We start from the raw sequence: 144179 nt of genomic DNA on the forward strand, positions 1-144179 counted from the left end.
GCCACTCCTCCTCCACACTGCCATTTTCCCGATCTTTCACTGCGTTCCACTCATCTTTCAATTTCTCCTGATACTCTATCTTTTTCTTTCTTTCATCCAACTCACTCACTTTCAAAACCTCCCTGCCACACCTAACCCTCCTAGCTCTCACCCATCTCTTACCTACTCTTAACTTTCCCTCCACCAGGTAGTGGTCAGACATACCTCCACCCTCCCCTCTCAGAACTCTCACATCCAACAATTTTCCTATTACATTCCTAGACACAACCACATAGTCCATCAAAGCTCTATCAACAACCCTTCCACCCTCCTGTCTCACCCATGTATACTTATAAATATCTTTCTTCTAAAACAGCGTATTCCCAATCACCATCTCTCGCTCAACACACATCGCTATCATTTGCTCCCCATTTTCATTTCTTCCAGGCACACCATGCATACCAACTACCAACTACACCTTCAACTGCTACATTTCCCACTCTAGCATTCAGATCTCCCATCATTACCACATTCACATTCGCTCCAAAACTCTGCAGACACTCATCAACATCATTCCAGAAAGACTCCCTCTCTTCTTCATCCCTTTCACTACCAGGCCCATATGCACTCACAAACACCCACAACTCATGTTCAAATTTCGCTTTCACCCACATCAGTCTCGATGACACCTCCTTCCATTCAATCACACACTGCTGTACTTCCGGACTCACTAACAAGAAACTAGTAAGAAACTAGTAAGAAAAAAGGCGACGAGGAGCCCCGTTAACTGATGAGAATGCAGACCTTGTAGAGCCTGTGCATCTATAGCTAAGTCTCGTCAGGCGTCCTTGGCTCCACGAGGTAAGGGTGGAGAGCTATGTTGGTTGGCGTGGGCAGAGAAGAGAAGAAGTTGCGCACCTGAAACATCACAGATATTTACTCATCATCATCAACATCATCATATAGTTGGAAGATCTAGTATAATGCATACTCCTGTCTTTCATTTTGTAAATCACAGGAAGTAGGAAAACTCATTTACAACCCCCTCTCACTCCCCCTCCTTATTATACTTTAGGTTCGGTAAGGTTGGGTGAGAGTTGGCTAGCTCAGGTTAAATAAATTTTTTGCTGGATTAAACACTGCAAAGCTAGCTTAAATTAGGTTGAGTTTGGTTAGGTTAAATTTGGTCAAGTTAGGTTAGGTTACATTATTATGAGTTAAGTTCGGTTAGGTTAGGATAAATTTGGTTAGTTTAGTTTAGGTTAGATTAGGTTATGTAAGAAAAAGAGTGGCTATGTTAGCTTGGGTTTAGTTTTGTTAGGTTAAGGTAGCATAGATTATTACTGCCTGTAACAGGCCCTACTTCCTCTCCTGCATTACTCTCCATGGACGTAGAAACAAAGTGTAGCCAGTGCGAAACAAGAGCTACCAACAGCAATGGTCCGTGGGTAATTTAATTATGAATGTTGTTGCGGATTCAAGAGGCTCGTTGTCAAAGACCATGAAGACAGAAGCCGGAGAGGCGATTGCTATTATAATTCAGAATAAGATCATGCCGTTTTATGTCTTACTGATACCAAGAGTATTGTTTGATATATACTGTATAAGAAAATCTCTCTCATCGGCATGCTGAAAAATTTCAGATGTGTTTACTTGTTATATTTCATTCTTGCAAACACCAGACGATTTTATTCAACTGCAGCAACATTTGTTTAGTATGATGTCACAAGGCTTTGATCAATTAAAAAAAAAAACTTACATGGGAAAAAGATGGATCTGTCATTTGAACCTCAGACTGTATAACGCTTGGATAGTTTTCAGCATCTGTGCTTATCAAAACTATTTTTTTTTTTTTTTCATATTAGGATGACCAATGTACCAGTATATATATATATATATATATATATATATATATATATATATATATATATATATATATATATATATATATATATATATTTACTGGTACATTGGTCATCCTGATATGAAAAAAAATAGTTTTGATAAGCACAGATGCTGAAACTCAACCCTATGAGGCAATTGATAGCCAACCCATCTCTGTATCCTGCTTTCTCTATACTCACTCCAAATCCAAAGGTGCATGTTATGTATATGTATGCAGCAACATAACTTGCTATCATGTTCCAGATCTTGTCTTCTGAATTCTCTACTCCCTGGCTTTGGCTATCTTGTCAGTCTCTGACGAACTATATCTGTGCTGTTTATTTATCCCTTAATTCTACTGTTTATGAAAATTTCGTTCATACGTCTAAGATGGAACATCTATCAATTTCTCCATTTAGTGAAATGCCCATTCTAGGTAATTTCAGTGTTCATAACCACCTTTGGCTCTCCTCTCCTTTCTCTGATACACCTGGTGAGCATGAACAAGTCTACATCGATTCTGTCCTTTATGACCTAGAGCAACATGTACAGCACCCTTCCCATATCCTTGACTGCCTTGGAGTGAGTTTCAACATACCTGACCTCTTCCTTACAACTTATCCTTGAACTTACGTTACTAATTATTACTCTCTGAAGGGCCCTTCCAATCTAAAATTTTATCATCTTTACCGGTCCCATCACTCCAGTAAGGCCTGTGGACCCTCCCAAGAAGCAGTAGCTGTGGCACTTTGGTGTTGCTGATTGGGAGGCCCTCAGGCAGCATTTCTTTGATTTTCTTTGGAATGATTATTGCTTCCATGGCTGTGAACCATATCAGTGTGCCTAATACATAATGAAGGTTATTCTCTTGGGCATGGAAACATACATTCCTTTCTCTTATCCTGTGACCAATGAAAAAAAAATGGTTTATTCACTCTTGTTCTGATGCTGTGTACATAAAGGAGAAGGCCTATAAAAGATACCGGGGCCAACCAATCCCTCAATCTCATCTCTTTTACATTTCTGTCCAGAATCTTGCTAAATCTGTTTTTTGCTCTGCAAAAAATAATTTCATTCGTACTAAATGCTCTGAGCTCTCGTGCTCAAGTTCCTTCTGCTGCTTCGGGCGCCTTGCTTAAAATCTTTCTAACAACTTTTTTTCTTCAGGTTTCCCTCCTCTCTTCCTCTGTGATGGCTCTACAGCTACCTCTTCAAATGATAAAGCAGAACTCGTCGCTCAGACTTTCTCCTCCAATTCCACCTTAGACAACTCTGGTGCTGTTCCTCTGTCACTTCCCCTCTCTGATTTCCTCTCGGCTGACATTTAAATTTCTTCAACGGAAGTCTTTTTCTGCCATCACTGTCCTCAATGCTGACAAGGCATATGAGCCTGAAGGGGCCCCTCCTTTAGTTCTCAAGAACTGTGATTTTTTGCTTACACTCTACCTAGCTAAGCTCTATTGCCATTGTCTGTCAACTTGTACCTGTCCTTCTTGGTGGAAGTTTGCTCTCATTCAGCCTGTCCTAATCCGTTCCATCCGTGTCTATATATATATATATATATATATATATATATATATATATATATATATATATATATATATATATATATATGGGGAAACCTATAATGACCCAAATTGTAAAATCTGCTTGCAAGAGATTAGGTGTGCTGAGCCGAGACAGTGCCTTCTTCACAGTTGTTGACTTTATACGAGGGTTTTATAAACTCCTCTGTAGAGCACAACTCTCATGTATAGGTAGGTTCCCAACATACAACTCTTCTCAGCAAGGTGGTATCAAAGGCTTTTCCTCTCTGCTCAAACTCTGTCTCTTTGCTGCTCTGTTGCATTTTTTTCTCTTGTCTCGTTTCTTTAATGGTCGCTGCTCCTCTGAAGTATCCACTTGTATGACTCCGCCACTACAGTAGGTGCGTAGCACCCATCTACCAGCAAAATCTTATCCCCTTTCTGTCCATCTCTTTAATGCAAAAGTTAACAGTTACTCTCAGTCCATCATATACGGAACAGGTCAACTCTGGACCTGTCTTCCTTTGTCTGTATTTCGTACCGACTATGACTTCCAGTTTTTCAAACGCAATGTGTCCAGATGTCTCGAAATGACCGGATCTTGAATTTGGCTATCTGTTATCTTTTGTTGGACGGAACAGTCTTGCATCCTTCTAGCCTTTGTTTCCTTCTTCTTTCCATTAAGAAAGAAAATGTGTGAGTAACACAACTTCCCAACGCCACGGTCCAGTTTTTTCAACAGTTCTGCTTTGTCCTGCTTCATTTTTTTTTTTATGGCAGTAGGGTAAATGTGGTACTGCATTAAAACCACCCAAATAGCTACTAATACACCAGTGTGATTAGACAGGCGAGTGAAAGCAAATGCTGAGGATCGGGGGTCGGTAGGTCACTGGGTAGCTACGTATCGGTTACTGTGGTAAAGGCGTGCCTCATGCTGACGCTGCCACACGCATACAACCCCTAAACACAGCAACGCATTATACACTCCACACTCACTTTTAAAGTGCCTCATTAAATAACAGTGATGGAAATAATCTTTTGATCTGACTGTGGTAGTAATTAGGAATATATTGAAGCAGTGATTTATTATTTTAAAGGTTAAACTAAACTAAATGAACAAGAAATTTGATGAGAAGTATCGTATTCACAAGAAGAAAAACTGATATTTACGAATTATGAATTGTAAGATTTTCGTATTCACAGACAAAATTCATTGATGACAATCCTGGCTCACAGAGCTGGGAGAACCAGAAGAAAAAATGGTCATTTGGTTCATGATCGAGATTAGCAAAATTGATGTGAATATTACTGATCCAGTTCCTCCAGTCTATTTAAGGGTTATTATTAGGATATTAGATAAAAACGTGAGTGAAAAAGAGTGGGCCCTGAACCATTTCATATTTATTCCCATTTATTATTTTATTTGTTTATTAATGGGTTTCATAATTGCCGTAGTTTTTGTGGTCCAATTAACTATGGTGAAGGACGACTGATTATATTGGAATAGACTGATGTTTACTCAATGACGTTTGCATTTTTCTTAGGAGTTGTGGTTATGGTTAATGTAAGTAAAAAGAGATAAGAATTAGACAAAATACAGGGATTACCACCAAGACATGCAGTGTAAGCAGTCCAGGTGATTATGGGCTACACTCAACACTAACTTAGGCCGCTTGGTGAACTAGTCTAGCGGACGCGGGAATATTAAAAGTCCTCTTGTATTCTGTCCAGGTTTAAAGAGGTGCCATACCATCCGATGCCGGAAAATTTGTGTTCTACCAGTATATATATATATATATATATATATATATATATATATATATATATATATATATATATATATATATATATATATATATATATATATATATATATATATATATATATATATATATATATATATATATATATATATATATATATATATATATATATATATATCGGTAAACATAGAGACATTATGAAAAGTAGCTTGCCACTTTATATGAAACGAAAAGTATATAACGAATGTATAATTCCAGCTATGACGTAAGGTTGTGAAACCTGGAAACTGACAAAATCAATGGAAAATAAATTAATTCGTTCTCAGAGAGCAATGGAAAGGTCAATGTTGGGAATATTTTTAAGAGACAGGAAAAGATCAACTTGGGTGAGAGAGCAGACTAGAGTCAAAGATATTACAGAAGTTATAAAAGAATAGAAATGGAGGTGGGCAGGCCATATAGCAAGAATAAGGGATAACCGATGGAGCAAGAGGCTGACTGACTGGACACCATGAGACTGTAAGCGTAGCAGAAAAAGGCCAGACAGGAGATGGAGAGATGAGATAGAGAAATTTGCAGGGAAAACGTGGCAAAGATTGGCTCAGTCAAGGAATTCGTGGAAAAGGTTGAGGGAGGCTTTTGTTCAGCCGTGGACTAGTTATGGCTGATGATGATGATGATATATATATATTGTGCTCCTGGCCGGGAATCGAACCCGAGACTTCTAGATGAAAGTCATGCACTGATACCACTACATCATGGCGTACACACGCGTGTAATGTGTGTCTCTCCAACATATAAAGACGCTCGTGTTCAGGCTGGGATAGAGGAAACCTGCTCTGTCATCTGCCGAGTTGCGTGGGGCTAAGCAAATATCCTGTGTTGAGACTTAAATGTATCCTCCAATACGGATTTACCTGGTTCGTCATAGAATTCAGATGGATTAGCTTTTACCACGCCACTGTGTAGTGGTAACAGTGCCTGACTTTCATCTAGAAGTCTCGGGTTCGATTCCCGGCCAGGAGCGTAAAAAACATTTGTATACACGCGTGTCATGTGTTTCTCTCCAATCTCTCTCTCTCTCTCTCTCTCTCTGAATATATATATATATATATATATATATATATATATATATATATATATTCAGCTTAGGGGAGGATTTTCGAACTGGAGAGGTCAGATATAGGCTTCATGTGTGCATTCGCCCAAAGAAGCCTCCTAAAAGCTGAATAAAATGAATGAAAAGCATTCGGGAGCCGAATGCCAATCTCCCGCCAAAATATACTGTTGGCCAAGGACAAGATTTTGGCCATATCTTGGTACCCTGAAGGTTTCATGTTGATAACTCGAGCCGTTCGTGAGATATAATGGTACTAATAGCGGGCGATAATAATCTGGAGGCAGCAAGAATAAATCAGCAGGGCACACATGTTGTGAGGTCGTTACACCTTACTTTCTGTCAAGTGTCCAGGGTATACTTGGGGATGGGTATGATGGCCAGATGTTGGAACGTGTCGGGCCAGGTGTTGGATGGTGTCGTGTTAGATGTTGATGGTGGTAATGATTAACATCTTGCCTTCTGTCTAACGACTGGTGTTAATGATGATGATGATAATGATGATGATGATCGCTTTACCTCCTGCCTGGTGTCAGGGATCATCCTTGGGTTGGTTGTGATGGCCAGGTGTTGGAAGGTGTCAGGGGTTGTGGCCTCCCATATGAAGCCCAGCGTGGCATCTGGCGTCGGATGCCTGAACAAAATTAAATAAGTAATGAATGAAAGAAAAGCATTCGAGAGCCGAATGCTAATCGCCCGCCAGAATATGCTGTCGGCCAAGTCCAAGATATTGGCCATATCTTTATACCCTGAAGGTTGCATGTTGATTGTTCAAGCCGTTCATGAGATATAATGGGAATACACACACACACACACACACACACACACACACACACACACACACACACACACACATTATCTCTCCGCCTTTTAAAGGCGGCCGATAATAATTATACTGTAGATAGATAGATGAGTACATAGATTGAATGATAGAGGTTCGTATTTTTTCATCGTCTTAGGAGGTTCCTTTCACCTTCACTTTGTGTAAAATAGCCATCTCTCAACGCTGAATGTCGAGTTGTAGCAACAGATTAACACTAGACTACGATGATAGTCTAAAAAAAAAAAAAAAGATATGAGAGGATGTACTGTAGAGCCGCAGTATTGCCATAAACTAGTCTGCCACTGAATTATGTGAAATAAGCTGCAGAAAGAAATAACAGTTTTGACCAGTTTAAGGTAAAAGAACAATAACGACTTTTCCTTACGAAGTTACGAACAGGAATTGTGACTCAGTATCTTGTGTATCACTTTATACAGCCCATGCCATTATTACAAAGGCATCTGCATCGTACAGTATAATATATAGGAGAATAATATGCAAAATGAAACTCTGAGGAAGTGTTGTTCTAGTGTGTTTACTCTGTCATGAAAAGATCCTTAATCCCTTTTAGTTCGGCTAAATACTGAGTGTTGTTAGACTGCAAGGTTGATTTGATCAGTAACTAAGGACAGTTATTCCTACCTCTTAAACCTCATTTAAATTTATGCAATCACGACTTAGTATTGAAGTTGTGTGAATGGTCAAGTTCCGTCAGATAAAAAGTACACCAACTATTGAATACTAAGCTTCCTGGCCCTTAGAAAATGGAGACCAATGTGTGAGTACAGCCGTATTATAAGTGGCATAGGAGGCTTCGCTGTTCCTCTTTCAAAGCTATTTAGTTTACATAACGCACCTTCTTACCCCCTCGGTGTAACTGGAACAAACCTCCCAATGTAAAGAGAGCAGCAATATATATATATATATATATATATATATATATATATATATATATATATATATATATATATATATATATATATATATATATATATATAATTTCTCTCACACTATCTCTCAGCTTCTCTAAATCACTTTCTCAGTCTATCACTCACTGACTAACTCACCCAGTAGCTGCAAAGTTGGTCCAGAGTTTAGTGATGATGTCCCTAACTTCTCGGTCATCAGCAGTGATCAGATCTTGAGGGTCAGAGGCTTCGGAAGGTTGTGCAAAGACACCTCCGGGGAATAGGTAGAATAACTCGTCGGTGTGCGATACCCCTGAGGAGAGAGAGAGAGAGAGAGAGAGAGATACTAAGGCGGGATTAAGGTAATAAATTAATAAAGAAGTGACTGACTATAAATCACACAATCAGAGAGTGTGGAAATGTGTGATGGTGAAGGAATTTGCGGCTTTATTATTAACCCGCCCCGTCCCGTCGACGTATGGGTACGTTGCAACGATTTGCATTTGCCAGTCTCGGCGACGTACCGGTACGTCGTGCAATTGCAAGGTCCCTAATTTGCACAATTTTCAATTTTCGCGCGTGATTTTTCGTATGTATACATCGGACACCTTCCTCTATTCCTCTACAAGATGCCAAGCAGGGACAATGCCTTACACCGCATAACCTCCCCCCTCCCCCCATCATGCCATTGTCTCGGCAATTCACCTGTTACCAGTGACCCGGCTAGTAAAGATATTCAGGGCCAGAGTGATTCTCCAATCGATGACAATGTGGAGGACAATGTTTACATAGCATTAGAAGAAGAAACAACCAGAAATAATGATCATGTAATGTGGCATAAAAAGGTCAGGTATGGTGATTAGTTAGTGAGTGAAACAATGCTTATAATGCCTTTATTACTGCTTGAAAACCAATATACTCTCATACTACATATACATTCGTACCAAGTAAATAAATAAATACCGTTTATGAGTGGATAAGATAGTTACCCTCCCATAGAACTCGTTTTCTTTGGTGCCAGCATGTTAGAAAACCCAGTCAGGTAAGGAGGAACTCCTACATGGATTGGGTATTTTAAACCTCAGGTGAGCGATTTCTCTATGAATTTTCGATGTTTCTCACCAAAAGCGAAGGTTTTAGCCAAAAAAAAAAAAATCGAAAATACCTCGGGACTGGGGGATGTCGGAGGTGCGGAAAACCTCAGGACGTGACAGGTTAAAGCTGAGGGAACGTAGCTGTCAGCATGCCACCGGTTTTGACGGTCCTTATCTGAACACCTAAGTGCTGTTGATTCTCATTAGGATGCATCCCATAGTGTTGTCAGCAGTAATGCAGGAGGATTAGATGTATTATGTCATCAGAAACACATCGTACAGTAATGCTGTAAAAACGTTCAGTCTTGTCCACTCCTTCATACTCTTCGATATAATCCTGTGGTTACCAATTGCCTTCTGTGCAATTGTCAGAAATTTATGCACTCTTCTGACGAGTGTTAGAGTAACAACAACTAATATTAAATTTTAAATACTAGAAATCTCTTAGGAAATTAGGGTATAATTAATACTCTAACTCACCAGTAATTACCTCATTATATCTTAGCTGGTCACCCCAATTTGGCTAGATAGAGTCTCAGTAACAGATGACGACGGGATTGAATCTTCGGTCGGTTTGCCTGGGCCTTTCCAAGCGTCTTTGGTGGGATTCGTACAATGTGTGGCTCGAACGAGCTTTAGGAACAGAATGAAAAAATGGCGAGTCTCTCTCCCCTCACAGGATTCAGAGATGCCAAATATTATTTAATTACAATTACCTAAATACAGTGAATTACTTCATGAAATATGCAAGCAAAATCCAACTTAAGAAGTTAACCTTAGTTTTAAATAAAACTAAAGCCAAATATTCACTCCATCTATGGCAGGATATGATAAACCTTCCTCCATTTTCTCGTCAGGATACACGTCATCCTACCATGCAGGTGCAGTCATGACAATGGAAAATTCCTAAGTATTTACACGTATTTACAATATAGTTGTCCACAAAGGTTATACGCAATAGCATTTAATTTATAAATAATAAGGAATACGCAATCTCTGGGTTAAAAAACCTCTCGAATTAGTCATAAATGCTCTTTGGGTTTTCCTCTGCTATCAACAGAGACAATTATTTTAAAAAGTATTATTTAAAAAGCACAACTGCTCTGGGAGATAATATTTCCCACAGTTTTGGGGCCGGTCGAAAAATGATACACTATCACGTAATATTATCCCAAGCCTGGAACTCTCTTCTTAGATTTCGAGGATCCTGTGCTGCAGCCCTTTTAGGTCGTGCGTCTTGACCCAATTGTTCTCCACCATTCACAGTCTCTGGGGTAGCCGTTAACTCAAGAGGCACCAATTTATCGATGATTTTTATACTGATATGTCCCCTACATGTAATTTTTACGAGTCTCAGCACCCCCTCCGAATCTGTATGTGTGGAGATGACATTAGCTAATGGCCTCTGGGATCTTGATTGTTCTGTCTTTACTAAGACCACATCTCCTAGGTTTATGACTGACTTGTTGCTGGCAGCCTGAACCCCATAAAATCTCTCTCTTAGGCTCAAAAGATAATCTTTGCCCCAATATCTATTCCAGGTGTCCAATACTTTTATCTCAAACGTTGATAACCCTCATGCAGATGTTGCCCTGGTTCGTTATTCTCTATGGTAAGATCATTTACTTCCTCCTGGATATCCATGCAAGGCATACAACGTATGGGCTGGTGTCAAAGCATCAATTGATACTCTAGTATCATCGAGATAGGTTAAAGGTCTATCATTAATCCTAGCTTCAATTTCAGTTATTATTATTATTATCAGCTCCTCTCTAGAGATCTTATTTCTGTGCAAGGTTTTTCTAAGGCATTTCTTCACAATACCAGTCATTCGTTCTGTAAATCCATTTTGCCTTGGTGCCCTAGGAGCTATGAACTGCCTGGTACAAATTCGGATTCCCAGTGTCGATTTAACCTTTGGGTCATTCATTTTATTTAAAAGTAGAGGTGATGCTCCAATGAAATTGGTTCCGTTGTCTCATTTTAACCCGCGGCGTCCCGTCGACGTTCTTTAACGTCCTCACATTTTGTCACTGCCAATCCCGTCGACGTACTTTAAGACGCTGCAATTGCAAGGTCCATAATTTGCACAATTTTCGAAATTCGCGCGAGATTTTCGATTCACCCACCTACCCATGCCTCCCCTATCTGCCACCAGGTGGGCAGCCTCCCAAACCCCGCGTGACCCACGCGCGCCCTTGTCTTGGTCACTCACCTGTTAGCAGTGACCCAGGTCAGACATGGCTTGTAAAGGTCTCTCTGAGGACGAGATACAATCCGCTCTGGATGCCTTCACTGGAGATAGTGATTCTCCACTTGATGACGATGTGGAGGATCGTGATTATGTGCAGCCTGAGGAGGAAATAACAAGCAGTGATGAGGAGGTCCCTTCGCCCCGGAAAAAACGGTATGTTACGTATCGTAAGGTGAGGGAAGGCCAGCCTGCACCCAAAACACCTGCACGGACCTCTCTCCATCCCCTAGAGAGAGATTCTGATGAGGACGAGGACGAGGACAAGGACGGCGGCTTAGGATGTGATGTTGCCTCGTGGTTGGGGAAGGAGAAAATTTCACCTCGAGGATCAGAAGGTGGGGCGAGAAGGCAAATCAGGTATGGTCCTTGTGTTTTGTCTGGGTAAGGCGAAAGTGGTGTGGCGGGAGTGTGGGGTGAAAGGGAAAGTGGTGTGGCTGGAGTGCGGAGTGAAAGGGAAAGTGGTGTGGCAGGAGTGGGCGATGAAATGGAAAGTGGTGTGAGGGAGGCAGCACGAGCACGTGGTGTACGTGGGCATAGGGGAGACGAGGTGGAGCCGCTCCCAAGCACGTCTTTCGCCCCACAATATTCCCAAACTTCCTCCCCATAGCCACAGGATGTGGGGAAAGGAAGGAAAGGGAAGGGAAAGGGTAAAGGAAGAGGGAGAGGGAAGAGAAATGCGAGTGATGAAGGGCGCCGCTCTCCACCTCCCCAACCTCCCCCACCACCCTCACCTCCCGACCCTGACAAAGGCGACGATGGGGACGAGGCTGGAGACGGTAGTGTGTCGTGGAACTGGGAAGATGGGAGTAATTTTACTCCCATCATTCACCGTTTCACTGAGGAGTGGCGGTCTGGTTGCACGGCTCCAGGTGTGCATGCAGGCTCCACTAGGGTGGATTTTTTCCACCTGTTCTTTGGGGAGGCGTTTGTGGGGTGCATAGTGGAGCAGACAAACCTCTTTTCAAGAACACAGCGCCGTGAAAGTGAACGTCTTGGTACAACCAGCAGGCACTCCCGGCAATATGACTATCCTGTAACAGTTTCTGAGATGTTCTTATTTTTTGCCCTGGTTCTATTGATCAGTGTTGTCAGGAAAAATCAAATACCGGCATACTGGACCACTGACCCAATGACCATCACACCTTTCTTTGGAAAGGTCATGAGTCGTAATAGATTTCAGCAGATTCTCGGCCGCCTTCACTTTTTTGATGCAGAAGATCCAGCTAATGCAAATAACACTGATAAAATGAGGAGAATTAGGCTTGTATTTGATCACCTACGGGAAATGTTCCGCTCCTCATTTTATCCTTACAGAGACCTCGTCATAGACGAGAGTCTTGTGTTGTGGAGAGGCAATATTTCCTTTCGCCAGTACATACCCAGCAAGAGACACCGTTTCGGGTTCAAGATCTTTGTTATGTGTGACTGTAAGACTGGTTATGTGCAAGACAGTCTTGTACACGGGTGCACAGACAGACATAACAGAAGATCGTAGTATTGGACTCTCAGGGGCCGTGGTGAAGACAATGATAGAAGAGTACCTTCATCGTGGTCATGTGTTGTACCTGGACAACTGGTACACTAGCCCTCTTTTCGCTCGGTTCCTCCACCAGCACGACACCAGAGTCTGTGGTACAGTAAAGAGAAACCGTCGCCATATGGTTAAGATAGGGAGGAAACTTGACAAGAACGAGGTGGTTTTCTTCCAGGCAAATAACATCCTTGCCACCCTGTGGAACCACAACAGGGAAGTTTGCCTCCTGTCGACTGTACACAGCCCCCTGATGCACCGAACAGACTCAGTTGATCACCGTAGCGAGAGGAGGCGCCACGTCTGGAAACCTGAGTCTGTACTTGACTATAATCTCAACATGAGGCAAGTGGATCAGTCAGACTCCATGATTTCCAGTGTGGATTGTGCCAGGACCACGATGAAGTGGTACAAAAAGCTCTTTTTCCATTTGCTCGACATCACGGTCCTCAACGCACACTACCTCCACGCCATGACAACGGGAATCTCTGAGACCTTTGAGGGGTTTGTGAGGGAGCTGTCACGTGAAATTATCGCCAGGTACGCACAGGACAGGCCCACACACTGCACATGCACCCCCATGGCTGCCCAGACTCCCCTACGCCTCGCAGGACGCCACTACCCAAGCACAATCCCTTCCCAACCAAACCATCGTAAACCCCAGCGCCGCTGCCATGTATGCAAGCACTCGACAGTAAGACCAGCCACTCAGAAAAAAGACACAAGGTACGAGTGAGCAGAGTGCAATGTTGCGTTGTGCCTTCAGCCCTGTTTCAAAGAGTATCATAACTTCCTACACTACTGAAACTGTGTGGGATGGTGATATGACGCTCAGTATAATGGTTATGGCCAGTCAGTATGTGATAAGTTTTATATAAAGATGAAATGGGTGTAATGTTAGCAGGAAAGTAATGTATAAGTTGAGAAATAGTGTAAGTTGAAAGAAGTGATATCAAAACTACACCCACTGTGCAAATCTGCGAAAATATGATGCTCAGTATAACAGTCTGGTCTGTAAATATGTGATATCAATGATATAAAGGGGAAACGGGTGTAATGTTAGCAGGAAAGTAATGTATAAGTTGAAAAATAGTGTAAGTTGTAACAACTGATATCACGAGTACACCCACTGTGTAAATCTGCGAAAATATTACGCTCAGTAGAACAGTCTGGTCTGTAAATATGTGATAGCAATGCTATAAAGGGTGTAATGTTAGTGGGAAAGTAATTTATAAGTTGAATAATAGTGTAAGCTGAAACAAATGATATCGCGATAACACTCACTGTGTAAATATGCGATAATATGACGCTCAGTAGAATAGTAAGGTCTCCAATTATGTGATAGCAATGATATAAAGTGGAAACATGTGTAATGTTAGTGGAGAAGTATTATATAAGTAGAAAAATAGGTTGTAAGTTGAAATAATAGTCATAGCGACTTCACCCGCTGTGTTATTATGCGCTATTATTACGCTAAATATTATCGTAAGGCCTGAAACTATCTCAAAACAGTTCTCTAAAGTGGAAAAGTGTATAATGTTATTAGGAAAGTATTATGTAGGTTGAAAAAACACAAAGCGAGTTGAAACAACAGTCACAGCGAGTTCACTCACTACATAAATATGCGCTAACATTACGCTAAATATTATCGAAAGGCCTGTGAATACATAAAAACAGTTCTATAAAATGTAAAATGGTATAATGTTATTGGAGATGTATTATGTAAGTAGAAAAAATGATATGTATGATGAATCAGCTGTTAGCGATTCATCAGTGAACAGTTTGGCCGATTTCGCTCGGTTCGCCCGATGGTACAATGCTTATTTCACCTCTATTTTTGTATAAAATCCAATTTACTCTTGTATCACATGTTTTTTTGTTTGTATTAAATACATATCTACTTACTTTTATTGGTTTCCCAGACTTATAATACCATAGAAAACGTGAGAGCCACAGACCACCTCCACAGAACACGGTACCAGGTGTAACGAAGGTATACCTGTTTAGGCCACTTATGGATCCCGGTGAACACTTTCTTGGTGATTGACCATTGTTTCTGACCAAAAACGAAAGTTTGAGCCAAAAAAATTTTGGTCCAAAAATGGTCGGGATTGGGGGGTACGAGTACCAGTGGTGAAAAAGTGGTCGGGACGGGGCGGGTTAAATTACTAGGAGAAGACTTTCTAGCTGCAAATCTTCAGAATACTTTCTGGAATATCTCTGAACTTAAATCCTCTGCTTTTTCTAGACAGACTGCCCTTGTGTAGGTGCAAGTACACAAACATATTTACACCTTATGGGGAGTTCCTTCACCCGTAACAGTTATGGCCCCTGTGTAGTCAACTAAAGTTAGTTTGAAGGGCCGACTTACATCACCCTGTCCTTTGGTAAAGCAGGTTGTCCTGGATAGTCATATGGTCGTTGTTCATACCTCCTGCATATAATGCAACTCTTGAGATATTCTTTTACAACCTGTCTACCCTTAGAAATCAAGTACCTTTCTCGGACTCGGGCCAAAGGCTACGGCACACCTCCATGAAGAGTTAACCCATGGGCTTCGTTAACAATTAATTGTAAAAAAAAAATCATTCTTGGGTAACAATATAGGATGTCTAGCTTGGAGAGGCAAATCAGCCTTTACTATTCTGCCACGGCATCTGGTCAGATCCTTTCCTTCTAAAAATAATCCTAAATATCTTATCAGCTTATTATTGCTGCTTGTGCCTTGGTGTAAAAGATAAAAAACCTATCCATAATAGTTTCTTTGAAGACTTTTCAGCCAATATTCCATGGGATCAAACTTCTCAAACCCCACTTTCTTTTTCAAAAAATTTACAACTAATTTAGCAGTGTTAAGGAGTGGTCTTAGTGATGAAAATCTACAGATGTCTATCACATCTGGCTCACGTACTACAGGAACCAGGTTTACAACACAAACCTCAGCAATACTGTACTGTTTCCACTCAGACCATTTTTTAGTAAGTAACCATTTAGGACCCTTGAACCACAAGTCATCTTTGATTAGTCTCTTTACTGTCGAGCCTCTCGAGAGCAGATCAGCTGGGTTTTGCTTGGAGAATACATGCATAATTTTAATTTCTGAAGACAGTTCTTTTATAGTCCTCACTCCACTGCGAACGAAATGATTTTTAATGTCTTCCTTTCCTCTCCACTAAAGACAAATCTCACTGTCAGTCCATATGTAAATATCCTCAAACCGAGTATCAGGAGTAGTGGTTAAATACCTGGCCAATTTAGTTCCAATTTCTATGGAAGCCAATTCCATTTGAGGTAGGGTTCTTCCTTTAACTGGAGCAACTCTGGCTTTGGACATAATAATCTTAATATCATCTCCTGTTGTACAATAAGCTACTGCTCTATATGCTTTTTCAGAAGCATCACAAAATATATGCAAATGTGACTGCTCGTTGCCGTTTATCTGCCTGGGAATATAATTATATGCTTGATGTTTTTTCAATTCCTTTCTAATCTGTTCCCATTTTTCAACATATCTTTCACCTATTTCTGTGTCCCAGTCCAACTTTTCTCGCCAAGCCTCTTGCACTAAATATTTGCCCCTAATAGCTATGGGACTGACCAATCCTAATGGGTCAAATAACATGGAGACCTGACTTAACAAGGACCTCTTGGTGAGAGGGCCATCAGAGAACTTTATTGCTTTATAGACTTATTTCGTCAGCCCTTGTTTCCCAGTTAAGACCCAACACATTTTAAGTTTTGGGAATGTCAATATTTGGATAGTCCTCCTGTATTCTACTCCTTAAAAGCGGTGAGTTTGTATTCCAGCTCTGTAACGGTATATTTGCCCTCCCACATTTGGAATGGGCAACTTCGTAAGCCTTCAATGCTTCCGTCTCTGTATCAGCAATACCTTGCAAGTTATCCATATAGAAGGCCTGCCATATTTCTGGGCATTTGGCATTTTCAAAATGATGCTTCAAAGTGTTGCATAGTAGGAAAGAAGTAGCACAAGAGCCAAAGAGCACCGATCTGAAACAGTAGGTTTTCAAAGGAGTATCCTCATTTTGAGGGGCTTGAGGCCTGAGGAGTTTTGTAAATTTCTTACATTCTTCTCTCAATCCTATTTTGAGAATAGCCTTACTAATGTTTGCTGTATAAGCATAAGGTTTCTCTCTAAATCTTAGTAATATATTCCCCAACTTCTCTGTTAGTGTAGGTCCACAGTATAGGCAATCGTTCAAGCTAGCTGATTCTTTGGACGCTTTACTACTACAATTAAAAACTATCCTTGTGGGAGTTGTTACCGAATCCTTGCTTACAGCATGATGTGGTAAATAATGCCCATCTTTATGGTTAACAGGGAATTCATCTCTTCTACTCGTATAACTTTCTTCAATTTTTCTTTTAGCTATATATTATCGTATTTTGTTAGATGTTCTGGTTTTTCTCTCAACTTTCTTAGAAGAGAATTTAATTGAGCCTTAGCTGCCTGGTAATTAGCTGGTACCTCTGAATGGTTTAGTTCCATGGTAATCATATCCAGTACTGTCCATCCTTAAATTCCACAGACTGGTTATACATATCCAAAGTTATTTCATCTTCAGGAGTTGGTTCTTCAGAGTATATTCCTACACTATCTACAGTAGGTTCCACAATTTGTGTGCAGGTTCAATTTTTTGATCGAATAAGTCATTTATCTGAGTAGGTTCCAATGCTGCACATTTTCTAGCAAACCTCAATGACTGTGTGGGAGTAACAAAGACTGAGTCTACCAATTTGGCCCCTCCTCTGTCTTGCTTTGGAAAAGGCAACTGACCCATAATACGGCTATCCCCTTGACTCTTGAACAACTGTACTTTATTCTTCTTGACAATCTTATGAAGGAATCTTCCATAGTAATCTGACCCAATTATCATTTTTATGGGACCCACAGTATATGACTTCTCATTCTGTTTAGTCAGCCTTATCCCTGAGCTCTGTAGATGATCACAGGTTTCCTTCAGTCCTTTTATACATATATACTTGTTTCCATATTATCCACTGCAGCTGCTGTTATGCTGCATTTATATCTGACAAGTTGTAGTAAAGGTCTAACTAAATCAAAGGACTGTGCCTCCTTAGTAGTTAAGAATCTCATAATGGCAAGATTTACTTTGCCAATAATAGGTAACTTTAATTTCACCAAAAGTGTCTACAGAAATGAAGATTTTATGTGCATCCATATCAAAAAGAATACATCCTGATATACCCCTATTTTCCATCATCACTTTCACATCTGCGTTTGGAACTGCAGCTGGCATTGTTACTGAAGTATTTGCTTTCGCAACAATCATACTGACACTTGCGGTTTTAAGAACCTCATACTTGATCATCCTTGGGCACAAAGCACTGTGATTATTATCTGTTTTGCACTTGAAACAAAGTTTTGATTTGCTCTTACAGTACATGGAAATGTCTCCTGAATTAATGCAAATCATACAACGCCCCAATTTCTGTAGCCTCACTATTCTAAAAGCAAAAACTGACAAGATATACTGGAATGTTGTCCACTACAAAACACACAAACCCTCCTGTCCTTTACCATGGAAGCTTTTACTTCCTTATCTTCTCAAGCTTGTCTGTTACTTGTCTTTAATACTTTCTCCTCAGATTTTAAGGAGCTAAGAAAAGTGCCAACCTCTTCTTTCTTTACAGGCTTAACCGTCCCTGACTTAGGTTTCCCAGTCAGTCGGTTAGTGGTTCTTTTCCTTATTTCAGCCTTCTGTTTACTTTCAGCAGGTTTTACTGTTCCCTGCAAATGTTTACAGAGTTGCATTAAGCCCTCCTCAATCTCCACACAGGAGCAATGATCCTTTTGGTACTTACCAGACAAGGTATCCTTGGTTCTAGGTTGCAGCTTTAAGGATACAATTCTAGAAAGCACCCAATCAGCTGCTTTTACATCTTCTTAAGTACCTAAAGCTTTTACATTGCCGCACTGCAATCCGAAAGTTTTACAAGGGATCAAAATCATGTTTAGGTTTGTATAATTCAATTAGAGCTTTCAGTAACTGGGTAATGACCTGCTCCCTATCTTCATAATTCTTTCTAAGTATTGTCAAAGCTGTCTCATAATTATTTTCTTCAACAGGCATGCCCTTGACCTGTTCCAACAGATAGGAGAGTTTACTTACATTGGAGAAAAGTATTTAAACTGATCTGCAAAGGATCTCCAATTTTGCTCCCCTTCAAACTCTGGGAGCGTAATTTGTGGTAATGCGGCTTCTCTCCGCATTTCCACACCTTGAGTTTCTGAGGAGAAATTAGTTAATTTTGACTCAAACAGCTTCACAATTGTTATACATCCCTCTAAATTACTTTCGTACTTGGTAATCTCCAACTCCAACAGATCTTTATCATCTCCTCTCACTAATGCTGCTTCTAAATTAATGTAGCTTTCTTTATCCTGTAGTCCATCTGTCTTTTAATATGTTCAAAAGAATATGTAATTTCTCCTCTGACAGAGGTATTTCCTCTAATATCTTCGTATAATCATTTATAGCTCTCGTTACCCATCCTGCCTTAGCACGGGTTAACTTTTGTAACAAGGAAATAGACATTTTGGCTGATTCCTTACTTACATTTTAAATTCTTATTATTTGCATTTTAAATTTAGATGATTGTAGGGAAGGGTTTTACAGTATTTTAAACCTCTCCCCCTGGGTTGTTAAACCGCAAGGAGTATACCACAATCAGATTTCTAAAATAACTAAATTACTTTGAGCTCAGAACCAGTTGGTATTTTAATATTCCATTGGACTCCCCCCAAAAAAGGATAGTACGGTTTCTGTCCCACGAATGCCACACGGGACACAGCCGCTCAGCATTTGAAAGGGAACCAGCTCTTCCGCCCGGAACTCGGTGTCTGACACTCTACCGTGCGGAGTCGAACCCATGAATCTAACCTTGAACTCCTCTAAAGTCAAAGTACACATCTGTATTCCTCACTCGGGGCACCAAAATGTCAGAAATTTTTGCAATCTCTTTTCTGACGAGTGTTAATCTAACAAAAACGAATATTAAATTTAAATACTAGAAATATCTTAGAAAATTAGGATATGATTAATACTCTAACTCACCAACAATTATCTTCTTATATCCTAGCTAGTCCCTTCGATTTGTCCAAATCATAAAGGTTACATAGCTAGACAGAGTCGGAATTTATACTGAAACATTTACAATGCAATCGATTCAGTTGTGTTTCTGCGCAGGAGAGCAAAATTTGAAAAAATAACATTGAAGGCGCTATTACGGCTCGAGTGCTAGGAAAAAAAAAATCTGTCAAAAGAAGCCTGCAACCAAGATACGTCAGTCCTGAAAATTTCAAGGTTCTGTCTCGAACGACCTTGGAATATCAGCCTTCCAGATCTCCCCTCCCCCTCAATATATATATATATATATATATATATATATATATATATATATATATAGAGAGAGAGAGAGAGAGAGAGAGAGAGAGAGAGAGAGAGAGAGAGAGATAGATACATAGATATAGATATAGATAGATAGATAGATAGATAGATAGATAAATACATACATACATACATACATACATACATATAGATATATTTACAAAATCAATAAGAACTCTATATTCTGTGGAGTTCTTAACAATAATGGAACAAAAGTTCGTTTATAGAACCAGCATGCGAGCATGCGTCTGCCTTGGTCACTCATTTAGCCCAGGAGCATTAAGGATACACCTGGAAAAGAATTAGAAAAAGTTTATTTTTTCAGGAAAGCTACAAAATTGTCTCCAAAGTCAAAATCAACGGATAATCTAAACATTCCACGTAAGCTAACCGTGTGGGACGAAAAATTCAAGATGGCTACCATCTGTATGGGGAGCGTATACTGTATAGCATAGTGACTAAAATTAACACTTGTTCATGTCATACCACCTTTTATGGGTTTCAAGGAGTGATAAATCCATTTCTGCTACAGTATTATTCTAAGAATGTTATATCACTGATATACACAGAGAACGTGCACCAAACAAACAAACAAACAAAATCAGAAATCTGCATTGATAATTTTGCCATGAATTTGTAAACTACAGTAGAGATTACTTCATCAGATGTTTTTACTCTTCAGTTTGGGGACAGAATGAAGTGTAGAGAAAGAAGTACATACATGGGTTGAAGACAGTGTGAATGGAGCGAGATGGCAGCACAAGAACAGTGTGATATTTGTGCTTTTTGTGATAAGCCAATCACCTCTGACCGAAGTACTGCCACAGAAAGAGGCCTGCCGAGCATAGTGAGCATTAGTGCTGATCTGAGGAATAAACTTGATGAAAAACTAAAGTGCTGCCAGTTCCTGCTCATAAATGGTGCAAAAAGAACATTAGATCCTGCCATCATACATAAAAACGCAAAAAAAGGAGTCAGAAGAATCGGAGTGACAAGTGCATAAGAAAATCGCCTGCCGTTCACGGACCACTATCTTTAATATAAAACAAGACTGTCTGTGGTAAATACGTGGACTATAGTAAGATCGCCAAACACCCAAAGGACCAACGCGAGGCGACTCATGAAGCAGCAACAACTGAATTATTGCCATTTGTTGCAGGTAAGGCGATGAAGCGAGCTAATAGTTGGGGAGAGTGTGTATATACACGCATTCAAAATGTTGGTGGTCTTGTGGCAGCTGAAGCCAAGTACAACCATGATTGTCAAATCAGTTTTCATGATGGGTGAGGGCTTCAGATGGAGCCAAGGAGGAGGCCTTCAGTGTCAGTCGACAACAGAAAAAACACAGACCTCTGGGAATCCACAATTGCGTGTGATAGCAGACACATTCTCACATTTCGAAATTACGTATCACACCATTCACCATTTTCCTACACAGGTGAATACCGTGAAAGACTGGTCTGTGTTGATACTGGAGTCGTGGCATCTGTTTGTGCTAATGCATATTAAGCAATCAGATCAGGTGAGGAGGCAGCTGCACGGATCACTTGCCTGAACTGCGTTGATGTTAAGCTCAAAAGGAGCGACAAGGTTATATCTGTTGTTGCTGCAAAGTTTACTGCCACTGTCCGTGGCAAAGACGTTGAGGTCAACCCCACACTACTCTTCATGCGGGTCACATATTTGATAAAGAACCGATCAGATTTGGAGAATCACCTTAAACATGAGTTTAGCAAGCAGCCACCAACACTGTTTGACATAGGTATAATGCACAGAAACAACAAAAGTGGTCTTGCCAAGGTGCTGAAAGCTCCAGTAGTCCCAGTATCTACTGAAGCTCTTAAGAACCCATACTATGTAGTGGATGGAGGACATTTGCTGCAAAATGTGACATGGCCCATGGACTGCACGTATGGTGATGTGTGTGACAGCTATGTGAATCACGTTATCAATAACTATATTGACGAATGCACTTTCTTCTTTGATGGCTACACAAAACTTACCCTGTTAACCAAGGTAGCTGAACAGAACAGCCGGACTGACCCATATGTCTCTGCAGACATAGTGTTTCATTTCAACACATCAGGCATAGGCAGTCAACGCTCCATCTTGGCAAATCGTAACAACACTCACGGTTAATCAGTTGGCTGAAGGACCGGCTTATATCTGATGGATTTGCTTGCTGTCAAAGTCAGATTGATGATAATTACTTAATAAGCAGCACAGCACTGGCATTTGCTGTGACTGTCGCCCTAACTGTTGTACTTGTGGCAAAGGATACAGATCTGATCTTTTTATTTGTTGACAGGGCCACAACACATAATATCTTCATGCAGTATGTAAGAGACTTTGTTTATAGCATACACAGCATCCAGCAGGCAATGCATATACACACACGACAACACAGATTGATAATACACGCTACCACCAGATCTGACACAGTCTCTACCTTACAGTATATGGCACTGGCAAAAAGAAGGCCATGACAGTCTTGAAAAGCAAAGATTCGAGGACGTTGGATGTGTTTAAGAAGCGTGATACGATCCATGAAGACGTAGCCAGAGTGGGGAAAATATTCTTACTGAAGTTATATAATGCCAATCCAACATGTACAGTTGAGCAAGTAGAAAGTGCAAAACAATATTGGGGTATACGGAGACATCTGGCAGTTCCCTGTAGTAAATCCACTTATCTTTATGAATGAATCACTCAGAACCAAGAGCCTGTGTAAGGTGGACCGTGATTGGCTGATCTTTTGAGTGGTGGTGAAGCAAATATTTTCATCATATTATACATAAATCAAGGTTAATAATTAATAAATGGCACGAAGCAAAGTATAGAGAATACTACAGTATTAAATGATCGAATATGGAGTATAATAGAGTAATAAGTGTCAGCAATCTGTAAAACCTAACTGGAAACATAGCACAGAAGAGCAGCATGTCAGCTGGTAGATTCATTTATTCATAACACTCGAAGCAGTGGAAACAAAGTCTAGTGAATCAGATTAATAGATGTTGACCTCTAATGAAGAGAACCGGCAATGCTTTCTTTAACCCTGAAATGCAAAACCTAGGTTTTACAACGGTAATGCAAAACCCAGGTGAAATATACCCAATTTTTGGAAGCAATGAAATGTAACTTCTAATAAAGATTTATTAGTTCTGATACTGAGGTACAAAAGTTCAACTTTTCTATTGTACATTCCCACAAAAACATCAACGCCACCTAGAACTTTTGCCTTGGCCTAGCAACAACCCTGACCTAAATCCCACAGAGTATGTTTGGGCCAATATTGTTAAGGTTTCGGAGCGCAACAAGGAAAGGACGCCACAATGACTGTTGCGTTACATGATGAGGGAGTGGGAGGTCCTCGGGAGAAAGCCTCACATCATTCACAATCATGTGGCGTCACTACCTGACCGCCTACACGATGTTATTACCAGCAATGGTCTCTGGACAAAATATTGAGTGTAATTATAGTGGCAGACTTATTTTGAGTTAATAATTTCATCCAATGATGTTGTCATGATGTAATATTATATTCGTTTGGACAGTTTTCCAAATAAAACAGGAGTATTATTTATTCGTCATATATAGATCACACATTATTTTGGAGAGAACATTATTTTATAATGTTATGAGGAATGAATATTTTGTCAGGAAATAAACTTACTGTAAATAATTACGATTTTATTCTATGCCTATTGCTGATGAGATATAGGCTAGTAGAGTTGAAACATTAACAACATTAGTGACAATTATATGTTATGCAAAAACAAACACTCGTAATTGATTTCCATGCAGGCCCTGAATTCATTTTCATTACATTAGAAAACATGTCCTACTTAATGATTTTGATTAATTTTCTTGGAAAAGATAAAAGGAGATAAAGCCGTTGTGAGATATATGTTGGAATCAGCGCCGTGCTCATCTGGCTGCTATATCGCAAACGGTAATTATCCTGGCAATCGAGAGTGATGCCGGTAAGCGATACACAGACAAAGTCAAATTAATCGTATGATCTTAAAGCCCGTCATCAAACACTTTGTGGCAACTTTGATGGGCAAACCAGCGAACAGCCAGGGCCCGTAGCTAAGGGAAATCATCAGATATTTCCCGGTGGTCAGGCGCCGGGCATGAGCCAAGGACCCTGCCATCCTCAAAAAGTTGCCACTTTAACCATATTGTTTTTCTGCAGTCTTCATTGTTTTCTTCTTTTTTTTTTTTTTTTTTACAATTGCAACAATTTATATGCTATACTGAGTTATTTCTTTTTCTTTTCAGTTGCATTGCACATGGTCATATCGCACTCAATCGCTGCCGACCACCTACTGATTACTGGTCGACTTTACTGCCTGACCAGCAACTTGGCAGTTTGGACAACACCACAGTCATGCCTGACAGACTGTGCCCGATGAGGGCACAGTCCGCCAGTTACTGCCTGATAGGCGAGAGCGTGAAGGGGGCATAACAGCTTAGCCTACATCCGGGGACTGACTAACGTCAAGACACATAATTATGTATTAAAATGAGGGAACAACCCCATGGCTGCCAGTGTTAATTGACGCTAGTTACCCATTTGGTAGCCTCTTCATTCCACTGTCTTCATCGTTGTCTCTTTCCTACCATCTCTCCAAACACTGTGGGGGAGGGATCGATGTTGGTCAGGTGCTGCAAATTAAACTGAATATTTGGTTACCTAGTCCCTGTTTGATGTTACAGAATGATGTCTTATGCACCTCATGGACGTGAAAGTAATTACGTGGAGCTACTAGGAAGAATTTTAAGGTAAACATCTCATAATACATGAATGTTGCTGATTATCTAGTTATATTTTTGCGTTTCTAATGCAATGCATTTATATTGAGAATGAGCCCCTTGAGAGGGTATTGTCTGCAGAGACATGGGCGATACTTAAAGTGTTCTGGTACCCTTTAGCCCCGAATCAATCATTTTCAGCTCTTCAACTGTCCCTCGTTTCTTTCTTTTTTCCTCGTGCTTGCTGTACCTCTCTATTTCCTTCTCCTCTGTGCTACAAGGCCTTACTGCTTAGTACAGTCTACTTTCTAATTTCAATATATTTGGTGAAATATAAAAGGTAATAAGATGACAAATAATTTGGTATTAATTTACTGTCTATGCATTTTAACAGATATCATGTGTCACAAAGCTTAATAACCATTGAAACTGATGAAATGTAATACCAATACTACATTCGTTAAAGAAAACATTGCCGGTTCTCTTGGTTAGAGGTCAACATCTATTAATCTGATTCACTAGACTTCGTTTCCACTGCTTCGAGTGTTATGAATAAAAGAAACTACCAGCTGACATGCTGGTCTACTGTGCTATATTTCCAATTAGGTTTTACAGAGTGCTGACGCTTATTACTCTATTATACTCAATGTTCGATCATTAAATACTGTAGTATTCTCTATACATTGTTTCGTGCCATTTATTAATTATTAACCTTGATTTACGTATAATATGATGAAAATATTTGCTTCACCACCACTCAAAAGATCAGCCAACCACCGTCCACTTTACACAGGCTCTAGGTTCTGAGCGATTCATTCATAAAGATACGTGGACTTACTACAGGGAACTGCCAGATGTCTCCATATACCCCAATATTTTTTCGCACTTTCTACTTGCTCAACTGTGCAACACTTGATAAGCTGAGATTTGTGCAGTACATGCAGAGGATGACCAAAGCATCATGCAGCTTCCAACTTTACAGCCTACCTCCTACATCCTCAGCTGCAAAGTACCACTCATATCGAGCCTACTTCGCGGTTCAGGAGTCATTGGGCAATGTTGAGGATCTAAATCCTACTGACTGTGGTCGGGAGCTTCAAGGTGGAATGCTCAATCCCAGTGTGAATGACAGACCAGTAGCAACAGAACATGTTCTTCTCATTGTGTCATGTGGCTGTAAACAAATGAATGGTAAGAGATGCAAATATAGAAAAGCAGGACTCTCCTGTACACCTTTGTGCTTCACGTGTATTAGCCAATCTTATGCTAATTCATGCCCAATTGATGGAGAGGATACTGAGTCCCCATTCTATAACTGTGACCATAACTAGTTATGAAACTAAAAAAATAATAATAATAATAAATAAACAGACGTAGTTCAATAAATACTGAAGTTCAGTCAATATTCTCTACCGGCCTCTCAATTCCATAGTTGGTATAAATAGAAGGTACAAACGGACCACAGGAGTCGCCCACACAGTCCCAAGCCCATACTATTACAAGTATTACTACTGCTACTACTATCTGTACTCCTCTTAGTAATAATAATCATAATATTAATAACAGTAATAATAATAATAATAATAATAATAATAATAAATACTACTACTACTACTACTACTACTTCTATTACTACTACTACTGCTAATAATAATACTAATAATAATAATAATAAAAACAACAACATAATCTTCTCCCTTGTCTCTCAGAAGTGCCAGTTCTACTAAGGGAATTCACAAGCACTGGAAACATACCTACATCTTAATAGTTACATGAATTCCGAAATAAATCACTGAGGGCAAATGCCGCGGGGCACATAGCGACGTACTCTAAAAACAGGAGTTCAGGTGGTCCAACGACGACGTTCAGTCACCAGACGTTCCTGAGCCTTAACCCGCCGCGTGCCGGCTATTTTTAGCCCTATGGGTCACCCCAGTGCCGGCCATTTTTCGACCTTTTTTTTGGCTAAAATGATAGGTTTTGATGTGGAAACAACACATTTCACCATTAAAATGCTCACCGAGGCTCAGAAATGAGTTTTATTGGGTCCTGCATACTCGTTTACAGGTACAGCTGCTCTCTCACACTCACCACATATGTGAGAGAAAGCCGTTTTCTATGTAAGGTATACTCAGGTATTTATGCTGGAAAGGTACAGCAATGTTCAGTACACTTTTCTGATTACTTATTACTTCAGCATCTATCACATATTTGAGTGTCTTTCTCACTGTGAATGCATTATCTTACACTTACTTGAAGACAGGTACAACCTGACTTCATTACGTACAGTCCTGGCACTTACACGAAGGTATTTACAACTTGACTTCACTTTATAGTCCTTACACTTACAAGAAAATATTTACAACTTACAATCAATCAATCAATCATTTCCTGTGGCACCCTCACTTACGTGAAAATATTTACAAAATGCCTTCACTATGTACAGCACTGGGTGAGGCACACAGGCAGAGTGAGACAGAGCGAGCGTGAAAGGGGAAGCGAGTGAGTGTATGGCCTTGACAGCCAGGGGGATGGTAGAGGAACAGTTACCTTACATGCCTGCCAATTTTTACCCGTGGGTCTTGAAAAATGCGGTCACAGTGAAGTTTTTTATTTTAAACCATTTTAAAATGGCACTGGCACTGGCCGCAGCATTATGTCAGACTATTTTAAAACGGCACTGGCACGCGGCGGATTAATCGTCCTTACTATAAAAAATCTTGACCTTTTGTCTTGGCGACACCCAGTTCAGGCATTTGAATGCCATGACAGTCGCTAGATTGAGCGTAAATGCACTACACGAGAGCTAATGGTGCATGAATTTTGAAGGTTTCTTCTGTTTAATAAACCAGACACTTACCTTACCCATTCTAAATTGTCATTTTATGTAGGTAATATGTATCTGCTAGAACTGGTAAAAAATGACGGTAGAACACATATACGGTAGAGGATTCATTTATCAGCAAGATTCAGTGTACTGTATAGGCTAAGGATGAATTATGATTTATCCTCCTTTTGCAGTTATTTGCACGAAATAATTATTGAGATTATCCAGATCTGAGTTTATAAGAGGAAAGTGAATGTATCATCGCATGCTTCATAGATTTCTATGGTATATTTCCTTCCAGCTCACCAGTCAGGAATTATACTGCACTATATCCAGAATATGTGCACCTTTACTCATGTAGCAGTACATCTTATGTTCCTAAATGTATACTGCAGGATGTAAATACAGAGGTACTACAAAATTATTTTATAGCATGGAGATTGCTTTACTTCTTTACAAAGCTGGTTGAATGGTGACATTCATTGCAACACCAATACAAGAGGGATGCAGTTACACTCCTCCATTCTTTTTCAGCAATTTCTTTCCACGTCATTCAGCCATGACCAGCAGACCAGATTAGAAAATATAGGTTATAAGATGTGTGTATTGTCACAGTTGTTCATTCAGTTTCTATACTGGCTATAGTTTTTTCCTTACACTATTTGTCACCTTCCCTGTCTCAGTTATTACTAGTAATTATCCAGTTTTGCTCAGTAATTTTGCTCCTCTGGTATTGGCATTCTTTATTATTTCTTTCACTTCAAGCAGTACGCAGTTATTTCTAGAGTTGCTTGGTACAGTATTATTTTTCAATCCCAGGCTGCTAGATAAGTCTTAACATCATTTCCCCGAAATTATTCCACCTCTGTAATACTTTCATCCAGTTCTGCTTTACACCTTTTTAGTCTGCTTACTGTTCTGTTTACCTAGCTTTCTCATAAACTGGTCATTTACTTTATGCTTGTCTCCCTCACTAAATATTTATTTCATTTCTTCTTGTTAGTCACAGTCACTTTTTTACTGCTCCTTTCATGCTTTTGTACATGCCTTCCACCTTGACCAGTATCCCTTGCCTTTCCTACACCCATGTACTCCTCCATTACGATGACTGTCATTTCCATCTTATTAACTATATATTATATATGCATGGTACAGGCCATTTCCTTAGGCCTGCAGCTGTTTACAGGTAAGAAAAGCTCTTGGGATAGAAAGATGCCTCAGGATGTTTTTTCTTTTTTTAATCCTATGAAATAATCTGCATTGTTTTAATGACCAATTTTGCTATAAAGTCAACACACCTGTGCTCAAACCTGAGTGCTTGATTGAAACAGGTAAATATCTTACCCAGCATCCTAACCAACCAACTCACTAACATCTGGTAGCTTTTAACTAAGTTTATTAATGTATTCTGGTGCAAAAAAGACTTACATATTTTAATAAAGAACTTATGTGATTGCATATAATTGTTGGTCTATCTATCTATATACCTAGGCTGCTTCCCCCAAGGAAAGGGAGGTAGCCGAGACAGGACGACACACTCTCCATTTACTCATCCATTTAAACACATTCATTCACATCTTAGCCCCAAAGGGGGGAACGGACAGATCCTCACCGCACCACACCGCACAAGGGTCAACTGAGCAATGCAATCAGTGACATCCGCAGCAGGGCCCGACAGCAGAGCTGGTTTACCCCTGCCACATCATAACATACCCATCCCCTTACCCGCACCTGACCTGACTAGCTGATCAGACCAAATGCGGGAGAATATCCCCTCAGGGCTGCGTCATCACTTATTTATTCACAATTTCTCTCCATTTATTTCTGTCACGCACAGCCACTCTTCCTTGCTCGACAGACATCCCTCTCGCATCCAGCGCTCTCTTCACACTATCCATCCATCCTATTCGTGGTCTTCCTCTCAGCCTTACACCTCTCACATCAGATCTAGTTATCTTTTTCACCAATCGCTCATTATCCATTCTCTCCATATGCCCAAACCATCGCAACACCCTCTGCTCAACTCTACCAGCCATCTCCTGAACAACTCCAGTTCTCCTTCGCACTTCATCATTTCGCACCCGATCCATACGCGTCACTCCACACATACTCCTCAGACACCTCATCTCCATTACATTCAAACTTTTCCTCTCTGCTACACCCATATTCCATGTTTCAGCCCCATATAATGCAGTCGGTACCACAACACCCTCATACAGCCTTCTCTTTACATCCATTCTAAGCGAACGACATTTAAACACTTTTTTCATTCCTCCCAGCACCTTTCCTACTTCATTTATTCTAAACTTCACTTCTGCATCTATTCTTCCATCCACAGCAACATGTGACCCTAGATATTTAAAACAATCTACCTCCTCAAGCAACTCACCATTCAAAACTATATTCATCCCCCTACCATCTATCAACCTCGTACACTTCATCACTTTACTCTTATTCTCATTTACTTTCAAATTCCTCCTTTCACACACCCTTCCAAACTCCTCTACCAACTGTCTCAATCTCTCCTCTGAATCAGTCACCAGTGCAGTATCATCTGCAAACAGCAGCTGCTTCAGATTCCAATCTCCACCATCAACATTTACCAGACTCAGACCACCTAAAACTCTTGCATTCACCTCCCTTACAACACCATCCATGTAAATATTAAACAACCAAGGTGACATCACACATCCCTGTCGCAGCCCCACTCTCACGGGAAACCAATCACTCACAGCATTTCCCACTCTTACACATGCTCTACTATTTACATAAAAACTTTTCACCCCTTTTAGTAACCTACCATCATGTCCATACAATCTTAAAACAGTCCACAAAGCCTCCCTATCAATTCTATCATACGCTTTCTCTAAATCCATAAATGCCCAAAACACATCCTTGCCTTTCGCTAAATACTTTTCACACACTTGTCTCACAGCAAACACCTGATCAACGCATCCCCTCCCTCTCCTAAAGCCACACTGCTCATCACTAATCACTCCCTCTGTACCCTCTCTAACTCTCATAATTAACACTCTACCATACACCTTACCTACAACACTCAACAGACTTATACCCCTAAAGCTAGTACATTCATACTTATCACCCTTGCCTTTATACAACGGGACCACACAAGCACTTGCCCAGTCAATTGGCACCATACCTTTCTCAAAGCACACATTCAACAATCTTACTAACCAGTCAACAATAGTCACTCCACCACCCTTCAGGCATTCCACAGCACACCCATCCATACCTGCAGCTTTCCCTGTTTTCATCTCCTTTACTGCCTTCTCCACTTCCTCCTTCGTGATCAAAGAATCATTCAACTCTCCCAACACATTTATTCCTTGCACCCTTCCATCCGCCACAATCTCAGCTACCCTTTCCTCCTCTACATTTAATAATCTTTCAAAATACTCTGCCCATCTCTTCCTTACTGCATCCATCTCAATTAACATCCTTCCATCCTCTGCTTTTACTCGTTCTTCCTTCCCAGACTGATGAAAAAATTATGTACTTCTAGTAGGGGTACCCGGCGTTGCCCGTGCCAAAAAGGCGAACACTCTCATCTTACTTGTTCTAGTTCAATCTTTCTACTCCAGAAAGATCATGTACAGTACCTCTCGTGCTTTTGAAAAGGAATCATAAGAGGTCCAGGAACTTTCTATTTCAGCTTTCGTAGACTAACGCACAGTATCTGTGTGCACTTGTTTACTATTACCGATGACCTCAAATGACCTCCCACCCATCACCTCAAACGAACTCGGAAGTCAACCTCACATAGCCTATGTCTGAACAGGAGGTCATGTGAGTCTCAGTGACAAAAATTAGGCTGCTGGGTCCAGTCGTTCGAGCGTGCATTATCGGTAACCTCAAATGACCTCCAACCGGTGGCCTCAAATGACCTCGGAGGTCAACCTCACAGTCTATGTCCGAACTGGAGGTCACGTGAGTCTCCATGCCAAAAATTGGGCTGCAGGAGTGCCCTGTGTTGCCCTGGTCAAAAAGGCAAATACTCTACCAGTGACCTCAAATGACCCAGATCTAGATTTTGACCCCTCTAAAACCATCCTCGGGTCACCCTGATTCAGAATATATATGGGTCTGGGGGTCTCTGGTCCATGGTTTGGGCGTGATTGAAGGAAAAACAAACAACGCAGCTTTCATATACAGTATCTGTGTTTAGGGTGGTCCAATTTTTCTTTTTCCTCCAAAAATTTCTCTACAAGGTTGTTTTCATGTCTCACAGTCTTTATAGCCTTTCTGCAAAATTTTGTGCTATTCTGTGAAAAATTAGAGGTCACCCAACTTGGCACTATTCCTGCATTCAGCTACTTTGGTTCAGAAAACAGTGACTGATTTTCATAACGCACATAACCTTTATTGCTACTTTCAGTCCAAAATACATATCTAAATGTGACCATGAAGTTCTTTCATCAACTGGGTTACATTCCACTCATCAGTGTTTTCTTGGATGCTATGGGCAACTGCTTTCGGTGGCTGGCCACGAGTTGCAGAGATACTGTTTCTGGTCTTCGTTTTGGGTCAAGGTGGTATTGTAACGCTCGATCAGAATGATAAGACGCTCAGCTACGTCATGAACTTCAAATAAGCTGTCAGGTGCTGAGACCGGCTCTTCATGTGGCGTGAATGGCCATTCCTTCTGGAATTGCCTGAAGAGGCTTGTTTCAGGACTTCCTGCTGGACCAAAACTTGTGGCAAATGCGGCAACAAGGACAACTTCAAGAATATGATGCCAAAAGGTAATCCATACAAAGCTCGTGAACCAGCGCCTCTTCAATTCTAACACCAGCTCCACGATGCAAGCCAGTGTTTGATGCAGTCGTGTCGAAAACCAGACTTCTTATATGTGTGTCTACGTGCCATTGCATCATAACTCGACGACATGCTTGAGCCTGAGCTTCACCTGTTCCTCTTCTAATCACTGGGACTCCAAGCAACCTCTTCTTGGCCATTGAATGTAATCAGGATTGCAACACGCTCTACATTTTTCTTATGTGCTTCAATTGCTGGAAGAAGTTTTCCATCCAAGTCAACGAGAACAGGTTCTTCTACCGAGAATGATTTCATATTTTCTTGAGCTACTTGTTTCTGCCCACTTTCTCTGTACCCACGAATTGAAGTCCGAGAACACGTCACCCTGGATAGATCATGTCGTAATGCCTGTACTACAGCACCTGTTATGGAAGCTTCATTCCTGTCTGAAACATTTGTTCGATCCAATGCTCCGATAACTTCTGACGATTTGAAAATGTTAATGGTGTCATCCTTTTTTAAAACGTTTCGAGTGAGGAGCATCAGTTAGAGAATGAGTGCTACCAACAGGTTTAAATTCACCTTCGTCTTCTGTAGAGGAGGATGAGTTTATCTATCTATCTATCTATAGCCCGACGCCCTAATCCCTCAAAGGATGGCAGCAGACAAAACGCGTCCAAGTCGCTCTGTCACCCACCATTTGCCTACCTTCCCCCTAACCCACTCCCCCCTCCCTCATATACCTCTCAACTCCATCCCTCCACCTCATCCTCGGTCTTCCCCTCCCTCTCCCTCCCTCCACTTCACTTACATACACCCTCTTAGTCAGTCTTTCATTCTCCATTCTCTCCAAATATCCAAACCACCTCAGTGTATTTCTCCTAATCTTCACAACTACATAAACATCCACCCCACAGCGTTCCTTCACTTCTTCATTCGTCAACCTGTCCCTCCATATCACTCCACATGCTCCTCTCAAGTAACTCATTTCCACTGCTCCCATTCTTGACTTGCTCCCCTCCAGCAAGGTCCATGCCTCGCTTCCATACATCAGGGTAGGGATCACAATACTATCATGCAGTGACTTCTTAACTTCCATACTCACCTCCCTATTTCTCATCACAGCTTTCAGTGAACCAACAGCCTTCCTTCCCTGCTGTACCCTTTCAAGCACTTCATCCCCCAAAGTTCCATCCTTACTCATCACACTACCCAAGTACTTGAATGCACTCACATTCTCCATATCCTCACTATCCAACCTCATTGTGCATTCTCTTACTTCATTCCTCTCAAACACCATAACTTTACTCTTGTTTACATAAACATTCAGATTCCTCTTCCAACACACTGTCCCAAATTCATTCACCAAACCTTGCAACTCCCATTCATCTTCACTCAACAATGCTGTATCATCAGCAAACAGCAACACCGGAATCTTCCACATCTCACCCTCATTCGCTAGAGCCACCCCCACATCCATTGCCCTACCTTGCACCTCCTTTACAACCCCATCCATGTATATATTAAATAGCCAAGAAGACATCACACAACTCTGTTTCAGTCTCACACTGAGATCAAAGAACTCGCTCAGCTCACCATCCACTCGCACCGTAGCCCTAGGTCCTTCGTACATACCGGGTACTCTTCACAGCACTCAACAGTTTCCCCTTCACTCCATATGTTCTTAATACCTTCCACATACCTTGCCTATCTATTCTGTCATAAGCTTCCTCCAAGTCCATGAAGGCAGCATACACTTTCTTTCCCTTCTCTAGATACGTCTCCACTAAACATCTTAGAACAAATATTTGATTTACACACCCTTTTCCCTTCTTAAATCTCCCTTGTTAATCTCTAACTAGCTCCTCTGTTATGTGCCTATCAGTAAGTATTCTACCATATATTTTTCTAGTCACACTAAGAAGGCAAATACCCCTATGGTTACCACATACTTCTCTCTCCCCTTTTCCTTTGTATAAAGGAACAATTATACCTGATTTCCAGTCCTCTGGAACCCTTCGCTCTTCCCAAGCCAATCTACACAATTTCCATATCCACTCCACTACAATCTCACCCCCATACTTCAGCATTTCACCACACACTCCATCAATTCCTGGGGCCTTTCCCAACTTGATCTTCTTCATTGCTTCCACTACGGTACTTCCACCCTACTGATCTCTTCCTCCCTTCTCTCATCTCTTCTTCTCCCAGCCATTCCCCAACCACTTATAGTCACACTGCTCTCACTCTCTAGATTCAACAAATCCTCAAAGTGCTCCTTCCATCTCCTCAATTTCTTTCTCTTCTCCAACAACAATCTATTATTCCTATCTTTCACTCCCCTACTACTTCCCCTTTCACACCCAGCAAAAATTGTTGAGGTGTTTCCTCCTTCCAGCAGGCGCTGTTTCAATTGGTATCTATATTTTGCCATCATGTTTTTCTCCAATCTGGATCTTCTTCGTTCTTCTCTTGCAGTGGTTTCCTTATCAGTGCCAGCCATGCCACAAGAATGGACATTTTCCCATTGCATACGTAAGAATTTCTGATCTTCCTCGTTGGCAATGGTGCTCATGGCATCATTAACTGAGATGTCGAAGAGTTCCACAGCTTCTGCTTTGAAGATATATTCGTCCTTTTTTTTTTTTTTTTTTCGCGATCATTTTTCCTGGTCCTATGCTTCTTTAGTGCGAGGTAGCGATCGAAAAACTTTGAAAGTTTCCGGACACAAGCATCGATCAGCTGAGTCGGGATTCGAGCCCGCTCCCAGACCTCCATAAAGCCTGACAAGTCAGATTCAAACTAGTTGGTATTGTTTGCGCTTGATCAACATGGTGATACTGCACTAGGAGTGTGTCCAACCATGTAGGTATTCTGTGTCTTGGCAGGTATCCAGTTGACTTCCCTAAAAGCCACACACCAGGATTTGTTCTAGTTTCAGCCATATGACCTAAAAATGAGACACAAGTTTGGGTATTGCTTCCGGTCCAAAATCACATCAGAGTCTTCAAAATCACTAAATACGTTCAAATTTAATTATTTACTTTCGACCAAAAAAATATTTTTCAGATGATGATCGTATTCGTGATGAAGTAATTAAGATAAAAACACAGCAGATTGCTACATCACCTAAAATGCTCAATTGAGAAGTTAAATGCAAGTAACATGTATACGCAGGGCTCTGTTAGCTCATGATTATCATTACTTGGAGTAGACTGTAGCAGGTGGTGGCGACCATCATCCACTCACTTGATGTAGTGCTGCCTACTTCTTTCTTAGCCTTTATCATTCTTTCTCTGTGCCTGCCCTCCTCTCTTCCTATTTCTCCCATCTTTCCTGTCAGTTCTTATTGCTTTTTTTCCCTTACAGGTGGCTTTACATCGAGTGACAAGCCAAATGGTTTCATGTAAGCCAAGAATCCATTTACAACGCTGGGTGGTAACCATATAACCAAACCATACGTGCTCCCTACGTGTCAACAAGTGGGTTGGTGAAGGGTTAGTGCCCCTCCCCGTAAAACAAATAACTCAAAGTCAAATGACCACCCCTTACGGGATTGTGGCGTCTGGCAATAGATAGATAGATAGATAGACTGTAGCACCAGTCGAGCAGGGCAGTATCCCAAGGTGGATAAGCTGATGACAGGGAGAGCTGCAGCTCCCGTTTCATCAGCCTACGGGACTAGTTCCTGACCATTCCCATTTGCTGAACATTTTCAGTGTTTCAGTAACACAAAGAGTAGGCCAGCATGCTCTCCAATACAACTTTCTCTAACTATTAACATCAAACTATATGCACAGTTCACATTACACTTCCTTTTCAAAATTAGAGAAGAAAATGGCGACAACTAACCACGCCTCAGAGTCCTCGAGGGTGGGAGGGGGATCATAAATGTCCCCATCAACCGACCCTCTCCCGGTGACGACTCAACGAGCTGTCTGGAACCACTGTCTGACTCACTTCTTCATTTCTGCAACATTTGCAGCTTTTCCTCTAACTTTCGCTCTGTTGAGCACCACCTCTCCTCCTCTAAACCTCATCTCCTCTTCCTAACTGAGACTCAGCTGTCTGAGGCAACTGATAGCAAACCCTTTTCTGTATCCTCCTATTTTCTCTATACTCATTTCAAAGCCAAAGGTGGCTGTTGTGTATATATATGCAACGACTTATGTTGCTCGCGTATCCTTGAACTTGATTCTTCTGAATTCTCTACTCTCTGGCTTCGGCTTTCCTGTCATTCTCTGACTAAATATATCTGCACTGTTTACTTATCCCCTAATTCTACTGACTATGAAAAATTCTTTAACTGTCTTACTTCTACGATGGAACACTTTCTATCCATTTCTCTTTTCTCTGAAATCTCCATTCTAGAAGATTTCAATGTTCACCCCCACCTTTTGCTCTCCTTTCCTTTCACTGATCCACCTGGTGAACACGCCTACATCTTTTCTATCCTTAATGGCCTAGAGCAGCCTGTACAGCTCCCTACCCATATCCTTGACCACTTTGGAGAAAGCTCCAACATACCTGACCTCTTCCATACAACTAATCCTTCTGCTTCCACTGTTAACCTTTCCTCTCTGTTAGGCTCCTCCGATCACAAGCTTATTATAGTTACCTGTCCTATCGCTCCAGTACGGCCTGTGGACCCTCTGAAGAAACGTCGATTGTGGGACTTTGGAGCTGCGGACTGGGAGGCCCTCAGGCAGTACTTCTTTGATTTTCCCAGGAATGACTATTGCTTCCATGGACGGGAGCCATCTGAGTGTGCCTCACGCATTACGGAGGTTATTCTCTCGGGCATGGAAGCATACATTCCTTTCTCATAGCCTTTGACTAATGCAAGAAAGCCTTGGTTAAATCACGCTTGTTCTAATGCTGTCCACAACAAGGAGAGGGTCTATAAAAGGTACCAGAGCCAACCCACCCCTGAATCTCATCTTTTTTATGTTTCTGCCTGGACTCGTCCTAAGTCTATTCGCTTTGCTAAAAATAATTTAATCTGTACTAAATGCTTCCAACTCTCCAACTCGAATTCTTCATGCTCCTTCTGGCACCATGCCAAAATCCTTTCTAACAAATTTACCTCATCATCCTTCCCTCCTCTTTTCCATCCTGATGGCTCTGTAGCTATTTCGTCTACGGATAAAGCAGATCTCTTTGCTCAGACTTTCTCCTCCAATTCCATCTTAGACGATTCCGGTGCTGTTCCTCCATCACTTCCCCTCCCCTACTTCCTCATGGCTGACATTAAAATTTCTTCAGCTGATGTATTTTCCACCATCACAGGCCTCAATACTAATAAGGCAGATGGGCCTGATATAGTCCCTCTTGTCCTCATGAACTGTGCTTCTGTGCTTACACCCTGCCTAGGTAAACTCTTTCGCCTATGTCTGTCAACTTGTGCCTTTCCTTCTTGCTGGAAGTTTGCTTTCATTCAGCCAGTCCTAAAGAAGGTTGACAATTCCCAACCCTCTAACTATCGTCCAATTGCTTTAACATTATGTGTCTCAAAAGTTTTCGAGTCTACTCTTAACCGAAATATTTTAAAGCATCTATCCTATCACAAACTTCTTTCTGATCGTCAATACGGGTTCCGTCACAGACGCTCCAATGGCGATCTTCTCACCTACATTTCAGACTCCTGTTCATCTTCCTTTCGGGTCTATGGCGAAAGCTTTGCCATTGCACTTGACATCTCAAAGGCTTTCGATCGAGTCTGATATAAATCTTTAATTCCAAACTGCCCTTTTGCGGTTTCTATCCTTCTATCTGTGCCTTTATCTATAGCTTCCTTTCTGGTCCTTCTATAGCCGCTGTTGTAGACGGCCATCGTTCTGTTATGAGTCCATATTATAATTACAAATCATAATAGACAAATAGATAAATAGATAGATAAATAGACAGATAGACAGCTCTATGCGAGCCATGGAATGGGAAATGATCTTGCAAGTTACACTGAGGAAAAGCTGACGACAGACTAGGAAGTAGCCAGTCAGGAGATGATGCAGTTAGTTGGTCAGCGATCACCAGGTGAACACACATACACACATACTCACACACAGGCTTCTAGAACTTTCCAACCACAGGGAACACACGTGATACGACTCCTGTTTCACCAGAATTTTTAGAAAGAGAGCTCAGAAGGAGAGAGGCCATAGAAGCGGCAGGGAGTGGCAAGAAAGACTTAGCAACTTGGAAGAGAGAGAGAGAGAGAGAGAGAGATAGGGAGATAGCTAGTGGGACTCTACTTTATACTTCGCTCTGTGTGAGAGACTTGTTAATATTTCCAAGACAAATAAAAATAGTCCCATACTATTCTTTACCTTTCCTTGTCATTGAATGACAAAATGGGAAAGAAGATTATCTACTTACAAAGCTACTCAAGTATAACAACCGCTCGTCCACAAGTCTAATATATATAACTTCTCTACAAGTAACTACAAGGTCTTTTTATGACATTTGGTAGCAGCGAACGTATACGAACCTCGTCTACGAATCAACAGTGAATTCCCACAAAATATCAAGATTGAAAACAAAAAAATATCTCTCACAACTAACAACTTACAACCAGCTCCTGACAGTATTCTCTCCAACCAGCCCCCTCTGTCTCCCCGATCATCACGCTGATGTAGAGGTGAAGAGGTCACAGGACGCCTTGCAAGTAATTTAACAAAGTACTGATTGATACAAACAATCTTGAAATTTCTACGACGAACCAACGAACTACAACCATCTACAATCAACTACAAGTAACAACTCTACGAGTCGTCTGTATAATCTTTTACACGCACCTACAAGTAGTGGCAGTCTTCATCCTACAACGAGCAAATCACAAGAAAAAAGGACCAAGAACACATCAAGTAAGAAAACACCAAACAAACAAACGAAGAGTGAGACACGACTCATAACTCATAACCACCAGACCTCACCCTCCTCTCTCTGCTACATCAACCCAACCGCCATCGCTGACGCAGGAGTGAAGAGGTCAAGACGACGAAGCAAATACCAAGTCCATATTCACAACTCATCTTACTCACTCATCTTCACTCAAGTTACTCATCGCTATTCATTTACTCACCACAGCTATCAGTGTGGGAAGCCGACGTCACCATGTGCTGAGATGACATCACAACGCGAGTCGGCCATGCCAAGCAACGTGTGACTGACACCAGGCACTTCTCACCCACTACTCATTACTCATTATTCACATAGCTCCTACTCATACTCATTTATTTTCACAGTTGAGTTGGAAATTCTATGCTGAGGTTTGCCTGGGACAGCTGTTAACCACCACAAGCACCAGGCCATGGAATTTCCTGAGTAATATCGTCCATCAACACAGCACTAGAATTATCAAGAGATCTTCAATCAAACCTGCATTTTTCTTCCGAGATCGACTTTTGTATCGACACACCTCTAGGATCTGTATCAAGTGGGTAAAATTATACTTACTCATTTCTTCTCAGTGCTAAAATTAGCTATATTCAACTTTTTTTTACTTAAATCCATATATACACTTATACAATCACTATCTATCATTTATTTCAACTTATTTACTCACCTATTTTGTTAGGACATAAATAAACAAGAGGCATATTTCATAACACCATATCTTAATGACAGGAATATTTTCGCCACCACCCATGTTAATACCAGATGACACACAATTTGCCACAACAACAGACTCACAATTAAGAAAGCCCCAAGGCAACCCACCCCTTGTACAAACCTCACCACACACTAAAGATCAAGGAACAAATACGGCAGTTTCAGATGATGAGTGGGAAACCTCCTCTGACGTAGCAAGTGCGGACTGTACGCTGACTTGCACACGTATGCCAATATACTTAACAGGGTTCACCGGTCTGGTCGTACATATTCCACCATCCCCTCACACAACGATAAATACGTCCAAGTTGAATTAACAGAGCAAACAGTGAAAATGAATCAAGAAACAAATACCGCTGATCTAACAACCACACCTCAAGTGTTTGTGTATCACGAGGATAAAACTGCCCCAAAATTCTCTGGCACAGACAAAGATCGCATTGATGTCATTTCATTAGTCAGTCAGTGCGAACAAATGTTCATCAAGCGCCACATACTAGATGAACAAGAGAAAATTGCTATTTTTTCATCTTGCATAAGCCAGGAAAGATGTCCAGCAAGCAATTTACTTCGCTCAGACAAGCTCTATAGGGCTAGGACATATGATGAATTTAAAACTGAATTTTTGAAGAAATTTTCTGGAGGTATGAACTTCTTTCCAGGTATAATTCCAGAATTACATAAAATTGTAGATCTTGTAAGGGAGCACACTACAAACCATGTGCTCAGTGAAATAACTGCTGATGTCTCCACAATCAAAAGAACATTGTTAGTTACTTTGGAAAATTCAAATTGGATAACAGATGTTGGAAAGATGACCCCAGACCTCGTCGTGGACATCATTGGTTATGTAGCTGCCTTGTGTAAATTACCTGATAGGACCCTTAAGATCGCCAAGACGATCGCGTACACCCCAGGAATGTGCTTGCTAGACTTAATGAATGAGGTAGAGATGCAGTGCAGTAAAGCAGGTATGGTCGACACACATGCACATTCTGGTAGAATGAGGGTACCTGAGACAGTATCAGCTGTGAAAACATCTACACCGACCCCAAACAGAGAACAAAATCGATCGCGACCCGAAAGCAGGCAAACCAAACAACCAAACATGACAAGGCCTCGATCACAGACGCCGTGCTACAGGCAGTTTCATAAGTTTTCGCGCAGTCCGAGCAGGTCTCGCGCCATAAACAACACTTCTTATGGGAAATCACATCGTAGGTCACAGTCAAGGGATAGGTCCATTCTGTGTCATTATTGTGCAAAACCAGGACACACAAGGTATGAATGCTTTATCAAAGCAAAGGAGGACAAACAAAAGACACAAGGATTTGGTCCTTACTGTAGGCATCATAGATACCAAGGGCACAGGACCAGTGATTGCAAAACAGTAGAAAAAATTGTGTCTATGTTCAAATCGGGGGAAGACCAGGTCATGACAAAAAACGAAGAAACGTAAAGAAAAACAAGTCTAAACTTCACATAGGAGGCATGTTGGGAAATGAGTGTATCTTGATACCAGCTGTATGTGAGGATCAAAACGTTTCCTTATTTTTAGATACAGGCTCTCCAGTGAACTTAATAACACATGAAGAGCTAAATAGAATTCTTAAAAATAAAAAGAAAGTAACTTTTCTGGATGAAGCTGATTTAGATCTATACACAGTAGATGGACAAGAAATTACAGTGAAAGGTATGATAAGATTAAATATCAGTTTCACATAGACTACAAGACCATTCTCTGCATTTTTCTATATCGTTGAAAACTTAGCAATTAAAGCTCATATGTTACTGGGCTTAAGATCCACGAGAGTTGAGAACATAACTATACTCCCACAAATGAATGGAATAGACTTTGACAATGAATTCATAGAGGAAATAACTTCAGAGACCTCACCGATTGGTAGAAGAGAGCCAAAAAGAATTGGTAATATTAAAGGCTTAAACAAACATACACAAACAGATGAGTGTATAGATCCACTCCCACCACCAAACCCATCCTCCAGAATTAGTGACCCAGATAACTACTGGTTTATCAATTATTCCAGCCCATCTCACTAATGATTTAGTTATACCACCTAATTCATACATGAAGGTTACCATAAAGAGCAAATTACGGAATAGTACTGTTCTTGTCTTAGAAGAATTATGTAAAGGGATTGTCAGTAGAAAACGCATTAGGTCATAAGAACGACGAAGGGCAAACTCAGATATTCATAATTAATCACATGAATGGGGAAGTTCAGTTGAAAAAGGGAACTTGCATAGTTAATATTGAAAAATGTCCCGCCCCTGTGAAGGAAATAGTTATAGCTGGAGTGACAAGTGAGATAAAATCTACGGATAGAGAAAGAATAAAAGAGAATTTAATTCACTCAGGTGAATTTGATGAAGAAAATGATTTGTTAACCCTGCTGGAAACACACAGGGACACCGTAGCATTGCCCGGAGAACAATTAGGGTGTCCTAACTTGATTAATCACATGATTAATGTGCACCCAGAAACACCACCAATTTTCGTACCAGCTTACCGCATACCACACTCCCAACGTACACTTGCAAATCAGTATGTCGATGAAATGTTAAAACTTGGAATTATTGAGCCTTCAGTCTCCCCGTGGAATGCCCCATTATTCTTCGTGCCCAAACGAAATGGAGAAATGCGTGCGGTAGTAGATTACCGTAAACTAAATAATCACACAATCCCAGACAGATTTCCCATGCCATTGCTAAGCGACGTTCTACAGAATATTGGTCCTGAGCATAATGTATTCTCGACCATCGATCTCCTAAACGGCTATTATCAGATTCCGGTATCAAAGGAGTCACGTAAATACACTGCCTTTTCAACAAACAGAGGCCATTATCAATATACAAGAATGCCAATGGGACTGAGGACAGCCCCAGGCACATTCCAGCGTCTTATGAATTACGTATTGTCCGGAATTTTAGGACAAGGAATATTTGTTTATCTTGACGATATTATAATCGCAACGAAGAATATTAAGGATCATCTCAGGAAATTAGACTTACTCTTACAAGAGCTTAGTGATGCTGGTTTAAAAATTAAACTTTCTAAATGCAAATTTTGCTTTAAGGAAATAAATTTCTTAGGCCACAAATTAAGTTCTGATGGTATTCACACCACTGATGACAAAATACACACAGAGAGATTTTCCTGAACCCACTACGACTGATGAGGTTAGACAATTTTTAGGTCTGGCTGGGTACTATAGGTCATTCGTACCACAGTTCTCTCATATAGTCTTTCCTCTATTCCAACTACTCAAAAAAGATGCTGTATTCCAATGGGAAGAAGAACAAAAAAGGGCATTTAACAATCTACAAATTAAACTAACAAATGCACCTTGTTTAGCATATCCAGATTACACAATATCATTTCTTATTTGTACAGATGCATCAGTTAAAGGATTAGGGGCTGTACTGATGCAGGAAGATAAAAAGAGGAAAAAATCAACCAATTGCATTTGCCAGCAGACAAACAAGAGGTGCAGAGAAAAATTATTGCACTACAGACTTAGAGGCACTTGCAGTGGTTTTTGCATTACAAAAGTTTCGAGATTTGGTATATGGTTACGAAATCCACTTATTCACCGACCATAAACCACTGGTGGGTATGTTTAAAGAAAAACTCCTTTCTGCGAGGAGAGCAAGATGGAAATGTACAGTTGAAAACTACAATGTACAAATTCATTATATACAAGGTAAAATGAACATAGCAGCTGACGCATTATCTAGGAACCCGAACACAATTCAGGTCGCGGCGTTAGATCTCAAAGGAAATATCCCAAACCACGAGGATATCACAAAGGCACAAATACTTGAGCCAATATGGTCTAAAGTCATATACAAGTTAGAAAGTGGAGATGACATACAATTACCCAAACTGCATGTCCCACTTGAACAATTCATAATGGTCAATAATACATTATACAAAATTAACTCTAAACAACCAAAACGCCAAAGAAATACTAACCAGTTGGTAGTACCTAATGACATGATACCCCAGGTATTACAAATGATACACGACAGCCCACATGCAGGACATCCTGGAAACGATAAGACATTCAACCAAGCCCAGCTGTTATATTACTGGCCTTCATTACGAAAAGATATAAACAATCATATAGACAAATGCGAATCATGTGCGAAACACAAAGGATACCCAATCACACCTGCACCGATGGGTAATTACCCTGTACCACATCAACCATGGGACGTTGTCGCTGTTGATTTACTCAAAAAAAAATCAACCAATTGCATTTGCCAGCATTGTATTATCATACAATAATAACCTATACTTATTCGTAGCAACGGATCATTTTTCCCGTTATGTCATTTTAGCTCCACTTAAAGATAAGACAGAAGAGACAGTAGCAAAGGCAATAACAGATAATGTAATATGTTGCTTTACTACCCCTAAGGTACTAATAAGTGATAATGGAGGAAAATTTAATTCTGAGATCTTACAAGAAATATGTAAACAATACAACATCAAAAAGGTTAACGTTTTAGCCTATCACCCAGCATCGAATGGGTTGGTAGAGAGACAAAATATAAAAGTATTAGATGTGCTACGACACATTCTCAGTGAAAATTATGCAAGCTGGGATGATTGGATTCCCAGAGTAGAAGCCTCAATTAATGGATCTATAAATAAATCCATAGGTGACACACCACATTTCATTATATATGGAACAGATAAAAAATTACCATATGAGCTCCTAGAAGGTGACAACATGCCTATATACAATTGCGATGATTACTCTAAACTGCGTTTACGTGAATTCCAGGACATACACAAAAGAGTCAAAAAACAATTAACGATGTCTAAGGAAGAAATGACGGAAGCATTTAACAAGAAGGCAAGAGATTCACCTATCAGCTTAGGAGACATTGTTTACGGTATCATTCATACGAGAGACAATAAATTATCCCCAAAATTTGAGGGCCCATACAGAGTAATTAACATAAAAGCAAACAAAGTTTTAATTAAGTCACTTTCAAGTGGCGAGGAGAAACAAGTTCATATTGACCATTTAAAACGAGTTTCAAGGGACTTATCCCATAATTACTCAGCCTCGGATACAACCGAACAGGCGAACGTACCTCAAGAAACCAAGCAAGAAAACAACAATGATTACAAAAAGAAATTAAGGTCATATACCAAACAATCGAACATAGGTGCAACTGTTCCAATCAAATCTACAGTACATCATTTACAAGAATTAAATATCGATTTAAACTCCTTCTATAAATGAAATAACAATCAACCGTAACGCACATCATCACTATCATCGACCACAGCATGACCATATTAGGAAATTAAGTTTTTTTTTTTTTTGGTAGGTTACGATGAAGGGACTTATGCTATGGATTCTCCTCTACATAGCAAGAGGATATGCGCACTTAGACCCCCAACACATAGTACGACAAGGATGCCTCATAGCTCCAACGGCCACAACTACAATCGTTAAGGACGTCATGAGTACTGAAATAAGTCTAGATTACCTGTATGAATTACCTACTTATCTAGACAGACTTGCGACGCCAATGCGAACTCTGGACTTCATGATAGGAAATTATGTTTCACAAGCACATAACACCAAGGAAGTGAATGAAATGGTAAAGTTAGCAAAATGGAAACTAGAACAGGCAAAGTCAACTATGCTCATCATGATCCAAGATCTCCCATCTTATGGAACGGAGGTACTGAGCGACAGGAACAACATCACACATACTCGCCAAAAGCGCGGTTTGTTCGACCTGGGTGGCGCAGTTCTTGGGAACATCTTTGGATTGGCTACAGAGGATGACCTTAAAGAAATAAACAACAAATTTAATAAGATAGCTCAGGTACTAACATACCAAGATAAATTCATCACAGGACAGAATTCAGCAATGAAGACAATTGTGAAAAATCTGAAAAAAGCAGAAAACATAGCTCTCGAGAGTGTAGATAAAATAAATGAGATGGAAGGAAACATTACACTTTTCCAACACTTCTCCATCATCACAGAACATATTGACACGATTCTACTACAATTAGAGAACACTAGAGATCGTTTCAGGGCACTTATGCAAGGAATTTCGAATGCTGGTGATGGCAAGATCACAACTGACTTACTCCCAGTTCATGAGCTACGTCAGATAGTTAGTCAAGGCATACATAAACATAAATTGAAGCCGTTGTTCCGCAGTAGGGAATTCATGCAATATTATCCATATTTAGAAGCAACACTAACACCAACATCAGTAGTAGTTCATGTACCATTCATAACTGAAGACCTGTTCACAGCATACCAAATACATCCCTTCCCCTATAAAAATAACAACACTTTGGTCATCATCAACATCAACACAGACACCGAACTCATCATGGTCTCTAAGAGATGGGACACTGTCACTTTCGCAAGTGAATCAACGATTGAACGAAAGTGCCGCACATCCTTACATGCTGTTGATCTTTGTCCTGCGTACATTTTCACGTTTCAGCCAACTGATACAGTCCCTTGTGAAATGGCTATCATCAGAAATGACAATATTCATCATCATTGCAACTTCACTTTTGCTCCAGATAAACTTGTACACCATCAACGCATTGGACACTCACAGTTTTTTTATTTCCCTCATAACACATCAGTTTACATAGTCTGTCCAGATATACCACCATCTCATACATCAGCATCAGGATTATACATAGCACCAGACTACTGTGCGGTATTTACACCAGCCATGTCTACTTTATCCACCATCAATCACTACGCCATTCTCAATCATACACACAAACATTTCCACCCACTGCCTGATATGGACTTAAACATGAGCACAAGTATTAAGTTGACTTCACCTAAGTTTGAAACTATGCAAATGATCAATGAAACAATGAAGCCCTGGGAAGATTTGAGTTTGAGTATGTTCAACCCATATTATGTGTATAGCCCAGCACGTACTGTCTTTATAATCTTCTGCATGGTATTTGCAGTACTGCTGTTCGCAATGCACAGAATGCATGCAAGAATTGCTAATTTGGAGTCATTATTTAGTGGGGGGAGAGTTAACATCCAAGTTAACCCCCCTGAATGAAGGCAGAGGAACTCCTTGAGAGTGAAATGGCTGGGAAGCATGCCGGCACGTGACTGGCTACAGCATAGCTGGGTCTTTCGGGTGTGGGCAATCAGGCAAGTTAGCTGCCTACTGCGACTGCAACACAATGGCGAGGTGTTCAGGAAGTTAGCCAAAGAAACCTTGATGGACTCTGAAAGAACAATAATGGCCCCCAGTCCCGTGCAGCCCTTAAATGGGCAGGGGGTGCTAAGAATCTCACGGTTGCCTCAATTACAATCTAATTCCTTTGTCAATGCAAAAAATACAATTAAAATTGGTAACTGGAATGTGAGAACGCTAAATCATGACGGTAAAATCGATGAGTTAGTGAAGGTTTTTCAAAATTACGGACTTGATATTTGTGCTCTGACAGAAACTAGATTAACTGGAGTCGATAAGTTGGATTTGGAGGATGGTATCCGTTTATTGATATCTGGTCGACAGGACGGAATGCATTATCAGGGAGTAGGATTGTTGCTGGGTTGTAAGGCAAATAAGGCTTTATGTGAGTGGGATCCTATAGATGAGCGATTGTTATACGCACGGTTTAAATCAAATCATGGCAACATCAGTCTGTTTGTATGTTATGCACCTACTAATGATGCACTCGATGAAAGGAAAGACACATTTATGAAAAGTTGCAAGAAGGAGTAGGAAGGGTACCTAGACATGATGTTTTGATCTGCGTTGGAGACTTTAATGCAGTAATGGGCTGTTCAAATGAGGGATTTGAGGCATGTATGGGTAAGATGGGAGTTGGTAGTAGGATGAGTGAAAATGGAGTGAGGTTTGGAAGCTTCTGTCTAGCAAATGACTTAGTCATCGGGGGCACACTCTTTCAGCATTGCAATATACACAAGACAACTTGGGTGTCGCCGTGTGGAAAATATAAAAATCAGATTGATCACATCGCTATCAGTAGGAGGCATAGAAGTTCTCTGCTAGATGTTCATGTTAAACGGGGAGCGGATATTGGTAGTGACCATCAACTCAGCATTGCAAAAATAAGGTTTAAACTTAAAAATCAGAAGAAGGAAAAATCTGGTGTTGGTAGATACGATATTGTTAAGCTTAGAAGGGAAGGAGAAGAAAAGGAGGAATTCAGATTAGAATGCAGAAATAGGTTTTTGGTGTTGGAAACGTTGGAAGAGGGGGAGAGAAGTGTAGATGAGATGTGGGCGGATGTGAACAAAGTTTTGCATGAGACTGCTGAATGTACGATTGGAAGGAGACATAGATTCAGGAGAAAGAAATGGATATCAGAGGAAACGTGGGATATGATAAAAAAGAGAGGTGAGGCTAAATTGAGGAGTGAGATGCAATGCGTTGATGAACAAGAGATTGAATTAGCAAGAGCTGCGTACTGGAGTTTGAATTCAGAAGTAAGAAGGTTAGCTAGGAGAGATAAAAGAAGATGTGTGGATGAAAAGGTTGCAGAGACTGAAATCTTAATAAACAAAAATGATGGACAGAGTCAAAGAATAGCATATGAATCGATTAGAGAACTGAGTGGTAATGCAGGTAAACGCAAGGAAATACCAGTTAGAGACAGGGAAGGAAATTTATTGACCAAAGATGGGGATATTAAAAATAGATGGAAAGAGCATTTTGAGACAGTTCTTAATAGACCAATACCACCAGAAGAGGATATACCGTCTGCTCAGGAAGATTTAAATATAGAAACAGGAGAGTTGAGGCTTGCAGAAGTGGAGAAAGCAGTAAAACAGTTAAAGAATAATAAGGCACCAGGGGAGGATGGTTTATTTCCGGAAATGTTTAAAGTGGAGGGGGATAGATTAATAATGATCTTGACCAAGCTATTCAATAAGATATGGGTGACGGGGTTACTACCATCAGTTTGGAAGAATGGTGTAATTGTTAAAGTTCCGAAGAAGGGAGACCTGAGTGAATGTGGTAATTGGAGGGGAATCTCTTTGTCACCGATAGCTTTGAAAGTTTTCAGTAGAGTGTTGTTAAATAGGTTGGAGCCAGTGGTTAAGGGTATTCTGAGGGATGAACAGGCTGGTTTTAGAAAGGGACGTGGTTGCAATGATCAGATCTTTATAGTTAGGCATTTGATCCAGCAAGTTAATGAAATGAGAGTGCCGTTAACTCTTTGTTTTGTTGATTTTGAAAAGGCTTTTGATAGTGTTTCGAGAGAGACTATGGGGAAGATCATGAGACATTATGGAATACCAGAGGAGTTTGTGAGGGTCATTATGAACATGCATGAGGACACATTTTGTAAAGTGATGGTTGATGGTTGTCTGAGTGATTCGTTTGAAGTCAAGTCCGGAGTAATTCAAGGTGGTGTTCTATTGCCTTTACTATTTATATTGGTCATTGATTACATTATGAAACGCGTTGGAACAGAAACCGGTGCAGGTATACTTTGGGGAGAGAACAGGAAACTTTTGGATTTAGATTATGCAGATGATATAGTTTTGATTTGTGATGGGCCAGAAGAGATGCAGAGAGTGTTGGACTGTTTGGTGAGTGAAGGTCGCAAGGTGGGTTTGGTTATTAATTGTGGAAAAACTGAAATAATCAATATGAATATGGAAAATGCGCAGGAATGTGTAATTGGAGGTATGGTTGTAAAGCAAGTTGATAGGTTTAAATATTTAGGTACTTATTTAGCCAAGGATGGTTCTTTGAACTTTGAATTCGAGGAAAGGTTAAAGAAGGCTAATCAGGCAATGGGAATGCTTAAAAATATTTGGAATAATAACAGTTTCTCTGTGCATACAAAAATCAAACTTTATAAGGTAATGGTTAGGAGTATCTTAATTTATGGACACGAGTCTTGGTACAGCACAGTGACTATGGAAAATAAATTCTTGGTGTTTGAAAATAAAGCACTTAGAAGAATATTAGGAGTTAAGTGGTGGGAAAGGATACCAAATAGTAGAATTATAGAAATAACGGGGGTGCAGCCGATCGATGAATATGTTAGATTCTCACGATGGAAGTGGCTAGGACATGTGTATAGGAGACAGGGAATAGTACGAGGTACACCAGAGTGGGTGGCACTTGGTAGGAGAGGTAGAGGAAGGCCAAAAGAGACGTGGGTGAGGACAATGAGACGGGAAGCTGGAGATGAGTGTTGGGGAGATCTTGAGGAGTTAGCACAAGATAGGATGTGGTGGTGTGAGTTCATCGAGGCCCTATGCATCCCCGAGGGTGCCACAGGAAATGATTGATATATATATATATATATATATATATATATATATATATATATATATATATATATATATATATATATATAAAGAAAAAAATACAAAGAAGAATGACCCATGTATGGCATACCAGTACCATTATCTTTAAATGAAATATTAATAACTCTTACCATAATCTTAATTTTAAACTTTTTTTTTTCTTGCATGTATGCATTTCACTACAATAACCCAAGTACATACTGTATTACAGTTAAATAATTTACTTTTAATGCATTTATTCAAATATGTATACAACTTGTTTAAAATGTAATATTACTGAATAATCACTATTTACTATAAATATTATATGTATAAAATACTATAATCAACATTATGTACTAATAGATTAGTATATGTCAATGATAATTGCTGTCGGAGGACCTTCAGCTGCGTGGCCGAGCATATGTTACGAGTCCATATTATAATTACAAATCATAATAGACAAATAGATAAATAGATAGATAAATAGACAGATAGACAGCTCTATGCGAGCCTGGGAATGGGAAATGATCTTGCAAGTTACACTGAGGAAAAGCTGACGACAGACTAGGAAGTAGCCAGTCAGGAGATGATGCAGTTAGTTAGTCAGCGATCACCAGGTGAACACACTTACACACATACTCACACACAGGCTTCTAGAGCTTTCCAACCACAGGGAACACACGTGATACGACTCCTGTTTCACCAGAATTTAGGAAAGAGAGCTCAGAAGGAGAGAGGCCATAGAAGCAGCAGGGAGTGGCAAGAAAGGCTTAGCAACTTGGAAGAGAGAGAGAGAGAGAGAGAGATAGGGAGATAGCTAGCGGGACTCTACTTTATACTTCGCTCTGTGTGAGAGACTTGTTAATATTTCCAAGACAAATAAAAATAGTCCCATACTATTTTTTACCTCTCCTTGTCATTGAATGACAAAATGGGAAAGAAGATTATCTACTTACAAAGCTACTCAAGTATAACAACTGCTCGTCCACAAGTCTAATATATATAACTTCTCTACAAGTAACTACAAGGTCTTTTTATGACAGTTCTTCTCCTGGACATATCAACAGTGGTGTTCCACAGGGCTCTGTCCTATCACCAACTGTCTTCCTTTTATTCATCAATGACCTTCTAAGCTGTACATCTAACCCTATCCACTCGTACGCTGATGTTTCTGCAAAGCCCATCTCAGCAGTTACTTCAACAAACAAGGGATGAGGCTATGGTACAACTATTGGCGGACTTGGCTCGGATTTCTGACCGGGGTAAAAATAATCTGGTTGTTTTTAATGCATCAAAGACTCAGTTCTTACACCTATCAACCCAACAAAATCTTCCACAGGAGTACCCACTAATGTTTAGTAATATTCAGGTCAATCCTGCATCATCCATGAACATGCTTGGGTTTTCATTCACTCGGGACTTATCTTGGAATGATCACATTACATATCTTGTAAAACCTGCTTCCAATGGATTAGGTGTGCTAAGCCGACTCCGTATCTTCTTTGCCCCTGCACAGTTGCTGACTTTATACACGGGTTTTATTCTCCCCTGTGTACAATACAACTCTCATGTGTGGGGAGGCTCCCCACATACAGCTCTTCTCAATAGGGTGGAGTTGAAGGCTTTTCGTCTCATTAACTCTCCTCCTCTTACTGACTCCCTTTGACCTCTGTTTCTTCACCACACTATTCCATCCTTATCTCTTTTCTGTCGCTACTTCAATGGTCACTGCTACTTTGAACTTTCTGCTTGCATCCCTCCACTTCTAGGACTGGCGCGTAGGAACCGTCTAGCAACAAACTCCCATCCCTTTTCTATCTAACTCTCTATTGCAAGAGCTAATCGTTACTCCCAGTCCTTCATTTATGCAACAGGTCAACTCTGGAACTGTCTACCTCTGTCTGTATTTTCTACATCCTATGATCTCTAGTCTTTCAAAAGCAGTGTGTCCAGGTATCTCGAAATGAATGGATATTGAATTTGGCTTTCTTTTGTATTGTTTGTCTTTTTTATCCTTCGAAGGAACGGTTTGCGGGCTCTTGGCCTTTGGTTCCTTCTTCCTTGTATTAAATATATATATATATATATATATATATATATATATATATATATATATATATTTATTTATTTATTTATTTATATATATATTTGGACGACCTCTAATTTTTATTAAATCATGCTATAATTTCGCTCATAGCTTTGCCAGTCCATATGGACAAAAAGAATGTTTGTGGAGAATGTCCATGACCACTTCGATTTTTTTACTTACTACGTGTTTATAAATGGACAAACAGGCTGTCATATTTATGAATATTTAAGTTTATTACACGAAACGGGGTCTCTGTTGGCGCGTATCTTCCTGTCACATTCCAGTACGATTTTGTGCCGTAAGCAGGTGACGAACGCCTGGCGTGAACAACAAATTTATTTATGGTATGAAAAACAGGAACGTCAGATGTTCACTTTCGGCAATACCGGCGTTTAATTTTTTATAGTATGGTCCATCGCCTCACTCTGTGACTCCATCCACAGGGATCTCTCTTGCCTAGTCTTTAGGCTGTAATTCCTTCCCTATGTATCTGCAGACAGGAACGATTGACTTGCTTCAGCAGTAAGTTTTGTGGCATTCCCCTTGGTCTCCTTCCCAGGTTGACTCCTTCAGATATCATCCCATGAGCAGGGTAAACTTCAGGGAAACACGCCAAGTATTCAAATAACTGAAACTGACATTCTGGTAAAATGAGCAAAATAGATCTTGAGTCCGTTTCATGGAGTAATCGCTTATTGTATATTTGGTCATACCAGAGATATCCCTTGATTCTATGACGGCACTCTGTACCAAAGGAATCAATTCGTTGGTCCAAGGCACCATTAATTATTCATGTCTCAGCGATAAAGTAAGAAAAAGCACCGGCGCCCTGAAGATGTGGATTTTTGAGCTTTTGCACAAATATCGATAATGCCAATTACTCAGAATGAGTGCATTCATAACACCATAGACCAGAGCAATGGGGCAAGGGATATTATCTTCTGACTTACCGCTATTATGGATCACACTACAAAGATAAGCAAATGTTTCTAAGAATTTTCCGTCGTCATCACGTGCCTGCCTAGACAGTAATGCTTCATCCAACAAGCCAACGAATGCCTAGACCCTGATCTTGGACGAGGAGATATTTAGTCCCAGTGGCTTCAGATGCCTCGACAGCACTCAGGAGTGTTCCAGCAACTCCACAAGAATGAATACATCCTTAGGAACGTAAGGGTCAGTAACTGTAAAATTACCAATCGATATTCCACAGTAACTATGACTGACAGCCTGATCTAGCAACCAATCCATGCACGTGCTGAAAAGTGGCAAGGGCTCATCCTTGTCTCACTCAGGATCTTACCAGAGAGAAATCTGGTCTCCCCCCCGCCCTTGACCCCCCCCTCCCCCATACACACATTTGACAGCACTGTCAATATTTAGTTTCAAGTCAGCTATCGGCTGAAATTTTCCCGTGGGGATCCGATGGAACCACGGGAGTTCCCAGTAGCACCAGCCGATTTGCTGATTCAAACACCTTCATGAGACTGACAAAGGAAGCGAGTAATCATTAATGAAACTCATGACCTCATGCCATGAGAACTCGAAATGCTAGGATCCGGTCAACAGTAGACTACTTGGACGTGAATCCGAATTACTCAGGCCTTTGAAACTTCAACAGATGGACTGGGATACACGTCAATAGCACATGAGCAGGAACCCTGCTTGGCACACTGAACAACACGGTAATTACTGCAGTCACGTTTGCCTTATTTCCCATTCCAGAGAGGGATAAAAGAACTCATGTCTACTCTGGCGGAATCCATTCATGAGCATGTCAGTTATACACCTAAAGATACTCCACTGTTCAACAGGATCCTCCACAACAATGAGCACCTCAAACCAAAATGAGACTGCTAATGCATACTCATAAGCACATATCTTTTTCCTAAGTTTCCTATAATGAAACCTCTTTAAGTGGCATCATTCGGGCCTCTCAGTTTTGATTTTCAGCCTTTAAGTAGGAACAAGACTGTGAACAGCAACCTTCCTGAAACTCCTACAATTCTGAATGATTCTCCATCGAGTACCTTTCAGGAATGTGGTCAGTCGCCTTAGCAGCACCTCCGGCATAGGAAAACCAAGTCCAGCAATAAAGATCAGACCAGTGAAACAAAGATCAAGAAATTCATAGTTTACAGGATTATGTGAAATCCACAATAAGACAATGTGAAACTTTTGGTTCCAAAACCCCGAGGACCTACACGTTCCTTGAATCCTACTTTGACAGTGTCACGAGCTGAACTGAAGTCGTCCAAGATCAACAACACATCCTATAAGAAGCAGTGTCCACAACTGAGTCGAGTTTGGCATAAAATAGCTCTTTCTTTTCAAGATCACTCATTTCAACAGGCGCATACACTGCAGTATGAGTGATGTAGCTCAAAGTGTGTTTCAACCTCACCAACATCATACATTCATCAACTGAGTTAGGCATAAAACAGCTCTTTCTTTCAAAATCACTCATTTCAACAGGATCATACACTGCAGTAAGAGTGATGTAGCTCAGGGTGTGTTTCAGCCTCACCAATATCATACATTTATCAAATGGGGTAACCCTGTCAACAGAAGAGGCAAATTTAGTAGAAATCGTCTTAGCACTTCCCTTAATATGGACAGCTTTGTCACAACCAGAGAGTAATATATGTGACTTTAACCATTTATGCGGCCATAGTCAAACCGTTTCACCTCATAGAGTGCAGCAGTGCCTACTCTCAGTCGCCAGATCACTCGTGACAATAAAGGCAGTTGATCATGCTCTGAAAGCCTTAGAACATTCGAAACTCACACCTGAAGTGCCCCTCAAAGACTAAACCCGCGTGTGGAACTTTGGACTCGTGGGTCCTCCGTATCACCATGACGTCCATTAAAAAACAGGACTGGGGCGAGGAGGTTCTTTCTTTACATCCTGCAGCTGGCGTTCCGAAGGCTTTACTCAGCAGCCATTATTATAGGAGTCAGCCTAACAGGGCTCCAAGAGTTCTGCCTTGCCAGCATCTGAGGAGGGATCCACCAGGAAATCTGGATCAGAGTCAGCCGAAAACATTTCACCCTCGTCCCTCGTCCCAATTTTTGTAGCTTTTTTGCGGAGATGGGGTGCAAACCTCTTACCAACCTCCCAAGTCAGAGGAGGGACTAGCTTATGAACAGGGTTTCTGTAGCCCTAAACACTTGGTCTGACTATCCAGGTCTGGAATCAGTTTTCCTTCCCCTTGGTGGACTGCCAATCGCTAATACACAAGACAAATCAAGTGAACCAGTAGTGCTAAAAACTATCACATATAAACTTTTGGGCAAGAATAAAGTACTTTCAGTCTTATTCCATCCGATAACAAATATATGAACTTAAAGGGCGTCTCCTCAGTCTAAGTATTAAGAATTCAACATTTCAACTTTCGGTTCAAATATATCATAAATGGTTTTGTAGACTTTGTAGCATGTTTTATTAGCAAGTTATGGTGCATTTTGCACTTCAGTATCTCTTGCTTGTTACTGATGCAAACTATATTGATGTTAAAATGATGCAAGTAGTGAAAAGAGGTATGGTGATCTGTAACACGCAAAATTAATTGTAAAGGAAATTTGCTACGTAGCCTGCTGTGCCACTTATTATACGGCCTTGATCACTTACATTCCTTGCTTATGTTTGCTGGTATGACGTCAAGAACTGATTGTTGTCCTTTGTGTTGGAGTTCGTAGCTGAACGTTTTTTTGTTTCTGGTAACACAGGCGTGGTGAATGACGGTAAGATCATGGCATACGGTAATGAGGGCGTCGCTTATCATCTGTTAGAGAAGATAGATTGAAATTAGATTACGCCCATCAATTGCTTATACACTGTAGATGAAAGAGAAGGCTTGTATTTATGCTTAATTTTGAGTTCAAGACGTGTTGCTCACAGTCAAAAGTCCTGTCGTTTCTCTTCCTTCACTCTCAGTTGACTCCAGAAGTAAATATGAGTACCTGGGAACCCATGCTGCTGACTTTTTCTTTAGCTATGTTTTCAGTGTGTCTGATGTGAAGCATACACCTAATGTTCCAATCGCTAAAGCCCAATAGTCCTAAATGCCACACACTTCCTCCTGTCACTACTTTGGCATTATTACCTACTGTCCATATTAAAGATAATGTTAGAGCTTTCCCATTTGGGACAAGGGTGGTGGTATAAGTGAGGCGTTTGTATGACGTCGGTGGGTCTTGTGGAAGATAAGTAAAGTCTGTTGTAATGAAATTTAAATCATTCCCCTGATTCCATATCCCAGCCTGGGATCGAACTTGTGTCCTATCCGACAGCAGAATACTTCTGCAATCACTCAAACTCCACCTTTCATACATCAACGCCATCACTGATGGTTGCTTTGGATTCATTTATTTATTTTTTTTTACTTTTACTGAGATTGGAACAAGAGAAGCGAGAGAAAATATAATTTCTAAAATAGAATTCCACTACTCATGCATCTACTTTCACACAAGTGGCACGTCTGTTGCTTTCATCTCTAATGCATAAAAGAGGAAGAGATCAAACCTTCTCCTTGGGATGATTAGCTGACAGAGGAAGATAAGAAACAAGAGAGTTCGAATATCTGACGAATTGTTGTCCCTAATTTTATATTGGCTCTACTTCACTGAATAGAAAAAGGATACAGTGAAAACGTTGAAAACAGAACTGTTGTTGTATTATTACCTGGGTGACCTGTTCAACATTGTCTCTTGTGACGTGTGTGCCTCCAAGGTAGTACTGGTACACCTCCCTGGCTAAGCTCTCTCTATCAGGGATGTCTTCTGTGAGGCCAACTGTGGTGGGTCCAATCACAGAGAAGTTATCCTCAACTGCTTTCGTAACATTCTCTAAGGCGTACAGTTCTGAGGATAGAAACACGATGGAGAAGACTGTGAGTAGATACACAAGTCACTTATGCATAAGGGAAATACTTTATGAAGGTGGCAGGCATCCTCCTGTGTATGATCTCCCAGTATGAAGTATTTCGTCTTAACGAATTTCAACATTCGTCGTCCCATTTCCAACAAGTGATCAGCCACTTGTGTGGATCAGATTTTAATGCCTAGGTCTTTTGTGGTAAAGTTTCTATGGGATGGAAAGAATCTGCGGCCTTCATGGATCTGGAGAAAGAATATGGCACAGTGGGTTGACAAAGAATGTGGAAAATATTAATAACATATGGAGTATATGGGAAGTTGTTGAATCCCATGAGAAGTATGTATGAGGGTGTTAAGGCTGCAGTGCGTGTGGATAGTGAACTGAGAGAATTTTTCCATCTGGATGTTGGACTGAAGCAGCTATGTGTCATCTCTCCATGACTGTTCCATCTGTATATGGATGGGGTTATAGAAGAGGTGCAAGCTAGGGCAGTAGAGGTTGGAGCGGCCCTCATGAGAGAGGGCAGTGTTTGGAAACTTCCTGTGCTGTTGTTTGCAGATGATACTGTATTGTTAAGTGAATACGAAGGGGAACTGCAAGTCTTGGTGAATGAATTTGGGAGAGAGTTTAAGAACAGAATCTAAAGGTGAATATAGGGAAGAGTAAAGTTACAATCTTCGAGAGAAATGAAATCACTGAATGTACAGTGAGACTGTGTGATAAGGGAAAGGAAAATGTGAATGCATTAATTTAAGTACATGGGTAGTGTAATGAGTAAGGACGGAAGTTTGGAGGATGAAGTGCTTGAAAGGGTGCAACAAGGAAGAAAGGTGCATGGTTCTTTTAATGCAATGATAAGAAATAGGAAAGTAAGCAAGGAAGTTTAAAAGTTGCAGCATGATTGTATTGTGATACCAACTCCAACGTATGGGAGTGAAGCCTGGACTTTGTTAGAAGAACACAAGTCCTGAGAGCAGTGGAAATGAGTTATCTTGGAGGAGCATGTGGGGGTACATGGAGAGACAGACTGACGAATGAGGAAGTCTAGGAGGGTTGTGTTGTGGATGTGGATGTAATAGAAAGCGCTAGGAGAAGTACACTGTGGTGGTTTGGCCATGTGGAGAGGATGGAGACCGACAGACTGACGAGGAGAGTGTATGTGAGTGAGTTGGAGGGGGAAAGAGGGAGGAGGAGGCCGCGAATGAGAAGGGGGGATGGAGTGGAGAGGTATATGAGAGAGGGGGGTGTGACCTGGGGGAAGTGCAGTGAAATGGCGGGAGACAGGGCTACATGGCGGCGATTTGTGTGTGGCCACCCTTTACGAGATTTAAGCGTCTGGCAATAGATAGATAGATTGATAGATCGGCCAGTTGTCTGTTTAAGGAACACCATCCTGGAGAAATACTAAGTTTAGCAGGAATATTCCAGACCACAACTAAAACAATTATCACCTCGGGTGAAAGTGTGCCTGAATTATCCTCATTAGGGAGTTTGCATTACAGTTCTAAATGAAAAATCATATCTTTTCAGCTCTGATATAGCAAAAAAAAAAAAAAAAGGTGCAATGTGTGAACAGGTATGTAACAGTACTGATCACCTGACTACTGGACGAAAGGTGGATGGCAAAGAGGCCATAAAAATACCTAACCACTAAACAATACCTGGATCAACTCAGTTCAAAGTTATGCCATATTCCTTCAATGTGATGTTCGCATTCTCGGATTCGAAATCTCGGCCTTTGGTGAGGCTAATTCAACAAAGTTTTTTGTCCATCAGCCAATTCGTCCGCATTGTTTAGTTCGAATTTATGGACCGATCTTCACGACTGAGGTGTCAAATGAATCCTCTCCTGCTGACGGTGTGCACTCGTCTTAGTGGGCGACAGTTCAGGTCAACTCCAAGGTCACAATGTCCGATAAAAAGGTATGAGCCAATCAGCGGGATTCCCCTTGTGACGTCATGTGTATGTCACAGCTAGCCAACCAACCAACCTCTCTGTCTTGCTCGCCCTCCACTCATCCACATTATACTTAAGTATTTATTTATTAATTAATTAACAACAACCATCACCTCTGAGACTTGCTTGTTCTCCACCCACCCATATTTTATTTAAGTAATTACTTTATTGATTAATTCGATTTTAAAGAGAGAGAGAGAGAGAGAGAGAGGGGGAGAGAGAGAGACTCCTTTTCTCCTGTGGAGTTAAAGTAAACTGCAAACAGAACGTAAAAAAAGCCGTAAGTTGTGGTGAAAAAACTATAGAGATGGGAGTGTTTGCAAGTATCCGTTGGCGAAATTTCTGAAGGTCTGTTTTACAGGTTGTATACTAATGATCTGATTCCGCGTTAGGTTATTCCTTTTGTCAGTTCATCCTTCACTAATGCAAGAAACTTTGTGATAGTGTTATGTTGTATTGCTTGTGTTCTTTTTCTTACTGGTTGTTGTTGAGTTCGATTACATAGTTTGATTTATTAAGACTATAAGTGTAGCTAGACGCATTTCCGTGTATTTGTCCATCGTGTCCCCATAGTATTATAAAAGCAAACCTACTTTTTCTTGGTGAAGTCTTTGAATGACTCAGTTACCCATAACTACTATTCAGGATTCTGAGTGGCATTTAGATAACCCATGATTACAACTGTGCAGGCAGTACCTCAGATTTCGATGCTCATATTTAGAAGCCTTGAACGGATAAAATGTACTTAACATGTATCAAAATAAAAAGTAAAAAAAAATCCCTATATCATGTATGCCGTAAATATTTCAAAAACAAAAGTGGGTGGGGGTTAGCATGCACTGTACCATCGTCCCTCAGTTTCAGTCCCTTCAACTCTTTGGTAATTTTATTCGTCTATTCATGGTACCTCAGACAATTTTAAACCCGAAATGATATCCTGTTCTGAAGGGGATAGTGAAGGGATACGTAAGCCCTGTATTTCAAAAGCCATCATTAACCTGGATTCATTTGCTTGGTAGCAGCAAGAATAAACTAGAAAAGGATAACCCAGCATAAAGGGGTTAAGGATACGATCGGTTAACCTGTGACAATGCATACATTCAACACTTTCCATGCAAATTCTTACGGAGCGAGAAGAAAGAGCCTTCGTCCTTGTTAGTGCCTGACATGAGGTCCACCTTGGTGATTTTCCCTTCTCTAATCAGCCTTCCAGGCTCGGCAGGCAGGTACACCCCGTCCACTCTGGGTGCCATAAGCAGCGGCAGCATGGACCAGTCCTGCCAATGATAACATATTCATACTTCTATCAGCAGCAATATATATTAGTGAACTTGTCAGCACCAACACATATTAGTGCTCCTGTCAACAACAAAAACACATACTATCGTTTCCAGCCTCAGTCATAGAATCAACTTCGGCCACCTCTACAATCCTCTCCTGAAACCCCAGTCTTCCCTTTCCCGATTATACAAGCAACATTTAGGATTTGAGAACAAATCTCACGAATATATCAGAAGGTTTGGCTGGTAATTTTTCAGTTATGTAGATTCCATATAATGCCTCCTTTAAAGGTGACCATCCAAGCGACCATGAATCACTACTGCCCTGCCACTGTTCGATGACTGAGACCACCCTGTAAATCTTCTGCTGAAGAGGGGGCTTGGCGACTGTGACAGTCCTAACAAGAGCAACACCACCCTCAACAACAGGAGACACACACACACACACACACACACACACACACACACACACACACACACACACACACACACACACACACACACACACACACACATACACACACACACACACACCTGCTGGATCAGCAGCAACAAGATATACTGACACGATCAAAAGTTCGCAGACACTTCCTTACTGGCTGTAACGACGGAAGGAGCTAGATGAAATAGTTTTGTGTGCCAATACAAAGCACACACAAAATAAACACAGGCAGGAAAGATAATCGCTGCTATTAGGGGAGGAATGAGAACTGTGGAAGCAGGACACAATTCTGATAAGGGACTGTTGACGAGTTTTTGCTCGCAGTGCTACTAGTCCTTACACACCGATATCATCACCACCACCACCCATGAATAATATAACAGTCTATCCCACAAGGTCAATACAGGTAACATGTTCACACGTCAGACATAGTATGTGCTCACCGTCCACCCTCCTCCCTGGTTGGGAGTCACAGCCAGGTTCCGTAGTAAGAAAGAAATTCATGGTGGTGATTTAAAGCTTCTCTATACAGAACGAGTGTTAGTGTCATCGCAGTCTGCTACTCATGCATCTTGCGAACTGAAAACTACCATCATAACAATAAACAATGGTACTTCCTTTGGTGCAAAGCCCTTGCTACAACTTCCCTCCAGCTATGGTCAGGATTGGAGGGGAAGTAGAAATAATGGTTCGAGAATGCAGCAGCCCCCCCCCAAAAAAAAAAATGAAAATAAAACATCACATACTGACACTCACAAGACCAACATTGGCAGTATGTACTGATGACAGTGAAAGTTTTCATGGTTTCCTCTCCGTGGACTTTGAAATCAGTCTCTTGAATCCGAGGCAAATGACATTTTTGTCACTTTTTTTTTTTTAATACAGAAAAATGATTTGATTAATTTATTATGACCAAAGGCGACAAACCTGTTACAGTGCAATGTGGCCATGTGTGAGGTGAGTACAGGGGAACTCGTGCCACGCAGGACACGCTGTCTAGACAAAACAAATTAACACCCACCAAAGTGTGGATGATGCATGAGAACATCTAGGTTATCATCATCCAACAAATGTTTACAAGTGTCCAGTAATATGAGTCTGTGTGGTAATAAATCAGAGACAAGTGGACATTGCAGGCAATAATGGTCAAGGGTGTTGACTCTGGGTGCGTTACACAGCTTACAGGAGGAGAAACAAGGAGCGTTGCCCGCCTCAGCCACCTGCCACACAGGTCGGTAGCCCAGTCTGAGGCGGGTACACACACCACGTTATGTCGACGAACCATAAGACCACTGCAACAATATCTATGGGAACGAGAGAGAAAGTGGTCCTAATGTTGGACAGACGAACTATGAGCCCTCTCAGTATTTCTATAGTGGAGAATAGGGGAACGGGCTGCTCGGCGTATTATCTGCTTGTAACAAATGGGGGAGACATTAGCAGCATCCACAGCTGGTGGATCCAGTCCACAGGCAGTCCTTGCAAGGTCAGAGGTGTTGTTGGCTGTGAGACCAATATGAGAAGGAATCCACAGAAAGTGCACCACCAGCGAATGATTACGGGCAGCAGCCAATTGACGGAGTATCTGCATAATGAGGTATTGATATGCAGGCCTGGGAGAGGAGGGGACATGAAGGGCCGGCTGTGAGTCACAGATGATCAAGCCACTGTTGTTCGTCCATATTAATAAAGTAACTGCATCTAGGAGTCCATGTAGTTCACAATACGTAGAGCTCGACGAGGTTGGCAGTCCCCTTGAGGTGGGTCCAGACTTGGGGAAAATAGAGCACAGCCAGCACTGCCATCCTCCTGCAGGGAGCCATCGGTGTAGATATGGCGGGCTGAAAGAAGGGAAGATGACAGCCTGGCAATGGTCTCCAAAGCTTGCTGTTTCTGAAGTTAAGGCAGGTCAGGAGGCTGGAGTGTATGAGACAGCAGACACAGGGATCTGCCAAGGTGGAATGACATAGTCCACCTTCTCAGCAAGCACCGGTACTTGATGTTTAGCCGTCAGACGTTTGAACAAACAGTATTAACAAGTGTGCAGCCACCACTGCAAAGCAGAGGCCTTGGTGCAGTGGGATCATGGGAAGTTCGAATGATGTGAGAGTAGTGGGGAGAAAGGTGAGGATAATGCTGGCACTTAATGCTGAAGTATGTAACCATGGAGTATATTCTCTCAACAAGTGGTGGAAGGTTGAGTTCAAGTTGCATGTTGACAATTCTGGTTCAGCCAGGGTAGTCCAGGATGTCTCATTACTGCGTTCTGGAACTTCTCAAGAGGTTGTAAGGGTGTTCCGGAAAGTTGACAAAGAGCAGGGGAGAGATAATCAACAACTGATTGAATGAACGCTATGTATATGGTTCATGATACAGGAACAGACACCCCAGGGTCATAATTGGTGAGCCACTTGAGAGGTTTTAGGTGCTGCTGTAGCCGGGTCAGCAGATCCTGAACAATCAGATGCATGCGTTGTCTTGCAGCAATGGAGGAAGAACTCCATACCAGCGCCCCCAGATAAAGGTACTGTGTGCACAGAGGAATAACACAATCCCCGACAAAGAATACAGGCAGTGTTCTTCCTGGACGGGAAGTGAAGATTCTACTCTTTTCTGGAGAGATAACGAGTCCACATTTGGAAGCCGACTCGTGAAACAAGTGAAGGAAATGTTGCAGATCTGCTGGGGAATTTGAGAGAATGCAGATGTCATCAGCATAGCAAGTAATTGTGGTTCCAGGGGTGCCAGGAAGGAGGGTGAGTAGATGATGTATGAGGATGTTAAAGAGAAAAGGACCAAGGACACCACCTTGTGGAGTACCAAGCTCGAAATCCTTAGCAGTGCTGTACGCGCCCTTAAAAAGAACATGAGAGGACCTATTAGACAGGTAACCATGCATCCACCGCAGTAGGTTTCCCTTGACTTCAAAATCCACTAGCTGGTGGAAAATGATGTCTCTGTTGGCGACATCAAATGCACTCTTTAAATAAATGAAGGCCACAACACTGGTGGGGGATAGGTGGGTGTATAGCTTCATGAGGCAGTAATGTGTCCCTCACTGTGGTAAAAAGCCGTACAGTCGGGGTGAGAGCTTGTCCTGCAGCCTAAACAAGAGTCTTGTGAGGAGGATGCATTCTAGTACTTTACTGAAGCAGGAGGTAAGGGAAACTGGTCGTAATCTATCAGTGCCAGGATTAGGAATAGGCACAATTGTACTGCGGGTCCAGGCTTGTGGCACGTATCCCAGACGGACACAAAGATTGAATAGCTGGAGAAAGGGATTATCAGGAACCTTCAGGAGGACACGGAGGACAGAAAAAGTGATGCCATCATCAGCTGGAGCCGTTACCCTACCCCTGGTGAGGGCCCGCGCAATTCATTGTCAGTTATAGCCATCCCATCCTCATCGTCTGTCCTCAGTAAAGCGGCGTTGAGACGGAGAGCACGAAAGTTTTTCTGGGTGGACAGCGTGTCCTGTATGTGTGCGGGAAGGGCGCAAGCCCGTGACTGTGAAGACCAGGCATCTACAAGATCCTATGTGTACTGTGCTGGACTGTGGTGGAGGACACTAGGGACTTCTTCTTAACAACTTTGTTGATAAGGCGCCACATGGAACCAACAGTCGTTTGATGGTTGATGCTATCGGTAAGTTTATGCCACGAATCAGTATAAACACAGTGCTGGAGAGCAACTAGATCATCCCTTAACAATCAGTACCGATGGAGACTCTCGGGGGAAGGTCGTCTTTGAAAGGCATCATGATGGAGCGTAATGTGTGGCCTGCTGACATAATGGGTGTAGAAGTCATGTGTGGACCTGCCAAGTGATGAATACAGCTTTTTGGGACATTGAAGGTCGAACGTGGGAAGAAGGTTGGTCATATAGGAGATGTATGTAGGGCAGTACTTTGGTGGGATTGCAATGCTAGTGCATCTGTGTGCAGAACGTGTAGCAGGGAGGGAATAATGAAGGCTGAGAGGAATGTGAACAGAGAAGAGAGCTGGGATAGACAAACACCTGACCCAGGATGCCATGAGGCCGGATGTAAGGACGTGATCTAGTGTACCTCCTCGAGAGTGTGTGGCCCCACCAGTGTCCCAGTGGATGAGCTGATTACGACGAATATACTCAAGAAGTTTAGTCCCGTTACGGTTATTGGTGGCAGATAGGTCCCCAAAGCAGGGTATCGGGCATTATAATCCCACATGTATATCATGCCATGGATGGTGGGAGCTGAGAGAGCAGCTGTATTCAACCTGCCTGGTGCAGAGCACACGTTGCACAACCGAATTGTGCCGCTTCCAATGGTGACCTTAACCGGCCCCATCCCGACCACTTTTCCACCACTGACTCCCCCCAATCCCGACCATTTTAGGAAAAATTTTTGGGGGGCTCAAACCTTCGCTTTTGGTGAGAAACATCAAAAATTCATAGAGAAATTGCTCACCTGAGGTTTAAAATACTCATCACAGGTAGGAGTACCTTCTTACCTTACTGGGTTTTCTATCAGGCTGGCACCAAAGAAAACGAGTTCTATGGGAGGATAACTATTTCACACCACTCATAAACGGTATTTATTTATTTACTTGGTACGAATTTATATGTAGTACAAGAGTATATTGGTTTTCAAGCAGTAATATAGGCATTATAAGCATTGTTTCACTCACTAATACCTGACCTTTTTTTTGCCACATTACCTGATCATCATTTCTAACTGTTTCTTCCTCTAATGCTATGTAAAGTTTGTCCTCCACATTGTCATTGATTGGGGAATCACTCTGGCCCTGAATTTCGTACCGTGGCATGACATGGCTATACTGGCCAGGTCACTGATAACAGGTGAATTGCTGAGACAATGGCATGTAGGGGGGGAGAGGAGGTCATGCTAGGTAAGGCATTGTCCCTGCCTGGCATCTTGTTGAGGAAGGTGTCACGTGTATACGTACCAAAAATGACTTGCGAAAATTGAAAATTGTGCAAATTAGGGACTTTGCAATTTTTTCACGTTTATGTACGTCGACGGGATTGGCAGTGACAAAACGTGTGGACGTTAAAGAACGTCGACGGGACACCGCGGGTTAAGAAGCTGAAAGGTTGTCTCGTCGTTTACAGAGCTTTGGAGGAAACGGTGCTGGATGGAGGAGTGGACATACCCTAAGGGTGGTGACAGTTGTAATGATGACTTGTTGTGATTCAACCAGTGAATTTAATGTTGTCTCAAATGTGGCTTGCTTGCTAACCAAGCCATCAATGCAGGCTTCTTTTGCATCGAAACGTGCCGTAAATGAACTAATCCGAGTCCTGAGAGTGGCAACAGCATCGCGAAGTTCAGTGACTGCAACTAAATCCAAACCGACAGTGGAGGCAGGGGAAGCGGCAGTGCGGAGTGGTGGTGGTGGTGACGCTAGTGGAGCCCCACCATTGGCAAGGGGGGCAGAGTTAGCCCAGCATCTAGTACAGCCATGCCAAACGTTAACTCCTTGATGACGTCGGGGACATTTCCAGTGCAAGGTATCTGGAGGTGGCGGGTTGGGTTGCATCGTGGCTGTATCAGAAATTGGTGAAGGGGGTCGGTGAAGACACGTCCAAGATTCGTGTTGGCCAGAGCACCATGCACACCATTCTGGTGCAGAGCATTACCGGGAGATGTGACCAATGCCCCAGCATCAAAAGCACCATGGTTGCTCTTCCTTCATCTTGTGAAAGTCACAAGATGGGAGGCAGGGAAGGAAGCTGAAGGTGACAGTTGGTGGTGGCAGGTGAGGAAAGCTCCAGGTGACTACCAGCCGGTTGACAGGAGTGCCATTCTGGTGGAAACGTCGGGCTGAGGAGATACCTGGAGCTCCTTGGCCAAGTTGGAATCAGTACAGACAGGATAACGTGTAAGGAGGTAAATAGGAAACTTGCAGGGCCTCTCAGGTGAGTCTTGAATTTCCAAAGAATGAGATAAGAACTCTCCTTCCGTTACGCTATCTATGATGTCCCTGCAACATCTGGAGATGTAGACAAAACGGGAAGTGATTGCAGACATCCTGACCTCCACTTGGGTGCGGTCAAGGTGAAAAGCATGGTTGACCTCAGACAACCATCAAAGTTTGATGTTCCCAGTTGGGTTGTCTTTGAATATAAGCTTGATGTAGTCAGCCCTGGGTGCGAACGCCGGAGGCGTAGAGGCAGGAAGCAACGGCGAAACTTGGGGGGATTGAACAAGCTGCTTGAGGCAAGGAGTATTTGATCCAAGAGCGGTTTCCACTCTGCAGAGGACCAGAAGTATCTTGCCACTTGGAGGATTTAGCAGCAGGGGATGAAGGCTTACTGTTGCTGTCCGAGGTGTTATGTACGGTGTGCTTGGCAGAGGAAGATGCCTGGCCGACGAGGTGAGATGCAGCAGGTACAGATAGTGCTGGTTCCGTAGCTACTTCCTCAGCTAGTGAGACAGTGCTACTACATTGTGGTAGCTATGGCCAGTCACTCTGAGTCATCTCATCCTCGTCATTCAGTGCCAGGTCAGCTTCAAGGTCCTCGAGGATGGCAGGGCCTGAATACTTAATGTTGCACACCTAGGCAGGTAGCAGGGTGAGCAGGGCATCAGCTTCACCAGAATGACAAAACAGATCAATGGTAGCAAGGGAAGTCCATGACGTCATACAGGTCGTACTGCGCATGTGCAGAAACGAGATAACCCAATCAGGGGGGTCCCGTCTGCCATACTGAATTTTCCCCCCAAACTACAGGCTAAGTCCAAGCACCCAAAAACACAACCAACGGTGAAATAAGCACTAGACCTTTATGTTGCTCCCTGCAACGATAGAAAGGTGTTGGAAGGCAAGGACCTGCAGAAAAACCAGGAATATGAGCCGCACACAGCAATGATTTGTTTATGTCCAGACCTCTGGTGGCGAACCTTATACAGAAGATGAACTGAGGAAGAAAAAGAAACTTCATACACCAGACTACAGGTGTCCTCCTTTCATAAAAAATCTGAAATAGTTAGACATGAACTGCTGTGAGTTGAAGTTTGGTTTGAAACTAACCAAAGGAAGCGAATTTCTAAGGAAGCCATTCGGGGAATGAAGGAATTCTGGTAGGCAGAACTTCTGCAATATGACAGTGTGGCAGTCAACTCATGAGTACTACTACATGTTCTCGTAGAATGGTGGAAGAAGATAGACGGCACAATGGACGCAACTTCATCTGAGCATTTGCCAGAGTATCTAAAATAATGCAAGGGAGGTAACATTCCTTCTTATTTGTAGGGAATGTACTTCATTTGTAATTACTTGGTGATTACTTTTTGTTATTGCTTTGTTCTGAATTTTGTCCAGTTGTTTTCGTGCAACCTCCCACATCCATTCCACAAGGATGAGCAAAATTCGAGCTGAGGGCGCACATGACTTGTAAGTTATGGTTGACTGCAAGTCAGTGAAGAAGCTAAGAACTCTGTACAATAATCCACGATTCTTTGAAGACATTTTAGCAAGTGATCTAACGTGAGAGGTCCAATTGAGAATATATACTGTTGAGCGAAACACCAAGAATTTCAGTACAGTTAGAGACAGGAATATTGGTTGCACTGAAGGTATCATAGGAATCAGGTAATATCTTCTTCATATGTATTATTAAACTGAATATGTTTTCGTAGCATTAAATGAAACAGTGTTATTTTGTCCCCATCTAGTGACCTTAGGCAAGTCTAGATTTATATAGATTGCTGCAGTGAATTGGGAGTTCAAGATATCAAACTTTGTGACAGAGTAAAGGAACTGTGAAGGGTTGACTTATCTACGAATGAATGTACAGGAATTTTGGGTAAAGGAACTGCGAAGCATTGAGTCATGTACAGTACATATGAGTGAATAGGATTAGGCGTGATAGACAAGGAATCATTGATATAAATGAGCAACAGGGTTGGAGCCAGGTCCGAACCTAGTAGCACACTGGCAATAATCGAGTGGAATTTTTAATATACATCACCTACCTCTTCTCTTTCTGTTGCTGTGATATGAAATCAAAGGAACAAATGAATATAGGCAGTAGTAAGGGAGTCTGGACAACAGGGAACAGTGCAGTACTCTGTGGGTTTCTTCCTTTTGGTCATTGGACTAACTGGTTGTATGGGTAATTAGACTGAGTATGGCAGCAGTAAATCTTAGTGACGAAAATCATACTGTCTGTCACAAATTTGGTTGTTTGATTATAAATTTTAAATTGTGTGCTTAATAACGACACTTTCAAATACAACCAAGAGGATATGCAATAACTATGTATCTGTAAGCAGAGGGATCAGAGAACTTGCTTTCTTTGGAAACTGATGGATGTTGGCATCTTTCCAAGAATTAGGGAATGAAAACGTACGGATGCATAGTCTGAATAATTCGGCCAGAACATGAGCAAGTTCTGGGGAACACTTTTTCAGTAATATGGGAGGCTTCCATCTGTACCTGAGGCTTGTTGGTTGGTAAGCTGTTTAAGACTGATTTCGTATTCTTGTCTAAGCTTTTAGTAGAGCGATTTCGGGAGAGTCAAGTTCTAGTACAGGATCATTTTGATTGATTTCGTCTTACGTAGAGGAACAGGCAGATGCACTGGCAAAAATATTTTTCCATGGGGTTCGTTAACAAAATTTCCGTCTGAAGATTTTAATCGGGGAATGGATGATGACTTGTAAAAATTAGCCTACTATTGAAACAGCTGAGTTGACCAAAATACCATTGTGTTTTGGATGATTTAGTAGATTGGGTGCTTGGTTGTGAAGAAAGTTTGATTTGGAGAGACTTATTACTTGTTTGAGTGATTTCTGACAATTTTAAAGAGGCTGAGGGACTCTTTTTTTTTTTTTTTTTTTTTTTTTTTTTTAAGTGAGAGTCACATCCAGAGGTTTTTGGGTGGTTGCTCCAGGGCAGATGCAGTCAGACTATATGTAAGAGTCCGATCTCTCAGTTAACTGTTAGCAGGGTATGGACAGTTCTATAACAAATTGTAATAAGCCATTACTTGGCCATTGATTTGTGAACCGATATATTCAGCAGTGTCTGATGCAGGAGATTCATGATCTTAATTTTCAAAGTCCATGAAAAGAGAGACAGGAGAGGCAACAGGACTTTTGCTGCCGATAGTCCCAATCCTGACAAGAACCTCACACGCTGCCGCCCTGGCTTATATTACTGTTCCAGTCACCATCATCATCATCATCATCAGCAGCAGCAGCAGCAGCAGCAGCAGAAGCAGCACGTTATTTTTGCTAGAAATTAAAGCTCAGCATCCACACCTAAGCACTCACCCACATAAATTTGTTCCTCATCATAATTTTGGCCTTTTATACCCACCTAAGGATGGGGAACACATTGAGGAAGAAGTCACAAAAAAGGAAGAATCATCAACAACATCCCCATTGTCTGGGACAGACTCTTATTCATGCACACCATTCAGGCTCCTAGAATCCTAGCTCCTTCTCTTTTAGCTGAGTAAAATTCTATTTGATTAAGGTGGGCTTCACTTAACCTCTACGCTGAGAGATACCATCCCAGAGTCGAATGAAATCGTCTTGAGTTAGTAATGACAGGCAAAAATAGTGAGTCATGGAATGAAGGGATTATCAAAATTAAGCCAGGTTTCCAGGAGCAAGGAAAACCAGGAGACTACACAGCATAATTGGTCCACAAAGATATGCACAAATGGAAGTTTACCAACAAATGCGGTCATGCAGCTTCTTTCCCGCACCCATGGAAGACTTCATAGTACCTTCAAGTTTCTTGCAGCCCTATCGGACCACTCACTACTAGTCCAAATGAAAGTTGTTTCACAACCATGTGGGCTTGAAAGCACTTGCCCAAATCAGAGCAGTTTCTGAACAGCCACCACCTCCACCATCATCATCACAGCTACCACCGTTAATATCACCACTATCATCACAGCTACCACCACCACCACCCTCATCACAGTTACCACCACCAACACCCTCAACACAGCTACCACCACCACTTCCACCACAACTACCACCCTTTTCTGCCAAATAAAATCCTCATTCATAGTATCAGTGAAGTAATACACATCAGATAGTAGATCTTCAACTCTCTCTCTCTCTCTCTCTCTCTCTCTCTCTCTCTCTCTCTCTCTCTCTCTCGCTCGCTCGCTGTACTTTACAGCGTATGAGACATGTAACACCAGTGGGAACAATTCTTAGGGGACAATACACTCATTCAGAACAATTTAATTGACATAAAAATGAAACTGGCCCATCTGGGACCCAGTTCCAAAAAATCCTGCCAAATTTCATCAAAACCGTTTTTGCAGTTTTGGTTGTACTGCACACACACACACACACACACACACACATACAGGATTATAGTTCGAGTATATTGTATTCCTCAGCAAGTTTGTTTTTTTTTTTTACCCTAATATCCTTTGTATGTTACTTATCCTCTGATACAGTTATGACAAGAACATGAGCAATGTAAGCCGTCACCGGCTATGCCCCCTTGGGGTCAACCTTCTATCTACCTATTTTTCCATGAACTTGTTCGTGCATCGGCTACTTTTCCCCATGAACCTAATATCTGCATAGATGTATCCACCTTTATAGATCTCGTCTGTCCAGTAACCTATTTTCTTAATATGGGGAGGCAGCTACTCCCTCCAGAACCTACTTTCTCTCATATATTTCTTTCCCCCATGGTCCTAACTTTACTCAGTGGTCCTTCTATCCAGTCTCAGCCCATTTCTCACTAGAAGCTATTCTTCTATGGACCTATTTCTCTCATTGCCCTATTCCCACCATGGATCTATGTTGCCCACATTGGGGAACATACCTATTCCTCATGGACCTATTTTCCCCTTTTGAGAGGAATCTTCCCATTCCACCATGGATGCATTGCCTATACCTTTTCCCTCATGGACCCATTGTCCCCTATGGTAGGATTTACCTCTTTCTCTGGCAGACCCATTTCACCTTCATGAGATGAGATTCCTCTTCACTGCATGGACCTACATTCCCAATGCACCTACTTTCACCATGGATCTATTTTCCTCAGCAGGATGACAACTTGTTTCCGCACAGAGAGATACAACCTGAGAGCAGGGCACAACAACTTTTGTAGGAAAGATACTAGAGGATATTACTATGTAACGTGCAACAGAAAGCTTTGTTGAAGAGGTGCTACGAAACTTTCAGACCCAATGATAAAGGTTCTTCTAGTACAAAACACGGTTGGAATTCATGAACAAGCTTAAAAACAACTCGCACTGTAACTCATGTTTGTTTTTGCCCAAATGATAAAGAGTACAGAGCCCTCTGCTTTCTCTTTCTTTCAACAGAATGAAATCACAGTTGACAGCATTAATAAGAGGCAGTTCTTATACCAATGTAAGAAGGATCTTGAAATTTAGAATGCAGAAACTTCGTTCTTAGATCTTTAGTGGAAAAGTTTCTAGAGAAGGGAGAGAAGTTGTATGTGGCCTTCATGGATTTGGAGAAAGCATATGACGGGTTGGATAAACAAGGATTAGGGAAAGTATTAAGAATATATGGAGTAGATGGGAAGTTGCTGAATGCCGTGATGAGTTTGTAAGAGGATGCTAAGGCTGCACTGCGGATGGATGGTGAACTGGATGAATTTTCCTATGTGAAGGTTGGATTGAAACAGAGATGTGTCATGTCTCCATGGTTGTTCAATCTGTATATGGATGGGGTTATAAAAAAGATACAAGGTAGGGTAGTGCATGTTGGAGCGGCCCTTATGAGAGGGGGCAGTGTATAGAAACTCCCTGTACTGTTGTTTGCAGATGATACTATGTTGTTAAGTGAAGACGAAGGGGAGCTGCAAGGCTTGGTGGATGAGTTTGGAAGAGTGTGTAAGAAACGGAATCTGTAGTAAAGGTGAATGTAGGGAAGAGTAAAGTTATGGTCTTCGAGAGAAATGAAGTCACTGAATGTACAGTGAGATTGGATAAGGAGGAAATGGAAAATGTGAGTGCGTTTAAGTACTTGGGTAGTGTGATGAGTAAGGATAGATATTTAGAGGGAGAAGTGCTTGAAAGGGTCCATCAAAGAAAAAAGGCTGCTGGTTCCTTGAAAACAGTGATAAGAAACAGGGAAGTAAGCATGGAAGTGAAAAATTACTGCATGACGGTATTGTGATACCAACACTAACGTATGGAAGTGAAGCTTGGACCTTGTTGGAGAGACAGAAGTCAAGAGTGATAGCAGTGAAAATGAGTTATATTAGAGGAGCATGTGGAGTCACATTGAGAGACAGACTGACAAATGAGGAAGTGAAGAAGCGTTGTGGTGTAAATGTGATAGAAAGCATTAGGAGAAACACATTGAGGTAGTTTGGCCATGTGGAGAGGATGAAGAGTGAGAAACTAACGTAAGAGTGTATGTGAGTGAGGTGGAGGGTGGGAGAGGGAGGGGCAAGCCAAGGATGAGATGCAGGGATGGAGTGGAGAGGTATATGAGAGGGGGGGGGTGAGCTGTGAACGGGGCAGTGAAATAGCGGGGGACATGGCGACATGGAGGCGATTTGTTTGTGGCCACCCTATACGGGATTAAGACGTCTGGCAATAGATAGACAGAAAGAAACTTCTCCCTTTTTCAGGAAATGAAAATATGAGATAAGATACGAAGTTAAACTTAGCATTGTTAATGTGGACCCGGATGTGTTATATCATCAGTACAAACACTCACGAACAAGTCGTATGTTTGGTAGACGATCTGTCGTGCGTCGAGAACCTGGAGACACTCCAGCATTTCCTGGCTGCCTTGGTTCGTGGGGCAAGATAGGGCCTCGGCGACCCTCTTGGCGGTCTGGGCAGCAGTCCGGGTGATAGCCCAAGGACACAGGACGCTTCCAGACTGAGCGATCACTCGGGAGAATAGTCCTGTGGAGGAGTAGTTATTGCATTTAATGAGACCTGACAATGACCCATAGCCTCTTTCGGTTCATCTGAAAGTGCACACTCAGACTGGGGGATCGATTTTGTAGGTAATCAAGGAAACTTCTTTTTTTTTCTTCCCCATAAATAAGGCTCAGGAATTTCGCGTAACCACCACTAAGTACAAAAGTTGCCGTAGTGGGCCAGTTCCATCGGGTAAAATGAAACCGACTAAAGTTGGATCTACTTCTCACTGCTGTATCTAGGAGTTTCTGTAACCGAACGAATTATGTACTAACATGAGCAATAGTTCGCGACTTTCCCTTGCCAGCATTATGCACTTGAATGTTTTTCTTATATTTCTACATATCTGAGAATATCTTTACATAAACCAATTTGTTCTGTGCTTCATAATGTCACGGTAAATATCTCATACACAAATGCCTCGTGTAACACCTTTTATGGTCAGAGTCGAAGAATTGTCGGGAAACTGTTGATCATGACAGTGTATGACAATAATAACATTAATTCAAGTGTTTTCAGTTAAACACATAAAAGTATACATATTTCCAGTAGTATTACAACTGCAGTCAAAGAAAAAATTGAAACCTTAACTTCAAGTATCACCAAACAAATCGTAACCATGTCACTCTGTCTTCCACCAAATGGTGTAAACTGGAAGGGAGACAGCCTAGATGCAGAGTACAGGGTGAAATGGATGTGATTTTTTTGCTGCCATTCCCTCCTGGATTAAGGCGTCTGGAAACAGACAAATAAATAGATAGGTAGGCACAGTAACTCAGTAGAAGGATAGATAAATGAACCTCCCTTACCTTTAGCAGCTGGTGTCAACATTTGGTAGATTACAGATGCTCCTCCTGTGGTCTCACCGAAAATAGTAACTTGATGTTTGTCACCGCCGAAGCGCTTGATGTTCTTCTGGATCCAGCGCAGAGCTTGTGTCTGGGGAAGTATTGACAATGGATTTTGAAGTAGAATCTCTAACGACCCTACGATCAATTCCACTTCGTATCTTTGTTTTTGTAAGAATGACAAGGAGTGTCTCAAAGTCGGATCATAACATCCAGACGCTGAGTCAAAAACGTAACATAATTACTTAGTTCTTCCAGATCAGACAAAAAACGAAAACTTTAGAACTATCCCGGATCTCTTATTCCCCCCCGATATAAAATTTCTCATTTATAAGAGGAATATATCTTTGGTTTGGCTGTGAATCTCTGTCTTTAAGATTTTAAATAGGCAATCTTTACAGCAGTGTATTATCACCAGCAATCAATATCTTTCTTGGTTGTATTTTTACTTTAATCATATCATGATAACGATCAATTATTTATTTCATTTTATCTATGTCTAGATGATTTCATGCAGCTTTGAAGGGACTTCTCAAACGGAGATGTTACATATATCCTTCAGTTACCTCTTTACCACCAAAGTTTTTCCACTTTTGAATAAATCTATTTATGGTAGCCAGCTAAAAATGAGAAATACGTCATGAGACTTTATGTGGTCAGTATTCACGAATGTCTGGCTGTTATGATCTTGTTACCTGGTTAAGGGAACATCTGCCTATTTGTTAACCTACCTACCTACTTGCCAATCTATCTATCTATCCATCTATCTATCTATCTGTCTATCTATATATCTATCTAACTGTCTACCTATCTATATATCTATAACTATCTATCTATCTATCTATCTATCTATCTATCTATATATATATATATATATATATATATATATATATATATATATATATATATATATATATATATATATATATATATATATATATATGTGTGTGTGTGTATGTGTGTGTGTGTGTGTAGAGAGGTGGCCTGCAGTCTTACCGGACCCAGGTTCAAATCCCCGCAGGGGTAGGGAACAATTCAAGGATTTGAATTTAGTAAAAAGCAGGCTTCACTTATCTTCCAGAAGACCCGCCGACATGTCGTAAAAATACCCCCGCTAACACCAATACACCAGTCCTGTATGAGACAGCCCTATCATGTATTAAATATGGACGGTGGGTGTTAGCGCCGAAGTGGTGACATGTGGAGGTGTATTGTATGTAGGAGGACTACTGGACCCTGGTAGCAAGCTGTGAAGCCTTTGCCCAGAGTCGGACACACACACACACACACACACACACACACACACACACACACACACACACACACACACACACACACACACACACACATATATATCTATCTATCTATCTATTGCCAGACGCCTCAATCCCGTTTGGGGTGGCCACAAACAAACCGCCTCCAAGTCGCCCTGTCCCCCGCCATTTCACTGCCCTGCTCCCAGCTCACACCCCCCTCTCTCATATACCTCTCCACCCCATCCCTCCATCTCATCCTCGGCCTCCCCCTCCCTCTACCCCCCTCCACCTCACTCACATACACTCTCTTCGTCAGTCTTTCACCCTCCATCCTCTCCACATGGCCAAACCACCTCAGTGTGTTCCTCATAACGCTTCCTATCATATGCACATCAACACCACAACGCTCCTTTATATCCTCATTCGTCAGCCTGTCTCTCCACGTGACTCCACAGGCTCCTCTTAAATAACTCATTTCCACTGCTCTCAGTCTTGACTTGTGTCCCTCCAACAATATATATATATATATATATATATATATATATATATATATATATATATATATATATATATATATATATATATATATATGTGTGTGTGTGTGTGTGTGTGTGTGTGTGTGTGTGTGCGTGTGTAGGTAGGTGGGGGCGCCCACCCCCCACTCACTCAATGTAGTGCTGCTCTCGGGTGTCTGCCCTCCATCCTTGTTTCCTTCCATCTTCTGTCTTTTTTTCCTTCATTCTTTTCTCTTCCTTCTGCCTACGGGTGACTTTACACTCCCTCTTGTCTTTCATTCCTTCATTCTTTCCTCTCCCTTCTGCCTGTGAGTGACTCTACACTGAGTGACAAGCCAAATGGTTTCCTGTACACCAGGAAACCATATACTACGCTGGGTGGTAACCATATAACCAAATTTTGGCGCCTGGTGGTTTAGTGGGTAATTATTGTGCTCCAGTCGGATTGAACTGGTGAAGGTTTATATCCAAGGGGTGATTGGGGTTTATTGCTCATGTAATGCCACTCAGGGATGAGTGAGGCTGGTCACTCTCATCTTAAATGTCAGGGCCAACTGCCTAGCCCTGCGCTTCTACGCTCCTCATGGGGCAACGTAGGATTGGATGATGGATGGATGGATATATATATATATATATATATGCTCCGAAAATATTGACTGTGGTTTGGTTAGGAACTGTAAGGTAGATGTTGTCAGTGGAGATATAAATAGCTATCGTACACACAAGTGAAGCTCAAGAAAGATAAAACCATAAACAAGCAATATTGTACATAAATGGAGAAGATAAAACAATACAAAAGTAATCTCAAACGCAACTTAATCCAGTAGTGGCAAGGGTTCCTGTGTGGGGGAATTCGCTAGAAAGGCACTTATCGGCTCCTGGCCGCGAAATTTATGGGTCCATATTCTGGGGTTCCCCCTTTTATTAAATTTTGAAAATGCCTTTTTAATGAGCCCTGGGCACCACTGGGTTAAGAAGATATAATTCTAAGCAAGCAGTCTTTTGCAGAAGATAAAAATATACACAAGCAACCTAACTCACAATTTGAACCTAGCAAGATAAATCTATGAACTCACAGTCTTATACACTACTTAACCTCATGCACGACTAGCACATAAACCTGTCTTCATCTGCACCACACAGGTGTTAACCCCCACTCGCATATTTTCTGCCATGGACTTGCACCTACACTGACAGTATTTTCCACCGTCGGCATATTCCCTTATAGACATTTTCTCCACGGATCCACTCGTATTTTCACTCATAGACATATATTGCAGATAGACTCGTTTTCCCATGGACCTAATTTTTTTTCCATATAATTATTTTCCTCATCAAGCTATTTTTCCTCATGGACCTATTTCTCATCGATCTATATTCCACCAGGTACATATTTTCCCTCTTCACCTAGTTTCCCTTGATTATTTCCCCTATGACATTTTCACTGTGGACCTATTTTTCTCCTACAGGACCTGCTGTATTTTCCCCACGAACATGTTTTCCATCACGGACCTTTTTTCCCCCCAGAGCAAACAGAATCCTCAGACGAGTTTTTTTACTCCTTGAAACTCTTCCTCTCACTGCCCAGTTTTAACCTGATGGACCTATGTTCATACTTGGGCACATTTCCCCAGAGATGTATTTCCCACGGACCTTTATTTCTCACATGGACCTATTCCTACCCTGAATCCACTCACATCATGGCCTTAACCGTGGATCTATTTTCTCAATTACTCACTCTCCACCTCAGCCATTCACATACCCATAACCCCACCAAGTGTACTCTGTCTCATAAGTATGGTAGTGACTCAGCAAATTTACACCCACACCCACACCCACCCACCCACCCACCCACACCCACACCCACACCCACCCACCCACCCACCCACACACACACACACACACACACACACACACACACACACACACACACACATAGAGGTAGAGTGAATATAATAAAGCAACTTTTGAAAACAGTACCTGGTCTTTGAGTCCTAAATTGCCAGGCATCACTAGGTCACCAGTTGACATGAAGCCTGTGTGATAAAGTAGTTGTTTCGTAGTAATTAGCAGTAGTAGCCAGTACTGTTATTAATGTATATACACATTCAGTACCAATAGATTATGTGTGTGTGTGTGTGTGTGTGTGTGTGTGTGTGTGTGTGTGTGTGTGTGTGTGTGTGTGTGTGTGTGTGTGTGTGTGCTGATAAGCTATATTGATAATTTATATCATCAGACCTTTCCACTGAGACACATTTTTGACTGTGTGTACTCTCAGAGCAAAGTTTACCAACAATCCTTGACAGCTTTAGGTCCTGCCTTCCACATATATAATTTCTCCCCATACGTTAGAGAACGGTCTTGTTTCACCTCATCATTTATTCTGTGCTTCATGTTGCAATCACAAACGTATTTAATGTTACACTTTCTACTGTCATATCTGGCAAGGAAATTTTGGCAAACGATAGAGAGTACAACTGTGGTCAGTAATAATGCTAATATTTTTGGTTGAACAACTTCAAACCTCTTACACAATTATCTGGTATGTTTATTGAATTTTGAAGACAGCATAACTGGGTTTTAAAGTTACTGTTCACACTAAATATTTGATACTGTAAAGTGTATTCATGGCTATGCCCAAAACTGTACTCTCCACCGACATATCACATGTGCACATCCCATGTAAATATCTGACACCACAGACAATGACTATTGGATTATGCCAGATGATTCTATCTCACGTCAGTAACTTCGGTAAATCTGTTATCATGATGACGCCATATATCACTTGCTCATGACATTTCCTTGTTTGTAATGTTGCTGGACCCTCCCAAAAGCCTGTCCTAGAAATGCTATTGTCACTCAGGTACTAAATTATTTGGTTACTGAAATACTAATGACCCGCTTATCAAACATAAGCCAGACCAACATCCGGCACGCCTACATCGTTATACCATGTGATTTGTTCTCTTTCATAAAGTTAGGTAAGTTTCAAAATTTGGAGAATTCAGTGTTTAACCTTTAAGGATGTGAAGAGAAGATTATAATATGATGGGCTAGTTTTGGAAAGGGGTTGATATCCCTTAGCTTTGCTCTTGCATTCATGGTGTTGAGTATTTAGGTTTTTCTCTAATGTCAACTTCCCATTGGTAAGTTTTCATTAGTTTAAGTTTAGATACTCGTATGGTTTTGCGTTTTGGTGAGATAAGTCTGTCGGTAGTTTGGAGGTAAATCTTAGTAGAAGTTTGTGCAAGTACTGGTGTTAAGGTTAGATGGATAGATAGATAGATAAATAAGTGGATGAATGAAAGACACAGATAATGTTAATGGATGGAGTAGATGAAACTGTGGGTAGTGTCTGAAACAGATTCATGGATGAGCAGATAAATACATAAATAGATTAGATATAAATGCACAGATGAATAGATGAAAGACCAGATACATTAATACATGGGTAGTGGCAGCGTCTGCCAACTCTGGCTCGGATTGCTGTGAAGCCGTGTCAATAAAATATAAGCTTTTTTTTTTTTTTTTTTTTGTACTTTTACCGGACCCTGTATTTTCCCTGAGGGCCCGTCGGAAGCAGTCACTAGACACGCTTGTCATACTCATTCAGACGATAAAGGTTCAGCCTTCCTGGGACATCACGAGTTGTGACAATCATGTAGGGCATTGTCACAAATGCATGATACTTTTTTTTTTTCAGTCTTAAAGACAATTGTGGTATACATGGCGAGAGATGAGAAAGGTGGGTGGTGAACTGAATGACAGAAAGGCAATGATCTATTATGTGTGTGTGTGGATGACAGAATGACAAAGTATGTAATGGAAGCAAGAGCTTACAGAGGTTGGGGGATTGGACTTTCTGACCACCACTTGGTGGTGATGAAAATCAGGGTTCAAGTGCAATGGAGGAATAGAAGGAGGGAAGGACAGGTGGAAGTAGTCCATACAAGGAGGATAGAAAGGTTGCAAAAGGATGGAAAGAATGCAGAATATAAGAGATAAGCGGAGGAGCGATTGGGCAAATATGATTTGGGGCAGATGTGGGAGGTGGAAAGTGTGCGTAAGATATTTACAGAAGAAATCTGTGCAGCATCTGAGGTCGTACGCCGGGTGAAGAGAAGACGAAAGGGGATGCAAGGAACAGCATGGTGGAATGAAGAGGTGAGGCAAGTTGTAGCATAAATGAAGAAAGCATAGCCTATATCGAGTGTTTTGGAAGCTGAGGCATGGAGGAAGCTGAGAAACGGAAGAGAGAGTTATACGTAGGGAGGAAGAGAGGTTAAAAGATTAGAGAGAGTAAGAAGAGAGTGGATGAGGAATTTGTAAGGAATTTGAGTGTACGGTGGGGGGAATGTAAGAAAATGTTCTGGAAGGAGGTAAAGAGAGTTAGACAAGGTGATACAGAAGTTAGTAGGGAGTGAAAGATGAAAATTGTAGATTGATAGTGGTGAAGGGAGAAAAAGTGAGCAGATGGAGAGAACACTTTCAGGAACTGTAGAACATAAAGAATGAAAGTAATGCCAGTATAAGTGGCTGGTGAATGGCTAGGAGAAGGAAGGTGGTGAGAAAGGAGGAAGAGATCAGTAGGAAGGAAGCAGTGGAAGCAATGAAGGTCAAAATGGGGAAATCCCCAGGAATTGATGAAGTGTGTGGAAAAATGATAAAACAATGAGGAGAGATAGTAGTAGAATAGATATGTAAGATGTGCAGATTGGCCTGGGAGAATGGTAGAGTCCTGGAGAATTGGAAGTCAGGTATAATTATTCGCCTGTACAAAGAAAAAGGAGGAGAAGAAGTGTGCAGTAATCACAAAGGCATTTATCTTCTTAGTGAAATAGGCAAAGTATATGGATACTAACTGAAAGAGTTAGGGAAATAACAGAGGAATTAGTGGGAGAAGAACAAGGAGGATTTAGGAAAGGAAGAGGTTGTGCAGAACAGATATGCATCCTTAGGTCTTTAGTGGAAAAGTTTCTAGAGAGGGGAAAGAAGTTGTATGCGGCCATCATGGATTTGAAGAAAGCATATGACAGAGTGGATGGACAAGAACTGTGGAAAATATTAAGAATATATGGAGTAAATGGGAAGTTGTTGAATGCCGTGAAGAGTATGTATGAGAGTAAGAAGGCTCCAGTGTGTGTGGATAATGAACTGAGTGAATTTATTCTATCTGAATATTGGATTGAAACAGGGATGTGTCATGTCTCCATGGTTGCTCAGTCTGTATATGGATGGGGCTATAAAAGAGATACAAGATAGGGCAGTGGATGCTGGAGCGGCCCCAATAAGAGAGGGCAGCATTTGGAAAATTCCTGTATTTTTGTTTCTAGATGATACTGTAGTGATAAGTGAAGACGAAGGGTAACTGCAAGGTGTGGTGAATGAGTTTGGAAGAGCGTGTAAGAAACAGAATCTAAGTGTCAACGTAGGGAAGAGTGAAGTTATGGTCTTCGTGCGAAATGGAGTCACTGAATGCCCAGTGAATTTGCTTGATGAGGATATGGAAAATTTGAGTGCATTTAAGCACCTGGGTAATGTGATGAGTAAGGCTGAAAGTTTGGAGGATGAAATCTTGAAAGGGTACAGCAACGAAGAAATGTGGCCGGTTCTTTGAAAACAGTGATAAGAAAGAGGGAAGTGAGCATGGAAGTAAAAAAGTTGCTGCATGACAGTATTGTGATACCAATTTTAATGTATGGAAGTGAAGCTTGGACCTTGTTAGAATGACACAAGTGAAAAATGAGAGCAGTGAAAATGAGTTATTTGACAGGAGCATGTGAAATTACATGGAGAAACAACTGGCAAATGAAGAAGTGAAGAAGTGTTGTGGTGTGGAAGTAGATGTGATAGAAAGCGTTAGGAGAAATACACTTAGGTGGTTTGGCGATGTAGAGAGGATGGAGAGCGAGAGACTAACGAGGAGACTGTATGCGAGTGAAGTGAAGGGGGAAAGAGGTAAGGGGAGGCCGAGGATGGGATGGATGAGGTTACGGAATGGACTGGAGAGGTATAAGAAAGAGGGGGGTGTGAGCTGGGAACAGGGCAATGAAATGGCTGGGGACAGGGCGCCTTGGAGGTGATTTGTCTGTGGCCATCTCTTACAGGATTAAGGCGTCTAGCAACAGATAGATAGACAGACAATTGCAGTTAGTAGCATGAGTCCACTTTTTTAATCGAACAGATAAAAAATTATACACAGTCTTTTGAATAGTTTCTTGGATTCTGAACATCGCTTCACTGGTTTTCAAAAGACAGTTCACTTTCACTTTATTGTTCACTATTAAATGTAGCAATATTTTCGACCAGAACGGTACTGTCTGGGTCAAATCTTCTCCCAGTATTGTACTACAAATTCTTTATATAAGGCATGTTCCCTCGACAATGGAACATTATCAAAGTCATCTGTGGACAGAAAAATATACCATTTCCTCTCAGTGAAGGAGTAGCAGCCAGGAGAGGAAAGAGAGAACTTTTGTATCTATCAAGAGAAACATACAAAACCTCGCTCACCTTCAGAACAGTAGTCAACAGAGGGAAGTGAGAAGTAAAAGAGTTTAGACAGGCAAATATACATCGGCATCCGTACGTACCAAAGATGCCAAGGCGGTATTGCACCACCACCAGCACCACATCGTGATTCAGAATGAAGTGTGGGTGGTAAGTGTTGGCGCCACCAGAGAAGTATCCGCCTCCGTGGAACCACACCATCACCGGTAGCTTCTGAGGATGGTCCCTTGGTTGTATCTGAGGGTCGCCCCTTGGCTGTATCATGAACACGTCATTAGCACCAAGAATCAGATAACATGGTGTGATGATTCGTTTATTCTTTATATTCAGATGATTTTAATCTGATTAGATTTTTTCTGAACTGAATAAGTTAAGACATAACAAATCACCTCCATACATACTAGGATTAAATAAGGGTGCTTGAACAGAATACCGTATAGCAAGAGAAAATGCGAAGTGCATCAGTTTGGCAAAACAATTAACCCCTCTGTGGCTGCCGGCGTCGAATGACGTTTAGCCATTAAATGGCCGCAGGCTTTGTTTGAGCGCGGCCTATAAAAAACAGCGATAATTTTTGGGAAGTGAACGAAGGTTGTGAATGTCTTCAGACTGACCCACACTACACTCCCGTACACCTCATCAAGCAGTTCGGAGCTTGCTGCTGTGGAGAGTGGATTTTCATTTTTTTAGCTCCAGGCCATGCCTAAACAGGCACAACTACACCCTTATCTCGACCCAGGCAGAAAATATCATCTTTGTCCACTCTTGCAAAACACACACAACCACCTGTCTACGATTATTAATTAACACAGGCACAAACAAAAAGACATGATCATAAGAGAAAAATACATTTTTGTCTTGGTATCTTTACCTATTGCTCAGGTTTGTTGTACTGGTTTGGATAATTCGATCCAGTGTGTAGAAAACTGTGAAAACTTTCGGAAGTGCACAAACTACTGGGACATGAGACTGACCTTCACTTCACGCTCTCACACCTCATTTATCAGTTCAGCACCTGCTGCCGTGACAGGTGGATGTGCGATTTTTTCGCTCGTGGCCATGCCTAAACACACATAGTTACACCCATTATCTTGACCCAGACCAAAAATAAAATCTTTCTCCTCCCTTGCAAAAAACACACAACCACCCTGTTTACTATCTATCTATCTATCTATTGCCAGACGCCTCAATCCCGTTTGGGGTGGCCACAAACAAATCGCCTCCAAGTCGCCCTGTCCCCCGCCATTTCAGTGCCCTGCTCCCAACTCACACCCCCCTCTCTCATATACCTCTCCACCCCATCCCTCCATCTCATCCTCGGCCTCCCCCTCCCTCTTCCCCCCTCCACCTCACTCACATACACTCTCTTCGTCAGTCTTTCACCCTCCATCCTCTCCACATGGCCAAACCACCTCAGTGTGTTCCTCATAACGCTTCCTATCACATACACATCCACACCACAACGCTCTTTTATATCCTCATTCGTCAGCCTGTCTCTCCATGTGACTCCACAGGCTCCTCTTAAATAACTCATTTCCACTGCTCTCACTCTTGACTTGTGTCCTTCCAACAACGTCCAAGCTTCACTTCCGTACGTTAGAGTTGGTATCACAATACTGTCATGTAGTAACTTTTTCACTTCCATGCTCACTTCCCTGTTTCTTATCACTACTTTCAAAGAACCAGCAACCTTTCTTCCCTGCTGTACCGTTTCAAGCACTTCACCCTCCAAACCTCCATCCTTACTCATCACACTACCCAAGTACTTAAACGTACTCACATTTCCAATTCCTCACCATCCAACCTCGCTGTATATTCACTGACTTCACCTCTCTCAAAGACCATCACTTTACTCTTCCCTACATTCACCTTTAGATTCCGTTTCTTACATACTCTCCCAAACTCATCCACCAAGCCTTGCAGCTCCCCTTCGTCTTCACTCAACAACACAGTATCATCTGCAAACAACAGTATAGGGAGTTTCCAAACACTATCCTCTCACACCAGGGCCACTCCAACATCCACTACTCTACCTTGTACCTCTTTTATTACCCCATCCATGTACAGATTGAACAACCATGGAGACATGACACATCCCTGTTTCAACCCAACTTTCAAGGAGAAAAATTCACTTAGCTCACCATCCACACGCACTGCAGCTTTTGCACCATCGTACATACTCTTCACAGCATTCAACAACTTCCCATCTACTCCATATATTCTTAACACTTTCCACAATCCTTGTCTATCCACTCTGTCATATGCTTTCTCCAAATCCATGAAAGCCGCATACAACTTCTTTCCCTTCTCTAGAAACTTTTCCACTAAAGATCTAAGAATGAATATCTGATCTACACAACCTATTCCCTTCCTAAAGCCTCCCTGTTCTTCTCCAACTAATTCCTCTGTTCTTTCTCTAACTCTGTCAATAAGTATCCTACCATACACTTTTCCTATTATACTAAGAAGACAAATGCCCCTATGATTACCACACACTTCTTTTTCCCCTTTTCCTTTGTACAAGGGAATAATTATACCTGACTTCCAATCCTCTGGGACTCTACCTTCCTCCCAGGCCAATCTGCACATCTTCCACATCCATTCTACTACTATCTCTCCCCCATGCTTCAGCATTTCACCACACATTCCATCAATTCCTGGGGCTTTCCCCGATTTAACTTTCTTCATTGCTTCCACAACTTCTATCCTACTGATTTCTTCCTGTCTTCTCACCTCCCTCCCATTCCCCAGCCACTTATACTCGCATTACTTCCATCCTCTATGTTCAACAATTCCTTAAAGTGTTCTCTCCATCTGCTCACTTTTTCTCCCTTCTCCACTAGTAATCTACCATTTTTATCTTTCACTCCCATGCCAACTTCACTTCCACCCTGTCTTACTCTTTTCACCTCTTTCCAAAACATTTTCTTACAGTCCCTCCACTTTACACTCAAATTCCTTCCATATTCCTCATCCACTCTCTTCTTACTCTCTCTTACTAACCTTTTCACCTCTCTCTTTCTTTCTACATATAACTCTCTCTTCCACCTCTCAACTTCTTCCACGCCCCTATTTCTCATCCATTCATTGTATGCTTTCTTTTGAGCCACAGCCTGTCTCACCTCTTCAGTCCACCACGCTGTTCCTTGCACCCCCCTCCGTCTTCTCTTCCTTCCACACACCACATCACATGCTGCAAATATTTCTTCTGTAAATATCCTACACACACCTTCCACGTCTCCCATCTGCTCCAATTCATATTTGCCCAATCGTTCCTCCACTTCTCTCTTATAATCTGCCTTTTTCTCATCCTCTTGTAACCTTTCCACTCTCCTTGCAACTACTCCTTCCTCTCATCTTTCCCTTCTTCTATTCCTCCATTTTACTTGAATTCTAATTCTGGCCACCACCAAGTAGTGGTCAGAAAGTCCACTCCCCCAACCTCTATAAACTCTTGCATCCATTACACATCTTCGCATCCTTTCATCCACACACACATAATCAGTCATTGCCTTCCTTTCATTCAGTTCACCACCCACCCTTCTCATCACTCGCCATGTATACCTGTGGATCAATTTATGCCTGAAGAGCGTATTGGCTATCACCAACCCCCTCCCAGCACAAATGTCCACTAACGTACTCCCATTCTCATCTATCTCAGCAGGCACACCCCACTCACCAACTATTCCATCCACCTTCACATTCCCTACTTTACCATTCATATCACCAATCAAAAACACTCTCTCATTCCTTCCAAACTTTTCCATGCACACGTCTACATTTGTCCAGAACTCTTCTCTCACTCTTCTAGCACGATCTTGCGTTGGCGCATACACACACACACACACACACACACACACACACACAATCGCCAACATTTGTATTCCAACTTTCAACTTTACCCACACAATCCTTGACCCAACTGATCCATACTGTCTTATGCTCCTCTTCCATCTTTTACTCACAACTATACATACTTCTTCCTTTGCCCTCTCATTCTCACCTACTCCTGCACATATACCCCATCCATACTTCCATTCTCTCACACTTTCTCCTCTCCACTTTGTTTACGATTATAAAAAACACAGGCATGAACAAAAAAGACATGAAAATAACAGAAAAATTAATTTTTGTTTGGAATCTTTACCTATTTGCTCGGGATTGATGCACTGTTTTGAATCATTTTACACATTCTTTGCCTTTTACAAGCATAATAGGAAAGTTTTCTGTGTTCACGTGATGTTTTCGTGGGTGGAAAGGACTTCCTTCCTTTCCTGCTAATCAGCTCGTGCGAGGTGCGAATGGCAGGTCGTCTTGGAATTCTGACCGTGTAAAGTATTGGGAAACATCCAGCTGTACCCTTGTTCCTCACCCAGGCAGAAAATATATTTTTCCAGACTCACGACAGACAGACAGCAACATAAATTGCGAAAATACCAAGGTAAAATGATAGAGAAAAGTGAACGTGTTATTACGGAAAAAAATACGTTTTTCCCCAACTGTAAACATACTTCTGCTTTGTCTCAGTTCGTAAAAATTAGACTTATTCATAGTTTTGAAACTGCATTATGATTCTATTTTTTAGTCATGCATGTGGTGTGGGAGTGGCAAGCTGCAACTCAACTCCCCAATTCGTAATCGGATCTGACCCTCCACTTTCATCCCCTGTGGGGGAGCCTAGCCTCGGGGGACGGGCAATTTTCTCATTTAGGACTGAAAATTCAACTCTTTCACTCCCTTTTCCAAGCATGGGCACAACGAAAACGTAAAAAATAACTCGACACTACAGTAAACATATTTTATATCGAAAAGGTGAAAAAATATTCATAATACTTTTTTTTGAGCCAATCCTAACATATTGTGTACTGAAATCATTCGATATCATCAAATCTAGTGTATGCACAACATTTCAGCACCATTCACATTGTTCTGGGGGGTAAAAAGAAGATAACACGTGTGATGTTGCAGCGTGGCAGCACCTCGTTCAGCGATATCGGTTGCCAATATTTCTGCAACTTTTGCGCTCCATTGGAAGCCACAGAATGGGTCTAGGAAGCTGGGATTTGCACTATTAGGTGTATCTGAACTTTCTCTTCAATATGGCAAGAAAAAAAAAATCAATTTTCGAAACTTCAGAGAATGGCCCCAGCATCGGCCTGGGGTACACGTAAAATTCCGGACCCATGGCCATGGAGGGGTTAAAAACCTTCATCCTGAAGGTATTTCCTATGCTAAATAAAGTCTTCTGGATTTAGCCAAAACAAAAACTAAATGTCCATTAGCGCAAATGTTCACATAATGACAGACGTTGCTTCGTCCCTCGGTAAACTGCTGCATTCTACAGTGTACAAGTAAAACGAAATATCAGTGTCTTAGGTATTCCTTCCAAGTGATCGAGTGTAGTTGTTAAAGAAGTTCCGTAATATTCTACAAAATATTTAATCTGAAACTTGAACATCCAGTTTAGCCATTTCTCTACAAAGAATCCACTACATAAAGCCTTTTAAGCTTGGGGTAACCTCAATGTGAGAAGTACTTCGTACAGTAAAATGTATACAAAACCTGTGAGAGGGTCAATAAGTTGGACATGGGATGCTAAATTGCGCCTTTCGTAGAGAATTATGCAAAATACGTCCATGTGTACAGTACTCTTGTATGTTATTTTTATTGCATTAATACCGAAACATTTTCCATTAAACAATGCACAAAAGGTTACTGGAGTGTAATGTACTGAATGAATTATTGATGAAAAAGTACTGTACTGCATAACGAAATCTTCATATTTACATAAAATAAGACCAACCGTTTTACCTTAGGTGTGAAGACATTGAGATAGAGACAGTCTTCACTGCCAAAGTAGTCCCTTTCCTCTGCTTCGCGGATTGTGAGAAATGGTTCGACGCCGAGTTGTAAACAAGGCTCAGGCATCACCGACCCATTTCGCACACCCGACCACTTCTCACCTAGTTCTGGGTCCTGGAACGGGTGGCTCATCATCATCATCATCATGATCATCATCATCAAAGAACAGATACATTGCATGGAATTCGATGAAATTTTGCTATAAGGCCGGAATGAGACTCCCCCTTACAAGTGAAATGAACCTTTAAATTTGACTACATTTGACCATCAACGGATCATCTTCAGGTTACACCAAATATGATATACCATAACTAGCCTAATACTGTGTAATGGTATTGGTATTTAGCAACATTCAAACGCCGAGAAAGCTAAAGTTATATTCTAACATTTTGTCAGAGCATGAATGTCGATAGCCTAATATTATATTAAAAGATAATCAGCTAAGGTGATATTCCAACTCTTTGAAGGGCAATATAACAACATACCAACACTGAAAGTCATATTAGGCAACATTCTAATATCATGGTGCATCATAACTCTTTTTGAAAGGCAATCCTAACAACATTCTAGAACTTTAAGAGGCAAGGTTATCAACATTTTGTCAGCAATCTACGTTCTAGAAACTGCTGTCCGTGGGCTGTAAGTGGTCAAACATGATGACATGGCATACCTTGAAGCGTAGGGGTCCGAGGGGTGGCTTGGCGTAGGGTATGCCGTAGTAGGAGTAGAATATCTTGCCCTTACTCGACTGAGACACCAAGCCAGAGACATACCCTTGTTTGGTCTTCAGAATGGGTGCCTGGGAAGTCACTCCTGTGGCCACCACCATTAACAGGAGCTCCGCCACAAGGATGTCAACCATCATTGTTCCTCCTCTTTGATCAACCTGACAAAAAATAAAAAAATAAAGTCGGTGTGTAGTGCCATAATTCTAAGTATAGTATAAGTTAGTATAAGTTAGTTATTCATAATGTGAGCATGATTCTGATACTGATAGTACTAAGTCAAGTATTGGTGTGAATATGATTAACTTTTATTACATATGAACCAGCTGTTTCCAACAAAGACGTGTAACCATGGAAGTTTTAGTAGGGATTAACAATTGCGTATGTTTTCCTACATACTCTGATCTAGAGATTTACGTGCCAAAGTTAATAGTATTCCCCTTTTGAAACTGTGCAGTGGTGGATTGAGAGTTATCTGAGATATGATTGTTGATGATAGTCCTTAGTACAGCGCAAAATTCATGTTATTGGGGCCATGTCATCAGTCACGTAGGCACATGAACCGGCATGAAAATAAATTGTCCGGATTCCTTATTTATTTGGCATCGTTATGATTAAAGTTCCTGTACGCCTATTACAAAAATTTTAAACATCGTAAGTAGTTTTTCCTACATATGTCGCCAAGAAACCATTTACAACGCTGGGTGGTAACCATATAACCGAATCATACGTGCTCCCTACGTGTCAGCAAGTGGGTTGGTGGAGGGTTAGTGCCCCTAACCGTAAAACAAATAACTCTAAGTCAAATGGCCACCCCTTACGGGATTATGGCGTCTGGCAATAGATAGATAGATAGATGTCGAGTGCAAAAGTATTCTTTGGAGAGCTTAGTAGAAACAATAATATTACAAAGTAATCAGTTAAAGTTTTAGTCGATTCCGGATATTGTGATCGCCTAGTATAAGAGGCGGGAAGACGTGCCAAACAATGAGATCGCTGCTCCTCTCTCCATCGTTCACAGGTTAGTGCCCGAACTCTCCCTCCCTCCCCCCCCCTCTTTCTCTCGTGTAATGAAGTCCTCCTATACGTCCGTGAGTTAAATTGGCGATATTTCCTCTGATCCTACTTGTACAGGATAATGAGATCACTGCTGCTCTCTCCATCGTTCACAGATCGAGCGTTCTAGCCACTGCCTAACCTACCTCACACTAAATCACACCCCTCCCCCTTTCTTAGTTCATGTAATCAAAGTGTATATCGGCTGGTCCATTTGATTACCATCCATGTAATTACTGTATCTAGTCTGTATATGAGTCTTGAGTTATTGTACAAGTTCAGTCTTAAAAGAATATCTTTGGTGGTAATCTTTAGGGTTTCTTCTCGAAGAGTCCGTCAGAGACCTCGGGAATAATGTATCCATGTGTATCAGTATTCTTTCAATATTAATTTAGCTTGTAAAGATTCATTTTTCTGGAGTTATAGATCCTGAGTGATTATATTTTGTTTGCTCTGTCTCATTCATAGTTCGAAGAGTTATCTGTCTTTCGGTTCTTAATGCTCAGTAAATCTTAGGTTAAGTCATTTTGAGTTTAAATTTTGTTATCCTCTAAGGAATGGTACAGACGAGACTGAGTGGCCCACAAAGGGTACTAACATCTATTCTGCTCACGCACTCTCAAAATAAGATCACCCTACCTTATTTCTCATAATCCATAAAACTCTCAAATAAGGTCATGCTACCCTCAATACCCATGATCTCTAAAATTCTGATCGTTACACTGGTGTCTAAAAATTTTCCATCATACACCGGTGGTATTAGAGGTGGTATCTAAAATTTTTTCAGCGTTACACTGGTGGCAAATTCTCCCGTGTTACACGGGTGGCACTAGTGGTGGTAGTCAAAAACTTTCCGGCATTACAGGTGGTGCACTGGACCACGGTAGCTTGGCCCAGGACTGCCATGACTAAAATTGCCCTCTCCTCTTGAATGCTGAGTACTAATTAGAGATTTGCATTCGATTATGATGCTATAAACGAAAAAGTGATTCGCACAAGTGGTAGAGCCAGCTTATTCTATTGTTTGAACAACGAGAAAAAAGCAGCCAAGAGACGAGAATCTCACCCAGGTAGAGACCGACGAACTGTAGTTATCGACTGACTGATTTTCTTGCGCCATAAGCAAGAAAACTTGTATTGTCGCAGTATGTGATAAGAAACAGGGAAGTGAACATGGAAGTGAAAAAGTTATTACATGACAGTATTGTGATAACAACCCTAACATAAGGAAGTGAAGCTTGGACGTTGTTGGAGGGACACAAGTCAAGAGTGAGAGCAGTGGAAATGAGTTATTTGAGAGGAGCCTGTGGAGTCACATGGAGAGACAGACTGACAAATGAGGTTATGAAGGAGCGTTGTGGTGTGGATCTGGATGTGATAGGAAGCGTTAGGAGAAACATATTGAGGCGGTTTGGCCATGTGGAGAGGATGGAGGGTAAGAGACTGACGAGGAGAGTGTATGTGAGTGAGGTGGAGGGGGAGAGAGGCAGGAGAAGGCCAAGAATGAGATGGAGGGATGGAGTGGAGAGGTATATGAGAGAAGGGAGTGTGAATTGCGAGCAGGGCAGTGTAATGGCGGGGGACAAGGTGACGTGGAGGCGATTTGTTTGTGGCCACCCCGTATAAGGGATTAAGGTGTCTGGCAATAGATATATAGATATATTTTTTTTGTTATGCAAGGAACAATGAACCAAATGCCAGGAGCCTGCAAACCGTTCCTACCAAGAAAAAAACAAAAACAATACGAGAGAGCCAAATTCAAGATCAGTTCATTTCGAGATGCCTGGACACACTGCGTTTGAAAGACTGGGGATCATAGGAAGTAGGAAAAACAGACAGTTCCAAGTTGATCTGTTGCATAAATGAAGGACTGAAAGTAACGGTTAACTCTTGCATTAGACAACTGGACAGAAAAGGGATGAGAGTTTATTGCTAGACGGGTGCTACGTGCCCGTCGTAGAGGTGAAGGGATGCAAGCAGACAGTTCAGAGTAGCAGCGACCATTGAAGTAGCGATAGAAGAGAGATAAAGATGCAACAGTGCGGCGAGAAGGCAGAGGTTGAAGGGAGCCATTTAGATGAGGAGAGCTGATGAGATGAAAAGTTTTTGACTCCATCCTATTGAGAAGACCTGCATGTGAGGAGCCTCCCCACATATGAGAGTTGTACTCTACACAGGGACGATTAAAACCCATGTGTAAAGTCAACAACTGTGCAGGGTTAAAGAAGGTACGAAGTCGGCTTAGCACACGTAATCTCTTGGAAGCAGATTTTACGAGCTATATAATCTTTCCAAGTTAAATCCTGAGAAAATGAAACCCCAAGTACGTTTAAGGATGATGCAGGATTAAGCTGGATATTACTAAACATTAGTGGGTACTCCTGTGGAATACTTTGACGGGTTGATAGGTGAAGAAACTGAGTCTTTGATGCATTACAAATAACAAGATTATTTTTACCCCAGTCAGAGATACGAGCCAAGTCAGACATTAGGTGTGCCATAGCCTCATCCCTTGTTTGTTGAAGTAAGTGCTGAGATGGACGTTGCGAGAACCAAATGGAAAGGTGAAAGGTTAATCATCAGTGTACGAGTGGACAGGGTTGGATGTACAGCTTAGAAGGTCATTGATGAATAAAAGGATGAGAGTTGGTGATAGGGCAGAGTCCTGAGGAGCGCCACTATTGATAGATCTGAGAGAAGAAAGCTGGTCATCTATAGCAGCAACTATGGAAAGACCAGAAAGGAAGCTATTGATGAAGGCACAAATAGAAGGATAAAAACAGCAAAAGGGCTATTTGGAAATTAAAAATTTATGCCAGACTCGATCGAAAGCCTTTGAGATGTCAAGTGCAATGGCAAAGCTGTCGCCAAAGTCGCGAAAGGAGGATGACCAGGAGTCTGAAAGGTAGGTGAGAAGATCGCCAGTGGAGCGTCCCTGACGGAACCCATACTGACGATCAGAAAGAAGGGTATGCTAGGAATGATCTATCTACCTATCTATTGCCAGACGTCTCAATCCCGTTTGGGGTGGCCACAAACAAATCGCCTCCACGTCGCCCTGTCCCCCGCCATTTCACTGCCCTGCTCCCAAATCACACCCCCCTCTCTCTCATATACCTCTCCACCCCATCCCTCCATCTCATCCTCGGCCTCCCCCTCCCTCTTCCCCCCTCCACCTCATTCACATACACTCTCTTCGTCAGTCTTTCACTCTCCATCCTCTCCACATGACTAGGAAAGATTCTTTCATATTTTTCTGTTAAGAGTTGTTTTCTCTGTTAAGAGTTGACTCGAAAACTTTTGAGACATATAATGTTAAAGCAATTAGACGATAGTCAGAGGGTTGGGAATGGTCACCTTTCTTTGGGGCTGGCTGAATGAGAGAAAACTTCCATCAAGAAGGGAAGGTACAGGTTGATAGACAAAGGTGAAAATATTTACCTAGGCAGAACGTTAGCACAGAAACACAGTTCTTGAGGACAACAGGAGGGACCCCATCAGGCTCATATGCCTTGTTAGTACTGAGGACAGCGATCGCAGAAAAAACATCAGCTGAAGGAATTTTAATGTCAGCCATGAGAAAGTCAGAGGGGGGAAGAGATGGAGGAACAGCACCAGAATCGTCTTAGTTGGAATTGGAGGAGAAAGTCTGAGCTAACAGTTCTGCTTATCAGCAGAGGAAATAGTCGCAGAGCCATCAGAGTAGAAAAGAGGAGGGAACGATGATGAGGTAAAGTTATTAGAAAGGTTTTTGGCATGGTGCCAGAAGGAGCGGGAAGAATTCGAGTTGCAGAGTTGGGAGCATTTAGTACGGATAAAATTATATTTAGCAGAGCGAAGAATAGACTTAGCATGATTCCGTGCAGAAACATAAAAAAAATGTGATTCATGGGTGGATTGGCTCCTGTACCTTTTATAGGCCCTCTCTTTGTTGTGGACAGCATTAGAACAAGTGTGATTAAATCAAGGCTTTCTTGCATTAGTCAAAGACTATGAGAAAGGAATGTATGCTTCCATGCCCGAGAGAATAACTTCCGTAGTTTGCAAGGGACACTCAGATGGCTCCCGTCCATGGAAGCAATAATCATTCCAATGAAAATCAAAGAAGTACTACATGAGGGCCTCCCAATCAGCAGCTCCAAAGTGCCACAATCAACGTTTCTTTGGAGGGTCCACAGGCCATATTTGAGCGATAGGACAGGTCAAGGTAATAAGGTTGTGATCGGAGAAGTCCAACGGAGAGGAAAGATTAACAGCATAAGCGGAAGGATTGGTTGTAAGGAAGAGGTCAAGTATGTTGAAGCTCTCTCCCAGGTGGTCAGTGATAAGGGTAGGGTGTTGTACAAGCTGCACAAGGTCATTAAGGATAAATAAGATGTAGGCTTGTTCACCAGGTGGATCAGTGAAAGGAGAGGAGAGCCAAAGGTGGCGGTGAACATAGAAATCTCCTAGAACGGAGATTTCAGAGAACGGAGAAATGGACTGGATGCGTTTCATCATAGAAGTAAGATAGTTGAAGAATTTTTCATAGTCAGTAGAATAAAGGAATAAGTAAACAGCACTGATGGATTTAGTCAGAGAATGACATGAAAGCCGAAACCAGAGAGTAATGAATTCAGAAGAATCAAGTTCAGGAACACGAGAGCAAGGTAAGTCGTTGCATAAATGTACACCAACGAGCAAAAGTTCGCCGACAATCTCCGCCATGCATATGTTTCCAAACATAGCTCATAGAGGGCGCAGCTCTCGTCAACCGGAGTAAGGGAGAAGGGAGGAGACTGAGAGGGGGAGGGAGAGGGAGGCAACGAGACTGGGGGAGGGGGAGAGGCAACGAGACGGGGAAGGGGGTGGAGTGGGAGGCAACAAGACAGGGAAGGAAGAGAGCCTGTGGCGATGGTAGATGACACATATATGGTGTTTTATTATTATTATTATTATTACAGCAGGGAAGGAAGGTTGTTGGTACACTGAAAGCAGTGATGAGAAATAGGGAGGTGAGTATGGAAGTTAAGAAGTCACTGCATGATGGTATTGTGATCCCTACCCTGACGTATGGAAGCGAGGCGTGGACCTTGCAAGAAGGGAACAAGTCAAGAGTGAGAGCAGTGGAAATGAGTTACTTGAGAGGAGCATGTGGAGTGACGTGGAGGGACAGGTTGACGAATGAAGAAGTGAAGGAACGTTGTGGGGTAGATGTGGATGTGGTTGAAAAGATTAGGAGAAATACACTGAGGTGGTTTGGACATGTGGAGAGGATGGAGAATGAAAGACTGACTAAGAGGGTGTATGTAGGTGAGGTGGAGGGAGGGAGAGGGAGGGGTAGACCGGGGATGAGGTGGAGGGATGGAGTTGAGAGGTATATGAGGGAGGGGGGGTGAGTTGGGGGGAGGGGAGTCAAATGGTGGGTGACAGAGTGACTTGGAGGCGTTTTGTCTGCGGCCACCCTTTGCGGGATTAGGGCGTCGGGCTATAGATAGATAGATAGATTATTATTATTATTAATATTATTATTATTATTATTATTATTATTAATTATCAATATTATTATTATTATTATTATTAATATTATTATTATTATGTATGAGATAAGAATAAGAGAGAAGGACGTAATCCAGCGTTAGCCCTTAGAAAACGGCTGACATCGTTTGTATTTTTTCCGATAATTCCAGACGATTTTTCTTGTGTGACGGAAGCACTAGTGATGTCCAAAGGCTAAAGGTTTGATTAAGTCTAGCAACCCATAAACATCGGTTTGAATTTGATCCAGACAATCAAAGAGACAGCAGGAATATCCCCATCGCCTAAGGGTTAAGGAAATAAGAAATTAATTTAATGGTGTCAGGTAATGTGAAGGCAGACTGCGAGGTAGAAGGACGTAAACTAAGAGGCAATAGGGGAGAGAGAGAGAGAGAGAGAGAGGGGGGGGAAGAGAGAGAGGGGGGGGAGAGAGAGAGGGGGGGAGGGAGAAGTTAACAAGTGAAACACGTGAAGGGCAATGCCTAGTTTGGTGGTATTTGGGAATCATATAATTACACACTTCAGAAATGGGAGGGTGAAAGATGGCAGAATAATTTTACTGTTGATAGACATTTTGTATAATTGCCACTCCAATTGAAGGGGACTGGTTGATCACTTCGCAGCATGGCTACGCCATTGGTCGCATAGAGATGGTATATATGTGAAATATCAGTAATGTTAAAATACAGCACTGACCCTGGTTTTTCGTCGTCAGAATAATAAAGGTATTACGTTTAATACCTTGCAAAGTTATCATCATAACAGTGTATATATCAGCTTCTTTCATTTCTGGAGTATGTAATTATATGATTCACAAATACTTACCACCAAACTAGGCATTGCCCTTTACATGTTTCACTTGCTAACTTGTTGTTCTGTCTCTGTCTGTGTCTGTGTCTCTGTCTGTCTGTCTGTCTCTGTCTGTCTGTCTGTCTGTCTGTCTCTCTCTCTCTCTCTCTCTCTCTCTCTCTCTCTCTCTCTCTCTCTCTCTCTCTCTCTCTCCCCTCGCCTTTTAGTTTTCGTCGTTCTACCTCGCATTACCGGACACGATTAATGTCTCACTTCCTTAACCCTTACAAGATGGGGATTTTCTTCTGGTCCCCTGTTTGGTCGTCTGGATCAAATTCAAATCGTTGTTTATGGGTTGCTAACCTTTATCAAACCTTTAGCCTTTGGACATCACTAGTGCTTGCGTCAAACAAGAAAAATCATCAACATTAATAATAATAGTAATAATAATAATAATAATAATAATAATAATAGTAATAATAATAATAATAATAATAATAATAATAATAATAATAATAGTAATAATAATAATAATAATAAATTATTATTATTATTATTATTATAATAATATACATCCAATGTGTCATCTACCATCGCCACAGGGTCCCTTCCTCCCCTGTCTTATTGCCTCCCTCTCCGCCTCCCTCCCCCCGTCTTGTTGCCTCCCTCTCCCTCCCCCTGTTCTGGTGGACGAGTGCGGCGCCCTCTATGAGCTATGTTTGGAAACATATGCCTGGCAGGGACTGTCGGCGAACATTTGCTCGTGGGTGTACACAATAGCCACCTTTGGCTTTGAAATGAGTATAGAGAAAGTAGGAGGATACAGAAAGGGGTTTGCTATCAGTCGCCTCAGACAACTGAGTCTCAGTTAAGAAGAGAAGTTGAGGTTTAGAGGAGGAGAGGTGGTGCTCAACAGAGGGAAAGTTAGAGGAAAGGCCGCGAATGTTGCTGAATTGAAGAAGTGAGTCAGATAGTGGTTCCAGGCAGCTCGTTGAGTCGTCACCGGGAGAAGGGCGGATAGTGGGGGCATTAAATGGTCTTCCCCCCCCCTTCCCTGGGGACTCCGAGGTTTGGTTATTAGACGCCATTTTTCTTTTTTTAATTTTAAAAAGAAAGTGTAGTGTGTAATGTACATGTAGTTTGGTGTTGATAGAGAAACTTGCACTGGAGATTATGCTGGCCTATTCTATGTGTTACTGAAGCGGGTATCACACAGGGACCCGCGAACAATTTGTGCAGCACAAAACGGACGTCCAAACTGAGCTTGGACGTCCATACCCTATTACACGGTGGACGTCGACGGCCACCTTCTTCTTCTTTATCGAGTTCACCCCACGCGACTGGGAGGTCACTTCCAACTCCCTAGCAGACGACGTGTTTATCAGCAACAACAATGGACATGAACCAGATTGTGACTTTTGCAATGGGTGCTGCAGTCCTAACCCTGCAGGATGAGGAAGAAGCCTCTGCAAGAAGACAAAGGAGGGGGAGAAGGAGGGCATTGTGGATGAGAGAATGGCTCCCACGGAGTGAAGAAAGCAGCCAGTATAGAAATCTGCACAGTACTGCTTTCTTCCCGAGTATGCCTTTCAAACGTGCGCGGGCCTCTCTTGGAAACAATCAATCCACATTCCATCATAATTACATTTTGGTATACATGAAAAGTTTCTATGACAAACAGAAATAAACGTGCGAGGGCCTCTCTTGTAAACAATCAATCGACATTCCATCATAATTAACACATTTTGGTGTATCTTACAATTTTTTGTGACAAATAGAAATATTACAAGTCGTATGATAAAAGATTATACAAAGTCTACTGACGGTTGAATTAATGATAATATAATATAATATAATACATCAACTGACTACAGAGTTCAAGATAGCAGACGACACACGCTACCTGGCCACAGCTACATGTAATCTCCATAGAGAAGAAGGAGACTACCGAATCGTGGACGTCCACGAATGGGTCAGGCGGCCTTCCATCCGTGGACGTCCATGACCCTCCCGCGGGGGGGAATTTGGACGTCCACGGTCAGTTTGGACGTCCACGAGTCTCCCGTGTGATAGCCCCTTGAAACTCTGAAAAAGTTCAGCAAAGCGGGATGGTCCTGTAGTCAGGCTGCAGGAAGATGACTTTCCTCTCCTGAGGGGAGATTCAGAAGGTCAGAGAGTTGCTGTCTCGAATAACCCCATCAACGCCTGAATTTCCCTCGTATGGATAAAATTAGTCCGGAATCAGCCTGGAGAAATAGCAAGAGTGTGGAGGTTATATGGTTCATAACTGGACGAAAGTTAACACACACACACACACACACACACACACACACACACACACACACACACACACACACACTATAAATCTGCATACATTACAGCCGGACATGAGATCAACTGTGAACTGAACTGAAACTGAATTGGAATTGATGTGCACAGGCACACATTCAAACACCGAGAAAGTTAAAGTGATATTCCAGTATTTTGTCAGAGCATGAATGTTGATAGCCTAACAATTATACTAGCAGACTAAACTGGAACCAATTCGATGATCTGATAGGAATTGATGTTATGCTGGACTTTCTTTTTTATGTGCCCACTTGATTAATCCGATTGAAGCTTTGTTCATCCTGCTTGAAGTTCATAAAGTGGTGTCTTAATATACTCGCTATTTTTCCAACAGGTATACTTTATTTGTATTTATAAATTTTTAATTTTTTAAATTATTTTGAAACATCTTTGCTCTTTTTGCTGGTGTGTTTTTTTTTGTGTCAGAGGTGTGAGATATCATGTACTCATGGATAGCTTTTGTCCTGTTAATATGTATCTAAACCTATTTTCTTTTCAAAAAATTTTTCTCCTTTACTCTTTGGTATGTGAATTGCTTTAATGCAGTAGTGAACCAGTTACTGCAAACCAAAAGGCTCTCTTCCATGAAAATAAAAAAATAAAATAAAAATAAAATTATTGAACTTTAAATAAACAGCTCCTTATCCTCTTATCTTGTAGAGTTCCGGTATGACAGTCAGAAATATAGGACCCTTTCTTCTTTCTTATTTTTAGTCCCACCTTCTTATATAGCATACAGCATGTCGCCTCCCACTTTGTACTGTATAATTATGTGCTGACCCAACTTGTCAAGTGGAAGTCAGTTCCCATGGAAAGTGGATATACTGTATTTGTTTTATCTACAAAATATCGAACACGAATGTTTTTGTGTTTCATTAATCTGCAGAATTAAATATATTCCTGTTACCATTTATATATTATGTACAAATTTTGCTTTGTATGGTTGTTGCTGTTGATCAGCCTTGATCTGTCTGGTCCAGTAGACCTATCAACCGCAGACAAGCAACCGCCGCTGCAGAACCATCGAGCCGTCCCATGCAATGAACCAATGTTCCTTTGTGCTATTGCGAAGCATGGGGAAAATTATGGAAGTTTGGTTACTGGATAGACGCCGGATTTGCGTCTGTCCACCCAGTTAACTAGGTTACTTCAGTAGGCTCCACATTACCCAGTTATGTGGTTATATGGCCAATGCCCAGAGCTGTAGCATCTGAAGTGGAATTAAAAGTGAAAGGTAGGAAAGGGAAAAGTTGGAAGAAAGGAGGACAGTCACAGAAAGAGAATGATAAAGGCGAAGGAAGAAGTAGGCAACACTATAAGACGGGGTGATTGATGGTCACCACCACCTACCACCCAGCTATGTATAATGCTAGTGTTAACTGTTATCATATGAACACTCCTGTTATTGGTGGTGGTACGTTGTGGTGACCATTATACTCTCACTTCATGTAGTACCGACTTCTTCCTTCATCTGTATCTTTTTTTCTTTTTCTTTTTTTTCTTTTTTTTTGTCTTCCTCTCACCCCGTTTCTCCCATTCTTCCTGTTTTTTTTTTTTTTTTTTTTTTTTTTCTCTCTTTTACAGAGTCAAAAGCCTGATGGTCTCCTGTAATCTAAGAAACAGTTTACAACGTTGGATGGGAACCACTTAGCCAAATAAGGGAGTGACGTGGAGTCTGGTATGGTGCCCCGCTTAACTGGATGAAGACGCAAATGTGGCATCCAACTAGGAGGCTAAACTCAACATTCGTCTCCGCTCCTTGCTGTGGCGAGGGGCTGTCTGCCGCAAAGAAAAATTGGTTCATTGCATGGAACGACCCTGATGGGCGGTTGATTGTCTGCAGTTGATGGGTCTGCTCAGCCAGACAAACAGGAATTGCTCAACAACAACAATCTGCTGTTGTACGAATCTGGCATTCAGTGAGATATGGTGCATTGTTGGTCATGAGGATAACTTCTGACTTGAATAATTGGAGCCTCCTAAGTTATGAGGTGACTGATGAAGATTCTGCTTGTAAGCATGATGAAGAAAACCAGAAAGATATGGCAACCAGCTCTCAGCAGAGGCAGAAGTTTGTTGTCCCAAAGAGATAACTGGCAATAATAAATATTACCTTGATATGAGCAGCTGCCAATCTGCTTCACGGACACAATGCAAGAAACAAACCACCTCTGTATTCTACTCCATAATGAGAGACGGAAGAGCTTTCCCGCACTCCCAGGCCCCAAGCTATTAAAGGTATGCTTAATTACATCCACTGAACATTACATTGTTTTTCCATGAGTTTAACATGCTAGTATTTAATGTGCATCTCATACCTGGCCTGCTATTAATGCAGCTAACTAGCGATTTTGTTCAAATCAGGATAAAATCCCTTGCCAAACAAAGTTTCATAATCGTGTTAGTCGGGATCTTTGTAATCTAATACACTATAGCACTAGCCGTGTGTGTGTGTGTGTGTGTGTGTGTGTGTGTGTGTGTGTGTGTGTGTGTGTGTGTGTGTGTGTGTGTGTGTGTGTGTGTGGACGGTTCGTTCGTTCGTTTATAGATTTCCTGCACCTATAGTGCAGGCCGGGCCATACATTAGCCCGGTCAATGGGGGTATGGGCTGATTAAAAAAATAGTAAGGGGGAAGACAGGGCCTGGGGGTTGCCCACCACACACGCCCTGTTTCCTAACTGGCTTTGTGGACGGTTAAATGGCCTGCTAAGTCTAGACAGGAAGATCTTCAAATGATAGATGAATATTTAGAAACGTACCTTATATATAGATCTAGACTGATAAAAGTAAAAAAGACCAAGGGATATAATGACAGGCAGACAGATAGACAGTCACCTGAATGGTTAAACAGATTCAATTATATGTCCTTTGATGTTTTTCTTTCCCATTCCGAATGTATTAAAATATCTATAACAACAAGAACAACAACAATAATAAAAATACTACTGCTTCTACTACTACTGCTACTACTACTACTACTACTACTATTAATAATAATAATAATAATAATAATAATAATATTAATAATAATAAACATCAACAGTAATTGCAACTACATTAGTAGCAGCAGCAGCAAAATCACTACCGATAACAACAGTACCAATAACAAGAAATGCAATAACAATCACCATCATCATCATTCCTTTTCCTCCTCCTTGTCCTCCTCCTCCTTCTCATCATCATCATCATCATCATCATCATCGACCCTCCTCCTCCACCTCCTCCTCATCATCATCATCATCATCATCACCTTCATCATCATATTCGTCATTATTTTCATCATCTCTTCTTCTCCTCCTCCTTCTCCTCCTCCTCCTCATCATCATCATCATCATCATCATTATAAAAATTATCCTTCAACCATAATCATCCACCATTACCACCATCATCATCATCATAAACATTATCCTTCAAACTGAATCGTTCACCACCACTATCATCTTCATCATCATCCATCGTCCTTCATCATCATCCAGCGTCCATTATCACCCTCCATCGTCATTCATCATCCATTAGCTATCATCCATCATTGCAATGCATCATGTATCACCAAACATTCATAATCTATCATCCCACATCTTTTATCTACCATCCCTCATCTGTCATCATTAGCCATCATCCATCGTCCACCATCATCCATCGTCTGTCGTCGATCATCATCCACCGTCCGTCATCAACGTCCATCGTAATCATCATCAGCCACCATCATAATCCTTCATCATCATCATCCATCATAACTGTGTAATCATCATCTATCATCATGCATCATAATCATCATTATCATCCCCCAACATCCATCATCATCATCTGTCATAATCGTGTATCATTATCGCCTATTAATATTCGTCATCTATCATTATTGTGCATCATCCTCATCCATCTCCATCATCATCACCATCATCATCATCATCATCATCATCATCATCATTATCATCCTTCATCAAAATCCATCATCCACCATGATCATCTAACGTCCATCACCATCACCTGTCTTCTATCATGCTTCATCCATCATCCATCATTCTTCGTCTATCGTCACCCATCATAAATCGTCATCACCTATCATCAGTATATATCACTGCTCATCATCTATCATCATCATCATCATCATCATTATCTTTCATCAAAGGCTTTCGATCGAGTCTGGCATAAATCTTTATTTTCAAACTGCCTTTTTACGGTTTCTATCATTCTATCTGTGCCTTCATCTATAGCTTCCTTTCTGGTCCTTCTATAGCTGCTGTTGTAAACAGTCACCGCTCTTCTCCTAGATCTATCAAGAGTGGTGTTCCTCAGGGCTCTATCCTAGCACCAACTCTCTCCCTTTTATTCATCAATGACCTTCTAAGCTGTACATCTAACTCTATCCACTCATATGCTGATGATTCCACTCTTCACCTTTCCATTCAGTTCTCGCAGCGTCCATCTCAGCAGTTACTTCAACAAACAAGGGTTGAGGCTATAGCACACCTAATGTCTGACTTGGCTAGTATGTCTGACTGTGGTAAAAGTAATCTTGTTCTTTTTAATGCACCAAAGACTCAGTTCATACACCTATCAACCCGACAAAATCTTCCACAGGAGTAGCCATTAATGTTTAATAATATCCAGCTTGCATATACAAGTCTAATAACGATTTCACATTAGTAAACCTCATTTTACTACATGCCTTTACGATTTTATTTAGTTTCTTCTTTGAGTCCATGCTGCTGTTTCCATACCAATAACAAATGGCAAAGGACAATAGAGACTGTACAGTGCTTTCATAGAACTGTTCCTGCAGCTATTTTATAATCTACTCTCAGTTTATTAATTTTTTTGACAAAAAACATTCTGGATTTTGTCCTCTTACACAGTGCTTCAACATGTGAAAAGTAAAGTTTCTGTCAATGATGGTACCTAGATGCTTGTATTCGTGTATATTGTCTACGTACTCAGAGTTAATAATCAAGGGTTACTATGTTATTGGTGTCTTGCTGAAATCAACTACCATTTCCTTAATTTTGCTGACATTGAGCTCCAAGAAGTTGTCCTTGCACCATTTGGTAAAACAGTCTATTTCCTGTCTGTGAATAGGGTCATTGTTCTTACAAAGTGAAACGAACACAGTATCATCAGCATACTTTAAAAACCTACAGGAGTCGTGTACACATCTACAATCACTTGTACCGTATAGAGTAATCAGATATGGTGATAGCACACAACCTTGGGGGGGCCCCTGTTTCGATGAGTTTTGACATTTCACCAATAAATTTCACACACTGGGGTCTGTGAAATCATGAATCCACAAGACAAGATCAGAAAGGACATTCATTGAAGTTAGTTTCTTCATCAAAAGATTGGTCAGTATGGTGCTGAATGCACTTGATATGTCAAAAAAATAATATTTGTGCAAAGTAATTAACTGATCTGGTGTTGACGTTTTCTGTAAAGTTTTGAACAAAATCTATGACTGATAGTGTAGCATCTTTAACACCATTTCTCTGCAAGCAAACTGTAAAGTATCCATAGCTATTTTATTTTACCTGCACATACAATCATTTTTTGATAGTATGTTCAATATATTTCATAAAAATACATGTCAAAGCCACTGGTCGATAATCATTATAGCAATTTGGTGTCCTGGTTTTTGGAACAGGGACAATCTCAGAAGTTTTCCACAGTCTCGGTATGTATGCCTTGTTTAGAGAGAATTGGAATATTTCACACAGAATTGGAGCTAGTTATTACAGAGAGAAACACCTTTGCACTTATTTTATCAGGTCCAGCCGCTTAACCACATTTCACCCTCTTCAAGCTGCCCATGATATCTATTTGAGTTAAACCTATTTGCTCTTCATTTTTAGTTTTCAAGAATTCAGAGATGGTGTGTCTGTGTATGGAAAAGTCATGGATGTCAAACTTACAGAAGAATTAGTTCATTACAATCATTTTCAGGATTCTGTACATCTGGCATGCCTGCTTTCTTTGTAAAACTAGTGATTTTCCTAAGACCTCTCCAAGCTGCCTTTGTGACATACCCAAATAAGTTTTCAATTTTCTTTGTTTACCCTTTTTTTCATGAGACAATCATATCAATTTTTTCTGTAAGGTTTTTAACCCCTTAACCGTGGGCTTGTTTTGCTCTGTCTTGCGTGTCCTGCGGGCGTATTCGGGCTCCGACAGACTCTCTAAAAATATTGGACAAAAATCAGTTATTAGTCCTAGAACATTAAAATCAAATATGCTTATGGCACATACCTTCAGCTTTCTCTTGGGATGTTTGTTGAGCCTTTGATGACTACCGTAGGACTTGTGGAGACCTCTGAAGTTGGGTAACGAAGTCTCCACTTTACACTTCCCGACAACCCATAATATGATTACCACAGCTTGATATTATCACTAGAAACAATATTCTATGATTCTCAAATAGTTTGGAATCCATACTCGAAAAACAAAAAAAACACGTGAAAGCAATGAAAATTACGAGGGCGTATGACCTTCCCACTTGACATCGTTCGCTGCTGGTGTTCTGTCATTTATTATTCATAAAAACACTCACAGTTTATATTTCTATTACTATATAACACTTATATATATCTACAGTCTTTATCCATAAGTTTCCTTCAGTAATAGTAGTTTATTGTCACTGTAGGCATTCAATTTCTCTATCAGTAAAATACGTAGCATTCACTTTCTCGTCCTGTATACTAGCGTTGAGAGTGAATGCCACTTTCTCCTTCACTCTCATAACTCATAGTATTCATACATGCTACAGTGAAACTTTCACTTTCATTACTCCTAGTATATATACTCGTATTCTTATAATACTACTCATTTACATTTCTATTTACGTTCTCTATTTTATTTACATTATTTACATTTCTATTTTATTTACACTGTGTTAGGCAGTCACTTGCAGTAACTTATAAAACTATTTTCCACTGTTCACTTATATTTACATTCATTGCTTTCACTTGCTGTTTACACATTATCTACATTTCCACTTGCACTGTTTTACTCACCAGAAAGATCTTAGTCACTCTCTATCAACTGTCAGCCCTTTACCTCTTTCCACACGAGGTTTAGAAGGGGGTAGAGGTCACAGGGCCCTTTGCATGGGGCTAAAAAGCGGCGGTAGTTAGCAGGCGCGAATCCGACGTACTTTCACCTTGAAAGACGACAGTAAACTGATATTGGTGGGCCGGGGTGGCCTACCAAGGGAGAATACATTACTGCCAACGTCAGCCTCATGAGAGCTGCTAATTTATTGCCATGAAATGACTGGTAGGAAATCTAGACAATACGTAATAAATTAGGTAGTTCCTGGTGAATGTAAATATCACTTAGGCTTCTCCCTTCCCTCCTTATATATATTTTTATTACGAGAATAGATTATACGGCATATTTCAAGGGGAAATAAACAGCGAAAATTAGCGAACGAGTTCACTGGAGGTCTTGTCAGGTGATAATTAGCCAGTTCCAGGTGTATGGCACTATCACTTACCTTATTTCTTTTTTGTATATATTATTTGGTATACGAATAGGGCATAGGGCTTATTTCAATGGATGAAATCAGTGGAAAATTCCAGGGAAGATTTACTTAGCGTAGAATACAGTGTGGTGGCCTGCAATAATTAGGCAGTTGCAGGTGAATGTAAGTATCATTTAGGCTTCTCCCTTCCTTTCTTATATATATTTTTATTACGAGAATAGATTATATGGCATATTTCAAGGGGAAATAAACAGCAAAAATTAGCAACAAGTGCATGTGAGGTGTTGTCAGGTGATAATTAGCCAATTCCAGGTGTATGACACTATCACTTACCTTATTTCTTTTTTGTATATATTATTTCGTATAAGAATAGGGCATAGAGCTTATTTCAATGGAAGAAATCAGTGGAAAATTCCAGGGAAGATTTACTTAGCGCAGCACGGCCGGGCAGGTGAGAGGAGAGGGTAATGGAGGGGAGGTAGGGAGGGGAGTCAAGAACGGGGAGAAATGGCTAAATTGTCAACAATGGATGGGAGTACAGATGAGATTAGGAGTGCTGACTAGTGTTGGACATTGGCAGTACTGATAGATGATACAAGCCACCACTTGAAAGCCTGGGCGAATTCAAAATAACACAGAATCACAAAAGTAACGCCCAGCGGTATGATCCCTTGCTCCCAAGCGTCACGAAAGTGACGCCCTGTGATTAAGGGGTTAAAATTGCCCTATCGTTGCCTACAGCACAACGTTTCTTCTCATTCAACAATTGTTTAAGTTCACTTGTGTTCCAGGGTTTGTTGTTTGTTTTGCATTTCACTGTTTTAGTTGGAACCACATTTCACTGTTTTAGTTGGAGCCATAGTATCAGCACAGAAAGAAATGTATGAATTTAGGACATCAACACTGTGATCAATACTAGCACACAACACACTCCAGTCAGTCTGATCCAAACATCCCCTAAGAGTTTTACATGCATCCACACTCCATGTCTGGACAGACTTCACAACAGCTTTGGATTTTTTCTTGGTTTTGTTCATAAATGGGTGTTAACATAGACATATTATGGTCCGATTGTCCTAATGATTTGAATTTTTTAGACACATACCCTAGTTTTATGCTGCAGTAACAGTGATCCAAGATTCTCACCTCTTATAGCAAAATCAATATATTGTTGGTAATGAGAAGTACAGTTCTTAAAATGTAAGCCATTAAAATTTCCTGTTATGTTTTAACTGCATCTTGGGAACTGGACTCAATCTTCCTGTTTTATTAACACTACATCTGGAGAAGTAAATTCAATCTTGCACACTTCATCATACAGGTGTTCCTCACCAATTATCACATATACAACTATAGCATTAAGGTTTTGTTAAATTTCCTTGGAAGATAAAATGATCTCAAAGATGAAGACATGAATTCAATATTGTCATAATGGCCTCAAAGAGAAAGACATGAATTCAGTACGCCTGTCATAATGGCCTCAAAGATAAAGACATGAATTCAATGGTCATAATGACCTCAAAGACAAAGACATGAATTCAGTATTGTCATAATGGCCTCAAAGACATGAATTCAATATTGTCATTAGTTCACAACAGTTATATCCCTGCACCATCGATTGTTCATATAGACACATATACCACCATCACCATTTTTCCGTGATGCTGTTCATCTGTCACTTCTAATTAATTTGAAGCCATTTATTTGATAAGCAGTCTTGGCCATTCTCTGTGTCATCCCAAGTCACTGTTAAGCAGATAGCTGAGGCTTTTCATTACGCATAATTCCAGTTCATCCACTTTATTCCTTAAAAAGCGGACATTGCCTGACACACATTGGTAGAGGAAGTTTAGGGTTCCTCCTGCATCGTACTCTTACCCCGTCACGCCAGCCTTGCTTTCTTCCATGCCCAGTACATCTGACCATCTCAGCAATTCTATTTAGGGCTGTCGTGCCGAGGGAGGCCACAGACAAAAGTTCATCACGGCTGCAAATGAGCCGCCCATCACTGTTTACATTCAGCCCACCATCTTCACCAGCTGACAGGGACGCCTCATTAAAAATTATATCTCCCAGCACAAATCGACAAATTAATGTGACAGAAGTATCACTAGTCACTTATATATTGCCTGGTATATATGGAGACATCTCAAGCCGTGAAAAATTGCATATAAACTCGTAAAAATTGGGTAGCTGGAAGACACTCTGGTCGCCCTCCATGTGGCTCCCCTCCGACTTCAACTAACTGACTCCTCCTGTGACATCATCATCAGCTGAAGCCAGTACACCCAGGCCCTAACATAGAGATGGCCTTGGCAGTGTGCTTAGTCATCTCCTATTTAACCTGCTGGTCAAGGGTCTGCTTAGTCATCCTTGGCCACAGCATTACTTTGTTGTGCTACGCGATGACTTAGCGCTGGTCTTCTCATGAAGGGACTGCTACACCCAGGCACCAACTGCGCTCTTTTGCCTTCATGCCAAATGTTGTGAACTTGGCCTTAAAATCAATTGTGAGAAGACCAAAGGTCTGCCCTTCAGTCTTCACCACCCTGACCTTCCCCTCCTTCTTAAGAGTCATCGGTTTTGCCTTGTTCATCATCACCAATACCTGGGTGTATGGTTCGACAGCCATCTGACGTTTGCTAGCCATGTCTGTTACTTACGAGAACAGGTTGCTACCTGCACCTCTGTGCTCAAAGCCCTGCCTAGCCGCAACCTGGGTGTCTCATACTGCATTCCAAGAACTTTCTACACATGCTATCTGCTCCATACTTGACTACAGCACTATATGCCTTATTGGGGGTCTCTGAGTTGCTCCATCATTCTTTGGAGGTCCTGCAGAATACTGCTCTGTGTGATGCTTGGTGCACCTTGGACTCGCCTAGTCAACCTCCAGGCTGAGAGCAGCTTTCCCTCCCTGCTTCACCGCATATGAGCACAAACTACAGCCATTGTTGCCCAGCTTTGCAGGCACCGGCCCCACCTTCACGTCTGCACTCCTACAGTCTACTCTTGACTGGCCTCCAAATCCACACCCTGGGGGTGATTGGATACTCCTTGCTGCTGACATTGTTTGTCAGCTTGATGCCACTGATGCCATCCAGGGTGGTCCTGATTTACCTGGCCCTGGGTATGCCCCTGCTCCTCCTTGGCTACTGCCCATGATTCAATGTGTTGCATGTGCCGCAGCATGTCTCCGGGTCATTCTTCCTGCTATTCTCCATCAGGATGGACTACGACGATTGGCTGGTCTCCAATCTCCTGGGGTTGCGGTGTACTACACTGACGGGTCGGTCAGTGCTGATGGGACTGCAGGTGCCGCTTTTGTCAGTGATGGGTTCGTCGAGTTGTGACATGTTACATCTGGTTTTCCGGCCTATGAGTTGGAGCTCGTCACCATTCTAGGTGCTCCTAAGCATGCTGACTGCCACCTCCATTGGTGTGTCGTTATCCACACGGACTCGTTCTCATCTTTCCATGGCCTTAGAATACACTGCTTCACTGACAAAGTGCACCAGCTTACATCCGTTATTGCTGCAGCTACCTCTATCACTCGGCGGGGATGGGTGGGTGACATCTATCTCCACTGGCTCACGGGCCACGTTGGCATTGCTGGTAATGAGCATGCAGATGTTTCTGTTCAAACTGCCTCAACTCTCCCTGATGTCACATTTCCCTTGTGACCCAGCCTCTCCCACCTCAAGCGGAGGGTGACAAACACCATTGTACGCCTTTCACATGAGAAGCCGGTATTCCACGTGTGCGAGGGCTCCTGTCCTGCAACCTGGTACACTGCTGCAACTTCCTATATGGCAATTTCCATTCCATCGGGCATGCTTAATCCCTAAACTGAGGGGGTTTTTTTCGCTTGACTTGCGTGTCTCGCAGGCATATTCGCGCTCCGACAGACTCTCTAAAAATATTTGCCAAAAATCAGTTATTAGTCCAAGAACATTAAAATTACATATGCATATGTCACATACCTTCAGCTTTCTCCTGGGATGTTTGCTGAGCCTTCGTCGAGTACCGTAGGACTTGTGGAGACCTCTGAAGTTGGGTAACGAAGTCTCCACTTTACAGTTCCCAACAACCTGTAATATGATTACCACAGCCTGATATTATCACTAGAAACACTATTCTATGATTCTCAAATAGTTTGGGATCCATACTCCAAAAAAAAAACACTGTGAAACAATGGAAATTACGAGCGCCACTGGTGTTCTGTCATTTATTAATCATAAAAACACTCACACTTTATATTTCTATTACTGTATAACACATATATATCTACAGTCTTTATCCATAACTTTCCTTCAGTAATAGTAGTTTATTGTCACTGTAGGCATTCAATTTCTCTTTCAGTAAAATACGTAGCATTCACTTTCTCGTCCTGTATATTAGCGTTGAGAGTGAATCTGTCACTTTCACTTCCACTTTCATAACTCATAGTATTCATACATGCTAGAGTGAAACTTTCACTTTCATTACTCCTAGTATATATACTCGTATTCTTATATTATTACTCATTTACATTTATATTTACATTCTCTATTTTATTTACATTATTTACACTTCTATTTTATTTACACTGTGTTATGCACTGTCACTTGCAGTAACTTATAAAACTATTTTCCACTGTTCACTTATATTTACATTCATTGCTTTCACTTGCTGTTTAGACATTATTTACACATTATTTACATTTCTACTTGCACTGTTTTACTCACCAGAAAGATCGTAGTCACTGTCTATCATTTTCATTGACAAATTAGCCAGTTGACGTTCCACAGCAGTCACTTAGCCCTTTACCTCTTTCCACACGAGGTTTAGTAGGGGGTAGAGGTTACAGGGCCCTTTGCATGGGGCTAAAAAGCGGGAGAATTGGACAGGCGCGAATCCGACATGGTTTCACCTTGAAAGACAACAGTAAACTGAATACAGTGTGGCGGCTTAGCTGCCTAGGGGGAATGCAATGCTGCCAATGTCAGCAGGGTGAAAGCTGCTAATATATACGCTATGAAATGATTGGCAGGAAATCTAGACAATACATAATAAATTAGGTAGTTCCAGGTGAATGTAAATATCACTTAAGTTTCTCCCTTCCTTTCTTATATATATTTTTATTACGAGAATAGATTATACAGCATTTTTCAAGGGGAAATAAACAGCAAAAATTAGCGAACGAGTGCACGTGAGGTGTTGTCAGGTGATAATTAGCCAATTCCAGGAGTATGGCACTATCACTTACCTTATTTCTTTTCTGTATATATTATTTGGTATAAGAATAGGGCATAGGGCTTATTTCAATGGATGAAATCAGTGGAAAATTCCAGGGAAGATTTACTTAGCGCAGCACGGCCGGGCAAGCGAGAGGAGAGGGTAATGGAGGGGAGGTAGGGAGGGGAGTCAAGAACGGGGAGAAATGGCTAAATTGTCAACAATGGATGGGAGTACAGATGAGATTAGGAGTGCTGACTAGTGTTGGACATTGGCAGTACTGATAGATGATACAAGCCACCACTTGAAAGCCCGGGCGAATTCAAAATAACACAGAATCACAAAAGTGACACCCCACGGTATGATCCCTTGCTCCCAAGCATCACGAAAGTGACGCCCCGCGGTTAAGGGGTTAACTATTTTACCGTATGGATTCACCGCTTGCGTTTGGGGTTTTCTTGCTGCAGCCAGCTGGCCAGCATAGACCTGGAGCCATGCTCTCACTGCCTTGATCACAGTGACTGGCCATTGCCGCATTATGTCCTTGATTGTCAGTCTTTGCTCCAGCCTGGGTGGACATCTACTCAGGAGGGTGGATGATTATGGAACTGCTGCAGCTAAAGTTTTACATGCATCCATCACTGTTCTATTGGATGTTGCCTCCTCCTACCTGCCCCCTCGCTAGCATTTAACACTTTTCCTTATTGACTTTTACCCTGATGGGCTTTGTCTGCCCATGTCCTCCCTTATTGATGTCCAGGGGGGGCGAATTTAAATCAACCAACCAACCACACTCTATTCACCAGGACAGACTATCACAAACTTTCACTGGGCAGGCTGTTCCTCGACGCTGTCCTGTCTTTGTCCTGTACTCCTCAAACTGTATATATTTTCAAGAATATGTCTAAACAACCTTACTACATTCTGGTTCTACCCTCAAGATGTACCAAATCCTTAACACTTAATATTTACAAATGATCAACTCGCTTCATATTGGTGGAAAGCTGTTGAGATTCCCAGCAAAGACTCAGGGCATTCTTCTAGAATCACTCATTTTGCACCTGAATCATCTGTTCTTGTCCTCCTACAACAAGAAGGTGTTTAACATGAAAACCGCCATTGTTTTGTTGTGCTGTGGACTACAGTTGTTTCCAGATCTTACCTACATCACCACTGTTCTTGCATGGATCGTCATTCGTGGTATTAACTTTGTCATCAGTCTCCTGATGTGTGACTGCTGACAAGTATTTTTTTTTTTTCCTGGCAGGTTCTGCAGTCTGTAACCAAGTAGGGCCAAAACAAAGCCCTGATGCCATATCTCGACTACATCATAGAATGGCAGGACTGGGAAGGCCTGTGCTCCAGCCAAGAGGGACGTCAAACGATGTCAAGGGTTAGTCATGGACAACATCATGGGCAATCTCCATTCAACTCCTTCCTTTCCGTGTGTTGTGGCCCTGTGGCTGTCAGCCCAGGTAGGATGGTGAATGGTCAAGGATTTCAAGATTCAACCTAGTATATTATGGCAGTTATTGCAACATTAATTATCGTTCTACTACACTGATTCCTAGCAGTCCAAACACATTTAGTGTTTGTTTCAATTCGTAGTCTGAAAGCAAATTTAACTGCGAAATACTTCGATAAATTATTTTCTCATTGACAATAGGCTACCCACAATAATTTGTTCTCTATAAGGGGACTCACCTCAATTTACTTCTACAAACTAGTTTATTCATACATTTAGTCTATTCATAAACATACAAGGAATGTGCATTTTGTGAGCGCGCGACGAGCGTGCGAGCGTTTGTGCATACGCCTGTCATCGTAATTTTTTATCATGGTGTAAACTTTCAGCATTTCTGGTGAGGTAATTGAACAGAAACAGAACAATAATTGAGCTAAAATATTTACTTTCTCATGTTCTCTCTCTTTCTCACTTTTTCTCTCTGGATTTGCATATAGCGAGGTGCCATAGAATTTATCACATGTGCAATGTTCAGTTCTCTGCTGCTGACTTCCTGTGCCAATGAACTGCGTTTGTAAATTCATTTACTAAGAAAACCTAGAAATGGGGCAATTACCCCTGCTGATTTCTCCCCCTAAACATGTAAAAAAAAAAGTTCATGTAAAATTTCAAGCATAATATCCGATATCAAATTTTTAGAATTCATGCAGTAAAACATGGTGTAACAACAGGAAATCTATTTAAGTTTGATTTCATAGTGGAGCATGTCAATTGAAATCCTCGATACCTTCCCTTGGAAAGCTGGGATTGTCACGAATTCGCACGTGTTTATTTATACAAATTCGTGACATTGTACTTTGGTGCGAAAACCACAAACTGTAGTCGAATTCCCACTGGGCATCACTCAGTTCAACCGTCCTCGTATTCACTTTGATCGGGATGGTTTTCAGAACATTTGTCACTGTTTCATAAGTGACCATTCTTATGCACGACATTAGTGCTTTCACTGAGTGATTTTATTGCATTTCTATATTGTTCGTCCTCTTTCCGTTGACTGTTGAAGTTAGGCCACGCCTACCTCTGGCAAACACGGCCAGCTCATACCCCCCTTCCTAGTTTGAACTTAGTCAGCTTTGAGTCACCCCGAGGATAGGATCGTTGTGCCCAGTGTAGAGCAGCGCCTCAGTTGTACAGCGAATTCCTGGATCTCCACCTAGATGGTGATTGGCGAAGTGAGTTTGCAGCAAATAGCAGTGCTGCTGTTTGTCACACAGATGCCCAGTCTTTTGTTCAGCTCAGTCCCTCCACTGACCAGTATTTCTGTTTTTCTAGGCTTAAGTTCGATTAGCTTTTGAATGAGCGAGTGAGTGTATAGTCCTTTGTTATGTGAATTCATGAGTCCCCCAGTAACCGTGAATTCCCCTTTTGAATTGATTTTAAGATTCATGTAACGTAAATTTATTCTATTGTAATCAGTAAATTTACAGTTCTTTTCTTTGAGCTTAATGTAATTAGAATCAAGTTCTATTTCTCCACATTAAGCTTACTTTAGTTGCCGCTCCTAGTTTGCACAAACTCTTTACATTATTCATGACTGGTACTTATGCCAGTTCTTTTGTATCAAACTTAAATCCGTTGTGCTAACCAGGAGTTAAGCACCGGCAAGAACCTGTCTATTATTTTTAGCATTAGTGATTGATTGTCAGGCGTGGAGTCACTTTCTCAAGAGGCTAACTACTAACAATCAGCATTTGTGAGCGATTAGTCTCTGCTGTGTACTGTTGAGAAAGTTTATAAAATTCTCATCCTTAGAGAATCAGCAAAGTAAGCTGGCATAAAGTAAAACTTACTACTTGATTTTCACGAGTCAATTCCTTGCTTCTACTTTCAATCAATATCATAGCACATTCTTAATTCATAAATTCACTTCACCCGGTGACAGATTCCAAGGGGGTTCTTTGGTCTTGTGAGTAAATATATAGCCAAAAACAAAAGTTTTTGAATCTATCTAGTACCAGCTGAATGAATCTCTTCTCTATCTCACATAATAGAAAAGTAATTAGCCTCTGAAAACCACCGTGGTCTGTCCGTGTGGTGTCGGGCCGGACCAGGTCGTGTTGGACCGAGCATTTCTCAGCTGAACATAAAAATCACCTCGCTCACTGCGCTTCCGCGCTCATAATAACGAATGCTGAAGCTTTACTTCCAGTCATTTGTGTATATGATTGTGAACAGTAGTGGTATATATGTAATCTCTCTCTCTCTCTCTCTCTCTCTCTCTCTCTCTCTCTCTCTCTACATATATATATATATATATATATATATATATATATATATATAAATAGATAGATAGATAGATATAGATATAGATAGATATATACTAAATATATATATATATATATATATATATATATATATATATATATCTATATATATATAGAGAGAGAGAGATATAGATATATATAGATATAGATACAGATATATATATATAGAATATATATATATATATATATATATATATATATATATACCCATAATATCTGCATGTCCAATTCCCGGACATTCTAATTTATGGACATGTTTGGCCCGGGACTTCGTAATCCCAAAATTGCCCAAAAAATGAAAAAAAATATAAAGTCCGAACTTTCCCCCCCCGTAATTTGAAGTAGGTGCGCAGCGTGGACCAGCTGTGTTTTCCCGTGTAGTTCCACCAATGTCCGGCATCTGGATGCTGTGTCCTCCCCATTTTCCGCCCGTCCTTCATCGTGAGTGCATGCTTGTCAACATGGCTGCCCACGTGCTCGCTTTTGTGGTGGTTCCCTACCTGCTGCAGGCTCTGCTGTTCCTCTCCTGCCTCTTCTTTGTGTGTGTGATGATGGCCCCATCACCTGAGAAGAGGAAATGAGTGGTTCTGACTCTGGAGAAGAAGAGGTAGATACTGGACAAGGTGGACGTGGGATGGTTGACGTCACGCATCCTCCGTGAATTCAATCTGGGTGTTTGATATCAAGAGATCCTGCGATAAGCTTACCCAGTACATGGCTGACTTTGTCTTGAAGACCAAACGCAGTGTGGAGAGGAAGGCTATGTACCCTCCCAGGTTTGCAGAAATTGACTGCTCCATGCTGATTTGGTCCCGACAACAACGTGCTGCTGGTGTGCTGGTGCGTGGTATGGAGCTGAAGGCTGCTGCTGAGAAATTTTCAAGGCTCCATGGCGCACCAGACTTCAAAGCATCAGAGGGTTGGCTCTTCGTTTTCAAGTTACGGCATGGACGTACCAACTGTAAGGCCCGTGGCAATGCTCTGGACGCCAACGGGGATGGTGTAGAGGAACTTTGGCAGAAAGTGAAGGGTTGATCAACAGGGAAGGCCTCACTCTCGGTCAAGTGTACATTGCTGACAAAACTGGTCTATTCCATCACTCGATGCCAACAAGCATTGTAGCCGAGGGGACAAAGAAGCGTGTACCTGGCTGCAAGCTTTGCAAGCAAAGGATATCTGCTTTAAGTTGTGTCAATGCTAACGCCATGCACTGGCTCAAGCCCGCTATTATTGGCTGTGCAAAGCAGCCTCGGTGTCTTCATGGGATGATGGATGTCCTTCCTGTTGTTTGGTACCATTCTGTGAAGGTTTGTGTGTGCCACTACTCCAGCCATCCCCAAGCTGAGCGCACTCCAGGAGCATGTCGAGTTCGTTCTTGACTACCTGCAACACCCGGAGTGCGACAGGGAGAGGGGACCATTGGGACTTGTGGAGGAAGTGTGCACTTTCAGGTAGCACATCATCAATTGCCATAATCGTCGTTCCTTGCATCAATCAACTGCTGACAGTTTTTTCAGGCCCGTTATCCTGCCGTGCCCAGCCCTGGCACCACACCACTGCCTCTCCAAGACATGCCTTCCACCTCCGAGCCACAGCCCAGCACATCAACCACAGTGGAGTTGCCACTGGATGTGAGTTTGTGCCTATCTTCAAAATCATCTGCAGTGGGTAGTCCATCACCACATCCCAGCGATGCCCCCTAGGCCACCTGCCTCACCTACTCTCGGACTGTGACAGTGAATAAACAGCAAGAACTCGCCACTAGACCACATGGGAGTTTTCAGTGTTGTGCAGTGTAAAGAACAGTGTGCAGTGTTAAGAAATTAGAATTCAGGGTGCAAAGACTTAAGTGCAGAGTGCAACACTGGTTACTGGAAAGTACAATAGAGCTCAAGTGAGAAAAGAATGCGCAGTGTTAAGAAAATTGAATTCAGAGTGCAAATGACTAAGTGCAGTGCAAGACTTGATTATTGCAGGTGCTTCAGGTGCACCTTTTTACTGTCAGAGTCTGAGAGGGGGCGGGTTATTCATCAAGATGGCCACTGACTTGTTGTAAGTACCCAGAATAATGTTTAATAGTGTAGTGTATTTTCCATACTCACCTCTAAAACATCATTATCTGGTTCCTTTGCATTCATTTCACTCTTTTATGTCCCTTATTGGTGTGAGTAGGCCCTTAAATAGGTGCTATGCAAGTCTGGCAGGGAGTTATGTAAGTGTTTTTCTGAGTTAGGCTGGGTTAGGGTCCATTAGTACTAGTCCAGGAGGCAGGGGCCCAACATCCAGATGGGCCCAATTTCCGGACATGCCCTTGGCTGTATTACATCGGATATTGGGATGATTACTGTAAACATATATATATATATATATATATATATATATATATATATATATATATATATATATATATATATATATATATATATATATATATATATATATATATATATATATATATATATATATATATATATTCACTGCGTATTTTCTTAACTGTCACCGTGTCAGTGGTATGGATCTCCTTGTATGAATATGAAACATTTCTTTCGTGTGCTTAAATGCAAAACAGACATAGTTGTCTGAAGAGTCGTATTTATCTGATTCTCATTTAAATTTCAGTTCAGCCTTTGACAACAAGGAACACCCAGTCAAGTCATTACCAGAGTGGCGCAAAGGTAAATTATATCCTGAGTGTCATGATCCCTTTGTAAGTCTTCCCTGCGTTTCAACTTCACCTGTAATTAAAACTGAAGCCAATTCTAAAACTAGCCCTTAGTCTGTCTAGGTGTTAGAAACATTACTGGACAATTCTGTTGTTTGTTCTGAAGTTATAGGTCTATATCTCGTGAACAAAGGTTCAGGAAGAACTTTTCTTACATCTGTTTCAATGTCTTGCCACAAAGCCATGTCGTACACATTTTTTTTTTTTTAAGGATGCTAATTAATTATAGCATTTAAACTTGCCTCCCAGACTGTGCAAAGGTAGCATTACGAATACAGAGGATACGATTTCTTTTATCTATTCACATGACAAAACTGGTAGTCTCGCAGTCGATGTTCTAAAGGCGTCTGCTTTCAAAACTGCAACTCAAGTCAAAGACTATGATAAGTTCCAGTGTCCTTTGATCACTATATTTGGGAAAGGGACATCTGGTTCATTGGGTTGGATTCTTCGTATATATGACAGGACCAAGGATAATAATGGATCTCGTGATCTGCTCAGGCTCTGGCACGAGCTTGGGATACAGGTTCCGATGCTTTAGAATGCTTAGAAAATTCTGGGTGGTATAATGATGGCAACACAGCCATGCCTAAAGAAAATGTGATAAGCTTAATTGAGGACATGTAATTTATTTTTTGTCTTCGTGACCAAGAGAGAGAGAAAGCCACTAGGTGTAAATATAAGCCAACAGACATTTTTATTGAACATTGGAAGGCTGTCATTCATACCCAGGTGCCACTGCACCAGTAACTACTTCCAGTGGAAGTACTCCCATTGTAGCTACCACACATACAAACCTTAAAAAAAAAATAAAAACATTTTGTGTTGTCATACAACAGAAAAATGTTTCTTTAGGATGGATCAAGTTAACTCTGTCTCTGTCTCTGCATCGCGCACTACACACGTCCACTTCGGAATTCATCTTGGTCATTCTCCAAATCGGCTTCTCAGCACAACCAAAACCATTAAGTTCAGGACAACTTTGACTCACACTCCGTTACGTCGTGGCACTACTAAGTGATGAGTTGTCCATCAGCCATCTGGTCATAACACAGATCAGTGCTCCGTTGTTCTTCACCAACAGACCGAGTATGCAAGCTGTGGATCACGTCCACAGGGGGAAGGTCCATGCTGTCAGTCAAATGATCTTCAAAGAAGTTACCACTGATTCATCCATAGTTGCACTACAAAAGGTGGATATTTTGTCTGTCTCTTGGCAGGTCGGCAGATGTAAGTTATCACTCGATATGGACGCCGGTGCATGCAGTAACTTCATCTCCCACCCTTCAATAAATGGACTAATGAATCGCCTGCCTTACACACATTGGTCCATTCACCCACCCGACACTTATTTGTCTAGTGTTACTGAGGATCTCTTAGATATTGTTGGTATTGTTATTCTTACGCTTTGAACGTCACGCTCTGCTTAACCCATTATTGCTGATTTTCACATTACTAAGAAGTTTCCCATACCAGGAAATGGCCTACTTGGTCTAGAAACTATTGACCAATATGACATTGATGTTCACCCTCGTACAAATTTTGTTTCTCATAATCAAGTGAGTCATAATGACTTGCCTTCTTCCAGATCTTTGCTTCATTCGGGTGTCATTGTGGCGGCTATTCCTTCGAAGATTTCGGGGAGTCTGACTGTGGAGTTATCAGGGCTAGATCTGAAGTCCCACATCTCATGTGACATTCCTCCTGGTGACCTCAGTGGCATCTTGATTGCCAGAGACTCAGATTGGACCTTGGTTTCGGCTGTGCTGTCGGGTGGCCAACAACTCCACAGTCAGACCCTTAGAAGGGTCCCAGTCCAGCTACCAAATGTGCCTAAGGATACAGATGTGATGTGCTTGAGTGTGATAGCATTTGTGAAAAGCTTGTTGCATGAGGCCACCTTAAGCATAGTTAGGGCCATTCGTCTGACTGACATTTTTGTTCTTACCCCGAGGCATCCCATCGATGTATAAGTACGTTGCAACATTTTGCATTTGACAGTCCCGTCGACATACTGGTACGTTGCACAACTGCAAGGTGCATAATTTGCACAATTTTCAAAATTCACGCTTGATTTTGGGTATGTAGGGTCGCTCATCCTTCCCCTACCTGCCACCAGGCAGGGACACTCGGTGACCCCGAGCGACCCTCGCCCACCCTTGTCTCAGTCACTCACCTGTTAGCAACAGTCCTGCTCAGACATGGCGCATAGAGGTCTCTCGGAGGAGGAAATCCAAGCTGCCCTGGACGCCTTCACAGGTGACAGTGATTCCCCACTGGACGACGAGGTTGTGGACAAAGATTATGTCCAACCAGAGGAGGTGGTAAGCAGCAGCAGTGATGAGGAGGTCCCATCCCCCAGGAAGTGGCGCTACATGACATCGTGCTGCTGGAGAGGGCCAGCCTGCACAAAACAACGTGCAACATCCTCTAGCCAGCCCCTACTTGATGTGGAGCCCAATTTCGAGGATGAGGACGAGGACGGAGCTGTGGGACGTGCTGCCACGAGGTATGGCCGAGAAATTATCACCCATCGTGGCCCCGAGCACACACCACGTCGTACAAGCAGGTATGGGCCTAGTCTTTTGTTTGGGGAGGGCGGAAGTGGCGTGGAGGGAGTGGGGAGTGAAAGGGAAAGTGCAGGGAGGAGTATTGAAAGGGAAAGTGCAGGGAGGAGTATTGAAAGGGAGAGTGGCGAGAGCGAGTCATCGCTCTCCCATGGAGGTGTGAGGCGGCAGGGAGCATCACGTGGGCGAGTAAGGGTGCGTGATGAATCACCTGGAGTTGTGATGGAGGGGGAAGGTGGGGAGGAATGACTCCCCAGCACGTCTTATGCCCCCAGTATCCCAAACACATGGGCGAGTGAGGGTGCATGATGAATCACGTGGTGTTGTGATGGAGGGGGGAAGGTGGGGAGGAACCACTCCCCAGCACGTCTTATGCTCCCCAATATTCCCAGACATCATCCCCACAGCCCCCTAATGTTCCACAAGGCCGTAAGGGAAAGGGAAAGGGTAAAGGCCAAGGGAAGAGGAGTGCGTGGGGGAAAGCCCTCACCATTCCTCCTCCCCAACCTCCCCCACCAGCATCTCCTCCCCACCCAGACAAAGGCGATGATGGGGACGAAGGATTTGTGTCATGGAATTGGGAGGATGGGAGTGATTTTTCTCCCATCATTCACCCCTTCACTGAGCAGGGGTGCACTGGCTGCACTGCTCCCAGAATTCACCCTAATTCCACCAGGCTGGATTTTTTCCACCTTTTTTTTCAGTGAGGGTTTTCTGGAGGAAATAGTGGACCAAACAAACCGTTTCGCTTGCAGCCAGCGCAGTGAGAGTGAAAGACTGGGCACAAGGAGCAGGCATTCTATCAAATATGATTATCCAGTCTCCCTTTCAGCAATGTTTTTATTTTTTGCCCTGGTACTTTTGATGGGTATTGTACAAAAGAACAGAATTCCGGCATACTGGACAAGGGACCCTGTTATGCTGGCACCAATATTTGGCCAAGTCATGAGCCATAATCGCTTTTAGTAAATTCTAAGTCACCTCCACTTTTACGATGCTGATGATCCTGCAAATGCGAATGACGCAGATGAGGCGAATTAAAGGCGCGTTTTTGTGAGGCCCAGGCTTGAGCCTGGCTCGAGCCAGACTTAAGCCAAACATCCATTCCCATTTTTGCAGTTCCCAGGCTCAAGCCGGACTTGAGCCGCGCTTGAGCCAGACTGAAGCCAAGTCGATCCACCCCTGGAGCTGGCTTGAGGTAGCTCGAGCCTGGGAGTGTGACGTCATATGTAAACAAAGATGGCGTCTTTCATTGTGTTGTATGTGCTGTTCTCACTTATTTTTTCAATATGCCACGAGTATGTGGCTTGCACCGATTGATTTTTTTCCATTCATCCATTCATTGCCAGACGCCATGTATCCCAAACGGGGTGGCCAAGGGCTTAGAGTTAATTGTTTTACAGGGAGGGGCACTAATCCTCCACCAACCCCACTTGACACGTAGGGATGCCAACAGCATCTGGTGTTCCAAGGCGGTCACCCATCCAAGTACTAACCAGGCACCGATTGATTTAGATATACAGATATGCTAGAATTTACAGTTGATGCTCGTGAGATAAGAACATGTGTAGCTAGAGTGAATTGGACAGCTCATTTGTGGTGCAGATCAGATCAGATGGTGTTCACTCAGTATTGCTTTTGAATCAGCATGGGCTGTTCGTTGTCTAGTTTTTTTTTTTTTTTTAATGTTTTAAAATACGTTTTCTAGTGTTCCGTACTTCACAGAGGTATTTCTTGTAGTGGTAGAATTTTTTATCTGCATCTTCTTTTGCATATGTTAATAACAGTATGTTCTCTAAATTGCTTTCTTCTGCCTCATATTTACTTCTTATATCTTTTAATGCATTACAATTTTTAAAGAAATGTTCAAGAGTTTCTTCTTGTTTTGTTACATAATTCGCAATACGTATTTCCACCAATATACCTTGCTCTCCAGTTTAATTTTAAAGTGTTCGAGCAACATTTGTGCAGCAGTATAGAACCCTGTGTGTTTTCATAAAGTTTTTCTTCCTTAATGACTAATTTTTTCTCTTTATAAAATATAATTGAGGATTTGTTTGTCAGTTCTCTCCAACATTTTTTTTTTTTTTCGTATTCATTTACCTTCTTCTTTATTTCATCCTTTTTTAAATTGTCCAGTTGGTTAGTATTTCTTATGCTGATTTCCTCGTATATTCCTGAATATTTTTTATCCATGCATCTCCTTTTTTTTTTTTTTCATACAGTTCTAAGAACACTTTTAATGCTAATGAATTATTTTCTTGCAGAAGAAAGCATATAATGAGTGGATGAGGAACAGGGGCGTCGAAGAAGCTGGGAGGAGGACGAGAGAGTTATCTGTAGAGAGGAGGAGGTGAAAAGATTAGTAAGAGAGAGTAAGAAGAGAGTGGATGAGGAATTTGGAAGGAATTTGAGTGCAAAGTGGAGGGAATGTAAGAAAATGTTCTGGAAAGAGCTAAAGAGAGCTACACAGGGTGCCAACGAAGTTAGTTGGGGTGTGAAAGATAAAAATGGTAGATTACTAGTGGAGAAGGGAGAAAAAGTGAACAGATGGAGAGAACACTTTAATGAACAGGTGGAGTCCCTCCACGGAACACTGGTCTGTACTGCTCATGTACCAAATCAAGGAGAGAAGAGTAAAGGTTTCCTTGGTGACTCTCATATTTCTGAAGAAATCAAGATCTTTCTGATCCAGGTGATCACTGAAGCCTTTCTGCTTTCCATGTGATTCGCTGCACCAACCCAAACGAACATAATTTAATTATAAAGTATGGTTTTGCTAATATTCTTAATATATATATATATATATATATATATATATATATATATATATATATATATATTTTTTTTTTTTTTTTTTTTTTTTTTTTTTTTGAGGGGGTGGGGGACACATTGACCTAACAGCAAAGTAGCTCACTGAAGGGAACTCCTGACTGGAAATGAGGGTCAATTTTTAGTTTTACACAACCACTGATCTTTGCATCAAATCTGAGTGTTTCCAATGGTTTTTGGTGTGATTCATTTGATTTTGTCCTTCAAATCTCTTGCCAATCAATGGTTTCAAAGGAATGAATATTTTTGCAGTCACCTTAGAATCCACTATTTCTTTTTAGAAATAAAGGTCAAAATGAACACAATCACACCCAAAACCATAGGAAACAGTCAGGTTTGATGAAAAAATATGTACTGTGGGCCTACTACTTACCCTAACCCAACCCAACCTAATGTAACCTAACCACCTAACCTAACCTAACCCAATCCAACTCAACCTAATGCAAGTATTATTCATTTGCGAGCAAAGTGCATAGAATGAAAAATGGTCTATATTGGCCCAGAACTTATTTGGTAAACTTATGTTTCTAAGAATCGCTGGTTGTGCGAATCTAAAAATTGTCTGAAATGAGCACTACCAGATACCAAGTAATCACAAGGCAATGTGACCATATGGCAGAAATTCCCCACACATTCAATACGTTGTTATCACAAATGAATATCATCTTGATAATTCCTTTCCCCTGAAAGTATGCACTGATAAAGAGTTCATAATGCAGGTAAAGTTCATGCAACATACAGGGAGTGCTGCCTGTTGCATGCACACCTGAATGAACCAGACATGCACTTATACAGCTTGTTGGCCAACTTAATACTTAAATGGCCAATCATCTGCACCCAAAAGAAAAAAATAGATATAAAAATATATAAATCTGGCAGGCACAACATCTGCATGATGAAGTTAGCTCATCTTCTACCAAACTGAATAAGGCATGCCAAACTCTTGTCTGGATGATCTATCAAATTTTATCCAACCAACATATAGTCAGCTGCCTAGGCTCATCATCGTCCTTGCCAAAATATTTGACAAACTCATTACCTGCTGCCAAGAAAACTATTGGCCTATGAAGCCTCTTCTCAGCTACCTAGTTACAAAGAGACACTTATAAAAAACCACCTTAAACTCATACTCCTGACATGATCTAACCAGTAGTATAACCATAATTTTTTTTTTTTTCAATGTGTAGATGGGAAGTGGGAGGTAAAAATGTAGAGATACTTGTGTTGGGGTATGTTCACCTTATACCATCTGCTTCAGACAATTATGGAAGTTTGATTCTCCTTAATAGTAAAACAATGGCCGTAAATTTACAGGCGCTGCCAAGCCTAATAAGTAGGTAAAATGAAGCAATAACCTATTATCAGACTTTAACTCACCAAACTTTTGATATGTGTTAGATCTTACGAATATCAAAACCTAACCAGTCCATGATTCCAGTTGTTTCCTGCAATCAACAACATAAACTTTTTGACCACATTACAAACATGATGGTCACAAATGTGTTGTCTCCAGCATTATTATTAAGCTTGCTACCACTACACCATAATATCAATAAGAGTTCTGTCTACTTTCCCATACACTGTCACTGAGAGTACCTTGTTCCTAGGGTTCTCAACAAGCACCCCAAGTTTGTAAATTTAAAGCTTTCCTTATACAATGCCCTTCATCTTTCCAGTGGGTAACACAGCTGCTTTATGTACCTAGTGCCTGTTGCCATTAAAGACGACAATGCAGTGACCTGGCTCATGTATTCCTCTACAAGAGTGGACACAACAGTCGCAGACTCTTGTGTCTCTGCAAACAACGGAAAAGTTCCCATCTGGAGGGAAGAACTACTGCTTAGATCGAAAATATCTGATTCTCCAATATCTGTCATGCTGCTTTGCATCGTCAGCTGACCGGGGTGTTTGTTTACATTCGTCAGTGCAGCTCGAGTACTGTTTTTGCAGGGCCACTTTGGCTTAAGCCAAAGAGCGAAGCCAGGCTTGAGCCTCAGGCCTCACAAAAACGCGCCTTTGGTTGGTCTTTGATCACCTGAGGCAAACATTTCATTCCTCATTTTATCCCTGTAGAGACCTCGTCATAGACGAGAGTCTCATGTTGTGGAGAGGCAATATTTCATTTCGGCAGTACGTACCCAGCAAAAGGCACTGTTTTGGGTTCAAGATCTTTGTTATGTGTGACTGTAGGACTGGTTATGTGCAAGACATAGTCTTGTACACTGGTGCACTGACAGACATAATAGATGATCGGAGTATTGGACTGTCTGGAGCAGTGGTAAAGACAGTGATAGAAGACTACCTTCATCGTGGTCATGTCCTTTACCTGGACACCTGGTACGCTAGCCCTCTTCTTGCTCATTATCTACACAGGCATGACACGGGAATCTGCGGTACCATCAAGGTGAACCGGCATCTCATGGTCAAGATGGGGCGGAAACTTGACAGAAATGAGGTTGTCTTCTTCCAGGCAAACAATATACTTGCAACAGTGTGGAACCACAATAGAGAAGTCAGCCTCTTGTCCATGGTTCACCGCCCCTTGATGCACCGTACAGAGGCTGTGGATTACCGGAGTGAGAACAGGTGCCACATATGGAAACCTGAGTGTGTCCTTGATTACAACATCAACATGCACCTGGTGGACCAGTCAGACTCCATGATGTCCATGGTCGAGTGTGCCAGGACCACGATGAAGTGGTACAAGAAGCTTTTCTTTCACTTGCTAGATATAACTGCCCTGAATTGCCACCACCTGCACGCCATGACAGCAGGAGTTCAGGAAACCTTTGAAGGGTTTGTGAGGGAGCTAACACGAGAGATTATTGCCCGGTATGCGGTTGAAAGGCCCCAGCACCGCACACGCACTACCCGTGCCGCCCAAACTCCACTGAGAATATCTGCCCGCCATTTCCTCGCTCCTATACCTCCCCAGCGAAGTAGACCTAGGCCCCAATGCAGGTGTCATGTGCATAGCAATTCCCGTGTGAGACCCACCACTTAGAGAATAGAAACCAATTATGAGTGCGTTGAGTGTGACGTGGGTCTCTGTATTCACCCATGTTTCAGTGAGTATCACACCTTGATGCACTTCTGATATGGTGTGAATGCGATATGATACTGATACTCAGAAGTAAATGTGACAAACAGACGCTCAGTGTAATTATAAGGCCCGTAGATCTGTAAATAGTAGTATGGAAGTGGAAACGGGTGTAATATAAGTGGAAAATTATTATGTAAGTGTATAAATATGATCTAAGTGGAAACATACCTAGCGAGGGTATTTTGATGCGATATTCTGACGCTCAGTTGAATAAATAAGGCCCGTAAATATGTAAATATTAGCATGAAAAATGCAAACGGGTGTATTATAAGTTGAAATTTTTGTAAGTGCTGAAATTTATTCTAAGTCAAAATATTCCTAGATGCGATTTTCTGACGCTCATTGGAATAAATAAGGCCCGTATATATGTAAATAAGAGTATACAAGTGGAAACGGGTGTAATATAAGGGGGAAATTATTATGTAAGTGTATGAGTATTATCTTAGTCGAAACATTCATTGCAAGGGTATTTTGGTGTGATATTCTGATGCTTAGTTGAATAAATAAGGCCTGTAAATATGTATAGTGCAGTATAGGGTGTAAACAGGTGTAATGTAAGTGGGGAAGTATATTTGGGACTGAAGAAATAAAGTAGAAGTTGAAACACGAGTGGTAGAGAATGTGCTTGCTACGTGAATATGCACTAGCATTTCACTAAATGCCCTCGTAATGAATGTAAATACTTGAAAACATTTACAGTGGTGGAGGAAAGGTTCAATGTAAAGAAAACAATACTATGAAAGTGATGAAACAATATGGTATGTTGAGATACGAGTCATAGCGAGTGCGCTGAGTAAGCAGATGTTCGTTATAGTTTTGCTACGTGTCATCGTAATGAATGAAAACAACTGTAAACATTTACATGCAGTACAAAATGGTAAAATGGCATTGAAACAGTAGTATACAAGTAGAAAAAATGATATGTTGACTGAAACAAGAAACTTAGCACATAGTGTGTTACCACTCTGACCCAACTCGCTATGCTCGCATGGAGGTACAATGCTTATTTTTCATATATATGTCATTGAAAACCATTATATTGTTATTGTTATTGTTTATTAGTTCAAATTCAATAAATGTAGAGGTGTTGTTTGTGGTTTTTCCCAAAATTACCTACCATAGAAAACGTTAGTGACTCACACGTCAATGACAGAATACAATACCTGGCGCGGGGGACCTCACCTGTTCCGACCACTTATGGACCACGGTAAGCCCTTTCTTGGTGATTTTCCTTTATTTCTCAACAAAAGTAGAAGTTTTAGCCAAAAAAAAAAATTGTCCAAATTAGCTCGGGATTGGGGAGTGTTGGAGGTGCGAAATAGCTCGGGACGTGACGGGTTAATTGTGGTGGCCCTACTACACTGGAAGATGGCTGTTGTTTAGCTAGTTTCTTGGCTTTCCATGGTAAAATAAAAAAGATGCGGAGTAACTTCCTCATTGCTTCAGTTTAGCCTTCCCCATAACAGCCCCTTGACCAGGAAGGGTTAATAGCTCCCCATATAAAAATTACTGATCACCCTCACGAGACAGAAATATTGTTGGATCTTCTAAATGAGTTCTCTGGCATTCTTGCCCTTCCAGGTGAACTACTGGATAAGACGGATTTAAAGCAACATCATATTTTCCTTAAGCGAGAGATGCCTCCAGTGTAAGTATCTGCTTATCGCTTCCCTCATGGTCAATGACAGGCCATAGAGAAGGAAGTATTATGTTTAATCAAGGAATTATGAAGCACATAACCTACCATGAAATTCTCCTTTTTTCCATGTTCAAAATAAAGAGGGTGTATTTCTCCCTGTTTTTACTTCTGTCACGTTAATGACTAATGGACCCCGACCGCTATCCTCTGCCCATCCTTCATGACATACTGCCATCTTAGGATAAACGAATATCTGTTTTCGGCAGTCTTACATAGTGGATACAGGCTAATTCCATTAAATGAAGAGTCAAGACAGATAACAGCTTGCGGTACTAGTCAAGGTCATTTTGAGTTTTTTGGCTTTGTAATCCACCTCTGACATTCCAGTGCATTATTAGTATATTATTTGTTGGCATGCTTGGTAATATTGTCCTTGCTTAGGGATCTTATCATTGTCAGAAAAAACATTGAAAGGTTTCTCCAAACTTCGTCAAGTCCTTCACAAGCTCTCCATGTGTGATTTCCTGAAGTAGAAAATCAAATTCTTAGGTTATGTTGTGGATGGTGATGGGATCCATACAGTCCCAGATAAGGTTCAGGCAGTTGGAGATTTTCCAGTACCCATACAGTCCCATATAAGGTTCAGGGAGTCCGAGATTTTCCAGTACCCATACACTCCCATATAAGGTTCAGGCAGTCCGAGATTTTCCAGTACTGAGCAGTAGCAACCGAGTTAAACGAGTTTTTTGGTTTAAGTTGCTACTACCCTGTATCATTAACCAGCCAACTCCCGTTGACGTATATATACGTCCACACATTTTGTCACTATGACTGCAGCAATTGGAAGGTCCCTAATTTGCACAATTTTCATATTTTGCACATGATTTTTGGTATTTATACACCGGACACCTTCCTCTACAAGATGCCAGGCAGGGACAATGCCTTACCCAGCATGACCTCCCACCCCCTGCACGCCATTGTCTCAGCAATTCACCTGTTACCAGTGACCTGGCCAATAAAGACATTCAAGGCCAGAGTGATTCCCCAATCGATGTCAATGTGGAGGACATAGTTTATGTAGCATTAGAGGAAGAAATTGTCAGAAATGATGATCAGGTAATGTCGCCAAAAGAGGTCAGGTATGTTGATGTGTTTGGGGAGTGAAACAATGATTATATTGCCTACATTACTGTGTGAAAACCAATATACTCTTGAACTACATATAAATTCTTACCAAATAAATAAATAAATACCATTTATGTGTGGTGTGGAATAGTTACCCTCCCACAGAACTCGTTTTCTTTGGAGCTAGCCTGATAGAAAACACAGTAAGGTAAGGGGTACTACTTCCTGTATTCAGTATTTTAAACTTCAGGTGAGTGATTTCTCTATGAATTTTCTATGTTTCTCGCCAAAAGCTGAGGTTTGAACCACAATTTTTTTTTTTCCAAATTTGGTCGGGATGGGGGGGGGGGGTCAGTGGTGGAAAATCAGTCAGGATGGGGCGGGTTAAGGTATATGCGTCCATGGCTTCACATCTGACAACCCCTCTGAAGAAAGATGTTCCATTTCACTGGGGACCTGCACAGGACAAGTTTCGGTGATACAGAGAGTGCACTCACCAATACACTAACTTTAGCATTTCCTGATTATGCCATACCATTTACACTGTGTCCAAATACTTCTTTACTTGGTTTGGGTGATGTACTAATGCAGGAAGATACTAATGGCCGCTGGGATACCATGGCTTATGATAGGCAAGTTCTTAATGATGCAAAAAATCATTATTCTGCAACTTTTCTTGAAACCCTGGCTGTTATTTGGGCTCTCAAGCATTTCAGTGACATCATTTTTGGCTGTAATGTCATTATCTTCACTGATCATGCTACAGTTATTGAACGTTTCAAGGGTAAGAATCATATGGGCAAACTTGGTTGATGGTCTTTAACAATTGAAGAATTTGAGCCTACATTTAACTATAATCCAAGCCTTACATATGAACTCACTGACTCTCACACCCACAGTCTTCCAATTCCTGGCATACAACAGTTGTGCAACTTCTGTCCACATACGGATAAGGATGAACAACGCAAGGATTCCCTGTGGTCCGTAGTTATATATGCTCTAGAATCAGGAGATGAAACCACTCTCCCCGATTTACCTGTTCCATTCAATCACTTTCAATTTTACCAAGATATACTTTTGAGGTGTGTCAGATTATCCAAGTCACAGTTTTTCCAGCTTGTGGTTCCTCTTTCTCTTAAAGAATCAGTTCTCTCTCTGTTGCATGATGTTCCACATGCTGGGCATCCTGGGAAACACAAATGTTTACCTGAGGCCAGGAAGAAATATTACTGGCCCTCAATGTGAAAGGGTATAGAGAATCATATTCTCCCCTTTGAGTCTTGTGCCCAAGATAAGGATACCAATGGAGAGCCTGCCTCTATTCAAGAATATCCTATACCCGAAAAACCTTGTGATACTACAGCCATTGATTTACTTCAGCTACCATAAGGCTATCTCGAGTCTCAATCTCTACTTGTGGCTCACGGTTTGTTGTTTTGTGCCTCTGGCTTCCAAGTCAGTAAGTGAAATTGCTCATACAATTATTGCACACATAACCTGCCCATTTACTACACCCAAGGTGCTGTTGTTCGATAACAACACAGCTCCGTCGTCAAATCCTCGAAGTATTTTGTTTCCAGTGCAGCATTAAGGAACCTTTGCCACGGCCACCGTCCGGCCTCAAAGGATCTGGTAGAACGTGCTAACAGAAAAATTATGGAAATTCTTTTTCATCTAGTCACTTCCATGCAGGATGCATGACAGGATTGATTGCCCCAGGTAGCTGCATCCATCAGTGCCTCTGGAAACTATATGGGGAAATCTCCCTATTAAATTCTATATGGCCACGATGCCCTCCCATATAATATTCTCTGCCAAAACACCACAGCCAATCCTCAATATAGATGAGTGTGCAAAAACTCAGATCCCACATTTCAGTCCATTCAGAATGATGTTCAAAAGAGTTTGGAGGCTTCAAGGACTGTAATGGTTTAGAAGTACCATAGACAAACTGAAATATCCTCTACTGACGTTGGAGATGCTGTCATGTTTAAATCTTCTTAACGTTCAATCGAACTTTCTCCTAAGTTTTGTGGGCCATTCTGCGTCGGCCTATGGGCAAAAATGAACACGGTAATACGTACAAAGTTTGGTATCCGAATACTGAGGCCTCTGAAAATATTCATGTTTGTATGTTGAAAAAGGCTGACCCAGGGTTATTATCTGATTCTCATCCAGGACCTGATCCCTCATCTTTAATCCCCGATCCAGCTCCTTCTTCATCTCGTGTTGTTGATGATTACCGAAGTAAGGTTCGTTCAGCTTCCAAAAGAAACTAAGTTTCACTCTCTCATCAGATTACAGTAATTCCGATTCTTCCCCTCTTGGTGTCAGTCTACGCTGCTACGGATCCTCCTACAGCCTATGATGTCCTCAAGCCTGGTGCACTGGTCTGTTAGTTCATAGAACTACTCATCGTAAAGGACGCAGTCTGTGTGAAGTATCAACTACAAGATATTTTGACAGTCCCAGAGGAAACTAGATTTGCCTTCATTCGCCTACAGGAGCTTCGTCCTGTGCTACGTAATCTCTCCATTTCAGATTAATAAGATGATCTTCACTTCAGATACCCTGAGAATTAAAGTTGCTCTGTTCCATTCATCATGCTTATAGTAGATTTCCCTTAGGCTTTGATGATCTCCACATACGCTCTAGATCTGGACTGAAACTTGGCTTTTCTGCTCTGTAGGAATCACCTTTAAGTATTTCTATGGTACGGAGATGGCTAGTGTTTTATCTGGGCTAGGTAAACACATGCATGAATTAACCCTAGCTGCTAAAACCCACCAAAGAATGATCACTCAAAATTATAAGGCCAGAGGCACTTTGCTTGATTCCATTAACAGTATTATTGATACGACCAATCACTTATCATGAGTTGTTAATGGCCTCCTTACTACCACACATACCTTTGGGAGGTTACTCCTTTTCTCTTAATAATTACTGGCTGCCGAAAGGTCCTTCAGTCATTGTATACTTTCCTATGAAATCTTCCTCTCGTTTCAGTGCATGCCGTCTATCGCTTTTCCCTTTCTGACTAATGGATCCTTGCTTGTTGTAGCTCACCAGCCTAAAATTATTGTAGTCTCTAATAATAACAAGCATGTTGCCATTGCAAATGTTGCCATTTCTAATTATAATGTTTTGTCTAAATAAAAAACATCTTACACCTCTGTGTCAATTTGGCTCTTCTTTTCGCATTTGTTCCGGCAGACGAGACTTCATGTGATGTTTCCCTTGCTCATAATAATCGTTCCAAGGCAGTTAGTATTTGTCAGCAGCTCCGGACTACTTTGAGGTATGAATAACCCCTTCATAACACTCCCGATTCGTCAACACATTACTTCCAGAGTTAACTTGTCAACGGATCTTCGTCCACTGAGTCCCTTATCAATGTCTTCTGTAGAAACCTCTCTGTTGTCTCAGATCAAATAAAACTTCTTTCCCATCTCAGTGTCAGTGAATATAAAACGTGTTTCGTGCAGATACAGTGTTAAAGAAGAGATTTCGGGAAAAGGTTCGATGTCTTTCAGCTCCTCAATAGTTTGTTGCGTAGTTAGCTCACGATATACAGTGTGTCATGGTTAGGTACAGTTGTCAGCACAAATTGCTGCAAGCCTGCTCGTGTGATGTAGTTGTTTTGTCTGGCAACAGTGCTTTTATACCCTTTAAAGACGTGTTTATCAGAATTAGTGCTATAAATTGCCCAGAATGCAATACTCTTCATATATGATTAGCATAAAAATGTGCAAAACACAAGAGAAGAATGTAGTGGAATGATAAAACTTCTGCTCTCTCTCTCTCTCTCTCTCTCTCTCTCTCTCTCTCTCTCTCTCTCTCTCTCTCTCTCTCTCTCTCTCTCGTACCCATCCCATGTCCCTCCCCACCCTACCTCTCATCTCACCTCCCCCGCCCCCCATTCTCCTTCATATTTCCACTCCCCTCTCTCTGCACCCTGTCTACCTTATCCATGGCGACAATCTACGTAACGAACGGCACTTTCCTCCATTTCTTGTCTATTCCTGTAACTTTTAACTCCTCAACATTCGAGAGTATTTTGTCATGCCACAGTCTTTTTCTCCCACTCTTTACTCCAAACATGATGCAGTAGTTCGAAACATTACTGGTTCTGATCCTGCCTCGTGAATCAGTGAACAATATGAGGAAGATGGGAACATTTTCCTTGGAACGAGAGAGAGAGAGACAAGTAGGAGGAATGGGCACAAATGTTTGTTTAATATCGCCTACTGAAATAGTAGCCACCGAATGCTGCCAGGCTCACAAAAAAAAAAAAAAAAAAAAAAACACTAAGGAATACATCACAAGAAAGAGACCTCAAACGTTTCTGCATCTAGCAGCTGTTGTCTCTAATACCACTTACAGTCTCTAATACCACTTACAAAAAACACATCTTTAAAGTGTATAAAAGTCTATGTGGCAACTAGTCCCCTTACACTGTTGACAGATAAGAGAATTCACATCACACAAGTAGACTGCAGTGAATTTATGCTGATGACTGTACATTCGGCTCCAGGAGTCTTGTTACCCCCTGCCATCCCACTCTAGCTCATGTCGCAACAGTGCACTACTCGTGTCGGTAGGAGGCAGACAGCAGAGGCTTTTCCTTTTAACCCCCTCGCACAAGATGACACAATGTGAATCATAATCCTTGTACAGTAATCTGAAGAGTAACCGATGATGCAACATGATGCAACTTCTCTATAGATGGTCATAGAAACTTTTCCTATGGATGGATTTGCATCAAATTTGGTTAAGTCAAAGCTAGGGGTTGCCAGGTCTAGGATAAATGTATGGCAACAGCCGGGAGCTTATCAGAAGGGTAAGCAGCCAATATTTATCTCAGTATTGTCCTGTCAGGCAGGCTGGGAGGGTGTATGAGCACTTGGCCGGGCATTTATATCGGCGTTTGGCTTCTACTGCACTGTCCATACCTTATGTGTGTATAGTGATATTGTGTTGTATATAGTGCAGTGTGCTTGTGATGAACGTTTATAAGTGTTTCTTATGTATTTTCAGAGAAAGCCAGATCTGAAAATTTCAAACTGACTTTACCATTCCCTTTCTGTTACAAGCAAAAAATATGTCTTGCAAGGGCCTGTCAGAAGCAGAATATAAGAAATACTTATTCAGTGAAAGTGAGAGTGAAGAAACAAGTGAGAGTGAAAGTGAGGGGAAAGGTGAACATACTGAGAAGAAAGTGAGGAGCAGGAAAGCGAGGGTGAAATCTGACCCAACGGGTGATAAGGGCAAACCCGCGGTCAAGGCTACTGTGATAACCACTGTAGAGATTGGTAATAGCACCATCACTACCACAGTTCCTTTCACCACTGTCACCACTAGTCCTTTGACCACTGCCACTGCCGGTCCTTTCACCAAGGCCACAACTGATGCTACTACCACTCCTACTGCCATCACTCAGACGACATCTATCATCTTCCCAGAGACCAACACCATCCCTGCCATCATTCCTATCCTCCCCGACACCACTGCCTTCACTGCCACCATTCTTGCCACCACTGGTGTCAGGCCTGCCACCAGTGAAAGCATCTCGACCAAGGAGACTGAGCATCATCATCGCCACTTATCATCCACCCCCCCGACCCCAAACACTGACCTCTATCCCCTCACAATCACCCTACAGTCTCATCACACTTCAACCCACCCACATGTCACCACCCATCCAAGATATTTCCATATCATCTTCCCCAGCTAAATCTGGAAAGTCACTGTCCTCTTCAGACTTCATTCCCCCTGAACATAAGCAAGCATCATCAGCAGCAGCACCACCACCACCACCACAACCATCTTCATCACAACCATCACCACCACAACCATCTTCACAACCATCACCACCACAACCATCTTCACCACAACCATCTTCACCACAACCATCTACATCACAACCATCACCACAACCATCTCCATCACAAGGATCACCTGAACCTTCATCCACCCATTTATCATTAACACAGTCATCATCATTATCTCACTCCCCACCACCAAGACGAGGGCGGCATGGGCCTAGGCGAGGTAGTGGTGGGCGGCTGAGAGGTAGTCGTTTATCTTGGGGTCATGTGTGCCATACACGTACACAGCCAAGCATTTCCCCAGGTGGTGACCGTCAGGAGGCAGCTTGAAGTTCTGGGTCATTTACACCCAGTGCTGGCCCCTTCACTGAAACCCCAGGTTTGAGAGTGGCAACACCTACCACAGCACTCCAATACTTCCAACTTTATTTTACCAGGGAGTTGCTCACCTACCTGGCGGTCGAGACAAACAAATATGCCACATTTCTGGGGACTGCACTAGATGTTAAGTACTTCTGCAACAAAGAGTAAATGGCTCGGTTCCTTGGATTGTACTTTCTTATGGGGGTTTGTGAACTGCCAACTATAGGACACAATTGGCGGTCATCAGAGGTTCACAATTACCCCATATTTCGGTGAGCTATGAGTTGAAAGTGCTTCAGGGCCATCCTGAAGCACTTTCATGCTTTCAATAGTCTCGCCATACCCAAGGGCAGTCAGGACCGGCTGATAAGGATTTGCACAGTGATGGAGTATCTCCTTCAGAGGTTCAAGGAGGTTTACATCCCTGGTAAATATCTTAGCCTGGATGAGTATCTCTGGGTTGAAAGGGGCGGCTCTCCTTCCATGTATATGAACAATTATTACAACTCTGTATCATTGTGCAAACGCGTCTTTGCAGAGGGCGTGTATATGTATGGCACAGTGCGACTGGCAAAGGGAGCACTGCGAGAGCTGCAGGACATCAGCAGTGCTAAACACCTTCCTGATAATGGAGTGGAAGCTAGGCACAAGGGCAATGTAATGGTGTTGCTGTGGGAGGACAAATGTATCGTAAGTATGGTGTCCACCTTCCACAGCAACACCATCATCCCTAAGCAGGTGCATGGGAAAGTCAAGGGTCCAGTCGGGAGACTCCACCACATTCAGAAAACAGTGAACAAGCCCGTCATGGTGGAGGACTATAATAGGTACATGGGTGGGGTGGATCATTTCGATCAAATGATCCAATACTACCCTGCCCAAAGGAGGATGGTCAAGTGGACAAAGAAAATGATCTTTTATTTCATTCACATGGCCCTATTCAATGCCTACACCCTCGACAAGACGAACACCCAGAGACCTATGACTCTTCTGAAATTCCAGGAGCACATATGTCACAAATTTCTGACATTCCGGGAGGAGGAGTGGCCGGCATCGGGTCATGCCCTTCACCATGCCCCAGACCTTCCCTCACACTGATGACCTCCTGTACCTGCAGCAACCACAACATCAACTGCAGCCTCCACTCCACCTTCTGCAACAATTGCTCCGCCTCTTGCAAAAATCACTCTACCTCCTGCAACAATCACTCCACCTCCTGCAACAGTCACTCCACCTCCTGCAATAATTGCTCCACCTCCTGCAGTAGCTGGCCCATCATGAGTTACTAGGCCAGCTGCTGCCATTGCACCTCCAGCAGGAGTACAGAGGCAGGGAGATCGAGGAGCACCGCCGTCCAAGCGCTGTCGATATGTCAATGATAGAACACGCATGGACTCCACTCTGCACCACACCCTGGAGAGAATCCCCGACAGGAAAAGGCTGTGGTGTGTGTTGTGCTACTTCAACAAGAGTATATGTCCTGTTTGTGATGTGCCGCTCTGCACAGGAGTGTGTTTTCATCAGTATCATACTGATGAAAGCATACAGCAGTAAATATACATAAGAATACATAAGAATAGAGGATAACTGCAGTAGGCCGGTTGGCCCATGCTAGGCAGCTCCTAGAAGAGTAACTGAACTACTAGACTGAGATAAGGATAGCAAAGAAGAAGGCTCTCCCCCGCCCTCCAAACCCTCCAGCCGCAGCCGGCAGGAAAAAGTCAGAAAGAACACCACGCCGTATAGAAAAACTGGTGTGGACATTTTACAGGAAAGTGTGAAAGGAGAATAGAGACTATCACAGTGTAACCTGAAAAGAAAATTTAATTTTGAATTAGTATTGGTTATAATATTTTCTTTATTCTATATCCACCCCTTATTTGTCATATGCTTATCTAGCCTATGCTTGAAACTCTCAATGGAAGAGGCAGCAACTACTTTACTAGGTAGCTTATTCCATTCGTCTACTACTCTATTACCAAACCAATTTCTACCGATTTCCTTTCTGAAACGGAATTTTTCTAGTTTGAAACCATTATTTCTAGTTCTATCCTGTATGCTCACTTTAAGTACCTTGCTAATATCTCCCTTATTTATACCATTCATCCACTTAAAAACCTCAATTAAGTCTCCCCTTACTCTACGCCTCTCTAGCGAATGCAGACTTAGTCTTTTCAGTCTGTCTTCATATGACAGGTTCCGGACGTCATGTATCATTTTAGTCATTCTTCTCTGTACATTTTCTAACGAATTAATATCCATTCTATAGTAAGGACACCAAAATTGTACTGCGTAGTCTAAATGTGGCCTTACTAATGCTAGATAAAGTTTCAGTATTACTTTAGATGATCTATTGCTCACGCTTCTCGAAATAAATCCTAGGACCCTATTTGCTTTATTTCTCGCATTAATGCACTGTTGCCTAGGTTTAAGGTCGTTACTAATCATAACTCCTAGATCTCTCTCGCATTTAGATTTGCTAATTTCTTTGTTATCTAAGCCGTATTTAGTATCTCCAATGGTCTTGCCTACGTTAAGTACTTTACATTTTTCAACGTTAAATTCCATTTGCCAAGTTTTAGACCATTTGGACAATGTATCGAGGTCTTTTTGTAAGTAATGGCAATCGTCACACACACACACACACACACACAGGCAGACAGACAGACACTCACATTCACACACAGACACTCACACATCACAAATACTCACACTCACATTCAAGCTGTGATCGTACCTGTCCTCCTTTCTGCAACTCCATCTCCTCTCAAGAAACACTACAACACTGCTAGAGGACGTGAGTAACCAGCTTATTTGTCTAGTTTTTATACTATTGTATTGTAAGGTATAAATTGTGTGTTTACTATATATTTCTCATAGAGAAAATGTGGTGTATTTCATTGGTATTCTCTCAATCATATTACTCATAAAGTATAGGTTGCATCAAGTATCTGAAAAAAGCTTGATCAAGCTGATGATTTCCTATGCATACTTTTGTAAAGCAAGGTAACATATGTGTGAAGATAAATGGGGAAAAGTTATGAATGACGAACATACTCATCCTACGGGCTTGAGCGTACGAGCTGTCACAGCGCACAAACCGAACGCAACCCACTGTAACTTTTCATAATTCATTTCTCCATAACAATAAGGCTTATAACACTGTGAATTATATCATGGGCTTCCTTAACCTTTGGGCTACAAAACTGGATAGAATTTACATTTATGTTTGTTTTAGTGTCACTAATATACGAAATAATAAACAAATCAGACGTTTTTAGGCGATTTTCGTTTTTTTTTCGATTTACTCGAAAACTACTGGACGTATCAACTTAAAATTTTCACAGATGAAAGATCATGAAATTCTGCATATAGGCATGTCCTTTGCAACTGCGTGTCACGGGAAAAATTTTTCACGGTGATGTTAGGAAGTTATCAGAAGCTATTTTTCACGTAAATAAGGTTTATTCAGGCTTCATTTATGTACATGTATTCATCTGTTTTATTTTTTTCTCTTATCTGATGGTATAAACATCAACGAAGATGATGGGAAGCAGTTTATAACAATCATAAGCACTTTCCGAGGGTAAAATGGGCCATAGAACTTTTTTCCTTGCCGCATGAGCGGAGCCAGCCTGAGCGAGATTTTGGTTCTGTGGGAGGAATGAAAACTTACTGGAAATTTATGGTGTGCGAGAGGGTTAAGTATTGTGATACAGTAAATCGACATATCAACATGCGGGTGGATGATCCACAGAGGATAAGTTATAATGTGGAATCTCTATGAGGGTCTGTTGTATTGCTTGCAGTATATAATACTGCCTTTGAAGAAAGTGGTGGCGAGGTGGAAGAGGTAGGGTGATGGATGGGATAAGGTAAAAGAAGGAAGAGAGGGGAGGAGAGAAAGTCAGGAGATCAGGAAAGTGAAAGGTGGTGGTGAAACACCCAAGCACCGTGGGCAGGAGACGGAGTGAGGAGGGGAATGAGAATGAAGGTGTTCCACGTTTCAATTGGGCTATTATGGGTAATAGTGATAATACCCAATCTCCCTTCGGTCATTGTTTTACATGCCTCCAGGGAAAGAATAGTAGGAGCTTATGGCGATATCCAAGCCTTATAATCTCAAAAGGCCTTAGTAGTCACAAATTACTGGGTGTTCATATCCCTGCAGTTCAGTTGTTTTGCCGCTTCATTCTTACTTTGGCATTCCCATTCTCCTGATTTCTCTCCCCTTTCCCTTCCCGTACTGCAAGTGACACCACATACCCTTACAATTTTCCTTCTGTTGATCATTCACCCATATGTTAATATGTCGAGTTACTGTATCCACCTATAAGAAAAATTACTGCTGTTGGCCTCCTATCCACACCCGTAGTGCACCGATGCCACATGAGCGAGAGCGGTATGGCAGGGGTAAAAAGACACTTGGAGCCGACTGTACACGTTAGTTTACATTTCACTGTATATAATCAGGAGGACTCGATTGAGTGATGGCCAACGATCTACCAGTCCCACTATGTAAATTCCTTTTATTACTGTATACAAATATTTCATTCTTAATCATTATAGTGCATACCAATGTTTTTATTTTCTGTTCATACAATATTTCATGATACGATGTGGCAGCCCTATTTGTTTACACCAGCTGGTTACAGATTTTACTAAGGTCGGCGTTACAGCTCAGCAATGTCTCACGATCTTTTCATCAGGAAAGACTATCCCAGACTTTCATCAGGGCAGGCCGTCTCTCTTCTCCAGCTTGGACAAGTCTTGTACTCCTCGGGCTGCATATAATTTCAAGAATATAGTCTACACACCCTCATTACAGTTTGGTTTTACCCTCAACATGTATTGAATCCTTAATACTTGATATTTACAAATTTCACTGTATAACAATAAAATAAACGTTCTTTGTATCTGGGAAGTCATCGCTACTTTCGTGTTACAGATCACGCATGACTTGTAATGAACTTTCATTCAGTCACAACTTTGGGTTTGGCAGGGTTATGCAACCTGACCCCTAATAATTAGTATAATTAAGATCAACCAACTTTCTTTTCAACTTTTACATTTATGAACTGGTCTGACTGAAACTTTGCAAGTAGGTGTATCTTCAAGTTTTGCATTTTCGACTTTTTTAAATGCATTTTTTCATGGTATTTTCTTAATTACATTTTGTAGCATTTGTCTAAATATGTGCATTTTCATATCTGCATTTTGCTTTAAATGGTCTTGAGAGATTGCAAGTATCCAGCTGACGCGTTTTGCTATGTCTGCTGCCAGTTCACAAATAAAAGAGCAAAAAAGCACTCCACTGAAGCATCTGCCAGGATGTGTGCGAACTACAAAGCTTATTTCAGCATGCCAATATAAGATCAAGACAAATTTTGGGCACTTCATTTCACCTGAGAGCAGTGCCAGAAAACTCCTGAAAGTAAAAAGGGTCGATATAATTTTTATCAGAAATGTAATAAAAATAATTTATAATAATTAAAATGTATTTCATTATTAATATATTATTTCTTGGAACAATATTTTGTTGTTTTGCAGGATGGCTTAGGAGGTGGGGGGATTTAAGTTCGCCATCCCCGGAATTTGGCGGGAACCAATTGACCACTTGAGCAACTGCAAGTTCTGAATTGAGGACCCTTCCAAATGTTGGCTGGCAAGATTGCACCTGCTGTCAAGCATCCGGACTTTCCTTCATCCATCGCCCCCATGCCACACTGCCCTGAGTTCCCTGTACACTCCCGTCTGGAGGAAGGGCATACCCTATGTCTTCATCAGGGGAGAGCAGCAAGTCAGAGGGTGAGGATGATGTTCCTGAGCAATATTACTATTTCCGAGGTGGGGCTGAGCGACAAACCCGTACTACTCCAACCAAGACCTCAACGACCTGATATATCATGGTTTCAGAAAGCCCAATACCGAGCATATAACATCTAGGCTCAAACAGTGGAAAAGTGTGTTAGTCCCAGGTCAGAGGAAGCATCACCAAGTGTTCTCCAGCCTCTTCACCTTTCAAGACTATCTCTGCTTTTGTTACAACGTGACCAGTTTGTTCAAGACGATCGGGATCCCATGCAATGAGCACGAGTGATGCGTCTTCATTGACAGCTCAACCAGGAGCCTCAAAGCCGAGCTGCTTCACAACGGGAGCCGGTTCCCATCATATCCCCTGGCTCAATAGGTGCACCTCAGGAAGGAGCACAACAACATCAAGATTCTGCTGGACGCCTTAAGGTATGATGAATAATGCTGGGAGGTCATCGGAAACTTCAGAATGGTGGCCTTCCTGATGGGTCTCGAGGGTGGCTTCACCAAGTTCCCCTGCTATCTTTGTCTTTACGACAGCAAGGGCACAATGGCGTACAACACAGGCAGATCCGGCCACAGCAGACAGAGTTCTTCATGGGGAGAAGCATTGTCCAGTGGGAGCTGCTGGTAAATCCTTAATAGGTCTTGATGCATATCTTATACAGCATTTCATCGCAGCTCTAGATAAGGAGGCACCTGCCTTCAAGTATATCCAAGACTTGTTCTCCCTGAGCTGTCTGAGGCAAAGGTCTTTGTTGGACCACAGATAAAAAAGATCCTGGAGTGCAAGGAATTCCCTAAAAAGCACACCAGGATGGAGAAGCGGCGAAGGCGGCTTGGAACAGCTTCCTGGGTTCCGAGCTTCCTGGGTAACCACACGGTCAAGAACTATGTAGAGCTCATGGTCAAGACTCTAGTAAGGACTTAGGACGCCATGGGCTGCAGGATGTCCCTCAAAGTCCATGTCCACAACTCTCATCTCAATACATTCAAGGAGAACATGGGAACGAACTCGGAGGAGGAATGCGAGCTCTTCCACCAGGATATACTTGAGTTTGAGCGCTGCTACCAAGAACTGTATAACGAGAACATGATGGGAGTCTACATTTGGGAGCTGGTTCGTGAAAGTGACTAACTGTATACTCGTAAATCTCGAAAAACTAGTCACTTTTAAATCTTATGTAATAATTTTTGTGCAAATACATGTAAATTTAGATTAATTCCAAGTTTGTTGCTGACTTTCTGCGAATAAGAATAAGGGAACTTGCCGGATTTTTTTCAATGAAAATGGGCAAATTTAGAATTATCGATTTCCTGGTCATAAACCCAATGTTTGAGGCAAATTATAGCTCTTTTCTATAGTTCTGAGACATAAGCTATTAGGAAATGAGGGTTATTCCCCAGAAATAATTTTTATTTATTTTGTGTAATCAGCCAGGTACAGTCATTCTTCATCTATCATCCATCGTCCTTAATCCATCACATATCATCTCTCGTCCATTTTCCATCGTCCATCATCATCCATCATCCTCTATCCTTCGTGCATCATCAGTTTACCAGCGTCCATCATCCATCCTCTTCCACAATCCTTCGTCAATCACCCATAATACCCCTTCCATCATTCATCATCTATCATCTGTTGTACAGCTATGATCCTTCGTCCATCATCCGTCATCCATGATCCATGATCCATCATCTATCAGCCGTCTTTCATCATCCATTATCCATTTTCCGTCGCTCATCACCTGCCATCCGTCCTCCAGTATCCATCACCCATTGCCCATCATCCATCATCTGTCATCCTTCGTCCATCATGCAACACATATCATCCTTTCTCCTCCATCCCTCATTCGTCGTCCATTATCCATCATCCGTCGTCCATCATCCACCATCTATCATCCCTCATCCCTCATCCATCGTCCATCATCCATCATCTTCGTCCGTTATTTCTCATCCCTCGTCCAGTATCCATCATCCGTCATCCACCATTCATCATCTTCGCCCATCATCCATCATCGTTCGTCCAATATCCATCATCCATCGCCCATTATCCAACATCCGCCACCCGTCATCTCTCATCAGTCGTCTATCATCCACCACCTATCATCCAT

The 144179-nt window shown here is 41.6% G+C and overlaps 1 protein-coding gene across 1 annotated transcript; it reads right to left on the reverse strand.

The window, feature by feature from the left end:
- Nucleotides 1-741: 741 nt before the first annotated feature.
- LOC145391606 (venom carboxylesterase-6-like) lies at nucleotides 742-109716 on the reverse strand. The gene is made up of 14 exons (XM_080266150.1): nucleotides 109524-109716; nucleotides 108990-109105; nucleotides 89827-90042; nucleotides 89094-89270; nucleotides 83378-83507; nucleotides 78762-78817; nucleotides 74972-75101; nucleotides 73951-74144; nucleotides 60670-60820; nucleotides 57392-57570; nucleotides 56339-56492; nucleotides 8160-8313; nucleotides 6789-6903; nucleotides 742-897 (listed from the first exon to the last, which is right to left on the reverse strand). Exons 1-14 carry the CDS (start codon nucleotides 109714-109716, stop codon nucleotides 808-810), a joined length of 2055 nt encoding a protein of 684 aa, XP_080122276.1. The 3' UTR covers nucleotides 742-807.
- Between the last annotated feature and the right edge of the window lie 34463 nt (nucleotides 109717-144179).

The sequence above is a fragment of the Coenobita brevimanus genome, chromosome 19 (genome assembly GCF_032717465.1).
Source record: "Coenobita brevimanus isolate Jiangsu-jjx chromosome 19, ASM3271746v2, whole genome shotgun sequence".
NCBI lineage: Eukaryota > Metazoa > Arthropoda > Malacostraca > Decapoda > Coenobitidae > Coenobita > Coenobita brevimanus.

Coding starts and splice junctions, on each gene's coding strand:
- LOC145391606 (XM_080266150.1), bottom strand. CDS start 109,716: ATGGCTAGCAAACGTCAGATGGCTGTCGAACCATACACCCAGGTATTG. Junction 60,821..73,950: donor ACCAAACATACGACTTGTTC/GTGAGTGTTTGT, acceptor TATCATTGGCAG/GACTGGTCCATGCTGCCGCT. Junction 898..6,788: donor TCCCTGACACCAGGCAGGAG/GTAAAGCGATCA, acceptor GTGATGTTTCAG/GTGCGCAACTTCTTCTCTTC.